General features: G+C 43.2%; 8 protein-coding genes across 20 annotated transcripts; 2 read left to right on the top strand and 6 right to left on the bottom strand.

The window, feature by feature from the left end:
• Positions 1 to 4154: 4154 nt before the first annotated feature.
• LOC131444632 (signal-induced proliferation-associated 1-like protein 1) lies at positions 4155 to 35239 on the bottom strand. Of its 4 annotated transcripts, none has more exons than XM_058615154.1 (21): positions 34901 to 35239; positions 16928 to 18627; positions 16699 to 16829; positions 15229 to 15417; positions 14917 to 15091; positions 14583 to 14686; positions 14301 to 14458; positions 11436 to 12015; positions 9982 to 10256; positions 9087 to 9347; positions 8857 to 9000; positions 8595 to 8752; positions 8435 to 8517; positions 7930 to 8333; positions 6967 to 7188; positions 6302 to 6464; positions 5993 to 6197; positions 5740 to 5889; positions 5451 to 5571; positions 4953 to 5031; positions 4155 to 4381 (listed from the first exon to the last, which is right to left on the bottom strand). In XM_058615154.1, the coding sequence occupies exons 2-21, from the start codon at positions 18402 to 18404 to the stop codon at positions 4238 to 4240; spliced, it is 5223 nt and encodes a 1740-aa protein (XP_058471137.1). In that variant the 5' UTR covers positions 18405 to 18627; positions 34901 to 35239; the 3' UTR covers positions 4155 to 4237. The 4 variants fall into 4 exon arrangements, with proteins under 4 accessions (XP_058471137.1, XP_058471136.1, XP_058471139.1 ...); XM_058615153.1 differs by having other exon boundaries at positions 35043 to 35239; XM_058615156.1 differs by having other exon boundaries at positions 9982 to 10253; positions 35043 to 35239.
• Positions 35240 to 36540: 1301 nt separating this feature from the next.
• Positions 36541 to 38181, bottom strand: gpx2 (glutathione peroxidase 2). The gene is made up of 2 exons (XM_058616242.1): positions 37548 to 38181; positions 36541 to 37208 (listed from the first exon to the last, which is right to left on the bottom strand). Exons 1-2 carry the CDS (start codon positions 37767 to 37769, stop codon positions 36855 to 36857), a joined length of 576 nt encoding a protein of 191 aa, XP_058472225.1. The 5' UTR covers positions 37770 to 38181; the 3' UTR covers positions 36541 to 36854.
• A 132-nt stretch (positions 38182 to 38313) lies between these two features.
• On the bottom strand, positions 38314 to 42255 carry LOC131445275 (ras-related protein Rab-15-like). 2 transcript variants are annotated; one of them, XM_058616241.1, is made up of 7 exons: positions 41784 to 42255; positions 40654 to 40714; positions 40515 to 40575; positions 40338 to 40415; positions 40146 to 40235; positions 39171 to 39261; positions 38314 to 39088 (listed from the first exon to the last, which is right to left on the bottom strand). In XM_058616241.1, the coding sequence occupies exons 1-7, from the start codon at positions 41905 to 41907 to the stop codon at positions 38970 to 38972; spliced, it is 624 nt and encodes a 207-aa protein (XP_058472224.1). In that variant the 5' UTR covers positions 41908 to 42255; the 3' UTR covers positions 38314 to 38969. The 2 variants fall into 2 exon arrangements, with proteins under 2 accessions (XP_058472224.1, XP_058472223.1); XM_058616240.1 differs by having other exon boundaries at positions 39196 to 39261; positions 41784 to 42246.
• A 2427-nt stretch (positions 42256 to 44682) lies between these two features.
• LOC131445243 (protein max-like) lies at positions 44683 to 48907 on the bottom strand. Of its 2 annotated transcripts, none has more exons than XM_058616182.1 (4): positions 48715 to 48907; positions 46729 to 46836; positions 46017 to 46140; positions 44683 to 45931 (listed from the first exon to the last, which is right to left on the bottom strand). In XM_058616182.1, exons 1-4 carry the CDS (start codon positions 48748 to 48750, stop codon positions 45747 to 45749), a joined length of 453 nt encoding a protein of 150 aa, XP_058472165.1. In that variant the 5' UTR covers positions 48751 to 48907; the 3' UTR covers positions 44683 to 45746. The 2 variants fall into 2 exon arrangements, with proteins under 2 accessions (XP_058472165.1, XP_058472164.1); XM_058616181.1 differs by having other exon boundaries at positions 46017 to 46155; positions 48715 to 48906.
• Positions 48908 to 50748: 1841 nt separating this feature from the next.
• Positions 50749 to 54274, top strand: LOC131444963 (hepatic sodium/bile acid cotransporter-like). The gene is made up of 6 exons (XM_058615698.1): positions 50749 to 50801; positions 51579 to 52008; positions 52711 to 52915; positions 53013 to 53191; positions 53400 to 53599; positions 53701 to 54274. Exons 2-6 carry the CDS (start codon positions 51620 to 51622, stop codon positions 53745 to 53747), a joined length of 1020 nt encoding a protein of 339 aa, XP_058471681.1. The 5' UTR covers positions 50749 to 50801; positions 51579 to 51619; the 3' UTR covers positions 53748 to 54274.
• A 592-nt stretch (positions 54275 to 54866) lies between these two features.
• LOC131445049 (sushi domain-containing protein 4-like) lies at positions 54867 to 67560 on the bottom strand. Of its 3 annotated transcripts, none has more exons than XM_058615830.1 (11): positions 67440 to 67560; positions 60298 to 60439; positions 59322 to 59549; positions 59035 to 59226; positions 58617 to 58808; positions 58273 to 58467; positions 57957 to 58148; positions 57365 to 57559; positions 57147 to 57279; positions 56669 to 57057; positions 54867 to 56223 (listed from the first exon to the last, which is right to left on the bottom strand). In XM_058615830.1, exons 2-11 carry the CDS (start codon positions 60413 to 60415, stop codon positions 56198 to 56200), a joined length of 1860 nt encoding a protein of 619 aa, XP_058471813.1. In that variant the 5' UTR covers positions 60416 to 60439; positions 67440 to 67560; the 3' UTR covers positions 54867 to 56197. The 3 variants fall into 3 exon arrangements, with proteins under 3 accessions (XP_058471813.1, XP_058471812.1, XP_058471814.1); XM_058615829.1 differs by lacking the exon at positions 67440 to 67560 and adding an exon at positions 60925 to 61045; XM_058615831.1 differs by lacking the exon at positions 67440 to 67560 and adding an exon at positions 60925 to 61045 and having other exon boundaries at positions 59358 to 59549.
• fsip1 (fibrous sheath interacting protein 1) lies at positions 61223 to 89094 on the top strand. 6 transcript variants are annotated; one of them, XM_058615833.1, is made up of 11 exons: positions 61223 to 61444; positions 61535 to 61589; positions 61958 to 62127; positions 62216 to 62294; positions 62370 to 62462; positions 63082 to 63206; positions 63453 to 63572; positions 65608 to 65769; positions 79742 to 79894; positions 84682 to 84744; positions 87480 to 89092. In XM_058615833.1, exons 1-11 carry the CDS (start codon positions 61283 to 61285, stop codon positions 87588 to 87590), a joined length of 1293 nt encoding a protein of 430 aa, XP_058471816.1. In that variant the 5' UTR covers positions 61223 to 61282; the 3' UTR covers positions 87591 to 89092. The 6 variants fall into 6 exon arrangements, with proteins under 6 accessions (XP_058471816.1, XP_058471815.1, XP_058471818.1 ...); XM_058615832.1 differs by having other exon boundaries at positions 62213 to 62294; positions 87480 to 89091; XM_058615835.1 differs by lacking the exon at positions 79742 to 79894 and having other exon boundaries at positions 62213 to 62294; positions 87480 to 89094.
• A 1253-nt stretch (positions 89095 to 90347) lies between these two features.
• Positions 90348 to 99278, bottom strand: LOC131444991 (thrombospondin-1-like). Its single transcript, XM_058615749.1, has 22 exons — positions 98758 to 99278; positions 98558 to 98641; positions 97621 to 98180; positions 97420 to 97498; positions 97227 to 97319; positions 97026 to 97135; positions 96550 to 96675; positions 96069 to 96165; positions 95782 to 95952; positions 95508 to 95684; positions 95237 to 95410; positions 94874 to 95154; positions 94571 to 94789; positions 94359 to 94466; positions 93788 to 93947; positions 93572 to 93690; positions 93106 to 93340; positions 92785 to 93012; positions 92430 to 92701; positions 92229 to 92326; positions 91997 to 92136; positions 90348 to 91899 (listed from the first exon to the last, which is right to left on the bottom strand). Exons 2-22 carry the CDS (start codon positions 98619 to 98621, stop codon positions 91892 to 91894), a joined length of 3519 nt encoding a protein of 1172 aa, XP_058471732.1. The 5' UTR covers positions 98622 to 98641; positions 98758 to 99278; the 3' UTR covers positions 90348 to 91891.
• Positions 99279 to 103008: the final 3730 nt, after the last annotated feature.

Here is a 103008-nt window from a genome sequence, read left to right as displayed (position 1 = left end):
GAGCAACCTGCCACACACACACACACAGAGTGACCTGTGATCAGCATATCTTCCCTGTCCCATGAGCTGCTCTGGCATTAAGGAGTGCAATCATTAATAAGGTGTCAGTCAGACAGACAGGCAGGCAGGCAGGCAGACAGACAGACAGGGACAAATCTAATCTGCTTTAATGGGGACAGGCCTGCTATAATCTGCATTAATGCTAAATTATTGAACAGCCTCTTTCACGACCACGCCACTATCAGAGCACACACACACACACACACACACGTGCAGTGAAGCCGAAGCCGAGCGCAGAATTGGTGTGAGATTATTTGAAGGATTTAAAGTGCACAACATTTCCGTCCATCTTCGAACACTTCATCCTCACACATGAGGGTCCCTGGTGCCAATCCCAGCTGTCACCATGCACAGTTCACCAGGGCCACACATAGAGACACTCTAAATTTAATCTCACACCTACGGTCAATTTAGAGTGTCCAGTTCTACTGTACAGGACAATACGGGGATTAGTGTCCTAATCCGTGTATTGCATGCAGATAAAATTCAAGCACTTTTCCAGCACTTTCAAGATAAAATATCAACTTTTTCAAGGAACCCGAAGCTTTAAATAAACTCTATATATACATATATATGACAAATAACACTCCCTGTTTACATTCATTTATGTTTTACTGTTGCTCTTTTGCAGATATGACGACCCAATTAACATAGCAAGGGAACAACGGTTCCACTCCAGTATTAACAGAGCTGTGTTATTGTTCAAGTGTAAATACTTGACACCTGTAGAGGATGTTTTTTTGTTTGTTTTTTCTGATTTTTTTTTTTCTTTTTTAAAAACAACAAAAAACTGCATACATATTATCTGGATGTGTTCCAGTAAAGTGAAATAGATATAATTATCCTTGACGTTATAGCATTGCTCAAACAACAAATCTAATGGTGGCCTAAGACTTCTGCACAGTACTGTACAATCTTAAAATGTATTTTTTGTGAAATGATAACAGAATAAGCCACCCCCCCCCCTATTTTTTAAGTTATTTCATTTCAAATGTTAAGAGGTTATTATGTCCAGTTTTCTATGTATTGTAGCTCACAAAATAGTATCTGTGCTCCAGTTTCTGTGATACAGAGAGGTGTGGTTTATCCTTTTGGCCACAAGATGGAGTATCAACTAAAGTGAGCACCGCTCAGGAGTAAACAGACAAGCACATGTGTATGAGAACAGTTTCCTCCCGTTTCCATAGCGACAGCGCGCACCAGATAACTTTATATTATCATTTTTTTCAGCGTGAGAAATACGTGAGACTGGATGAAGTAACCCCCGAGCTAACGCTATCTAGCTAACAGCATGCATTTGATATTTCAAGGCTCTGTACGAAGACTGTGCGTGTTTTTGGACTGAGGGAGGAAACCCGGAGAACCCGGAGAGAACCCGGAGAGAACCCGGAGAGAACCGGGTTTTGAATTCTCGCACTTTAGTTGTTCCAATTTGAACCAAACTCGGTGCAGTTGTTGCTCTCGTGATTCCAAACAAACGTCCAACGTACCTCCGTTAGCTCCGCCCACCCAGAAGTCAGCCATTTTGGGAAAAACAGAAATGGCTAGCAGGTTTGAGCTAGCCCTGCCAAACTTGCTCCATATGTTTTGCGTTAAGTTAAGTTCTTTGTTAAAAGTTGTTAAAGGATTTTCTCTACGTCAAAGGTTAAAATGGCAGGAAAACTACTTTAAAATTCCACTTTTTGACCGTTGAGTGAGGGAGACAGTGAGGTCAGGGAATTGCTGCGCTCCCCATGGGGCGAGGGCCCTTTCGTGACCTTTCAGGTCCTTGTTATTCGTCTCATTTTCTACACACTCCGGTCTAAATCCCTCAGCTCCGATCACATACCCTGGTCTATACAGCAGAACAGTATTTCTGATTTTCCTCCATGTACCACTAGAGGACGCTCACGTAGCACTGGTGCTACGCGTCACCGTAAGAGGGAGTTACTCGTTCAACCGTGTGTCCAGACGTTCAGCAGAGGCTATAATGAGGTTTGTATGTAGACATCAAGTATGGTCATAAAACCCCCGGCTGCAAGAGAATTACAAAGCTGTAAATAAGACGGTATCTGATAGACAAGACACACAGTGACAGACACTACACAGCAATACAATCATATTAATAACAACGTAACTGAAAAGGACTTAGAAAATCCACAAAAAACTGACTAATGGCCAAAAAAAATAAACAAACCAACAAACAATTATTATTATAATCTATTATTACTGTGTCACAACCTAAGCTAAGACTGTGTTTGGTAAATATGAGATGTTTAACTCACCATTTGCCATTTTCCCACAGCTGAAAACACTCGATGTGATGATTAAATAACTAAATAACCTTGTTTAAATTTTTGAGCAGAACTTGGAAAGTAGTTTTTTTACTCTTGTACAAAAAAGGACATGACAATAGGATCACGTCCGTTAACGACATCCGATATTTCCCATTAATCACATGATGTAAACCTATGAATAAGTTATGTTTTCTATTCTCAAAATTACGCAGCATTTTGTATTAAATCTACCAGACGACGGCACAGTGAAGGCCAAGAGTGTATTTCAACAAAATATCTTTAATAGATACAAACATTTGTACACATCACAGCTCAATGGAAACAGAATGACATGCTTTCACACATGTTAAGAATAAAAGGTGCAGGGACGATCTGCTGTGCCGGGGGGCGCCAAGAGTCCGGCTCCCCCCTCGTCTTCTCCCCTGTTTAGCTTTCATATTGCTACGGTTGCTCTCCAACGAATATCCAAGCCAATAAAGCAGATATACATCAAAAAAATAATCTGGGCGAATATCAAATTCTCCTTATATACAGTTGCACAGTATTCTGAGTACAAAAGGAAACAGTTACTACAGTATGAGGCTGAAATAAGGACTCTGGCCCGGTCCGAAACCGGCAGATTCACGCTACAGAAACCTGTATCAGGATTCACCACAACATCTAAGTCGCTCTCTGAACCGTACCATGTTTAATCTACAGTGAGAGTAAAGGATCAGATTAAGGCCTTTCTGCATGCTATGGGAGGAGGAGGAGGAGGAGGAGGGGTCATCGGTTCCATGTAACATTTTACATGTTGTCAGCTTTAGTGCACGACGGCAAACGAGGCTGGGAATAAACCGTTAAAAAAGACTCATAATAAAAACTTTGCTTCTCCTCTTTGAAACCTTTGTTTTTTTGGGATTTAAGGACATATATTATCTCAGCACGGACATTATAGGTACATGCAGATGTCAGACTGCATATTTATTTTACTTTACTTTACTTGACCGTGGTCTTTGTCATAAATACTCTTTACATATTAAGGGAGGGAATGAGAAAAATAATTTCATGTATTTACAATACGCGTACGTATACACGGCACCCAAGTTATATTATTTATATCGTTTTCATCTCATCAGCTCGTGACCAGTCGTCCTGTACAAGTTTCTCCTTTAACCCTCGAGAAAGCACACGTTTGAGCTTTCGGCCGTTCTTAATTTTAAAGTATGTGCTATGCTACGTCTCTCTCTCTCTCCGCCTTTGCGTCTACTCACGCCGCTACGGTAAAAACATCTCGTCTTGCGGTTAGTCATAAAAAAAGAAAAGAAACAAACCACTGCTGTTATGACTGAAAATTGTGAGAAAGTCGTTAAAAACACCGACTCATTTACACGCACACACTTGTCACACTTCATTCTCAGATCGCGTCGACCTCTGTCGTCGGGGGAAACGCCGGCGCTATTTTCGCCTCCCGACTCTTGCATGGGATGTACAAAACTTCCAAGTTTGTTGGGCGCTGCTTCTTAATTGGAAATCGGCTCGCTTGTAACGAGGTGAGCCGCAGAGCTAATTTGGTGCGGCAACTTTTAAAAATCCCTTTAGGTTTAGTTTCCACTCGTTCTCTCCGACATGCAGGGGAAACGCAGCGATCCGTTAGAATGGACACAAAGCAGCATCATGTCGTCTTATTTTGTGATAGTTTGATAGGAGAGGGGGGGGGGGAGGCATGCTTTTTTTTTACTGTACTCCTGTGTCATTAAATGACATGTACATGAAGGTTGGCACTGGTTTGTACAAAAGCCAGAGAGACAATGGCTCGTGTTGTTTTTTTTTAAACTTATGCCCGGAGAACCAAAGATCTCAGATCTCGCTCGAGTAGTGGTCAGACTCCCAGTAACGGAGCGGTCGGCAAGCCGCGTGCGTCAGTTCATGTCGATGGTGTTGAAGACCCACTCGGTGAACTTCTTGAGCTTGGCCGAGGCGCTGTACGACTCCTCCAGGAGACGCTGGTTGTCCTCTCGCAGGCCCTGGATCTGAGTCTGCAGCGACGCCTTGGCCTCCTTCTCCTGATGATGGAATGGACAAAAATCATGAAGAGGTCAGATTAAACAGAAGCGACAGAGGAGGAGGAGGAGGAGGGAGGTCATCTGCAAAGTGAGGTCCTTTGTATTCTGCTGATCAAATCTTATGCCGCATTTCCACCGGCTCGGCTCGCTTTGGCACGGCAAAGTCGTGTTTTCCACTAGTGATAGTGATTTTAGCGAGTGAGCTGAGGCAATTCTGTGACGTGTGTTAATCAACCAACAATTACCAGGGAAATGTCTAAAAATCACAATATTTAACAGAGGAGTCTGGTGTATTTAGCAACAGTCATGGAGGAAGTACTGCACAAATATTTGTAATGAACTGACTCTAATGATTCTGTTACACTGAAAACAACTGCTTTACAAGTCACAAGTAAAACAAAGTGAGCGATGACTCCGCCCACATTGAGTAGGCACTACTTTTGTAGTGGAAAACCAACCTAAACCGTGCCGAGGCGAGTGTGAACTATCTCACAAAGCATCATTTTTGATTGTACTCTGTCACCACCTGCTTCCTTACATTATATATAGCTATTTTTAACATTCAGCACACCTTTTTCAGGTCTTCCTGTAGAGTCTTCACCATGCACTCCAGTTGGCTGACCTTGCCCATCAGAGCAGCTGGCGTCTCCCTGTGAAAAAGGGCGATCATTAGGACACGAAGCTGCAGCACACACTACAACAGACGGGGTCAGTCAGGAGTGTCAGACACATGAGAATAACAGAAAACAATTGGACAACAAGAACAAGAGCGCAAGGCAGTGTGCTCTACAGCTCATCCTTCCCAGGTTTGAGAAACATCGGCATTTTATGACATTTCATGGACCAATCGGGGAAATGATCGTTCGCTGAATTGTTGTACACAAAATAAAGGACAGAGAAACCACAGCAGGAACGTCATCACCCTATAACTGCCTCATGAGTATGAAAACTTGCCTCAGATAACTTTATACTTTGCTATGACTGCAGAGGACTCTACTCTAGAGGGTCTTCTTTGATTCAGAGCTGGAGGAAGGTGGATTTTTAGAGGGAAGACTTTTTTTTTCGTTACCCGGGCGAGGGTTGTCTCGGCGGCGCTGCCTGAGGCTCCGCCTGCTGGGGGCTGCTGGCTGCAGCGCTCTCCGCCATGGAGCTCTCCTCCTCCTGGGCTGCAAGGAAGACCAACCTCTGCTCTGAAAGGTAAACGTAAAAGTTAGGGGAAAAAAAAGTCATTTTAGAGACTTTGAGAGAAAATAAATACAGTGAAAGAGCGCCCTCTCCTGGTAGGAATAAACAAGTCTATCTGCATCTGTCTTCTTTACTTACATTACTAGGTGGAAAATAAAACAATGTGCTCCTACCCTCAAAGGCCTTAGCGGCATCGACCAGGTGGGCCCAGTCCAGTGGGCCGTCTGCCCCAGTGTCAGGCAGGGGCATGAGGGCCGGCTCCTGCAGCTGCTGCCTCCTCCTCTCCTGCTCCAGCTCTGAGCTCTCTGAGGTCGACAGGTCTCCTGGGAAACAGACACAACCACCAGCATTAGTTTCTTTTCCTTCCACTCATTGGACTCTTTTAAATAAGGATTTAAACTGAAAAAGTGGAAGCGAGAGATTCACCCAAGGACTTGTGAGACGCCCGCCGGCTCGCTCCGTGGTGGCGAGCGGTGGGCGAGCGCGGCATGGTGGAGCAGCTGAACAGAAGGTCGGTGGGTGTGTCGTGCTGCCCGCCAGAGGGCGGCTCCCTCTGCCCGCTGTAAATACTCTCATCTGACAGCGTCCTCTGGAGGGCGCGGCGACTGGGTGGCGGGCCCGGAAACAGTGGCTTCAGATTTAACAAGACAGGAAAACAGGTTAGACACGGGGGTCAATTCAGTTTATGTTGTTTATAATTTGTGTTCTGTATGTTTTTCCTTTCTCGGTCAGTACCTTCTCATCGCTGGAAACAGGTGGAGGGCTGTCGAGTGTGATGAGCTTCTTCAAGTCTTCCTCCAGGCTGGACTTGGCCGTGTGCCGCTGAGGCGACTGGGAACCGCGGAGATTGGCCCGGAGCTGCGGCTGGCCGCCAAGAAGCCCGTCGCTCTGGTGCCGTCTATGGACGAAACCAAACCCGCAGCTCAGTCAGACACACACAGCACATTTTTTATATTTAAAAGAGAGAGTATTTACATATGATTTACATATTATATGTGAATTATGTTACTGTTGAGCAGCAGCAGCAGGGTGTAAGGATGCAATAACACTTTTTCCTCTCCCGCAACAAAATTTTCCTACATTTCATTATTTATGGTCATTTCTATTACGTGTAGAGAACGATTAGCAAGTAAGACATTGTTTTCCACGATTATGACAATTAACACATAAACAAATCAATAATAAATTCATTTTTTTTTCTCCCTGGCAACCAGACATTAATAAAAAAATAAAAAAATACACTACACAAATAAAAAACGCTGACCACACGGTGGCAGCGTTGATCAAATCTTCAGAAAGCATCAACAGTACTGAGCAGGTTTCCTGTCTCTTCAACACCACTGCTAACAGCACTCATACAGCACTTTATTTATATTAAAAAAAACATTTTTCTCTCTTACTTCCGAGTGCTGCCAAAGTCCACAGAGTTCACGGTTCCCCCCGGCTTCCTCCAGCCAATCAGGTACTTCGAGGTCGCTCCCTGACGAGGGTAGAAACTCTTGGCGCCCGGCGACTGGGACGTGGGCGCAGACGACGCCACCGCCGCCGCACCCGACTCGTCCTGCGGCGACACGGGGCCGCAGCCCTGACCTGGACTCCCCGAGCGGCCAGAACCTAGTGTGCTGCAAGCAGGACGTGATGGGAAGGTGTCACATCATTTCATATTCCTGTATTTGTAATATTCAGTGACTGTAAGATTTCCTTTTTTAAAAATGAAATATTGTTGCTGCTGTTTGCATATAACAGATTTTCCCTAAAACCAAGGGTAAAGTTGTTCCTGTTCCACTATATCAGCAGCTACTTGAATTCATAAATAAAAGATAGGACACAACATTGTTTCCAGCACCTTCAAAATAACATTTCTCCGTAGATTGACATAAAAGCTCAGATTTTCAAACAGCTTTTTTTCCTCTCTCTCAGTGTGTGTGTGTGTGTGTGTGTGTGCACACATGCTATAAAACAAAGCTGCCAACGTGCAGATCTGGTGGAGCGGAGTTATTTCTGGTGGAATGAAGAATAGAGTGAGGAAAGCTTTGGTTGACTCAAAGGAAGTGGAATTTGGGGGGGGGGGGGGGAGAAGTGTGTCGCGCTCAGGCTGCAATTGTAGAACTCTATTGTTTCAAATGCAGACTGGGATACGGAGATACAGATGCAAGACACACACACACAGAGACGCGCACACACATGCCATCCCTCTGCATTCGTTAGTGCCAAACCACAAAGCTTTGGACTTTTTCCATCTGGGATATCGGGATATATCTAGACAACAATGAATCACTGTCTGAGTAATGAAACATTCATGCAAGGGCACAGATTCCTCAACTGTCTGAACAGCTGATGCTAACAGAAAGAGGAGCACACACCTGGAGTGGGCGGTGGCGTCGCTCGGGCCGTACGAGCCACTATCAGAACCCGGCGGAAAGGCCGACGGGCTCTTCGTCGCAACGTCACCGACGGAGTCCGGTGTTGGAGGTGAGCCGTCAGCAGCCTTCTGGACGCCCGCTGCCTCCTCCTGCCACGGGATTTTGTCTTTGGCCCTGAAGCCGCCGACGGAGGACGCCGTGCTGCTCTGGGTGGCAGTGAAGGACGTGGCGTCGATGCCGCTGTCGGTGGAGGCGCCCTGAAGGTAGCCGTTCAGCTCCAGGTCGCTCCGCGCGGCCGAGCGCGAGCCGACCTCGTACCACTTCTCGTCGCTGTGGGCGGAGCTGGAGGCGTTGCTCGAGAGCGTGTTGCTGCTCGACTGGCTGGACGAATACGGAGCGTCCACCTGATGGACGGAAGATCATTTTAAACTCAAACGACGTTGGTTTCTCCATGTTTTGACTGTTTTTACATATGCTGGGGGACGTTTCATTGCTTCTAGGTCACCTTAGTGCTTTTGTTTGGAGACATGTGGCTGCTCTGCTCCGCCAGCTGCAGTCTAGGAATCACCACTTTAGTAACGACGGTGTCTGCAGGAAACAGAGCCATAGCAAAGATAAGTGAAAGCATGAGGGAGGTTATAATAACTCTCACAAATATTAACCACCTGCATTGGTCTTGTCCCCCAGTCTGCAGGCTGACTCGACCTCCCCTGATCGGGACCATGCGACACCAGCGCCGGAGCTCACTCTGATCCCGTTGACCCCGTCACCTGATACCTGTCGCACAGACGCCACGGGGGACTGACAGTTGTTGTTATTAAACCTGTGGGGGGAGACGAAGGAGGTCACCTATGCTGCCAGGTGCAGGGAGACAATTTATTGCACTGGTGTGTGTGTGTGTGTGATCTACTACGAGGAAGAACGCACCCATCAGGGGCCGACTTCTGCCTCCAGTGGGCGGAGCTCATGGCGTCGGTGTAGGAGAGGTTAGCGGGGGCGTTGGTGTTGTGCAGCGTGCGTCCCATGACGATGGAGCACGCGAGGGCGTAGTTGTCGTTCCCTGGGGAATATCTGCAGAGACAAATGTGGGCGTGGTTAAGAACGACACAAATACTCGACAAATAAACACAAACAGCATCGTATTTGTCTTTAAAAACCTTTTGGTGTTGAGCGGCCGGCCGTCGCTGGACACACTTCGCGGAATGGCGGCAGAGTTGCGGTCGCTGAGGTCCGAGGGCGGGGCCTTGATCAGCGTTCCCGCCATGCCGGAGGCGCGCGTCTGAGGGCTGGACGAGGTGCGAGGCCACTTTGTGTTGTTGTTGTTGTTGGGGCGGAAGGGGAACTTTAGCTCGTAGGGCATGCCCTCTTTGTGGTTCTTGTAGTCCACGAGTGGCATGTGGTACATTTCTGAACAGCCTCTGTAGGAACATAAAATTCATATTCATATTATGAATCAAACACTGACGGAATGAAAAAAAAAAAAAAGAACAGTTTTTGACATGTTTTTAATTTAACGAGGACGTTCCTTGACAGAAATCTCTCTAATGAGGGAGACCACACAGTTACACAATTTTCTACACCTTTTAACTTTGATTAAAACTTTCCAGGGCTTTTTGGGGCTAAATGAACTTAAAAGTGCTCAGCAGAAAATGTCTTTTTCCCCAGTTTAGTGAAAACCTTTGGACTCTGGTATGCAAAACTGAAGGCTGTTAAGTCAGTTTCACACTTGGTTGGATATCTGACACTGCATGATGCTGCATATCTTTACATTTACGCACACATTTCTAACTTATGAGACGATTCACACGAGCGGCGTGACCCGCGTACCATCTTTTTTGGGGAATAGACCTGTCCTCTCCACGGTTTCAGCATCTACTGTATATCTTTCAAACATGTCACAAACACAGCGCGTCCTGCTCCTGTTTCAACTTAAATCAGTACCAAGGAGAATCTTGAGTATTTAAAGGCATGTTTTATGATTTTAAAAGGTAAATTCACAGCACCGTTGCCATAATGTACCCCATCCCATGTAACGCGTAGTGTTCACTGTACCGGCGTGGTGTCGAGTCCTCGTGCGGGGGGATGATGACCACCTTCACGGTGACGGACGTCCGGAGCAGGTCGATCATCTGCTCGTGCGACAGCGAGGCCACCGCCACCTTGCAAATCTCAACCAGCCGGCTGCCCTGCCTCAGCCCGGCCTGCCAGGCGTAACCGTAGGGCTCCACTTCGGCCACGATGCCCTCAAAATTAACATGGAAGCCCAGCTGTCCCAGAGCGTTACGCCGCAGGGTCATCTCTGTGGTCTGTGTGCCTTTGGTCAACTGCTACAGGACAGAGGGGGGGAGGCGACAGGTGACAGGGAGTGGGGATGAGGCATCAGACGAGAAGATAAATGGAATGCAGCTCATGTGTTTACCAGGCTACAGGATGCATCTCGTATATCACTGGCTCTGATACCGCACGGACATATTTCAATCAATACTAACACATTAATTTAAAATGCTCAGTACACTCCCCTGATAAATAACAATCTCTAGACACTCGGTCTCATCTTTCCTCTCGCCGTCAGACATTAAGTGAGGAGTAAACAGTGCTCAGAGCGAATCACAACAGCGGCAGAACGTTCCCGATGCCCACAACAAAGAACCGTTAAATTAAAACATAAACACATTCCTGGCTCTCAAAGAAAAGTGCATGTCACTGCCGGTACCAGGCAAGAGTCATTTCTTACTCTGTTTATCTCCAATTAGACACTCGCTGTCAGGAGGAGTGATTTAAATTTCAGCACCAGTAAAAAAAAAAAACTACAAAAAACACACACACACTGCCTTACCTACACCGTTTAAAGAGCTAAGTAACGATCATATTACCAAATGACTATGTATTACGCTTAGCACGACTTATAATCATGAAATAGAGTCAACACAAAACAGTTGTGGGTATTTTGGTGACTGTATAATTTGAGGCGACGCCCTCTTGTTGCTAAAATAACTATATGCGTTCTACTGTTGTCGAGTGAAGTGAACAGGAAAGAATGACTTTTGATCCTCAGTGATAGCGGCTACAAAAAAAAAAAGTGGCTTGAGTGGCAACATGTTAATGAACTGTTTAGAGCTGCAACTAATGATAATTTTCATAATCGATTAATCTGTCGATTATTTTCTCGATGAATCGATGAATCGTTTGGTCCATAAAATATCAGAAAACCTTAAAAAAAGTTGATCGGTGTTCGTCAAACCTGGAAGTGATGAGTTTCTCAAATGTCTTGTTTTGTCCACAAACCAAAATGATTAACTTTTAATGATTTATTTGTTATTCAGAGCAAAGAAATTAAGAAAATACTCACATTTAAGAAGCGTAAACAATCGGAAATCTTGTTTTAATCATGAAAAAAACTTTTAACCGATTAATTATCAAAATAGTTGTCGAATAATAATCGACGGACAAAGGGTGTTTGGATGAACGTGACCTCTGAATGTGACCCCCCCCCCCCCCCCACTCACCTCCAGTCTCTTGACAACCTCTCCAAAGTCTTCCGTGTTGTTGTTGATGGAGCGCAGGGACACGCTCTCGCCGCGCTCGTAGTAGATCTTCAAGGAGGCGGGGCTTCCCGTCGACCAGCCGATCACGTCGCGCGTGGCGCAGTTAAACACGACCACTTTGGCCTCCTGGTCCAGGAGGATGATGAAGTCGTTGGAGATGGCCAGCAGGCACTCGCGCTCGGCGCCGGCCACCTGGTCTTCGGCGTGCACCTGCCAGGTCACCGCCCCCAGACTCCGGAGCTCCGCCCCACTGTACGGACGCGTCTTCTCCCGCCGCTTATGAGCCAGAGAAATGAACGGGAACTTCCCTGTGGGCTCCAACGGCGTGCTGGTCACGTGACGCTCGGCCAAATCCCGCAGATACTCCTGCCGCGTACGCGTCGCCATGGCACCGAATTTATCCGACTTGTGCGCGGCGTTCTCCGCGTTGATGAGCTTGGTCAACAGGAAATCCCTGAAGACGGTGGATTTTGGGAAGGTCACGCCCTTGGGGATCGGGGGGCCAAAGACGGGAACGTCCTGGGAACGGGTGACAGCCACACTGCGCGGGGAAAAAGGAACGGGAAGGGTTTTTAGGACAAGTCTTTATATCAAAGTAAATACACCTACTTACAAAAATGCATAAAAATAACCATTTTTAAACTATTAAATTATAACTAGACAATTATCCTGGTGTGATACGTTGCAAAGACAGACTCCACATCTTTGTTTTTTTTCCTGAGGTATTGTTGCCTTTGACCCGTTTCACTTGTCAGTACAAAGGAGGGCGTCGAAAAACCTACGGGCAAGGCTCTCCTCTTGTTACCCTCTACTGTTCCTATTCCATCTGTGCACAATGACTGTCCTAGAGTTGCAACACTATAAATAAGTAAGCAGGTGTAGGAAATGTCTTCTCTTTTTTTGTTTCTAAGCAAATAGGCTGAACGTAGAAAGACGTATACGTAGTCTGTGTATGCTACACTGATGGGTATGTGCGTATGAAGTGGCATATCATGTGAAAACTGTGACATGGCTTCGGAGATGCTGATGTGACTGTCCTGACAAGTCTCCTTCCAGGCCATTAAACAGATCACACGGCCACTGCCTGCAGCAGAAATACAGCAAACCCATGCCCGACTACACCCAGCAAATAAATACCATACATCCAATCACAGCTGACAAGCAAACTCCCAGTACTGACACTCTGCCACTCTCTGCTACATCATGGGACGGAGGAGCAGCACTGCAGCCGAAGCGAGCGAGTGAGTGAGTGAGCGAGCGCACACACAGCCTACGATCCCTAAACAAAGATGTAGTTATGCAATCTGCCATGCTGGCCCCTGTGCGACTTCGAGGCAGTGGTTGAGAGCTGCAGATTAGCACTCGGCTGGCCCTGGGCCACTTCTGCTGTGACCTGGCTCAATGCGACCTGAATAACATCCAAATCTCAGCAGCAGCAGCAACAACTGGCTTTTAATGATGTTAACAATAATAATAATAATAATAATAATAATAACCTTACCTCCCAGTTTCACAACAACAACAAAAAATACTTTTTAGTGTAATGCAGCGAAATATCCTGAGTGTTTGAAGCAATCAGTGCGAGGTGGAGAGGAAAAAAACATTTGCTCCATCAAAAATTAATGGATTCTCTTGAGACGTCATGATTCAAAAGTGAAGATGCACCGTATGCTGAGGAAAGACAAATTCCTGTAGCTGCTTCACATCTTTTGTCCAGAATCAGAACTGCATCCACGGGGACGGCCTGAGACAGTCAGGAGTGATGTCTCGACATAACGTTTGTCACCTCAATCCACAGAGCACGAGATGAAGCCAAAGGCTGGGAGTGTGTGAGCGACTCTGGGTGGAGTAGCTTTAGATTCGATTGTCCTCAAGGTCTCGCGTCTCTCCGTTTCATCCATAGGGCAAAATAGGAGAATCAGCATTTCACCCAGAGTAGAAACCAGAAGATGTTCCCTTCAGGCGAAGAACAAGCTGAAGGAAGGCGTCCGTAGTCGATGGGATGGAATAGAAAAAAAAAAAAGAAAAAGAAAAGAAGGAACTTGCCAAAGAGAAGAAAAGAAGACTAGGCTAGAAATAAATTAGCAAAAATATGATGCGGTATGAGCAGAGACACGGATCCGTCTGCTCCTGAGGTGGATTCTGAGAGTTCTGAGGGACTCTGCTCTCCACAAGCTTCCCCGCTCGCATGCATGTCCGGGTGAAGTGAGCACTTTGAGTAAATGGTGCTAACTCCTTTAGACCACTCCGGTTCACGCTGCCCAAAGGCAAAGTGGCAAGCAAGCAAGAAGAAGAGGAGGAGGAGGAGGAGGTGAAGAAGGGGGTTGCTCGTACTATGCGAGTACATGAAGACAGAGCCTTTGACTGAATTAGTGTAAGGGGAAAACAGCGACGCTGTGCAAGTGAGCATGAAAAAGAGGTGTATGTAGAAATAGGAGCAACAACGTGTGTATAATATCGGTGTATGCAGAGTGTGTGTGTGTTGGAGTGGTGATGCATAAGAGCGAAAGAATGAACAGCGTGAATCATCCAGCAGAGGAGGAGAAAACTCCTCGTCAGTTTGACAGCTACTGTTGAGCTTTTCTATTTGTTCACGTTCGTGAAAAAAACGACTGCACACAGTTCAGAAACTGGACGTGGTTCTACAATCGTGGCTTTTAAGTTTGACCCATGCCCTCCGGTCAATGCCTTCGTCTTTAATGCTCGCTACCTGCACGGACACAGCAGCCTCCGGTAGAACTCTGAGTGGTGTGGAGCTTTTAAGAGAGCGCAGCTAAAACCCGACTTTTCATTCATCATCTGTCCTGACGTGACGCAAAGGCCCACCTGTAGCACGTGTTGTCAGAGCAGGGGTCGTGCACCCGGACGATGACGAAGACGTGTTGAAAGTGAGAGCGGATCGCCTTCGGGGTGAAAGGGTGTGCACCCGGCTCCTGGAACACGATAGTCACAATGTCGTTCCCGATGTGGCGTTTCCTCAGCAACTGGAGAAACAACACAGGCTTAAATCAGACATTGGGACCAGAATCACTCCTATAGAGAATCAGCTTCCACACTTGTGTTCCATTTCCAGGAATACCACAAAGACCTGGTCTCTCCATATTTTACCTGTTGCTTGTTGTTGGGTGTGTGAGGCAGCAGAGTCGACACATGGAACATGATCTCATAGTCCTTGTACGACGTGTATAGGGAGTGAGTTCCTGTGGAATCCGCTGCAGGAGAAATAGTAACACAGTGTTGAGGAGTCATAATACAAATCGTCTCGCGCACGTGTATCCTCGGTGCCCTGCGAGAGGATGCGATTTCACCACAGCCACAAACACAACAGTTAAGCTGTGCGCGAGTCGGTGTCAGCGTGGATTAAGTGACCGTCGAACACAATTCTCAGTCGAGTGTAGTGTGTGTGTGAGTGTAATCTGGGTCAGCGTTTGGAAGGCCTTACTTTTGGTGTCCAGCTGAGCTCGGTACTTGGTGAAGCCCTTGAGGCGCACTTTCTCCCCCAGCAGTTGGAGGAACTCTTCCAGGGCGGGACCGGCCATCTCATTGTTGTACATCTCCTCTTCAGTGCTCTGGCCTGCTCGGCAGTACATCACCCCCACCTTTACCTGAAAACTCAGCTGGACGGCAGCAAACACACACAGATGTGATGCTTCTTTACTTGTGATTATTTGAAGTGAATACAGCAGCATTTTTTAAAATATTCAATAGTGAAAACTCTAATATGGTGGAGTAATAATACTGCTTTTCCTCCTACCCCTTGTTCGTCCAGTTTCATCAGCTGCTCGGTGACTTTGGGTGTGTTGAGTGCCAATCTGAGACAGGACAGATCCAGCTCTGGGAGAAGGTACTCCAGTACATCTTTGACAGGCAGCCCTCTCGTGGTGCCATGCTTAGAGGTGGAGGGCACTGCGTCCTCCAGGACCGACCCCCGCAGAGTTGTCAGCTAGAAAGGTACGGGACGAGAGAGGACGGGGAGACGACAGTGAGGAGACAAGAAGACGTACCTGCTCAGACACCATAAAAACAGATAAAAGCTGCTGTGGGTTCTTTTAAGTAGTAACCCGGGAGTATATCTAAGCCAATCTCCTTCTTTTGTAGCTGATCAGAGATCAGAAATCCCGCACCGATCACCTTTGATCTTTTACTGCAGCTGCAGGTCTTATTAATACCATAGTAGAGCCTTATCTGGGGTACACTCACACAGTGACACATATCTCAAGTCCCCTGTATTTAATATGATTGTTCAGATTTTGATCGACTGCTGTCACACACACACACACACACCAACACAGTGCCGATGTGTGACACCCTCTCTCTCTCTCTCTCCGCCTTCTCCATCTTTCTAGAAGACAACTATGACACGAGGTCTAGGGTAAACAGACAAGGGATGTGAGGAAGAAGAGGTGGGAGCATAGCTCCGAGCACACAGACTCTGCATTGTACTGGGCTGTGGGTGTGAACTCAATCACTTAGATATCATAAGCAGCTGGAACGGATGGACCCTTTTCTCCCCGACAAGCCCGAGGCTGTGTCGGGCCCGTGTTTATAATGGATCTGTGTTCTCTGTGTTTTAGAAGGCAGGTCTGGGGGCGGAGGGCCTGAGGTGCTTTCTCACAAATGTTGGGGTTTCATCACATTCAGTTGTAGCTCAATTCAAAACTAACAGCCTCAGGCTTTTTTTTTTTTTTGAAACTTTCTGTTGGGGGATGCATGTCTATATGAGTCTCAACCCAAAATCCTGAGTCAAACAAAGACGACTGGTAATCAACACTGCAACTGAATAGGACTATTTCTATCTTTAAACAGATAAGAGGAAAAGCTCTCTCCACAGAGAAAGGGTTTGAGGTTGCTGGGCAGTGACAGGGCTTGGAGGCTGGAAGGTGAGAGCACTTCCTGGAGTGTCTTCACACTTGCTGATGTTGAGAGACAGCTGTATAGCCCGGGGGATGTTTACCGAATAAGAAAAAACGAGGACAAGGAGTGATTTTACCTTAAGTAACTCTTGCGAGGCCATAGACAGACAAAGCAGTGTTTGCACTTTAAAAAACCCAAACAAGACAAAACAATGCCAACAGGATCGTTATACCTCGTCTCACATGCTGCATCCAAATTATTTCCTCAAATTTGTGAGTACAAAAAAAGAAAAGGTGCAGTTAAAAAGATGTAATCTGGGGCTGTGATGGAGGCTGGTGTGCACACAGGATAGGACAGGACTACTGCTGACCTCACTCGTTCTGAAAATGATCCTGAAGTTGTACTGCTGGCCATGGTCCTTGTCCTCGTCCAGCTTCTCCCTGCGCAAGCTCACTGCCACTGGACCGAGCGTCTCGTCCAACCCGAAGTAGTTCCAGTGCTCTGAAAGAGCCGAGAAACAGGCACAATAAAACATATTGGTTGGAGGTTTTTAAACATTACCTTAAAAATGTGATAGTAGAGTAAAAAAGGCATCTTACCCCTAAGGTAGAAGAATTTCCTATAGTAGTAGGCCCCGAGGTCCACATGCTCGACAATGTACTGTTTTCCCTTTTCACTGAGCGTACTCGGGCTCTCCTTTGGTCCCTCCAGAACTGCTATTCCAGCATTCGTGTAGTGCGTGCTCACAGACGGTTCGTACAAGTCTGCTTCCCCACTCAGGGTCCCTGAGCCACTGTTACTTGTTCCACAGCCTATTAGCCCCTGATAGCCCACCCCACCTGCTCCCAATCTGCGCCTGCCATTGCCATCAGCACCGATCTCATTGAGGAAGCAAGGGCAACTCAGCAGCATTTCATTACTCTGCTCGTCTCCCGCATCGAGACCAGGACTGTCCCTAGAACTGAGCTCTTCCTGGCTGCCACTCGGGGAACTGTAAGGGAGGCTGTGAGTGGACGAGAGAGTGGAGGTGGCCGAGGCTACGGCAGCAGCAGAAGCCCCGGTGGTTGTGTTTTTCCTCTTGCTCGCCGTCTGCCGCAACTGAATAACTTCATTGAGGTCAAACAACATGCTCTGAACATCATAGTGGGAAAATCCTTTCTGACATAACCAGGGTTTAGGAGGGGGGCCGATGTCGTCTATCCGGCTGTCCTCGGCGTCAGACCCTCCTTTAGGGGAGTCAATGTCACCGCGCACATTCCGAAGTTTGCGGAATATTGACTCACCCCCCGTCTCTGATTTAGTGCGTCTTTTAGGGGGCTTATCTCTGTCCTTTGCTTTTGGGGGCTGGCTATCCACATCATCCTGAAGATCATCGATGGCCTGCTTGGACCCAACGTTCAGCATGTCCTCCAGTTTCTCTGGAGCGGCGCTACGCTGGTCCACTTTGTCCCCTTGGTATCCCTTGAGCATTTCAAAAAAGCTTTCTCCACTTGCTCCATGCTGGTTTATTGAGGAGGTGCTACCATATTCACGGTGAAGAGGGGACCACTTAGCTCCCGATGATGGACCCCACTCTTCTCCACTGTCCCCACTGCCATCCATCTCACCGATAGTCATGTCACTGTTGCTGCGCTGATGGATGCGTCTCTGCCTTGGGTTTTTATACGCGGGGCCTCTTCTGTAGTCTCCATGGGCCAGGTACCTCGTGTCAGGGCTGTAATGGTTAGTCTGGGCCTGGGTGCGATTCTTTAATGTATTGTGGATGTTACGCAGCATTGTCGAGTCCTGAGGGGTCATAATAGCGCCCAACTTGATGTGACTCTTTCCAACAGAGGGCACACCAGAGTTCTCTGCCTCTGTGGTCGAGTGCCACAGAGCCCCTGCGAGGTCTTTCCTTGGGGGCCAGTCAGCCACCCGAGCCCGTACGCCCATTTTAGGTACTCCCGTGGTCACAGTGGCGTGGACGTTGTCTGCCCCTCCGTTCACCATACGGAGGTGGCGGGTGTAAAACTCATCCGTGGCTGGGACAGAACCCCCGACAGTTCGTTCCATGGGTGGGTGCTTCAGGCTGGTCATGACACCAGTGCCAAAGCTAAAGGCACTTAGCAAGTCGACATTGGGCTGCCTCTGGGACAAGGCTCCCTGACTTCATGAGCGGGTTGAGTGTCTGGATCAACAAGTGCGGCGGCAAAAAAAACAAAAAACAAACAAACGATGGAAACCCCACCTCTTCAGCTCTCAAGCCAGCATATTACTTTCCCCAACTACGTCCACACTGCTGCATTTTTCTTACACATCCCTGGAATTGGGGGAAAAAAAGAGAAAAATCAATCAGTACATTATCCAAACCCTGACATTTACATAAATAAAAGTGGAATTAAGGGAATGTGTATTATCTTTAATACTATATCTGCAACAAAACACAATTGAGAAATTATAAAATGTAATTCTTCCATCTTTTTTACTATATTTTCATGCACCCTATCCAATGAAAATGTATCAGAACATCTTGAAACATATCTATGCTGAAGGAATATATACAGAATACATATTTATTTTTATGAACCAGTCTGCAAAGAGATTTCTTTTTTTCCTCCGACAGCTTTTTATAAGCCGGTGAAAAGTCGGTGACATGTTCAATTTTAGATAAGGAGTCCTAATTTTCAAACCAATTTCAACATAAGCATCAAGAGGAAATGTGAACGCTCAGCCATATTTTGTTGTCATTTTTTTTTTCTTGAAAGCCTAAGCAAAGTGATGCCTTTCCCCCCCGATCAGCTAATTTATTCAAAAGGGGACAGTGAAGATGATTTCGCCGGCATTTTAATAAACCAGTCCAGCACAAGATTACACATGACTGACGGAAAAATCCTGCAGATCTATCAATGAACGTAAATCTCCTCAGCTGTCAGAGATGCTTAGCCTCCGACTTGTAAGTCTCTCACATCTCTTCAGAAGCCAACGTTAATGAATTGTAATGCCGAGTTGCACTTTTCCGGGATCAAATATCCCAAGCTGCACATCAAAAAGCAAAAGAGCCCTTTGAAAATCATCTGAGAAGTGGATGATGATCCGCTGCCTGACAAATCGGGCCAATTTGGCAGTGAGACACTGGGGGAGATTAAGGCTCCACTCTCCGTCAAGCCCTGCCTGGCTGTGGCTGTGATCACATTAGCCACAAGCAATCAGTGCACTGTGACAGGCCTACAGCACAGCCACCTTCACACCGCATCCCAACGTCAACAAAGGCACATACTCTCTACAGAAAGAGGAGAGTGTTTGATGGTGGAAATATAACTACAGTGGCACAATCAACAGAGAGATGGGTCAGATGTTCCCGAGACAAAGCAATTTGTTTGATAATATCAGCATCTATTTATAAGTCAGACGATGAGTGCAAGTGTAGCGCCTCGAGGCATTAGAGATGATTTCATTTTCCAATTGCCCGCAGCAAAGCATCCCCAGATGGCTCCACCTCTGACAACAGACCTCTGATCCGGCGCTTATGAAGAACAACATTCTAATCACATAGCAATATTGTACAACAACACTGTGTCATGTTGACGAGTGGAAATCTCGCAAGAAGGATTGTGAGCATGGCTCCTGTCGTAACACAACGGTGTTTCAATATCGACATCCGTTTTGCAATTAACTTGTTCCTCTTACGTCTTAAAACAACAAAAAGGATCGTAACACAATAATATTTTTTTTGCAAAAAATGTTGCAAATGGAAGCCAATATCCTTTGAGTCTAATCCTAATCCGAGAGCATATAAATGTACATTAGTATACATTATAGCAAATAAATTGTGTTCATATTAGGGCTGCAACAGCTAATCCATTAAAATAATTGGCAACTAATAATCGATTAGTTGGGTCTGCGTCATTACACGCAGAGTTGCTACCTCCTAATGTTGGGCAGTGAGTGCCATTAATCTGGATGCCGACCGCCGTTGAAGAAGGAGAAGAAGAAGAAGAAGAAGAAGAAGAAGAAGAAGAAGAGAACCAATGCCACGGGAGCACTTTACATGAACGCCTTCAAAGAACAGCGCTAGGTGCAAAATATGAAGAGGAAGCATGATGGAGCCATGGGGGAAGGAAAATCGTGATCCTCAATCATGAATAATCCAATTAATAATCGATTCATCGAAGACATAATCGACAAATTAATCAAAACAACCGTTAGTTGCAGCCCTAGTTTATATGGAGCTTCAAATGAAATTCAAACCTGGGGTACTACATGAGTCATATTCACCTGCATGTGATGAAAATTTCAATTTCAGGCAGAGAGAATTCAAATAAGATGAAAGAATTTTTCCATCTGACACACAAGGAAGTCTCTCCCCCCCCCCCCCCCCCCAATGAATGGGCATATATTCATTGGGGCACGGCAGTAGATTACATTTCTAGAGCAGCTTAATAAAAACTCATTAATTGAAAAAGGGACAGAAAAAAAAAAGAAAGCTCATTCATGTCCTACTAACACCGTGTGTCTCTGACATGAATAAGAGAGAAAACAGGCGGTGCACGTTAAACTGCAGGTCCAGTCCCAGAGTGTTGGGCCTCATTCCCTCCTGCTGTCAGGTGTCCACAGGGAGCAACAGATGAAAAGAGGCAACACACACACGTCCCAGAAAAAGAGGCCTCTAATCTCTTTGCTGCTGATGGACATGCAGACAGAGAACCCGGCTTCATAGTCTTGTCAGATTAAAAGGAGGAGGAGTGGAGTGTGTGTGTGTGACTTATACTCTTGTGTGACAGGGGGGGAAAAAAAGTGTGAGTGAGGCACTCGGGGAAAATGTAATAAATTCAAAAGCCTTTTTCCACCCATCCTAAAATATTCTATCCATCCACTGCAGAAATAAAAGGTGCCTTTTTTCACAGGTCAATCAGACATGCCCAAAGTGCTTGAGCCTACTGAAGTAAATAAGGTTAAATTCCTGTAATTGGGGCTCTGACTTGGGGTTGGTAGTGACATCATGGTGGCACACCTCTGAAGAGCTACTTAATTCCTTGGGTTGTATAGATGAGTCTAGACACAGAGGACCTATGGAGTAGCACGTACCTGTGAGGATTCAACATGTGTGTGTTAAAGACAGATGACTCAGACAACAGGCCTTTCCAAAACCTTGTGACACACACTGTACTGTACAAGGACAGAACAGCACTGATGAATCACACACGTGGTGAGCCAAGAGTCTGACTTCTGTCAAGTCTGACTCACGAAAAATCAGAGCCACGTCGAGACGACCCCAAAAGAACAAGATCTGAGTCATTGGTTTAAGATACAGCTCGGGGTGCGAGACTTTGTAAACAGGTAATGGTCTCATGGAGAAGAATCACAGTGGCTGAGCTGACCCGGGTTAGCTGGTGTCCCACAAAGGAAAGGACAGCATTCCGCATGTCGTCCTAGCGCTCCAAACAGAAAGGGAATGAAGTTTCCCAGTAGACTGGGCAAGTGTTTCCAACACTGAGACAAAAGGAGCCAAAAGGATTGCCCTACAAGCTTGTAATTACTGCGTGCATGAATGGGACTAAGGGGCTGTTTGGCTGACACCATTGGATTTCAAACAGGCACCCTACCATTTAGTCCATTGGCTCTCTCGGCCTCCTAATCTTCCCCTGCTTTAAAGGCTGACTGGGTTGTTGGGCAGCAGGCACAAAGGTCCCTCTGTGCTGGTCTGGGCAAGACTGGGGCCCCACTCCAACATGGGGACGTCTTTGAAAACTGGCCTGGCAAGGAGACCTCCCTATGTACATGAGGTCTGCCAGGATAATCTGAAGAATTCAAATGCAAGAGTGATAAAGATGACGCAAAGAAAAAAGAATGAGCGCAAGAAGGCAGAAGTACGGCAGGTCCACCTGAGCAAGAGGTCTTGGAATAATAACATTATAATATTAGCTATTCTGTAATCCACTGACTCACAGTTGCAACACATATTGACTGGCAGATGACTGAGATTTGGAGAAGTGACACTGGTGAAACATTTGTCTTTGGGGAAGTTCACAGGTCAGAAAATTAAAGCTACAGAAAAGAGAAAAATACTACACAACATCCAGTTTTGAGAAGAGAGGGACACACTTGGGTACCTACACATTCACCAAGACGTAGCACAAACATGATTGTGCGTAAATACAACAGTTGCAACAAACCACACCTTTATTTTCATCTGCACTGCCTTTCTCCGTCTAACCTGGATACATTTGGACAAAAAAAACCAGGCACAAACCTGCCCCATCTAAATGAACACACACTGGAGAACCCGACACCTTCAGATGAAAAACAGGCAGCCCTGCTGGCAGACAAACATGACTAGCATCATCCAACCGCGAGCCAAAATCCTGGAATTCCACCAACCTCAGTGGAGGAAGTGATTATTGGGGGGGGGGGGGGGAGAGACATGTTCAGGCAGATTCTTAAGAGTGAACTGCAACGCTGACAGTCCAAGTCATAGTCTCAAACACTTTTGCACTGTGTCTAGGAACAACAAGCTTGAGAGAAGAGAAGCGTGCCAACCACGCTCGCAATGCAAAGACCGTGCGCCGCAGAAAGTCCCCTTCTTAAAAGTGGCGTGAATGTGTGTTGACATTCATCATCGGCATTGTTTGTGATGTGTGTTCTGCTGCTCTGCCCCAAACTCTGGGCCTCTCTGCTATCTCCGCGGCACAGTTCAGTGAATAATGGGCGCCGCTAACAAATGGCAAAGTGAATTTCACTCACCGCCTCGCACCAGACGACAGTTCTGGAGGACAATAAATGCACTGCCATTATCGATAGCGGGGGTCGCTGCCCTTGATTCTTTCTCTTGTCCTATCGAGACGGTACTTGACAAGGTTTCCTCATTTTTACATGGGTGAGGCAGCAGGATAAATAGACACTTGAAATCACTTGACATAGTTCATAGTGAGCCAATGTAAACCCATTCCCACTTTCAAGGTCATCATCTGGGTGGGCCAACTTGACAATGAAAGCCTTTTATGCAACTCCCAGAGAGCCATTTACCTCTCTGGTGAAAAAAGAGCTAATTGCACTGCGAACAGCTTAGGTGGTCTGCTTGTCCAAAAAAAGTAAAAGAGGAATTACTTATGTGTATGCTTTAATCTGATCCAAAGAAAAAACACACACTTACATATGATTGATATAAAGTGTGTTCAACGTTACAATTTTACAACTTTACACATTCATCTACACGGGATGAGCACGAGTTGTTTTTAGAGTCACATTTTTTTTATGGCAGGGTTATAGATGACTCGTCTTTATTGGAGGCGGCCGAGTCCGAGGCTGGGCTGAGGCTTTTGAAAGTTGTGCGTTATAAAGAGCAACGGAGAGGAAGCAGTGTGCTACTGCCTGGAGAGGAATGTGAAAAATTCTAATGAGGTGGCTGCCTCGCTGCTGAACTGCAGCAGTCGGGAGCTGGGGTTTAAAAGTGGAAGTCTGCTCTAGGCTGCACTTTCCCCCCCCCTCTCCCTCTCTCTCTCTGCGCTTTCTGCCTCCAATGCTAAAACTCCATTAGACAAACAGGGAGCTCCTGATGCACATGGACAGGTACACACACAGACACAAAGGTTCACACACACACACACAGAGCAACGTCTACAGAAACTACAAGGAAAACAGCCCCACAATTGTTAGAAACGGCTCATAAAAATAAAACCTTACAAACTTGTGGGGCAACGGGGGCTATTTTTGACACACACACACACAATTTTTTGTTATCACAACTCTACGGACAGGTTTTCTATCACCTTTTTCTCCGCCCCCAGCTACTGTACATTGTGTGCCAAACTATAAACACCTGGCAGTATATACATGCACAGCACACATGTTGATTGTTAACAAGTATTCACCCCGTCATCAAAGGCGGTGGGGGGTTTGTGCGTGTATGAGTGGCACTAGACAAACGAAGCGTCATAAATGATGATTACAGGACACCTGGACACAAGTGGCGGCACGTTGCCAACAGCTGAAGATAAAAGTCCAAAGTCCGTGCTGTCAACGGCTACTTCGACGAGGGCCCGCCTCAGATCATATTTTACCGTGTAATTGCTGTAATTATTTGCTAATTGCCCACTGTGTTATTTGCAACAGAAACAAAGAATGTAGCCGATTATACTAAAGTTTATCTCTGGTTATTATGAATTACTCTGATGTGTGTTCATCTGTTATCAGTAACACAGAGTTTTGACATATTGGTATCAAAACGTATTTTGATATCAGATGGCAAAACGTAAAAACAGAAACCTACAGGAAAAGAATCCACACACACAACGACAGTCTCACATCAATCGTGCTTCACACAGTAAAAAAACATAATGACAACCATTTCCACACAGGCACGCTGCCAAACACGAGCGCCTTTTCCCCACATCCTACTGCAACATTTCCTCGAGGTGGAAAAATGGAAGGAAACGTCTACCTATGACATGCGAAGGCAGAAGACTTTCACCTACTATTTCTCATGCTTTTTGAACTTAATAATGGTCATTTTATTACTAATATCTTTAAATATCTCCACTTATTTGACCAGAACAACCAGGCATGAGAGTAATTCCCCAGGCCTATATAGACTGGATCATTACAAAAGCACTCCATCCATTTCCTCTACTCTTCCTACAAAAAAAAAGTGAGATATTCCCCTCTTCCTATCTGAAAAGCAGTGAACTTCTTTGTTACCAAACAAATTCTTCCAGCTCAGCATGGGGCTGGCACACGCCCCTGCATGTGCTGGGACGACGCAGTTCCCATCAGTCGAGGATTTAAATAGTTGAGATGCAAGAGTGTATAATTAACGCTGTCAATGCAGGGAGGAGGGCTGGCTGAATAGTTTGTGTTTGCCGTTCTTTAATCCAGCCTCACCACGTGCCAGAAGACGGGGACGGGGCTCAGATTAGGAGGCCTGCCAAACACTTCCAAGCCTGCTATTACTTCACTCTCAAATCACAGGCACTCGCAGGCGAAACCAATCAGAGTGACGCCACAGTTGCTACTCCTTATGTGCACGTCTCGGATGGCAATATTCACTTTTGACTACTCCACTGCATCAAAGTGACACGGATAAACAAATGGGGGGGGTTACCGCAGGTGACGGAAAATGCCTATCGTTGCAGCATCACATCATTGCGAGTGTGTGTGAAGGCTGGAATGAGATGCTTCTGAGTCGAGCGTGCACCACTGGCTGTTTGAGGGTTAGGGGGCATGCACACATGCACACGTGCACACCGCCTGCCACAGCATCGTGCCGCGTGCATGTATGATGGTCTCTTGCCCAGTACTGTCATTTACGCCTCAGGCTAATGGCCATTAGTGGTTGAAATAAAAATGGGAGGCAGTCAATAACTAACTAACTTAAATATAAGCAGGCATAATACTGGTCACATGGCCCAAACATTCCTGCTGTCAATGGACTAGTCAATTTGAGGATTTTAAGCCTGGGGCAACTACAATGCTATCACACGACACTACATATGTTAACGCCCTGAGCAGCGAATATCTGGTTCAACTCCTCGAGTACATGTCACTCTCGACACTTCTGTGGCAGTATACATTAAAGGGGTAAATGTTTGACTGGCTTTTCAAGTGTCAAGTGACACTAGGATGCATTTGTCCAGGTATACGTGCTTGCAAGTCTATTGTATTTCAAAGTGTAAAATGTGTTTTGTGCTTAAGTATGTGTGCGTGTGACAGGAGGTCAGGGTGAGAGCAATTAGGTCTTGGTGTAAAACTGTTTATGAGCAGTAAGGTCAGCAGAGAGCAGCCCGGCAGATTCTCATAGTAGACGTGTCAAAATGACAGATAACTGCGATGTCTGGAAGTCGTTCACTAGCCCTGTCCTCTCACGTCCTCTGCCTGATTACACGAGGAGCAAACAAACACACACAACCACAGAGGAAGAAGAAGAAGGGGATCCTTGGACCACCTTTACCACAATAAACTAAAGCCACACAGACACTACTCTGTTGGACGTGCAGTAACTAAAGCCCAATGCACAAGGAAATGGGATGAAACATAAATAGTCTCTTTCTTTGTCTCTTTGAAAAGGTTTTTCCGTTCAGGAAATATCTTCATCCACACGAAACTACAACTCTAAATGCTGCAGTATGTATGCCAGGCCTGTGAGTGGCACTGTAGTGATGAGAAATACACCACAACCGGAGAAGAAGACAAGCATGTGTGTAATATTTAAATAAGTATACATTAAAATACAATAAAACAGCAGTTAAGGGCTCCCAAAAATGCCGTTTCTGTGTGGATAAAACAAGACCTTTCAAAACAAAGATGCAGTTTGATCCACATTGACTTCACTGACTGTTTAAATTTGGCTCGGATGTAGCCTAAAGCTACGTTTTTATTAATAACAAATAAAAAAGCATGAAAACATTTGTCAACAACAAAGAAAGCGTGAAAACACCTCTCAGGGAATTTGAAAGCAAACCATAGGAACTGATTGTTTATTTTAGCTTTCACTATAAGAATGACCAATGATCAATTTCCTCCGCATCTTGTCTATTCCGAGGTGTAGCGAGGTGACGTTACGGAGAGAGTCGTAAAGGCCTCATTTGGGAAGGGTCAGGACCCTGCTGGGCAAACATGAGGAAACATGAGCTCCACTGCAGCAGTAACACTGGCCACAGGCCATCTGAAAAGGTTGTGTAGTGTTTCAATCAATCAATCAATCAATCAATCAATAAGCAGCTGTTTGGGGGGGATGCAAATACACCTCTGCACAAGTGTAGATAAAAAATGACAGGAGCCTGCAAGTGCTGCAAGGAGACAATGGGATCCTGAGCAGGGAGAGCAGCACTCCGAAGGAAAACGCAGTGGACAGCGCATCCCGGAAGGCCAGAGTCAACATGAAAGCTTGATTTAAATCCCCTCACGTTGGCCAAATAGCTGCTCGGCTGCAACCAGACATTAACTGTGAGCTTAAAGTACAACATGTATTTAAGACGTTTTTTTAATTAAAGATTGGTTTACAGAGATGGAGGTGAAAGAATACAGACCAGTTTATTACCAAGTAAACATTTTAACAAGTGAACACGATGGGCTATGAGCGGAAAACCTCAGGGGGGGATTCTGCACCGTGTCTCTGGAGAGGTCTGGCTGTGACCTAGAGCTCTGAGGGCAGCCTAATTCCCCAACTGAGGACTCAATGGAAAGGCCCAGGTGTGCCTCAGTAATCAGCACTTGGTACCAAATGTACTGTTCTGCGTGTGGATAGGAACAAAGCTCCCAACAACAGCGTGGCATAATTAAACACGTAAACCATTTCCAGTCATTGATTTTGTGCATAGGCCGGCGCACTTCCAGTCCAATTATAAACAGTCAGGCCACATAGTTAATCAATTCATGCAGAGTCATTTGGACTGTGATAAGTCAGCTCGTGTTGCGTAACAGTGGTGGCCTGGCTCCTACATCAGAGTCTGTGCCAGGAAAGCACTGTGCAAACCTGCAGCATGTGGTGCTACTCCTGCACTAAACTGCACTGACACATACGTGGAGGAGGCGTCGACTGGGATTCTTCTCATTCACACTTTGCACCAGTCACTACACCTTTAAACACTACACAGCTTAAAGGGGTACTTCACCAATTTGACATTTTGCTTTGCATTACTAGAGTAGGGGTAGTATTTTTGAAAAATGATGCTTCCCAACCTCAGTTTCCTCTTAAGTCGAGAAATATCTTCATTCTTTTTTTTTGTTACGTGCCCACCAGTGACACTTGGTCCGAGCCTTGAAGCTGCAATGCTAATTCTGCCCTTTTTAGACCCACTTATATGGGGACGGGACCTCATTTTCCGCCATCTTTGCTAACAGGACTCAACTCAGGGGAAAGTGAGGTTGGGAAGCACCATTTTTCAAAAATATTACCCCTATTCTAACAATACAAAGCTAAATGCTAATCGGTGAAGTATTCCTTTAAGTTGGACAAAGGTGTTCTTTTCGTTGCTGGTGTTTTTTGTTGGACAAAGTGCACAATGCCATCACTTTGCCAATGTTACAATGTACAAATGGCTCTTTTTCCCACTATACAGCCGCAACGTTGTTTTCTTAGCAACACAAACAAACAAGTGCTTAATACACCAGACTCTTCTGTTACATCAAGCAGACGAACAGGAGACAATATCAGACAATTGCCCTCGTTGTTACTCTGTTTACGTTTTGAATGCAGAGTGAAGCGAAATGCAACGCGCCCGCCCTCGGGCAACAATCGGGATTCTGCATTTACGTAACTCACAAAAGGATGAAAACAAGTTTGACTGAGCTTCCGCGTCTGCATTGTTCCAGAGCAGCACCACAATATGACTTTTAATTACTTTTTAAAACATTATTTAACTGACCCTAACTCCCTCAGTTTAGCATTACTGTTGAACTTGCTAATCCTGATGCAGACCTGTATGTAAGGACCAAGGCTCAGGGAATTAAAGAGGCAACATTCTGACCGTTACAAGCAAGTGACTCATCAACATGACTTTGAAGCTGTTAGTTTAACACTTGTGTATTTATATGTTGAAGCTTTAATGCTTAATATTGTTTTCTTTGGTCTGAAAATAAGGTTGACAATGCAAAATATTAAAGGTCTATAAAAAGGTTTATATCAGGAGCCGCACAACTCTACGTAGGCCACCATTTCGGACCAGCATGTTTGTACAATAGCCCACAGTGGACAAACTAGACAGCTTTTGAGTTTTGATGCTACTACACACGGAAGGGAAGAGTGAGATGAGGGATATTCAGCTGCAACTTCACCAATAAATGCAGTGATGACTTCCTCCTCATCAACATTCAAGGAAACACCGACTGCAGCACTAATGCTAATGATAACCATAATGCCAAACTAGTCATTAGTTCTGTAAAGATACCACTCGGATACACTACAACAGACGCTCATTTGCATTCATCTACCACTAAAAGTGGCACTTAGAATATCATCGGCGAGATGAGTCACATCTACCTGCATATTTATACGTCAGCTGAGTTTTTTTTGTGTCCCAAAGCTGTAGCCAGCCGGGGGTATCCAGGAATACATCAATGAAATACACAGGAAACAGGCGGCGAAAGGGAGAGGAAAGGCTGGGAAAGCAGTCTTGTTTGTTATTGGCCAGCCCTATCTGCCCTTTGCACCTGGAGCAACATGGGAAAAAAAAGACCATGATACATCTGCACTGCACTGTGCCTTTAATAAAACATAAAAATGATGCCGTGTTGTTTCCGTGACACATTAATGGAGGTATTAACACTGAAATGCACAGATATGCTATATAAAATAAAATTAAAATGAGCACACTTTGCTGAGTCCACCTGAGGCTTCTGTTTGTTTGAAAAGTAATTTGAATCTTCAGCTCACAGTGGTCTCTTTCTTCCCTCTCGGCTTCACCAAGAGCAAAGCAGGAACTCACAGGGTGGAAATGGTTTCCCTGGTTTCAAAGCAAAGGATGTGGAATATGAAGTTGGACCGAGAGCACAAACACACACTGCAGCAAGCAACAATGCGTTCACTATTTAAGCAGTTTCTGCTCCGGTGATGTTCCCTAAAGTTGTGCAGGGTTTTTTTTTTTTTGTTTGTTTTTTTTAAAAAACCTTGCATGGTGTACTGTTGCGCCAGCATTCTTGTTTTTAGTAAATCACGTGGCAAACGCAGCTCTTTAAAGTAACAAAAACAGTCAGGAGCAAGAACAGGAATGAGGACAAGCTGAACAGACCTGTCTATGCACCGAGATCTGTTTCGAGCTCAGCCATGACCGAGCCCTCGCGCATTCCTGCTTCTCGTATTTCTGTCCACAGGAGGGACAACAGCAAAACCTCTGTTGGCTTTTGTATGTGGAATGAATTTCCACCGCTGCCCACACAGCCTCCGCATGGGGCACTGGCTTGCAACGCGGCTTGATGTTTTGATTCTTCTCCGAGCACAGTCTTCTGTGAGCCGCTCCAGTGAGAATGTGCAGAGGCCAAACAGAGAGACAGTGTAGCAACTGGCAGACGTGTCGAGACAACGCCGAGCAAGTCATCGGCCTGTGTCAGCGGAGATAGCCCGCAGCATCACATCATCATCATCATCATCATCATCATGAGAATTCCACATTTCATTATGGAAAGTTTTTTTCCTTCTCATTTACCTTTTTTTTTTTTTTTTAAATAATTTTTTGAACTATTTACAGCTTGTGTGAGGTTCGACGGGAGCAGAAAAAAGGGAATTACACAACGTCGGATCACTACATACCTGTGGGTTTTTTGCTTAGGGGTTGAGAGTCGGAGGCAAAAAGTGACAGAGAAAAAAAACCCAGACCACCACCAAACTGAGACCCAGTTGTCAGATCCACGGCAACAAAAACCACTTTGCACCTGTCCCCAACATTGTGGCAGGTGGGGTGCAAACATAGGCGGAGTTTTCATTGGTCTGCTCCACATTTGCTCGGTGACGGTTGCACTGAAAAAGGGGATTAGATCATCACTATTGTAGCTTCCGGGCCCTCCGCTGTCCCCCTTTTTTGCTGATGTGCCGTGGACAGTCCCACCCAGACAAAGACAGAGCATTCCAGCATATTAGCAAGCAGGAAGCACAGAATGACAGTCGCACCTCATTACAGTCAAACTCATCCACCCCCCCTTAGTCAGCAGCGGAAAAAAAAAAGATGCTCACACTTACGGCATTGGACCGTGAAGTCTTTGGACTTCTGAACATGGGGTGACAAATACAGTACAAGCCAGACACGTTGCACTTTATAACTGCATGATGCCTGACGTGATGATGAACTACTGACAGATGTGTCAATTATGGTCTTTGTCATAGAAAAAACATGCCTCGTAGCAGACAATCGGTACATTGGGGAACCAGGTGGTGCAGCACGGCCCCATCTCGGGGGCTGATTAGCTTGGCAGTGAGCGGTAACCAGTGGGGCACCGGCTTCCGAGCACCCAGTCAGGTGGTGCCGCACATTCCCGGAAGGTGAAGTCAATACGTTTGAGAAATGAGGTAACCTCTTTCTTCTTCTTTTTTTTCCAGGGTTTTTCAGGGCCAGGTCATACTTAACATGTGACAATGACTTTGAAGTTCCGCATACAAGCCGCACGGTTCCATTCATGCAAAAAGTCTAGCATTACACGCATGAGTACAGCAACAGTCGGTGAGTCCAATCCCCGTGGAATCAAACTGGAGGTCTGCACAGATTTGTGTATGTGGTTCGTGTGGACCAACACACGATTGATATCCACTTATTTAATGTGGAAAGTATGTTAACGTGGCCCTAAATGAGACGTTTGAACCTTTGAAGGCTTTAGGAAGCAACGTGGGATTGTTGGAATTGTCTTGCAGTCAAATTTGGGGGTAGAACGTGCAGCAAAAGGCAGTGAGTAGTCACAACCCATTAGGGACAAATTAAATAAAGCACACTCAGCACATTTACATGCAAAGTAAATCGAGCTAAGGCCGTAGTCCGACTACGACAGGCGATCGGACAACTTGCCGAAAATCAATTTATTGGCCGTGTACATCTAAAAGCTACTCGTAAAGCTAGCTAGTGCATACTGAATCAGTTTCAGCGAGCGGGGAGGATTGACGGTGAGATGGATCGCGCTGTGGTTCTGTATGTTTTAGTAATCAGACTATGAATCACATTATCCAGGTACGTTAGTCCGACTAAGACTAGGTCAATCGTCGGACTAAAATCTCACTGACTAGCTAGCTGGCTAGCTGGTAGTACTGAATATATTGGCCAGGACCCTCTGGTAAAAGCGCTTCTTAATCCCAATGAGTCTTTCCTGGTTAAATAAAGGTTACAAATAAATAAGCAAAGTGATATCTTGAAAAATCATCAATCATAACAGCAATCTCCTTACTCATTATATATCACAAACAGTTAATTTAGGCATTTCGCGAAGGCCACTTAGCATAATTGCAGCCCACACATTCCAAGGGGGCAAATTATAAAGCAGCACAATGCTCCACTTGTTGTTGTCTTTTATCTTCGCTCAAGTTATTCCCTCGCAGACAATGCACAAGAGACAAAAGAGAAACACGAGCTCAACATAGCAACAGGAAACATCTCTCTGCAAAATGTGAGGGCATGCGAGGAAGACACTACTACCAATGAGGCACACTAACAATTGTTATTGTTATGCAGGAAAGGTATAAATGCTAATGGTGAAAATAGAAACACTGGCCTTCAGTAGCAACACAGAGGGAAGGGTGTTTACGCTGGTGGGAATTGTGAGAAGCATTTTTAGCCCCCCCCCCCCAAAATAAACATGTTGTAGGTGGGACAAAAAAGGGAAAAAATCTTTGGAATGATCTCGTCGACCTGTTGCCTCACACGGCTTCAGACCATTTGCAGGCCCACACAGGTCTGTCTCATTTTAACCTGGAATGGCATTTTGTCAACAGCGCAGATCTCAAACTAGCCGGCCATTAGTTGAACAGATTAAAACACAGCGGAAAGATATTCTGCCCAAATAGTGGATAAAGAGCAAGTGCATTTGCATTAGATTAACGGAAGAAGTTAGAAGATTGGAAAACATTTCAAAAGAGGATGCATGAAGTCATCCATTGTGGATCAAACAGACGGGACAAAGCTGAGATTAGAGTCGATATTAAAAATGGCCGTGGACCTGTATGATCAGTCATGCCCGACGCAGGTCAGCTAAGCCCACCAAGAATGTTAGAAATCCTTGATCTTTGCCCAAAGCCAAACTCCAAAGCCAACTTTTTATACCCGACTCACTCCGAGCACTTACACTGGAGCAGGCACGGGGATTTTTAATTTCCTCCCCGCACAGTTCTGACTGTTTTTCCTACAGTGGACGCTCTGTAAATACTGAATATGACACGCTTGTGTCTGAATTTTGCAAGGTAAACAAACCATATCTTATTAAGAGTTGCATTGGGCTGAAAGATATTGAGTTTTCATTTGCAATATAACTATTTACTATTTTACAGTGTAAGAATTAGGAGTGGGAATCACGCCTCATACGTCACAATGGGTTAGACACATCGATAATATCACGATACAATGATTCTCTGATAATCGATATTTTTCAAGATGATACATCATGATATCTAACTAAAGAGAACAAAACGTGCGTGAAAAGTTACAAGTGCACGATTTCTCTATTTATTCACAACATGGAGAACAAAGTGCATAAAGTCTATGTGTTGACCGTGGATGGAGCATCTCTTAACGTAGCTTTCTCCGCCATTATCCTGCTGTAAACTCCCTCTTCTCCACCCAAGTTTCCCTGATTCCCTCATTTAGCAGTGTCACCGTTAACTTTAGAGCGCCTTAAAACATCCATATTTGCCCTGGCTCATCGATTATCGAATCACACGAGGAAGGACAAGACGATAATGGATATTTTGATCCATCCCTATCCCCCCACACACTAGGGAACTACGGCGTTGTTGTTTGTAGAGCTGCAACTAACGATTATTTTCTTAATCGATTGATCCGTCCACTATTTTCTTAATTTATCGAGTAATCGTTTGGGCCATAAAATGTTGAAAAATGTTGATCAGTGTTTGTCACACCCGGAAATGACGATGTGAGTATAATCATCAATTATAAGAATAGTTGACAATTGATTTAGTAATCGATTAATAATCGAAATCGAAGATAATTAATCCTCCACGTGAACTAGAGCTGAAACAATTACTCAATTAATCGATCATGTATCGATTACTAAATTAATTGTCAACTATTTTGCTTTCTTCCACCATTAAAACAAGATTTAGGCTTGTTTCAGCTTCTTAAATATGAACAGTTTCTGCTCTCTTTGCTCCATATAACAAAGAAATCATTCAAACGGAATCATTTTTGTTGGTGGACAAACAAGATCGTCATCATTTCCAGGTTTGACACACACAGATCAACGTTTTCTGACATTTCAAGGACCAGGCGATGACTCGATTTCGACAGATGAATCGATGGTGAAAATAATGGTTAGTTGCAGCTCTAATGTGAACCATATGTAAATAAGGCAATGGAAAGAGCTGAGAAGGGACCATGTGATCACAATGCCAGCTTACTGAGCATGCAATGGGGGGGTTCATTTACAGAATTCACCATAAAACATGGCACCGTGCAGTCAGCTTGACCTCGCATGTTCAAGCAGATGCTGAACCAGTTCTGGCTGTAAACAAACCACAGTGGATTGGACAGCTGTGGCACAAGTAAATATGCCCGTGTGGCAACAACACTACGGTGAAAATGAAAGGGAAAACACAAGATTGTCACGGGTTACACGCGGCTGTGTGTGGTGTGGTGTAGTGTAGTGCACTGAAGTGTACGGTGTGCTGTGGTGTGGTGCACACGGTGCCACCTGTGAATCGCCCCTGGGACCAATGTCCTTGACATGCGCTGAAGCAGCGACGCAGCACAAACATGTATGTTTGACAACACTGGTGATAGTCGGGTACACATGCTTCTTACACACACACACATACACACACACAGTGGCACTGACTGCGCACTGGCTTCACACTGCACCTTCCCACATCACAAAGATGTGCTTTGTCCTCACACAGACACATGCTGTGTGTGTGTGTCACAAAATAACACGAGAACCACCACAGTCCCGCTCACCTTTCCTCCTCCTGTCCGCCTCAAGCTTTCTGGATGTCACACAATACGGAGCGGGTTTTTTTTTTTTTTTTTTTTTTTTCCTCTTTTTGTTTCACCACGTTAACAAGGTCCGAGACACAAACTGCGCACCGCTCCTGCTCACCTTCGCTGCGGCGTAAACGGCGGGAAAACGCACTCGCTTTCGGCTCCGAACCGGGGAAATTAGCTCCGGTGTCTTTCTTCCCCTGTGAAAGGCAACTTGGAAGTTTGATACAAAGTTACTGGTTCGCCTCGCTGCGCTATGCAGCTGCTGGAGGGATGAGATCATCCAGGCAGCCTCCCCTCTCTCACTTATCCCAGAGTCTCGCGAGAAAGCCACGGGGGGAAAAAAGCAAACGTTACCGTGGCAACAGTGCTCACCTGTGGCCGCACGGAGGAGGGGGGCGGGGGGCGGGCGACCAAGAGCTCTCACTCCGCCTTTAAAAAAGGTGAAAACAAGCAGGGACCATGGTTATAATAGATTAAGATTTTTCATTAGTTGTAGCTTTTATTTAGTTTTGACTATTTGTTTTTAAAACTAATTAGTTTTAATTGGATTTAAGATGGTTTGTACGGAAGAGTATTCAAAAAAAATGAAAGAAAGCAAGAAAAAACAGCATGAATTCTGAGATTTCTCAGCATTCTGGACTTTTTCTCAGACCTTTTTCTTTTTTATGTAATAAAAAATGTAATAATAATAATTGTATTTAATATTCTTCCCTATAGGTTTGCTAGTTTTGATTAGTTTTTATGTTTTGTAAATGCTTGTTTAATTGTTTTTGTAATATGGATTATTTGCCAGGTGCAGCATGCAAAAAGGTCATAATAAGTATTGTGTGTGTCATAAAAACCCAATAAAAGATACATGGTACATTTTAAAAATGTATGAGGATAAAATGAACAATCTTTGTGCAACAATTTAAATAAAGGGTGGATTCGAATAAACACAAAAGCCTCATTCAGGGGGTAACAAAAAAAATGAGTTTTGTCTTCAATTTCTGCCAAATGAAAAAAAATTGCACCTAAATTTTACATATTCCACCTTTATATCACATTGTCTTGTCTTTTGCAGACATAGCCAACCAAATACAACAATTTGGAATCCTCTTATTGTTCGTTTTATCCATTTCTACAGTGTTTAATGACTCGAACAGAGTGCTCCATCACACACATAAAGGATCTTTGGCACCAGATATTCCTCCTCCATTATTTCCTCCCTGCATGGACCACATTCATCACTGACCAGTTGGAATTAGGGATGCCACTATGTGACACGACACCACAGATATTTCTCTTTGGCATGCTAAGATAATGAGTCAGGCTACAACTGCCGTAGTCACCACGTGTCACCGGTGTAACAAATGTGCCCCGGGGGCAACTTGCCAGAGACGTTAGTGCAGTCAGTCCCTGCCTCCCTGGTCTGTGAAGCCTGTGGCTCTGACATCATCATCATCATCGTCATCATCATCACCACCAGCAGCTGATATGCAGGAAATCCTCCACTAATCTGCAGATCTTGCAAACAAAAACAGAAGCAGAACAAGAACAAGAGCAAGAGAACAAAACATTTGTCTGTCAATGTGTAACCAAATAAAGATGCACTCATGGGAAAGGTGTTTTTTTTTTAATGTTTCAAATGCATAGTAACACATTTGTTTGAATGTGTAATCAGATCCAGTAGCACCATCTGCTGGACAGGCCACAGAATAGGACAAGGAACCGAAGCATGCTACAGGAAATACTGCTCTTTCACTTTCACTGATAATCATGTTTCCACAAAATATGACACATCCATGCATCCACTACTGTTAAGCACTTACAAGGCCTCAGATAATATTCCCTCAGTGTTTTTTTTAAGAATATCACCCTCATTTAATAAGACTTAAAAGTGTGGAGGACGGCACCTGACTTTCATGATTGATAATCTACTAAGAAACTAGGTCTTAGTTAATCTTAACAGTCTTTGAATGTCAGGCTCAATGTCAACGGTGGGGAACTTCCTGCTGTATCTTTTGAACGGCTCGCCCTCTGGACCGATGACAAACTTCTCAAAGTTCCAAGACACGTCCGTGCGGCAGACGGGGCTCCAGACCAGGAATTTGGGGTCCAGCATGAGGGAGTTGGGGTCGTCGTCCGGATAGGGGAGCTTGTCTTTCAGATAGGCGAAGACCGGGTGTGTGTTTGCGCCGTTGACGTCGCACTTCTCGAAGACGGTGAAGTTGGGCTTGAAGCCGCCGCCGGGACGCACGTGCTGCAGTGAACTCAGGATCTCGCCGTTGGAGCAGTTCTCCTGGAAAACACAAGTGTTTCATTCTCATTTGCTTCCAGCTCACAAAGTCAATTTCGGAGCCGGTTATGAAGTTGAAATCAGAGTTATCATCTACATTGGTGTCAACAAATTGCTTGGAGCATAGTGTGTGTGTAGAGCAAATAGTGGAGGATGTTTCTTTTGAATCCAGTCTACACAGGATATGGGGAGTGTCAACTCTCCAGATCCTGTTCAAACAATGGATTTCAATGTGTCTTGAACATCTGCTTTGCCTCCCACATGCACCATAAAAGGGAAAAGGAAAAACTGTACATAGATAAACAATACATTTAAGAATTGCATATGTAGCTACATACTGACCTGAAATCCAAACTGGTTACAGGGGAAACCCAGGACCACAAGGCGATGTGGGTACTTGCTCTGCAGCTGGTTGAGCTCGCTGAAGTCCCGGGTGGTGGTGCCTCAGAGAGACGCCACGTTCTCGATGAGGACCACGCGTCCCCGGAACACGTTGAAGTCCACCACGTCGCCCTCCAGCCTGGTGGCCTTCAGGTCGTAGAAGGTCTTAGCGATGAACGTCATCCTCGTCTCCTGTGAACTGGCAGACTGGGATCTCAGTGTGTGTGTGTGTGTGTGTGTGTGACAGTATCCAGCCACTGGGTCACTCAGGTGACTCAGGTGTCAAATTGCCCTGGAGGAAACTGATCGGCACTTGACACACAACACTCTTCACAAGTTTTCAGATAAATTCATGTTCATGTTTGTTATAAATCACAATAATCACATGGAGTGTCTTGCATTTTTTTACAGCGGGTTAGAACAGAGTCAGTATTCATGAAATGGGATGATTAAAAATGGTTTTAATCAACTGAATCCTCTCACCACAAGCATGAATGTGTGTACTCGGACCTGACGTGTTCAAATAACACGCGTTATACAGTCTTCATTTGGCTTTATTATCATTATTATTAATATTTCAGGACATATCAGGTGTCTCAGTCATCAATAACTTAAAACGTGTTCACCCGCCTTTCAGAGCACGAGATTAAAAATGAATGAAGCCGCTGTTTTGTGCACGACGTCTTCACCCTCGGTCCAAATCAAGTGACTCAGCAGAGTTCCGACGCCCAAGTCATGACGTTTTAATACAAAACTTGAACACAACTTCCCCAGAATTCATACAATAACCATACAATAACTATAAATGACATTGGCTGTGGCACCGCAGCCGACCCGGGAAACATTACACTAAGCAGCAGGTGCTTCACAGTGGAGCATTCAGCAGGCGGAGCCAGTCCCATTCATAAAATAATCATTCTAGATGACAAAATTAACACGCATAAAAACTGAACGTGAATATTATAAAATCACCATATATTTATATATATGTATATATATATATATATATATATACACACACATATATATACATACATATGTGAATTTGTTGATATAGAGAGAAGGCAGATCAAATTGAAAGCGACAAGAAAGACTGTGCAAAACTGCGTTTCACTGAGAAACACTGGGGAGAGTGTGTATTTTCTGATAAATAATGCTAAAAAGGGCCAGAGCAATAACAGTCCCTGCCTCAACTGGTAACAGGTGAAGTGATCAGGCCACAAAAGTGGCCCTCTGCTGGCAGCCACTGGTAACTGCATTTACCACCATCAATGAAATGATGAAACCTCCAGAGTGCCAGAGTCAGATCACGGTGAACGTGTGTAGGTATGAGCCTCCACGGAGCAGCTGGCTTCCTAACAGGCGCAGCTGTTGACAGCGTCTTTACTCCCCTTCTCTTCCTCCAGAGCAGCCTTTTCTAAATAATCGTCCAGCGACGACAACAAGTTGTCCGCGTCTCTGTTGTGAGCCTGCAGCACCAGTTCTGTCACACGTGTGAACGCCTGATGGAAGACGGAAGAAGAACAATGAATACAAAGACACACACACACACACACACACACACACACACACAAAAATGCTCACAGGGAGTTCCTCCATTCAAGACTACCTCGCGAATGTTGCTGTTGTTTGAAGCACTGGTTTCAAAGAACTCCATGTCATAGGATTGTGCAAGCTGCAAGACACAGAGGGGACGTCGTCAGAACAACCACACACGCGGTAGCTTTAGTCTTGTTTTCTCCCATGAAGGAACACAGATAAGAAAAACAGATCATTTTCCTCCCACATTAGCACTGTATTTACAAGCGCAGTGCGACTATTGCCCGTCTGAGTGATTATTAGACCCCTCATGAATGTGCAAACCACACCCACTGGCCACATAACGTGGCAGTTAAGAACAAAAGCCTGAATAAATACAGGACAGCACAGTGGAAATGAGGAGCATTTTGACTCTTGACACAACAAAAACACGAGTCACTGAGTCAATATTTGAAAGTACTATTTTTAGGGCCACACGGCTGGTGTAGTGGTCAGCACGCGGGCGCCAGCCGCCGATAGCCGTAGAGGATTTTTTGCATTATTTGGAGCAAAGCTCAGCAAACCTCTCCCAAATGGAGCGTCCTGAATTTCGTTCACAATACTTGCGATTTTTGTACTTCAAGGGCACTCCATTTAGCATTTAAAGTGAATCAGAGTGCTGCAAAACAATACAACTTTAATGACGATACTGAGATAATAGACCTACTGCATTTATTGTTCTTAAATGTTAATATAATAATACTACTGCCTTTACATGCTGGTGTTTGGCAACTGAACCTTAATAATAACAATACAACCGATAATCAAGAAAAAAGGCTGACATAGTAACTACAATATATCATTAGAATCAATTAATTCATATTATTTGTTCAGAACTTTAACGTAACGTCTAAATGAATATCGATACAGATGGAAAGGAAAACGACTGTATGGAAAGGTGTTGTTGTTGTTGACAAACAATAAATACAAATTGAGTAAAAGAGTAAAGTAAAGTAAAATACAGTAAAGCCCAAGTCGAACCTTGCTCCCTTGCTCCTTCGTCACCTGCCTCCTCAGCTCATCATCACACTTGTTTCCTACCAGCATCCTTTGCACTTTGTCCGGCGCATACTGCAAAACAAAAAGGACAAGACAGGAGGAGGAGGAGGAGGAGGAGGAGGGGGATGAGCAACTTGTCACTCACTGAAATCCATCGACTCTTATTTGTCTTACTTCATCCACGTCACTGGCCCACTTCGCTATGTGCTGAAAGGACTGCTCGCTCGTGATGTCGTACACAAAGACGATGCCCTGCACACAATCCACAGAGACGGAGTTAACGCTACGGCGATGCGACACAAAGTAACAAGATCACCTGATCTCAAAACACACTGTATGTCGAGCGATCACCTGTGCCCGCCTGTAGTACTGTTTGGTTATGGTCTGGTAGCGCTCCTGACCGGCTGTGTCCCTGTGCACAAGACAAACGCACGTAAACCAAAGGTAATAGTAAAAAAATAATAATAATAATAATAGAGGTTTTACTCACCATATCTGTACTCGCACTTTAATTCCATCTATCTCTAATGTTTTCATTTTAAAATCAACTCCTGCAAAGAGAAGAAACAGGTTTCACAAGTGAAAAATCCTAATTTACATGGTTTATTGTGTGTTTTTTAACTGTTGACTCTAATCGACAGCATTTAAGCCACTTTTTTTTATTGCATTTAAAAAAAAAAAGATGAATACGGTCTATGACCCACTTATCTGGTACATATTTAAGATTTTCTTTAGGTTAAACCACCCGTACCGTACTTCAAGATAAAATGAAATAAAATAAGATGAGGTAACTCAGTTAGTTTCCACAAAAAATGTGTTTCATTAATGCAATCACATGTCAGATTATTAAAGGCTCCTGAGTAAATGCTTATTTATCCTTTACTAAATCAATTCATCTGTTTCAAGTGTTCATTTAAAAAACAAGTTTTTTAAGCTTCTTAAATGTGAATACTTTCTATATTATGTGCTCCACAGGACAAGGAAATCATTACAAGTGGGAACAATCGATTTGTGGACAATTAGCAAACAACTAATTGCTTGACGAAGAAAATAATCAACAGATTAATCACATATAACAATAACATAACATAGATTTACTGTGTCACAGCAGCACAGAGAGTGAAGTTAAGGGTAATAAATATTATGAAAAATATATGAAAATATAAATATAATATATCTATGAATGTACGATATAGACTAATGTTGACCATTAAGATGATAACAAATACAGTATAGGCATAAAATAACCAACAATCTAGTGTAAACAAGGATTAAATATCACATAATATTGCATTTATAACAGCGTGAAAGTGTCGTTTCCACAGTGCTGGTGCTGACATGTTGTTCAGTCACTTTCAGTTGTGACCTGAGGCTGTTTGCACTCTGTAATCCTGTTGACTAAGTAGGCCTTCTTATGGCAAAATGGGGGAATTTCAGGAAATTCTTACAAAACATTTATTTGAAAATAATCCAGTTATGTAAAACAAAATGTGTGTGTGTGTGTGTGTGAATTATGTGTGATGTGTGTGTGTGTGTGTGGTGCACCCTGCAACTGACCCGCACTCATGAGATAAGTTTGACAGGTGGTTTTCACCGCGGACCTGTTGGTGAGTGTCTTACCGATGGTGGAAATATGAGACGGATCAAATTCACAATCCGTAAACCTGCGCAACATGCACGTCTTCCCGACGCCCGAGTCCCCGAGCAGGAGCAGCCTGAACAGAATGTCGTACTGTTTAGCCATGACCGACCCGCACACAGCTCCAACATACGGGAGGAAGAGAGTGACACTCCCGTCAAACTCCTGACTGATGATGACTCCACACACCGGGCCACACTGCGCTGCCTTCACGTACCGTCGGGAAACGGGAACTTCTCTCGTCTCACGTTCTCTCGGGGTAAACGAGTCGTTGCGACTTTAATGACAGTTTTTCCATTTATGGAGTAACCTGTCGATTATTTCCTAAGATTAATCGATTAGTTGATACATTTGTAAATGACTTAACCCTTGTGTGGTGTTCGGGTCTGTGGGACCCGTTTTAATTTTTTATTAAAAGAAAAATGATACAATTAATTAATTTTTCAAACTGAGACTCACTGACTTTGGCTCATTTTCTGTGAAGAACATATATCAGAATACATGGTTAATGACCACACACCATACACCCCCCCCTACACATTTCTATTACATATAAGATGTCTAATAGAAGTGTGGAAATTGATGTTCTGTGTACCACACACACACACACACACAGCAGGCCTAGACAGGAGGAGGACAGAGTGTAGGTACACAGAACATCAGAGGGTCAAATGTGCGAGAAATGAGAGCAGACAGTGTTGACAAACAATGTTGCAACCTTGTGTGGGAACCGCAGGTGCAGAAACACAAAAGAAGCAGTTCCCACACAGTTCCTCTCAAGAGAGAGAAGTTTTTGATGATGATGTAGAGGGAGAGGATTCAGAAGAAGAGGTTTCAGAATTTGAGGATCACATTTCTGAAAATTCAGAGTCTGACAGTGACTCTGAAGAAGATGATGAGATTGAGCATCAGCCAGTTCCAAAACAAAGACGAGCCACAGGACCAGGCCGTCAGCTGCCATCCCCAGGACCAAGCCATCATCAGCCAGCCCCAGGACCAACCGTCAACAGCCAGCCCCAGGACCAAGCAGTCAGCAGCCAGCCCCAGGACCAAGCCGTCAACAGCCAGCCCCAGGACCAAGCCATCAGCAGCCAGCCCCAGGACCAACCGTCAACAGCCAGCCCCAGGACCAAGCCGTCAACAGCCAGCCCCAGGACCAAGCAGTCAGCAACCAGCCCCAGGACCAACCGTCAACAGCCAGCCCCAGGACCAAGCAGTCAGCAGCCAGCCCCAGGCCCAGAACAAGCCAGTCAGCATGGAGCAAGTGAGGAAATATGGATGTCAAAAATTCTGAAATTGAATGGTCTTCTCGCCCAAGAAAAGAGCCACCCCGCAAGGCTGCCAAACGTGTTAAGGATGCAACCAGGGCCAACACGGATGGCAGTTACTCACACACAGGACATCAAGTCTTCTTTTGAGCTTTTCATCCCAGATTCCATCCAGGAAATTATTCTTGACTGCACTAATTTAGAAGGAAGACGTGTTTTTGGAGAGAGGTGGAAGGAAATGGACCAAACCCAATTACATGCTTACTTCGGAGTTCTCATCCTTGCTGGAGTTAACCATATATATTGTTTATACTGCTTGTAATTGGGATAAGGTAAACATCTGTTCAGTATTTTAACATAAAAGTGTTTGATTGTGAGGCATTAAAAGCCACAAAATGCAACGGGTCCATCAGACCCACAAACGCTGCCTGAGTAACAACAATATGAACATTACACAAGGGTTAAACTGTGGAAGCCCGTTTCTGCCACAAGGGGAAAAAAAGAGTCAAATCATAATTATGAGATGCTAAGCCATTATTATGAGATAGTAAGTCATTATTATGACATAGTAAGTCATCATTTTGAGATAATGTCCCATAATTATGAGGTGCTAAGTTATTATTATGAGATGCTAAGTCATAATTATGAAATGCTAAGTCACTATTTTGAGACAGTAAGTCATAATTTTGAGATAATATCCCATAATTATGAGATGCTAAGTCATAATTGTGAGGTAATATCCCATAATTATGACTTGGTGTTTCATAATTATGAGATACCTTCTCATAGTTATGACTTATTATGTCTAATATATATGTTAATTATATAAGTGGCAAAAACGGGCTTTCATAGATAATTGAGCCTCCTGACCACTAGTTGGCAGCAGATTTTTTTCTGTAAGGTGATATTTGTAATGAAGTATCACCATATCTAAATATACCAGTGCATATTTAAGTGCAGGTATAACAAAAGTAGACATACTCTACCACTCCCCTTTTCCAATCTCATCAGAAAAAAATCAGTTCCACTTGTCCGCCTCGTAAGCATTTGCTTCAAAACCTGAAATTCCCACAGTAGAAGTTGCTGCAGAAGAAACGACAGCCTCCTTAAAGCAAGGCTCTTCCCTAAAGTACAAATAAAAGCTATGAAACCAAACAATTTTCATTTTTAAAACTATTGTACACTTACTTGCAAACATACTTACATACAAATCCTCCTGAATGCGACACAACCTGATGACGCTTGCATTGCAACGAAGCTACTCGTCATGCGTTTTTCCTGTGGCACTTGAAGGCAACACACGGCCTGCATCCTTGAGGAGGTAGCCTCCTTCAGAGGGAGTGTCAGTGAGGTGAGGAGTGACCTCCCAAAGCTGAAACACCACAGACAGGTCCTCAGAGAGAGTTCTCAGACCAGCCATTATATAAGAGAACAGCACTACACAAACATTCGGATTCTGAAAATGTACAAAAAGCTTTAAATTAACTGTACATTTGGAGAACTTGTTGCTGTAATTTTCTTTAAAAGCAAATTGTCAATCACATTAAGTCATTTGTTTTGCACAGTTCAAACCAGCTTGTGTGGGGGGAAAAAAAATATGAAAAACACCGGATCACAAATACATCCCAAAAGGATAAAATAGTTTTATTTATAGTTACATAATAAAGGTATGCCTTAACTTGCAAGACAACCATTGGTAGTATGTACAACATACCTGTAAGTAGGAATTGAAGAAAACAAATATTGATTACATACACACTATTTTACAGAAGCGTATTGTACTCACTTGGGAGGGGGGGGGGGTTGTTTTTCTGAATTACAATATTCAGGAACTTGTATCTAACTCTTTAAGAAAAACAGAACACAAATAAACAATTATACAAATATTTGAAGAGACAGCTTTTCTTTTGCAGAACTGACGCACTATTTGTGTTATATATACTACACACCAACATGGACTGCCATTGACAAAAATAAACAACACTGCCCTGCAACTGCATTTTTAACATTCAGCATCCATCAAGGGATATTTTTATACCCACATTTTATTGAAGAATAACAATACTATTAAAAATAGAAGGAAATAACGAGTTGAACCTGTGAAAAATCCACGAAAAACAACAGGTCAACTTGTTCATCTCACTGTGTTTTTAAGCCAAACAGAAGAATATAAGTGTAAGAAATGATTTTTTTTTTTTTGGCGCATCACCATCACCATCACCATAAGTGGAGGGACTCATTTCAGGACATACCATAAATATTTAATTTTTAAAAGCAACTTCACATTCGTCTGAAAAAGTATCATTATTAAAAAGGAGGACTATCCCTAATTAGCATTGTGTCAAAGGTCTTAAAAGTTTGACAACTGCTGCACAGAATTACAGAGGATGTTCAAAAAGGAACAGGTCGCTTTACTAAAGCCTCACACCTTGTCTTCTCAACATTAGATTATGAAATGGTAATCAAGGGTTTGGTACTCCTTTAGAAGCTGTATGGCCACCTCAAGGCCTTAAAAGTTGATTCCTCAGCCACAAGAGGAGTGCTTTCCAGAAGAAAATAAGGAAAAGTATAAGCATTTTATACATAATAGCACCAGGCAGGACTGGATGCAGACAGGTAAGACTAGCCGGGGGGCTGGTAGAGAGTCAGTTCAGAGAGCTTGCGAGATTCACAGGCCTAGCTGGGCTCTGCGCGAAGCTTCTTCCTGTTGGGTGGTTCTTCTGGCTCCGATTCAGAGCTCGAGTCGGACCCGCCATCGAAGGCGGACACAGCACTCCCTTTGCGGTTCGTGTACATGCTGCTGTCAGACGAGTAGCTCGCCTGGAGCTGATTGTTCCCCTTAGCCTTCTCCAATGCACGCACTGCAAACATTCAACACAGTGATATATACTCACTCAATACTCATCACACACAGCAGACTGTGTCACAAACCCTGTCCACACTCACCCTGCTGCTCCAACAGAGCATTCTGCTTCTTTAGGTCATCAATGTCTTGCTGATGAGTATGGTTTTTCCGCCTCATGTACTGGATGTACTCGGTTGCTTTGTCTAGAATCTGTGCTCGGGACGCCTGTTTAACAGAGTTCTGTCAGCAGAAATTTCAGAGCCATGGAGTAACGCTGTAGTGTCTTTTCAATTCAAGTGCAACAACAAGTTATTCTCACCTGGACAACTGGTCCGACAGTTACGCAGGGATCAACATCTCATGCGTGTTCAATTTGGTAAAGTTTGGTAAAGCACATTTCAGTAATAATACTAACTTTACATATCATATGAACAATGCTGATATTTACTGCAAGTATACACATCTGCGTACTTCTTTTACCAAAATTTAAGGAAGTAAATAACAAACATAACAACTATAAGTCAACAAATGTGGGCACATGTGCTCACACTGACATTATACATAAATATATATATATATATATATATAAATAAGAGTAAATAACCAGTGAATAAGACACATATTTAATTTGTATTTTGAGGCTAGTAAACCGATATTTTTTTTGTACATTGTGGAATATGTTAAAGTGGCCCAATGATAACTGAGAATTTAAAAGCTAGATGTGAACAGACCTGCTTAGGACACAGCACTAACTAATTAGCCATGTAATGCTCCATGTAGTGTTGATTATGAACATGATTTCTCTCCTCTCACCTTCTCCCCTTGCAACTCGGGCACAGAATCTCGTAGACTGTGAAAGCTGTCTTTAATGTGGTCCCTGCGTTTGCGCTCCAGCGCATTGTGATGTGCTCGCTTGTCTGCCTGCAAAAGGACACAAGATAAGTCTTAAGCGTTTGTCACATGATTTCCATTGCTATTCTATTGATGCATGAGACGAATGATTCAGTACATATGTCAGCTTCAAATACCTAAGGAGTTTTATCCTTAGGTATTATGTGTCCTAGAAATGTTTACTTAAAAAAAAAAAACATACCTCTGTAGTGTTGACAGACCAGTAAAATAATAACCTATAAGTAACAAGAACTCTGAATTTGTTTTCCTTTGTTCTACATTCAGATTAGAACAGTAAGTTCTAATTTTTACTAAATTTAACATTGTGAAAAAACACACTGTTTTCTTTGCATTTACGTTCCATTTTTTCGTCTTTGCAATGACAACAAATTTGTCACAATACTTGACCTGGAAACTTTGTTTAATGCTTAATGGAGTAAATCAACCTTTTTAGTCATCTTATAGTTTATATGAATATTTTCAATTGAATTCATTAGTCCTACTGAACACCACAGTGTCATATAGGAGCAAGGAGAAGCAAAGAGAAGACGACAGTGAGGCAAAATTACAGGTGCTAAACTGCTGTGAAGCACCAAGAACAGACAACAACAAAAAAACCTTTATATGGACACTGTAGGCAGATGATGATCCAGAGATGGATCAATCCATGTCTCCTGTGAAATATCTGATGAGTTTAACAGGGCATCAAATAGGTACATCACGGGATCTGTCTAACTGAAGAAAACGTCTGTGAAAAGTTAAAAGTCTAGGATTTCTCTATTTATTCACAACATAGAGGACAAAGTGCATAAAGTCTTGAACACGGCATCTCTTAACGTAGCTATCTCACTGACCCCTCAGTCAAGTAGTGACGCCCAGGGATTGTTAACTAATTAAAATACAGATATCTGCACTGGTTCATAATCATATTACACGAGGAAGGACGACGATATATACACAAATCGATATCCTTTTATTTAACAATAACAATTGTTACACTAAAAGGTAGATACTTGTTAGCCTAGCACACCCTCACAATCAAACTACTGGAAGAGAATTGTTTAGGTAGTTGTAACAAGAGACTATTTATTTTGGACCCCTGAGTTTTGTTTACACTGATATGTTTTTTTAAGGGTAACACAATATTATATGTGGGGGGCATTAAGATGTTCAAGTATTTAAAAGAAAAAACTGTGTGGTTGGACTGGAAATAATGTGTCTGCAAGTTATATTATTGCAATACTCAATACTAAAAACAATTGCATACTTTTCTGTTGTCGTGCAGCCCTTCGTTTTACCCTGTTAGCTAGACAACAAGATGACTATATATAGCAGTGGGCTGACGTGAAGGGATTACCACTTTATCGGTAATAAGAGTCAAGAGCTATCCAGTGTTAACAAAAATGACGCTCAGCACCGCGAAAACAACATTGGTATCACCCAATGACGAGCTATTTATTCGGGGGACACAGCAGTGTTCATACGGTCGCCCTGTCACTCAGTGAAGCTGACCTTGCCTGCATCAGTGTCACTGTCGTATCATGTTATTCCAACACCTGCAGCTCCCGCTTCAAACACTGCGTTTTACAGCTGGTCGTGGCAATAACACGGACGTTCAGAGTGAGTGGCTGTCAGTGTGTGTGTGTGTGAAACACTTTGACTCACGAGAACACACGATAACAGTCAGCTTAAGCACAGCAGCTCCATTTCACCGCAGAGCCCCGCATGTTAACTTTGAACACATTGCGTATTGAGCCCCGACACATTTCCCCGTTTTGTCTAAAACTGTGTTGTTAGCCGAGAGCCCGTAAGCTAGCTCATTAGCTACATCAGCGCAGACTGACAGGACATGTTTAAAGTTAGCTAACAAGCTACCTAGCTACTTCTAAAGGAAACTCAAGCACATACATCGCTGTCGACGTCGATGTCATCGTTTTCGCTCATTCTTCGTTTTAGAAAAATTAGGTACGGGAAAAGAAAAGCAGGCTGCTGTCAAAAACAAAGTGCGGACGACAACTTGAAGCGAATCATAAACATGTAGCCCAGCGCTGTGCTACGGCAGAGACATGACGCTCAACGGGTCTCCCTACACGTGATTCGCCTACACATGGACAGGAAAACATACACGGCGCAAGCTCCGCAAAACAAGGCATTGTGGGTAATGGAGTCGTTTGATGACATGGAGCTTGCTTAACACGCCTGCCGTTTCTGGAGACTAGTCTACATTTCCCACAAGACGCCGGAAGTAGACACGCCCACCACAGTGTACACTAGTATGCAAAGAGCTCCACTTTTAAGATAAAGTGGACATAAAACAAGGCTAGTTCGAGTTTGAAAATTATATGACATTTATATTCTTTTTTTTTTTTTAAATAAATACAATTTGTTAATTTCCAAACAACTGTCAATACATTTTTAGATTTAAATTTACAGCAGATTATGGCCTTGCTATTTTTTAATACAACAAGTAATGGCATAAATTCTTCAAACAAAACCACAATGCAACTTATTAATTAAATAAATTCATTAGAGTTTGATTTTTTTAGTCACAATTAAATATAATTAATTACAAAAAAAAAGAAAAAACTGAACAACATAACTTAAAATTGAGTACACAACATGGCATGCATCGGTTTGTGTGAATATGTACTCTATGTGGGTTTGTGTTGCACTACTATATACACCTTATAGACGACAACACGTGTTCCTGTACATTACAATCTGCAGTCTCGCAATTCTTACACACTGGACCTTTTAAATTGTTCAGTTTCCTCAAAAAGAGGCTTTATTCTCCACATGAGGGTCGCGGGGGGGCCAAGCCAATCCCAGCTGACATAGCTGGGATCGCCAGTCCATCACAGGACAAAGACATAGAGGCAAAACACGAATTCACCCTCACATTCACAACTACAGCCAATTAACATATGCATGTTTTGTTTTTGACTGTGGGAGAAAACACGGAGGCAACATGCAAACACCACACAAGAAGGCCCTCAATCAAACTGGGGACCTTCAGTTTGAATGTCATTTTCCTGGCCCTTTAATAACTCTCTGCACCACACCGTAGTTTGGTGCAAAAACATTCAAGCCTTGTTTTACACATGTGATCTGTAAGGCGAGGTGCAAATAAAAGGTCTCGGTGTACAAAGCACCCCAGTCTCACAACACTGGGCCCCTTTTGTTTCCGACTGGCAACTCCGCCAAGCAAATTTACTACTCTGCCTGGTTGCTTCATATTAATTGCAAGTCCACACATGCAAGTGAGAGGCCAAATGGACATACTGCCTCTTCAGAACAACAGAAGCAATATCATTCACTCGTCATTATCAAAGCCCACTGATGGCAAACTTTCCCACGGTGCTTGAAAAAAGAGGAAAAAAAGGGGGGTTCTTGTAATTGGCATAAAAGCAGGATTCCCTGGAAGTCTGTGTTACACGTGAACATCAACACCGCAGTGCACGGCAGGGATAGTTCCAACAACAGATGTCCATGTGACACAGAGAGGCTGTGCATACCAGTGACTCAAGCTGAAAACACTTTGCAGTAGCTCCGAATAATAAATGACTGTTGTAACTTTTTCCACATTTACGCCAATATTTGTTCACTTTTGTTGAATATATATGAATGTATATGTAATGTAATGTATATATGTTCATTTCCCCCTATATTAATTCAATATTTGATTCTATAAACACAGTCCATGTCAAGATTTATTCTGGTACTTCCAGTTACCGACTGCGTGAATTTTCACATGTATATTTAGATTTAATATTTAAATTGAATATCTATGTTTAACCATTTAGATTTTATATTTACCATTTAGGTGCAACATGTAATATTGAGATCAATATTGAGCCACTTTACAACCAGCAGCTCATAGGTGCAAGGGTGCCGTGCAAAGAGCAGAGGAGGTGGGGACAAAGTTGTGATGAGAAATGCACACAAGAGAGTTGGGAGCACAGTTTGAAGCTGCTGAAGCCAGCTGGGGAAAAAAGGTAGGAATGTTATGATCTCTCTGTTTTTAGGAGGATAAGATGAGGACTACAGCGCTCTCGTATTCTGATCAATTCTATTTTAATAAAACACAAGAAAAGAACGGACTTAAATCTTATTCTTCTGGACTACGAAAAACTACCGTTTTGCTGTCTGTCAATTGTGGACTTGTTTCCCCCCTTCTTTCAGCTGCAGACTCATCTGTTTCGAGCAGCACAAGGAACAACCTGAATATTAGAACTTTAAGTTCTATTTTCAGTTGAATTCAATATGCATTTAATTTGGGACGTGCAGTAGCTACAAATAGGACTTATTAGACTAAATCAATATTGAGAATATAGAACAGTTCATTCTTTGTGGGTATGATGAAATTACATTACATTACATTACATGTCATTTAGCAGACGCTTTTATCCAAAGCAACTTACAATGGAATTGAGTACAATCAGCCAGCAACAAAATGTCTGGATTTTTGCTTAATCTAACCATGAAAAGACCAGAGAATGTCCTGTAACTAAGTGCTTTTGTCCATTTTTCCTGCATGTTAAAATACAGTTCTAACAATTTAAAATGAAGAAACACAAAAAAGGGGTTATCTAGAAAAACACTGCAGTTGTACACGAACAACAGATGTTGCGTGTTGAATTTGAAATTGGAGTCTTGAGTCTTTGTTTCTCAATGTTCAAAAACACTGGTGACAAAGATGCTGATTGACGTGCAACTTCTCAGCTTTTCTTGTGTTTTAAATCCTTTGCAATCCTTGGCGCGCTGTGTGACAGGTGAAAGCCCCGAAGCAGAGCAGGACTGGTGGAATGCCAGGATGAACGTGACAACACTCTACACGGGAGGCATGAGCGTCTACAGCCAAGGAAACGCCTCGGGCAATGGAAGCGCTGGTACCCTGGGCTCCTTAAACATCGAGAACAAAGTGATGAACGTCTTCAGCATTCTCATCCTCACCATCACCATGACATCTCTCGGTTGTTCGATGGAGATTTCAAAAATAAGGGGCCATTTATTTAAGCCAAAAGGAGTAGCCATTGCACTGGTGGCCCAGTTTGGTATCATGCCATTCACTGCTTTCTGTACAGCAAAGTTGTTACGGATGAACGACTTAAAGGCTGTGACTTTGCTCATATGTGGCTGTTGTCCAGGGGGAACCTTATCCAACATCTTTTCCCTGGCCATTAAGGGCGACATGAACCTCAGGTGAGTCCTTATTAACCCTTTAACGCACCTAGACACCTATTGGCATATTGTTAAAAAATGTATGCCAGGTCATGTTCTCAATTTTTATCATGTACTTTTTTTGTTTTTAGTGCATTGTAAACAACGTTATCTTAAAATACTCACACTTACACACCTACGCACCAAAATGTGCTCATTGAAACCCACTTGAATCACTATTTTTGACCCTGCTCAAATATAAAAGAATATAAAACGTGCTCTGGGTGTGTCAATGTGAGCACTTTATGAAATCCGACATCGCAGAAGAAAAAATTAATGCAAAATGAATAAATGTTTATCTGCTGATAATCCACTTTACATGAAGTACATTGAAAATAATTAATTTATTGTGGGGTTTTTTAGACCATAAAATGAAATTTGCGTCTTGACAAAACCTGGCAATTTAACGGTTTAAAATTAAAAAGATGCGTTTGATATGTATGGAAAGGACTGATGTTGGTTTAAAATATAAAAAGAACAACTTTTATGAGCACATTATGATGCTCCAGGTGTGTTAACGTAACTTTTTTGAAGGGTAAAAGCATTGACTGTCTTGTCACATATGGCTACTTTAACTGTGTGAGAAGAGTTTGCTGCCATTGAGCTTTCTGTTGCACAAAATGTCCTTTTCCTTCAGACAGGTCAGGCTATCAATGTTTCTTCTCTCTGACACCCCCCCTCTAGCATCGTGCTGACCACTTGTTCCAGCTTCGCAGCCCTGGGTCTGATGCCTTTAATGCTCTACATTTACTGTCAAGGCTTTGCCAATCTGACACACGCCGTGCCGTACGTCAGCATCGTCACGACTCTTGTGCTCACGCTGGTGCCGTGTGCCATTGGCATAACCATCAAGTATTACAAGCCAAAGTACACAGCGATGATCCAAAAAGTAAGACGCAGCCATTCTTAGCAAGATACAACACATTTGATAGAGAGGTGCCATGTTCAGATTCATGTACAGGGACTCTTGTGACATGCTTTCACAGGTCGGCTTCAGCATCCTGGTCCTCTCCTCCATCCTGGCTGTAATCCTGTGTGGTGTTGCCGTCAAAGAACTCCTATGGAAGGTTCTCACACCAGATAATTTGACAGCGGCCGCACTGATGCCGGGGATTGGCTACATCATGGGATATGTCCTGTCGCTTCTTTTCAGATTCAACGCTCCGTATGTGAACGAACACCACATATACTGATCTGTGTCTTCTTCAACATGTAGTACTTTAACTCACTTGTAAATAATGCAATAGTGGTCAAAAGCCTAAAAAAAAGAAGAATGAAAATCCACTGAAACGTGGAATTTCAAGCCGTTTCACTTTTTTCATGTATTTTGGAAACACGAAAACTAATAAAACGTTGCTACTCACGTCTTTCAGATGCAGGAGGACCATCTCCATGGAGACAGGGTGTCAAAACATTCAGCTGTGCTTTGCCATTCTGAAGGTGGCTTTCCCCCTGGAGGTCATCGGACCCATATTTCTCTTCCCACTGATCTACATGACGTTCCAGAGCGTCGAGGCCCTTCTCCTGATCCTGTGTTTCAGATGTTACCAAACGTTCACGGCGCCAGCTGAGGGTAAATGTCACAGCTGTCTTCCGGTTTGGGGGGGGAGCCTGGGGCTGCACACGTATTAGTGTTTGACAACAAAAAAACTAATATTGTCTGTCCCTTTTCAGATTTGCAAGAGTGCAGCAATGTTGACATTAAACCAGGGGAGCCATGATGATGACGTTGGCAGGCCTGAATACTGACACAATAACTGTATAAAAACTAATACTTGCATCGTCAGTAACAGGTTTTTAACCTCTTGACGTGAGCCTTTTCCTATTTTAACCCACCGTGTTGTATTTTTCTGTTTTATATGCTTTTATTTTCCTATTATTGTGAAGCACTTTGAGCTTATTTTTTTAATTATTATTAATGGGGTTCATTTAATGTAACATATTTTAAAGCAAAATTGGCAAATTGCAATTTTTTCTATTTTTGATAGTTCTATGTTGTAAGCCTTTTTTTTGTAATACTCCTATATACTTTTTTAAAATACTCTTATAATACTTTTATAATTGAATGTATTGCACAGTAAATATTAAACTGAAGCTTGACTTTGATATTCATTTTTCAGATATTTAACTTCACTTCACATCACGATAGAACTAAGACCAGAATCAGTCATTCATGACAAAGGAGCTGCACTTACCGGTGATTGGCTGAAAAATGGACAGATATCAAATACAGTGTTTTTAAACATGAGTTTCTCTCTTTCTTGCATTGCATCTCATGTAAAATTAGGTAATTAGGTTGTGAAGCTTCAATGTGTGTGTCATCACTATCACGGTCAAGCCAAATCTCAGTCAAAAACATACGACTGATATAATCCAACATCAAAATCATTAATAAAAAAGTACTCATTTAGAAGAGGTTTAACATTTAAAAGAGCCATATTCAGGGAGGATGTGTGGTGTTGGCGGCAGTGGAGAGAGTACCTGGTTCACATCTACAGATCTACAGTCAATCACGTTATGGTCTGGACGACGACGATGATGATGATGATGATGATGATGATGATGATGACCAACGGTGGACAGCTGCATGAAAGTTGTCCGCATGGCGAATGACAGCGTCGTTTGCTTTGATCAGTCGTGATCCTTAAATCTGTACAAAAAAAGAGTCACTGTGCTCCCAGAAAACATTGAAGTCATTCCACGTACTTACCCAATCCTGTAAATAATGACGCAAACCTAAACAATTGATTATTTTATGACTGAATACATATTTTTGTAGCACTGTTTAATGTCATTTTGAGCATTCTGGTGAGCACAAAAAACAGCATACAGGCAATTCGAACATCTCAAATGATATTTAATCAAATGATCACATACAGAGCAAACTTAATTTAATTTTTTTTTTCATATATTAAAATACCATCTTCACAATAAAGGAAAAAATACACTTCTCAGCCCTAAAGTAAACTAAGTGGACAGTAAAAACAAAGAGAACACTGACGTTACACTAAGCTATACGCATAATTATTTTTGTGTCGATCTCCCCGGCAACTTTTACAGTGTCACATATAACGTGCCTGCAGTAGAATCTTAAAATGAAGCAGCAAAGTTAAAAAAAAAAAAAAGAAAAAAAAGAAGACCTTCTTTTACGTTTTCCAAGAGCTTTGGAAGAACCAAAATAAGCCATGGCTGATCAACAGCAGTCTGGACACAAATAAATAAAACACACATTTTCGTTTCCTTAAAACAGGAGTTTCGGAGCAGCCTGAATAAATTAAGACGATAATATTTTCCAGTGTACAAGTGATGTGTCTGCAAAACACACATGGTCACTAAGCAGTGGAGGCGTTTCACTGACATTCTTTAAGTTCCTTATGGTACATATTACGGACTCCTGTGCATAGAAGTGGAAAGCTAAGGCCATTTTAGAGGAGAGGGTATGAAGAGTGCTCGGGACGACATATGTGAAATACAGGCCCCCGCCCAAAAACAAATTGATCACAAATTGTTTGCCCTCAATGGCAGAAAAAAGACTCAGAGAAAAGCAGAGTGATCTTTCCAGCAAACAAGAGGCCTTATACTGTACAACGACATGGTGGATTGGTGCGAGTCATTATTAATAACTTTTAAATAACGATGTATAGTCACGTCACAAAAAATATAATGCATCTACAGTATGTGGACAGCAATCTAGGTTACCTGGCGTTCATGCATCTTTTCTAATATGTCCCAAATGATTAAAGGAAAGCAACCGTAAACAAGATGCAGATGAGATTAATAGCTCACTCAATGAGTTTGCAGCTTTGCTAATCCATTCAAAAACATATATTTTCTTCTAACATTTAGCCTTTACAGACACATTCCTTCAAAGGTTTCTTTTTTTTTTTACTCTACATTTTCAAACTGAGCTTCAGACGCTAGACATACGTGAGCAATGTAGGAATCCCTATGGAAAATTTAAGCACGTATCTACATGAGAATCCCTTCTCTGTTCTGCTTTCGGGATGGCGAGAGAAAACCGTTCCTCTATGTGACCCACAGCTTCACCCGGAGCCTCTTCAGCCAGGCTGGTCTGTGTCGACTGTCTTGTGTTGACAAACTGGTGAGAGGCATGCCACTCACCCCGTGCAGCTCTGGTTGTCTAAGGTAAGTCCACAGGTTGCAGCACGATTCAAGCCTCCTTCAGTAATGGCGTATCTGTGGAAAACAGATCATTATATTTGGCATGTCATCGGAGATTAAGTAAACATCCATCTATCGTCTACCGCTTTATTGTCCACATGAGGGTGCCAAATCACAGTTGACATAGGGCAAAAGGTCGCCAATCCATCACACCTACGGTCAATTTAGATTGTCCAATTTGCCTAATCCTAATCCTAAAATGAATTATTTTTATAGTCTGTTACTGTTGTCCTGTCATCTCATCTCATCATGTGATAAATCTCCTCCGCTATTGTAATGACAGGTGAAAATGTATGTATGTATATGTGCATGTAAACAGTGTAACGCCGGGTGTAGATGCATCTTATTTCCGTGTTTTGGAAACTTTGGCAACCAATGCACTCAGACGTTTTGAAGTGGAATTAAATGCTAAAGGTCACTGTTCTACATCTTTTATATAAACATCACTTTTAAGGTTTACCATCAGGGAAGTCCATTTCAGAGTCCAGAGAAAGGCTGTGTTGGTCACTGCCTGCAGACGTCCTTCTTTGCGAGGACGAGGGAGCGGTAGCGCCTGCATTCTCCAAACCCCAGGTGGGTGAAGGAGATGAGGAGGATGAGGACGGTGGTATAGGGTGGACCACAGTCATCTCGGAATGCTGCTGTTTCAGGGAAGAAGGCCTAGAGGGGCCAGCCTCTGGCGCTGTGGCATGCTGACCCTCACACAGCACTATCTGGACTCGAGACTCAGAGGTGGGCGCTGAAGTTGAGGTGCCGGTATTGCTTACAGCCTCCTCATATGAGGGCAGGGTCACCTGGACTCCTTCCACCATGATGGACACGGGCTGGCCAGATACACCCGGATCACGTCTATGTGTGAAAGGACCAGAGTGACATTTAAATCTCGCAATTTCCAAGATTTTTTAATTACAGGATGCTGGGTGTGGAAAAAAGCTCACCGGTGCAGGGACTTGAACTTTGGCTGTAAAAGTACAAACAACACCACGAGGAGCAGGATGAGGGCAACCGAGCTGGCTGTGGATGCCACTATGGACAATGCGGGCATCCCCAGGGGTAAAGCTGTATCACGGCCTGTAGGACAAATGACTGATTATCTATATGGAACGTTGTAATGATTCATTTCAAAGTTCAAATGTTATCATCTAATCTTAATTACCTTGCTTCATTAGGCAGCTGAGCTTCATTTGGCTGTCCCACTCCCCATATTGACAGGTAAGGTATTTATAATCACCCTTCAGAATATAACCTTCTTCACAGAAATATTCAATCACAATGCCGTGAGACAGTCTTTGGCAAGGGGAGGGGTGGCAGGTGTAGCCCCCGTTCTCGGGCTCAAACGGAGGCCGACATACTGTTCATAAGAAAAAACATAGACAGGAATGGGGCTATGTTAGTGTTGTAAGTTCAAATTTAAGATCAGTCATCAACTGAGTCCACAGACCAACCAGAAAATTCACAAAAATGACCCAAATGCTTACCAGAAGACAGCACGAAACAGTATTTTAAGCTTTTATCTACTCCCTCCTGGACGACTGTGATGCTCTGTTTTTGTCTGTCTGTTAATCACATGACTGGTTGTTTTTGACAGGCTTCATACGTGTGTGTGTGCTTATGTCGGTCAAATTCTGTGATCCTTTGTATTTGGATTAGAATGATTCGACTGAAAGTTGGTTTTATACATTAACAAGCTGAACTGAAACAATTAGAATGACATACACAGACATATTTGAAGGGGTTTTTGCTCGTACCGTCACTCCGTATGCAGCGGGGAGGTTCAGAGGACCAGTGCCCTTGTGCGCCGCAGGTAAGAATGCTGGGACCGTCCAGCAGGTAACCTGGGTCACAGTCGTACTGTAGAACCGTGCCCACGGGGAACAAGTTCCTGTTGGTTTCTGTCAGATTAGTTGAGCTATGCTGCACCATGGAGGGTCTTATACAACCTTAGAAGGGGACAACATTCAAAAGGTTTATGCCTTCAATAGCAAACACAGGCTTAATTCAAATATGGACTGAACATGTCATAAAATGACTTACTGAATAGTACGTAAAAAGTACTATCTTTACCTTGCTCCACGAGGCAGCTGACTGGCATTAGGTTGTCCCATTTTCCAAACTGACACGTATGGAATTTATAATCTCCCTTCAGAATGTAGCCTTCGTCACAGTAATATTGAATAATGGTGCCGTGGGAAAGTCTTGAGCATGGTGAGGGGTGACAGGTGTAGCCTCCGTTCTCTGGCTCATATGGAGGCTGGCATACTGTCCACGGCAAGAAAAAACAATGCATATAAACACAGGGAGAACATAAATACGATAGGTTTGGAATTCTTATTATTAGCAATAACAACTAAATAAAAAAACAAGTTGTCTATGATGTGATGCAGACACAGTATGAGCTTCGTCTTTACCGTCACTGTGAATACACAGAGGGGGTTCAGAGGACCACTGTCCAAGTGTGGTGCAGGTAATGATACTGGGGCCAGCTGGCAGGTAACCCGGGTCACAGTCGTACTGTAGAACTGTGCCCACTGGGAACAAGCTTCTGTTGGTGTCCGTAAGATTTGTTGAGCTATGCTGCACCATGGAGGGTCTTATACAACCTTAAAAAACATTAAGAACAGATAGTATCTGTTTATTATTTGCCTGTAGCTACAGCCACTGTTGCAATAACATCATAACAAATCATAGTAGACAACGAGTGAAAGAAATAGAAACTCATTTAACAAAACTAAATATACATCATCAAGTATTAGTTTGTTGACAGGAGGATATTTAAGACCAATTCATAAACTTGTGGATAGACCTGAGTTGTGAGGACTGACCAACCTTGGCTTATGCAGTTGGTCTGCATTGGACCATCCCATTGTCCATCCTGACAGGTCAGGTAGTTATCTTCTCCATCGAGAATGAAGCCCTTATTACAGAAGAACTCTATCACAGAGCCGTGAGAAAACATACGACAAGGAGATGGGTGGCAAGTGTAGCCCCCATTCTCAGGTTTGGTGAGGGGTAGACATGCTGATGAAGGAATAACACACAATGTACAGTATTAAAAACCAGGCTTTTCCTTGTGTGAGAGCACAACATTCAATTAGACTGAAGATTTATGTTACAGGTCAGAAAAGACAGCAGTGGACTGAATATCGTACCGCCACTGCGTATACAGTGAGGCGGTTCAGAGGTCCAGCGTCCCAGCGTGGTGCAGGTGAGGATGCTGGGTCCATCTGGCAGGTAACCAGGGTCACAGCTGTACCGCAGTACTGTGCCCACAGGGAACAAACCCCTGTTGTTTTCTGTGAGGTTTACCCAGCTGTTCTGGACCATGTATGGCCTCACACATCCTGAGAGAAGACCAGAGAAGACACAATTCTGTGAATCTCATGGAGTTTTTTTTTTCCAAGCACAATTAAAGATACAAATATTTCAAAATATTTTGAGGATGGCTTGACACAAGATTCTTAGTGACGCACCAATAACATTGATAGTTAAAGACCCATGGTTGTTAGCAGAGAGAGAGAAAGCGAGGGGGTGTCGATCTGTTGTCACACTTTAAATAACAGCTCATGATTGTTGAGTAGCGTATACAACTAAAAAAAACTGGAATACAATGCGACATTGTGAAAAAGACTGGAAATCTTTAGTAATATATGTAGCTGCAGCTCTGCTGTGACAAAGTGAGAAATAAATTTGCTCATACAGAATCCCTCTGCCTGTATCATTTGTGAAATGATGTCTTCTAATTAATTAGTTGTTGTGTTTTACCCTTTAGGGCCACCGTATAACCATAAGTACAGAATGTCTGCAATTAATCATGATGAAGAAAAATAATACAATAATACAATAATACAATGTCATTACTGGTTTTGCCACATTGATTTTTTTTGTGTTTTCTGCTATTTCAAATGTGTAAAAGCTGCAGTGTGTTGTTTCCCTCTTCCCCTTGTCCATCAAATGAGTTAAATACCATCATAAAGTAGAATAACTGCCAGGACTCCCTGACCTATTTGGTTTATGTCCTTGCAAGCCCATTTAATATTGCTTGATGTGCACAGAAAATACAAAGCACACATAACCCACAACGTCTCTTACCTGATCCACTCCCAGTAGACACAAAGGTCAATCCCAGCAACAACAAAAACAACTGTTCAGTGGCAGAGGAGTGGGTCATAAATGATTTTGATATTGACTCTGTCATTCCATTGCACATCTTCCCCTGCAGAGTCTATTCAACCTGGTGAGATGGGGGAAAAACAGGTTATTAGGTAGGCACACATTGCATACATGCAGAGGCTACGAGGTGTGTGAATAGTGGAATGACAGAACTGGAAGAAAATAACAATAATGGTATTATTATCATTTAGCAGGCTATTGTCGATTGGACACTCCCTTCAGACTCAATTTTGGCAAATCAGTCACTGTAGCTAATATTTATATTTACATATCACACACGGTTCGTCTTACGTTTGTTCTTTCGTGGCTACACACACCCATTCTCACCTCTCCCTTACGAGCAGTGACAGCGCTGCAGATAACAAGGCCAAAAACAAAACATGCTAAAGTATACCTGATAAACAGTGCTGGTAATTACTAGCCAACAACTGCGCAACCGATGTTATTTAGCGGAACAAACGCAGACTGGTGTCCAGCGTTCGAACAGTTACCCTTAGCTTGCTAACGCTAGCTAGACATTATAAATTGCTCGTTAACGTTACCTACCGCAAAACACGGCCTTGCAACCTTCCCCTCTGCGTTCGTACACTTATATGAGCAATATGTCAGCCACAGCGATGACATTTAAAGATACAGCGGAAGCAGTAAACATATCATTTAACGAGCTACAGCTGACCGCTAGCCAGCTAGCTCCCTAACGGCTAACTTGTTGTCACCTACAACAAAATGCTAACTAGCGGCATCGATTGAAGCTGCTCAGCTGAGGAGCCCCGCAGCCATAGTAACCAACATCCGGAAGTGTTTGCGTCCATGGTTACCAAACATTCGGCGGAAACGGAGGAATATTTTTCATTCAGCGGTCCGCTATTTAATAACAGTTGTGTATTTATAGGAACATCACAGGATGGAAATTATCAGAGGGAGTTTAGATGACATTTCCCGACCTGCATCGGGTGAGCACACATGTAGCCGAGTGTCCAGCGTGTCTTTGACTCATAGTGACAGAGTCTGTCCTACAACTCCCTTTGCCCTTGTTGTTTTGAGCAACGATGCTGCAGATATTCAGGTAATTGTGCAAACATTGTTCACTTGCAGAACAAAACTCGAGGCCGAGCCTGACAGCCAGTATTCATTTTAGAAAACACATTTCTTGTAGATCCAGAGCAGCTGTGAGGAAACAATCAGTTCTTCAGCCAGTGGTCCTGACCAAGGTATGTGTCATAGTATACACTCACTGACCATTTTATTAGGTACACAGGGCACCTAATAACCCAGGGTGGTCTCCTGCAGTGTTTGACATGTTGTGCATTCAGAGATGATCTGCATATCTTGGTTGTAAGGAGTCGTTATTTGATTTCTTCGATTTCTTCTTGTATGCATGTGAAGAAAGAATTGACCCAGCACTCTATGAATATGCCTCACCTGGGAATCTTTGCCTCTTGTGCCCGAGTTCAATTTTCCTCACAAAGATCAATATTATCCATCATCCCCAGACGTAAACCCTGATTATTAATATATAATTGTCCTGATATTAAGTTAGCTCACACTGTACAAAACCCCCTGTTTGCACTTCTTTTAGGTCAGAGTCACGTTGGCGTTATGGATGAAGAGAGGGAAGGCTTAGAACTTCAAAGAGCCATTAATGAAATGAAACATCTCGATGAAATACTGTCAGAAAGGATCTTCAAAGAAAAAGAAGCCAAACGTGAAAGAAAAGAACTTCAAACAAAACTCTGGCAAGAACTCCTGGTAGATGCAGTCTTTGTGCTTTGCCTAGTGCTGTTAATAACATTATTATTGTGGTGTGATCTTGTAATGGAGTGCTTTTCTGCAGCAGAATAAGCCCGACGGTCACTCTGAAAGTGCTCAGGAAGCTTTGAACACAAGATTGTTTTTAGCTCTGGAGGTACCCAGTGGTAAGCATAAACAACAGATGAGAAACAAGGTCGAAGTGTAGAACATGTCCGGAGTGTGTTTTTTTATCTCAAAAGGAACAGAAGAAGATGAGGACGACTTTGTACCCGTCTTTGAAACACAGGTTCCTGACTGTGATCAAGACACACACGGCCAACCTGTGGAGCAAAGTGAGTCAATGAAAATGAACATGACAGAAAACACAGCACACATGTATCACATTTCCCATTCGGTCATTTTTGGATTGATGCTCTCACTTGTACTGTTGAGATTTTGCACTTGATGGCGCCATGTGCTCAGGAAACTTAAGGTTGTTGTTTTGTTTCTGTTGGCTGGTGCAGATATGCAGTATAATATAAGTATAGTTTTCTTGAGGTGAATGCATAACACTGTATCTACATGCATTTTTAATTTTGCAAGGTAATATGCAACATAATTACCACTGATTTTCTTGTTTCCTGATCAAAATCTTGCGGCCTGGTCAAATGAAATGCATTTCTCTGTTCAAATACACAATCATCAGGGCTTTAACCTATTCTAGTCAAATGATACCCACTTCTCCACCACTCTTACACCTTATAGCAGTAAATAAATTGGTTATATTTCAACTTGTTTCAGAATTATTTAGGGCAACTGCTGAATCTTTAATCAGATGACAGAAACTAAGAAGAAATGGCTTGAAACATGTGGTTTTTAAGTTTCTTCATCAAATGTTATTCCTAAATCTTCCATGTGCTTTTCCCCATAATGTTTATCCATTGGAATCTAAAGTTGTGCCTTTTCTGACAGACGAGTGGAGTCCAGACAACTCAGAAGAATCACTTGAGACTGGAGAGGAGCAATTTGAAAACAGCCACTGCGGAGCTTCCAGAGGCAAGAAAAGACAGAAGGACTTTGTCAAGAGAAACATTGAGGTATGTTAAAGTTCACGTGGGGGGGGGGGGGGCAAATGCAGCGCTCGGGTATATCACATGACTTAGAGCAAGTCTCCTCACTGTTTGTTTTTCCATTGAGGAAAATATTTGTCTTGTTCAAGAGACAGTCATATTCTAAACCTTTGACACAAGTCAAACAAATGTAGTTTTTCAATTTTTTTACAATTTTATAATTATTTCTTGTTTCCCCCCCCCCCCCCTCCTACATTTTGGTTAATGCAATAGTTAGCAAGTGGCGATGGCAGGCAAATGCTTTTAACCCAGGCAGAGAAACAACGCCTGGCTGAGCTCCTGCGACAAATCGATGAAGAGGAAGAGGACAGTGCCAGAGACGGTGACGGCGAGGTAGGCTGATATGAAGGTCTCTCTTAGTCAAGGTCCTTAATACTGCTCTCTGAAATCCACATGTCTTCTGGTGAGCAGCAGTATTGTTGTTGGTCTCATCCCCAACATCTGCTATCAACATAAAAATGTCTTCTTCTTTTTTGTTCATATTTGTCAACCTCTGTGACATTATCTAACATTTGGCCTTTGAATGATGTTATTGAAGACATTTTTCAAATAACTCTGCCATACTTTGGCCCATAGACAAGCCAACGTTGGGTCAGGCTGGTCTGATATCTATGTTTTGGCGACTGCCTGGCTGCGGAGTATTTCAGATCGTGAACCACATGTGTAAGGGCCATATGCAGTTCCTGGAAGGATCATTTTCACAATCATGTTTTTTTTCTAGGAAATTCTGAATTCTGAATTCAGACGGGGTGAGGTCAGTGTGGAAGTGAGAGGCAGCATGTTTACCTTTTACATACGGTTCCATTTAGCTTGAGCCTGACAGCTTCTTCTTTCTCCATAATATGACCTTTAGAACAACACTTGAGTAATTTTGGTGGCCGATACCAAACTGACAGGAGTGCAGATGGTCTTGTTTTTGTTTTGTTTTTGTTTTTTTTAATTGGCCAGAGGAACACTTCCTGTTATTGCGAGATATGCTATTATGAATGGTCATGAAGGATCCAGCACATTATTTATTTCACCAGGACTTTGGCGGTCATGTGTCTTCAGTTCCGAGGTCTTCACCCAATTCTTGGCAAGATTCCCTAGGACACATGCGCCACAACTCGCTGCTCACTGTTTGCTTCACACACTTGTCGGATGTTGCTGACACACATCCTAACAAGCTGTAGAGATTTGTTTGGTTCTGTTAACCCGAGGCAATCAGTCAACGATAGCAGTCAGTACTTGTGGCACATTTATGGGGCTTCAGTCACGGAGCACTAACATCTGATTCTTCACCACATGCTCAGGCTGAAACTTTATGGAGGAAAGAACAATCTTACTGGGATTTCGGTACAACCATTAAATGATTCTTGGAAGACTGAACTGATTGAGAGTTATTCAAGTGTCCAGAAAGGCTATGTTGCAGTGTACCTTGTTTAATTCCATCATACACCCCCTTGTTTCCTGTCTGTTCTTCACTATGGACCATCCAGTATTTGTTTCAACATGAACAGAAACAATGTAACATTAGTGGCATGCTCTGTCAGGCAATACTATCAGACCAAAATCACTTCCTGTGTGCAGTGTGGAAATGTTGCCAGGCAACACAAGATCTAAACACTGCTATAGTGGGAGACACAGAGAGAGTCTTGATAGGCTTAATTAACATAGTGTGAACTCATTTGACAATGGTTTGAATTTAAACGTCATGTGTTACGCAAAAGTTACGCACTACAGCTTTAAGTTATATTGCATTATTTTGTTGTTATTTTTCATTTGCGCTCTCCTCGTTGATATAAACCCAATCGGTGCACGCCATGTCTCGTGTGAGCAGGGTGATTGTGTTTGCACAGTAGTTCAACAATTAATGTAACATGTAATAGCTGTCATTACTGCACCTACTCAGAGTAGAGCAAAGGACTTTGACAAATGTCAGACTCAGATTGAGGTCATCTGCAAGTCCAAGTAAAAAAAAAAAAACATTGGCAGTGTTAAAATATCACAGCAAACACAAATCACTATCATAAGAATTTGTAGGTATCATCGCTCCACCCTGTTAATAATAATAATCCTTATATTTCCTGTTTGCGTTTGCCAAGAAGCTTTTACTTCCCCATGTTAGTGTTCAAAGGTTACAGCTGTGTTTTTAGATCTGTGATTGTCTTTGGCATGACTGACCGACTGTAAAAATCTCCTCTCACCACTGGGCTGTGATGAGCTCACGACCCGTCCAGTGTTTGTGGAAGAGCTCAGTTAACCCAGAGGTGAATACAAAGGGTTCCAACTTGCCGAATAAGTATTTACAGTTTGTCCGTCCCCCATTAGGGTTACCATAAAATGAAGCGGTGGACTGAGACTTCTCTAACTGATGCTTTTCTTCCAGGAGGACATGTGGGCTGTGTCAGTCTTGACAAGACAAGGTTACACCCCAGAGCCTTCTGACCTAGAACAGCTGATTGACATTGACTCCAAAATGCGCCTCCTCCTCCCCGATGAAGGATTTCACTCGGTGCAAAGTTCCTACACAAACATAAGCACGATCCAGGTATGTGTTCAGTAGCACTGCTACACTGTCACAGAGCATTTCGGCTGCTTTCTTCCATTACTATGTATAAACACAAGCATAGTATATACAGAGGCTATAAGAACCTTATCTTTTTTGTTAATCTGATGAAAGGTTTCTTTCATTTTCACCAACATATAAACACAGCTGAGTACTCAGAATGTTTAAAATTGGTGTAATTTGGAAATACGTCACAGTTCAAAGTTCACTTGGCTCGTTTTTATGAAGAAAAAGAACAGAAAACAGTCTATTTTGTGACTTCTGCACAATTATTGCTACTTTATATCGCTACTTAAAATAACTTTGACTCAACAACGATCAAAATTGCAGTTGTGATTAGCAAATCGCAAAAAAAAGGCTGCAATTTAATTATTCACCACTTGATTGTTGTGTGTTGACTGCACATTTTTTAAAAATGTAATACATAGACATTGGAAACAATTCTTATTTTTAAGGTCTGGTGCTCAAAATGTAGGGAGGTTTCATCAGTTTCCTCTTTCAGCCACATTAGAAGTGGGGATTCTGTTGGTTGCAATACACAGCTTGACCCCTAGATGTCATTAAATCCTACACACTGATCATGTCATGTGTGGTAATGCTCCAACACATTTTCAATCTATTACACAATAAATATTGAAGTGAAAATCACAATTAGATATTTGTCCCAAATTGTTCAGTCTTACTCTTGTGCATTATTTTGTAAACTTGTGTCAGTGTCTTTCCATTTAAGCAATAGATACATTCATCTATTCATCGTCTATATTGTTTTTTGATATTTCGTCTTTTATCAATAACACATTACGTATCGCTCAGTGTTTCTTCGCCGTGTCTGAGTGATCAATAAATCACTATCACATCAGACAGTGGAGAACCGACTTCTCAGATATTTATAACTAAAAACAATTTCCAGGCCTTGGTCCTGAGCTCTGGCCTGCTCGTAGACGTGAGCTCACCGAGTTATCTCAGGACCGTATCTCGCTGCATTTCAATGCCAGATGGGATGCTCATCATTTGCGTATCCTGTCAATGGAAAGTGATGTTTCTGAAGTAATAAAAACTTTTATAGCTCAGTTTACTGCATAATCCAGGGTGCCATTGTCTACTATCACTGCTGGATATGTACTAGGAAAGACTGCAGTTCTCCTTCAGTGCTGCTGCTGCTGCTGCTGCTGGAGCAGGAAAATGATCTGTGTCATAATAACAGAAATATTTACGTCACCAGCGTAATTATTTCTCCTTCCTACTTCATTTTACTAAAGTCTTCATCGGTTGAGCCTGTTCAATGTGGGTTTTAGCAGGCTGATGTCAATGCAGATATTAGTGAGTAAATTATGTATATGAATATACATACATACATCATTCCTAAATATGAAGATTTGCTGTCAGTTTTTCACATGGGCTATAAAACCACAATGCAGTTACAACATATCACCACTAGGACACGCCAAAGCACCATTCTCATGCCTGAAAGATTGACTTAAATGACTTAAAACACAACAATATGTTTCCACTTTTCAGGCACTTATTTTTTTGTGTGTGGATTTGGCCCGTCTCTCCTTTAGACATGCAAACTTCTCTATTACTCCTTTGTTAGCATCGCATAGGTCGTGTTTTTTTTGCTCTTTCAGAGAAATAAAGTTAGCACAACTTACATAGAAGCTAGCGGAGGCATTTCCGTTTCCGCCGGCATCAGGCCAGTCCGCTCGGCCGTGGGAGGTCTTCGGGCGTAAGATTCTGTGCTCCAGGTTTTTTTTATTTATTTATTTATTTATTTATTTTAAAATCTTTTTATCTATCTGCAAAAACTATGAGCAAAAGTCTACGAGAAAGACGTGTGCGCCCTAAAACCGGAAATACGTCACGTGACCGGCACTCGCTGTAAACGAGTGTGAGAAGTTAACGTTTTTAAACTACATTTGAATGCAGAATACACACGGTAGTCACGTACTGTACAACGTGTAACGCATTTATTAAATGTTTCCATCTTTTTATAAATTATTTTAGACGATGCCTGTCTTCACGTGAGACTGGTGGGGCGGCGCCCTAGCGCCCTCTATGGACGGGCTGCCAATGGTGATATCTGATAATAACAATATTAGTGGATTTTGGACTCTTGGTTAAACCCAACAATCTGATGACCTCACCTTGATTTCTGGGAAACTGTGTTTCACTGCCTCTCTGATGGATTGATCAATCGAAATGACTATTGGCAGACTCAGGGTGGGGGATTGCGGAGAATATGATTGATTGTGTTGTGCAATCAATTTCACTGAGAATGGACTGAGCCTCCTCATTATGTGCAAAGGTACAGTCTGTAATCTCGAGGGAAAATGTTTGTTGTACAGTTGTAGAGGCTGAAGTGGTGCGACAGTGTCATTCTTTAATAACTCTGACTGTTGCCCTAAGTGAGGCTCTTTTGAAACACTACTCCCCCGTGCAAGACTCTGATGTGCAGTGGACTTTAGTCAGTATTACAAAACCATGATGATATTACTGGACAGCTGGATGTGTTACTCCGTGTAACCTACTTTCCCTCCTTTCCCACCCTTTAATCATCTTGTCTGGTTCAAAGGGTTTGGGAAAAAGTAAAATCCCCCCATCCGTCATCTGCTCCTCATCAGCGCTCAAATGTCTTTTCGAATGATGTAAAATATGAATTTAACAACGACACAACATTTTTGTCAGTAACCTGTTAACACAGCTGTACAGCTGCTAATGACCGGTCATTTAAAATTCAATATATAACTTTCTTCTATTGCAATATTACTCACCCTAAGCCTAACCCAAGGTTCAATGGTGCAAAGTGATGATTAATGATTGATTTTTGCTCATCTGAGCGAAACATATACAGTAGTTATGTGTCACAAGATCACAAGTGATAATGTTTTTGGGCATATCACCCACTAACCTACATTATCCCACAGCACTGTTGTGGTAAATCTAAATTATAGACTGCTTACACAATAAATTTCTTTCAGGGGCAGTCATTCAGTCCACATGGTCAGTGACCATAAATCCTAAAGAGGGTCATAAAATGAGAAATCCTTTGTCGTGCGGTCACCTTTCTTCTCTGCAGTAGCTCACAGCAGCCAGAGTTTCCGTACACACCATTGTTTGCCTGCTCAATCCAAAACAGCCTCTGAAGTCTGCTATCACAAAAAAGTGATTGTTTTATTGTTTCGCTTTCAACACCAATGAACTCTCTTCCCCTGCGATATTATATCACGAGCCTGGATCCCAGCGTTCGCCGCTGTGTCTCGCTCCTGGCGATGTCGGCTCGGTCGTCTGTCACGTTTCAAAGGGGGAATTATTTCCCTCTCCCCAGTGAGCGCTCACTCATAAAAGGAGCATTCGGGGGCTTAAATCTGTGACTTCACGGCTTGGCAGCATCCTTTCCCCAGCAAGTCACGAGTGATAACCTGGGCAGAAACAGCAGCATCGGCGTTCCTGTGCAAGTAAAGCAAGTTCATTGATGGAGCCTGCGAAGGTGGATTCGTTCTGCGAGGCCTGGCACGAGTTGGTACGCTGCCACCGAGGAAGAGTAATCCTGCATCAGATTGTAATTACAGAGTTTGGTGGAGGCATAAGGAGTGCCAGCTCCAGAGAAAGTACAACGCTTGCCCTTTCATTTAGAGAGGTTAATACATGCAGAATGGCGTACTTAAATGTAAAAGCTACTGTGTAGACCAATAGCCTCCATCCTGCAGTATTATATACATGTGTATTTAAGCATAGTTCAGTATGATAGGGTTGTAGTCACTGAAGGTTTTTCTGTATGAGTAAATGCACTGGCAGGTGCACAGTATACTGTACTCCATTGCATGTCATATCACGGCTTTAACATGAGTGGAATCGTGGTACCACTCATCACTCACATGTCCAAACAGTGAGACCATATGTGCCCAGCCGTGGAAGATCCTGGAACAAGTAGGCTGCGGGGAATTTTGAGTTATACAGATTCCGAAACAATGATTTCTAAGCTTTCCATCGATGTTGAACACATGGGAGTCTGAAGAAGTGGCCATTTGAATGTCGGCAACACCTCGCACTGGGATGTTGTCGTCCAGTTTGATAAGTGCAGCCCAGAAAGTAGGACAGAAGGAGGAGCACTTGGACACCAGGGGGCAGCTTTCCAGTTGAAAATGAGCCTACTTCTGACTCAATTAATAACGTCCGTAAACTTTTTCTGAGGAGTGAGAAATGGTCTTAATCGCCAGTTGTTTAGCTCACGTGCAGATTTGGGGATTATGTCGGCTGGGATTGGCACCACTCATGTGGAGGATACAGCGGTAGAAGATGAATGGATGGATGGATTTTTCCCATGTAGACAAAGCACGTCACGTATGAGTGGACACACGTGCAATTGACAACGAGTACTGTCCAGTCTGTGAATCTGTGCGTGCACAAACTGACACGGCGCCGATGAACTTTCAGATCCTTGAGCCTTTACAGCGGCAGTTCTTTTTATGTGCGACCCGTTATAGAAGTAGGTCATGTGGTGGCTGCAGACCCGACTTTAATAATCTGCGCTGAATCAACTTTAAACACAGCTTTGCATGGACAGCTTTTAATATTGTGCTTATGACAGCATTGCTCCCTGTGTGCATTCTTTATTCTTCTCCCCTCCCCTCCCCTCCTTTTCCTCAGTCTTCAGCTGAAATAGCCTTCCTGTCATTAAAAACATCTGTTGGCACGCACAGCATCAATGTACAGTGCACCCCTCCTACTGTTCCACTGTGCGGTAATGCCGGCACCACCCACAGTTTGAAGCCGTAGGAGGGAATTCTGTCATGCGAATTAGTTGGTGTTGGGTGTTTGGTGGCGTTGGGTGTGTAAATTGTATGCGTGTGTGTGTACGTTTCACAGGTCACACGTGCAAGCCGTTCTCTCGAATGTGGCTCTTTTTAAATGTGTGGTTAAAATGGAAGTCACTGTCACTGTAAGTCACCGTCCTGCAACAGATCCAGGAGAGCTCGAGCCTCTTGTGTGCCTGCGTGTGTGTGTGTGTGTGTGTTTGCTTGGTAACGGTTTGCTTGTGCGTTGTTTGCGTATATTTGGATGTGAGACTCATGAGGTCACTTAGTCACTCTGTGTGGCTGTTGATGAGGACCCCGTGATTTTTAACTGGTGCGCCTGTTGAAGTCAGCGAGCAGAGCTTTTGGCCAAAAAAACACACCCTTTTGACCGACACCGTGCGGTCAGTGCACAGTTGGTGAATTTATCTTATTTAGCCCAATCACATAATTACACGTGTGGAAAAGCTGTGGTCGTGTTATATTCATCTAGAATCTGAGCAAGTTACTTATTTGGTATCGCCAAGTGTTTTAACACACGCAGCATTCGTAATGTTCAGTGAGACACAGTGTAACACACGTTTATGCCTTAACCTCAAAATCAAACCAGGAGGTGTAGTGGTTAGCACTCTTGCCTTTGCAGCAAGAAGACCAGGGTTCTTTCTGCATGGTTTGCATGTTCTCCCCGTGTGTCCATGGGGTTTTCTCTGGGTTCTCCGGCTTCCTACAACATGCAATATGGGGATTAGGACAAATTGGACACTCCGAATTCACCATAGGTTGTTTGACTCTATATGTGGCCTGGCAAACTGTCCAGGGTTTACCCCCGCCTATGTATGAGACTGGCTCAGCACCCCCCTGAGGTGGCGACCCTCCTGAGGAGGATAAAGCGGTAGAAAATGGATGGATGGATAAAACTGTATTGGATCACTTTAAAGTCAGATGAGTTCACACAATGAAACTTAAGCTGTGATCAGCTCTCTCTCTGTTTCTCAATATACATTAAGTTTATATATCATGCTGCCCATTGACATCCCTGCTGTGTCAATACAGATGGAGGCAACAGCAATATTGTATCTTCTATATATAATATCTTCTACCACTTTATCCTCCACATGAAGGTCGCAGGGGGCACTGGTGTCAATCTCAGCTGACATAGGGCGAAAGGCGGGGCCACACCCTGGACAGTTGGCCAGTCCATCACAGGGCCACATAAAGACAAACAACCATCCACTCTCACGAACTACAGTCAATTTAGAGGGTCCAATTCGCCTCATTAATAGGATAAATGCTTCTTATTCCTTATTCCAAATAATGTTACAGTGTTTCTGTCCGTGAAGACCAAACAGAGGCAGAACAACAGCAAATAGCATCATTGAAGGTTATGCACTGGAGCGTTAAGTGGAACAATTTGTTTCTCTTTAATGGTGACGACAGCAGGGGAACTTTGAAGACACTAATACTTTCAACGAAGGACGACAGTGTCCTCTCTTGACGATGGTTTCCATATTCCTGCTGAAATATTGGAGGGGGGGGGAGTGCAAATCCACCACAGAAGAGAACGTGCCTGTTACTTACTAGTGACCGATGTCTGGCATATTTATCATTCAGCGCTCATCGCACTGGTAGCCAGCTTGCTACTACAGTCTTGGGCTTCAGACGAACCCTTTTTTGGGGAGAGATACTGTGTATTGTTTGACATGGTTGTGATTGTGTGTTTTAGTCACTTGAATAGTCACACATACTGTTATGTGCTGTATACCCATCCATCCATCCATCTTCTACCGCTTTATCCTCCACACGAGGGTCGCAGGAGGTCGCTGGTGCCAATCCCAGCTAGACAAAGGGCCTGAAGGTCACCAGTCCATCACAGGGCCACATAGAACCATTATAAAAACCAAAATGAAAATTCAAAGTAGAGTGTTCAGTATAGATATACTGATAACACTGAAATGTACTCATTTCACTCAAAAGTTTCTATTCAATTTGCAGTGTCAGAGAGTCGTATGGTGAGAATTGAGATGTCAGACTCGTTGCACACTCTGGGTTTTTCACAAGATTAACTTGGCTGAAAAGAATAGACACCGCACCCACACCCTTCCCCACCCTATAATTCCAATGAGACCCAGTTTATTGTCGTCTTATAAATGCCTCACCCACTGGTGTCATCCGCAGCAGCAGCAGCAGCAGCAGCAGCAGTCGAGTTAAGTGGTTTCGAGAGGTTTTTCCTTGTCTTTTTCCACTCATTATGACACGCCGTACAGGATAATTTGGTCGTATGTGAACAATAAACTAATCTCCCCTCTCCACGGAGCGTTAAATAGCATGAAAAGATTTCAGAAAATGAATGCCACCCATTATTTTAGCATTCTAATACATGGGTAGACCTCATTATGTCATTTAAAAGTCACATACTATGATGTTGGGACCCTGGCTGTACTGAGCATTCTTTTTCTCTCAGGTTTTCTCTGAAGTGGAAAAAAAAAGTATTACCTAATCGTACAAGATTGTCAACAGCTGAAATGTGGGCCAGATATTGTATTTGACAACACACAGCTTTTGTCACTCGGGGACAAGATGTGCAAAAAGATGGCTGGCTGTTTTTTCCCCCCTCCAGATGCTTCCAATAAACATTTACTATGGTCTGCTTCTTGAGCTCTTTGTTCAAATTTCTTTTCGTCTGTGTCATTATTTGGCCCACGTAAAATTAACTTATATTAGCAGAAGAGAATGAAGCAAAAAATGGCAATGAACAGGGATTATCTTAAACTTTAAAACAAAGATCTCCTTCCACTGCACGAGCAGTGAAAACAGATCAAACGGCGTTGCTCAATCTTCTGATAATCCTAAAATATGCTCGGTATTGTAACCCTGTACCACATTTGACATACTTTTTCAATTCGAGTTTGCACCGAGAGGTTTTGATATCTTTGCAACGGTGGCTGTTCCAGACGTGGTTCTAAAAAAAGTACAAAGTCCAGATGACCCCTCGAGTGAATCTTCTAATACCTTTAGGAATGTTCAGCAATCACGTTCAGCATCTACCAGGGATCCAAGGGACTGATATGAAAAGAAGATGTCTGGAGGGAAATTTGACAACTTGGATGCATGTTTGAGATAGTCATGTCAAAACCTTCCTATGATCCCATGTGAGGTGCTCGTCAGGGATACATGTGGTCTGCCCTTACAGAGAAGCAGAGAGGAAAGTGGATAATAGCAATAAAAACATCAGCTTTTTGCGCAAGACAAGTGCTTCAGAATTAAAAATATTTATTTGCACTACCTTCCTGAGCCAAGTATCAACACGCAGGTAGCTACGTAAGAACCGACAGCTGTTATGCAGCACATTTGGCTCAGAACTTGGCAGATGCAGAAAGGTCACAGTCGGGCAAAATGTCAGTCTGAGAGGCCGAGAAGGAAAGAAGAAAGAGAGAGTGAGACAGAAAGAGAAAGAGAGACAGACAGAGAAAGGGGGGGTCGTTAGGGGTGTTAAGATACTCTCAGCCATAGCTTCCGAACAGTTTACTCCGGAGCTCTCTCAGGGAGTGCTCGTGGCAAGGCATGTGGACAGGCCTTGGCAGGTAGCCTGGGTCCACGTGGCACAGCCAGAGCTCCTACAATGCTTCAGATTTGCAGAAAGACAGAGGGGGGAGGAAAAAGAGAAAAAAGGAAAAACACACACACACAAAAGATAGAGAAGTGTGTGTTGCTATGAGCAGCGCCAGTCACGTCTGGGTGAGTCAACACGGACGGCTGTGTTTGATCAGAACAGAGCTGTCACTCTGCAATGTGGAGACACACTGGTCGCAAACACAGGAAAGAGACACCTCTTTGCCACAATGTTAATTATCTACCTAATGTTGTGTAGGTCTCCACATGCTGCTCAAACATTTCTGACCTGATCAGGTACCTGGAGAGGACTCCGCAGGATCTCTGAAGATGTCATATGGTAGCAGGCACTAAAGGAAAAAGGACTATTCCGGCAACGATGATTAGGAAGATTGTTCATTTGCGCCTTGAATGGCACAAATATTGTATTAGTCGATATGGTTCACTGGGCTGGTTTCCACTCAACCAAGATCAACTTAGAGGTAGATTCATCATCAATAAGAGCATGGCTTTCAAAGATTTGTTTTCTAATGGCACTTTTCCACTACACAGTTCCAGCACTTGGCTCAGCTCGGCACGGCTCGACTCTTTTGCTTTTCCATTAGGGATAAGTACATGGTCCTTTTTTTTTTTTTTTAGTACCTGCTCTGGCGAGGTTCCAAGCGAGCTGAGCCGTTACTAAATGTCAACAGACTCCCGGTCACTGATTGGCAGAGGAGTGTCGGCACTGGAAGAGTCATTAGCTTGGTTTCTGTCGCAGGAATCAAACCCGCAAAATGCTGTAGATCAGTTAAAAAGACGTAAAAATCTGGCGTCTGGTGTGTTTAGCGACAGCACTGCCAAAAGCTGGCGATCACGAGCGGCGAGCCGCATCAAAACCCCTTTCGGGTCTGTGCTCTGGTCATGCAGGAAGTACTGAATTTAGTTAACTGATTCTAATGATTCAGTTACACCCAAAACAACTGCTTCACAAGTCACGAGTCACCAGTTTGTGTGTGTGTGTGTGTGTCAAACATCATCACAACAGTTACATGCAGCCATGGTATGATGACTCCACCCACGTTGAGGAGGTACTATCGTAATGGAAAAACCGATTAGAGTCGAGCCGTGCTGGAACTGTACAGTGGAAAAGCGCCATACGACGATTAAGCACTTCTGCTTTTTCACCAGTTTATTGTAGATTTCAATCATGCATGTATTGCCTAATAAACTGATGACTGAAGAAACTGCCTAATATGACTGATATAACCTCGCAGTATAGCTTATTTATGGATCAATGGCCTATACCAATGGTCAGCAATTGGTGGCCGGTGGGCCAAAACTGGCCCACTAGCAGCAGTATCTTGGCCAGCAGATGATTGATCATTATTTGCTTGTCTTCACAAAAAAATGGTTTAATTTCAAATCGTGTTCAGAGCTTTTATTCTGAATAATCATTTGTCTTCGTAAAAAAAAGGTTGTCATGAAAGACAACATCCATATTATTGTCAGCTTAAACGTGGGTTTTTGTTTCTGAAGACGTTTTAAGGCACTTTTCCTGATGAAGATATGATGTTTTAGCCCAAAAAAAAAAATTGGCTTGCAGATCCCTGGCCTGTATATTATAGGCCAGGGATCCATTTTGTGGCTACTGCATATGCAGACACACATCTTGGCATCGACAAGTTACTCAGTGTTCCTAAATACTCCAAAATGATTTGAAGTGATGTATGAGTACACACATGTGGCAGGGACACAGATTAGAGACAGGCGTTCTTGTGTGAGAGAAAACTGTGTTACAAACCACTCGCCAGCGTGCACAGCTACGAGGTGCGAGCGTCTCTATGGACGGTAATAGGATCTATTTATCTAGTGTCTCAATCCTGGTCCTGGGGACCTACAGTGTATCAGGTGTGCAGGGCAGTGGGTCCCACGAGGACCAGGACTGAGAAACCCTGCGTTAAAGGATATCAATTTCCGGGGAGCGTTTTTCAAGCCAAAAGGCTTTTGTCTCAGATTTGAGTACTTAAATACCCACAATTCATGCTGATCATCTCACAAATAACACTGCACACAGCTGTACAAGGAAGCAACAGTGCACAACACAACGTTAGAGGCTTCAGATGTTATTATAAGAAGTGTAAACAGTGTTTTTGATGCATTATGAAACTGAAATGGAATTAATTAGAATAGGGTGGGCTGCCACACTCCAGAAAATTAATGTTTTTTGATTTGTTTCACGCTCTCCATCACGTTTGACACTTAATTAGCTGACTCGAAACACAGAGTACACAAACGCAGTTATCAAGCTACGCATGATACGTAGTCCACAATACCTAATGTAAGAAGGTACCGGACGATGATACACCCGTGCAACGTGATACTTATCATTATTATTATTATTATTATTATTAATCTTTCTGTTTATGAAAGAAACTGCGCGATCCAGTTGACCCACTTTGGAGCAGAGAAAAATCTCCAGGCCAGCAGCCTCAGTGGATCCGTCCGTTCTGATTGATGGACTCCATTATATGCTCCTTTAACGGGGGAACATCGCGGTACAGCACATTCAGTGTTGCTGAGCGTTAGGCATTCGAGATGTTGTTTTCAATTAATCTGAAGGGAAGTGTTTGGCGCACGATAATCCCGACTGTTTTTCCTACTCCGTCGCTTTGGACAACGGCGGCTCATCAATCAAAGTGCTGCAGCTGCTTCACACTCAAAAAACGCCATGACAGCCTCTGAATGGAATGTTTGGCTTCTATTTGAAATCCCAGAATTGATCACAGGATTTCAATAAGCACTTAATGAACGTCGCAGACGCGCTTGATTGAAGTTTTCTGAGCGTCCCGTCAATAATATGCCAATAACTGTGTTGCTCACGGCAACCGGCAGTTTGTTCTTTCCTCCATTTTAATAACATTCCTTCTTATTTGAACATTTGATTTCAAGGTGCACTTGCCGGTCCGTGTAATACGCTGATTTATCATGAAATACCAAGATATTCATTCGATTTCATCGAAAGGATGGAGGCTTTGCCGATCTCCTCAATAGTCCCGTGGCAGATGTAGGTGATGTCAGGTGGCGACATAAGGCAAGCAGATCATGCTCCGCTTGGAAGTCGTCCCGTCTGACTGTCTAACGCGTTAGAGCGATCAGACATTCCCTCTGAAGCACAAATATCACGACGTATTAGAACAATCACTGGCGTCTACTGAAGTCAACAAACTATTCCCTCATTCTCATTCTGTGATTCATTAATACAAAACAAAGAGAGAGAGAGAGAGAGAGAGAGAGACGACTGATTTGCTGTTTTGCAAATGCCTTGGACACTGATCTGAAGAGATTGCATTGAGTTATTATTGCTGGTAATTCAATTAATCAACGTTTTTTAAATAAAAATCACTGCGAAATAAACAATGCAAACAAGTTATTGGCCATCGAATTGTTTTAGGAAACAGACAACAGACCCGATCGTATGCGACAATGTTTGAACTTTTCCATTTTCTTTTCATTTCAAGGTGCAGGTGAAAACCTTTAATGATATATGAAAAGAATTGGATTTTTACCCAATGTAAATGATTTGTTTTTGGTAGAAATGAGTGGCCCTAGTGCAGGTTTACACTCTCTGAGTGCTTTCTTTTGTTGTAATTAAGCTAAGAAAACAAATCTTTATTATTCTAAAAAGGATTACATTAGTTATGTTTGTTCAAAGAGAGTTTTTTTTTCCTTTAGCCAGAAAACTGGTTTAGTGAGAAACTGTGTTTGCCAAAGTCGGGTCAGCAATAGCGTTGTCATCGCAAAACTTTGCAGACATTACCGATGTTTGGAGCCTATAGTTCTTGAATAGTAAGGCAGCTGTTGTTTCCAAATATAATAAAACACTCCCCCCCCACCCCCACCAAAGATTTAGGCTTTTTTGGAAACATGCATTTAGTGGTGTTAAAGATGGCGGTAAAGCTAGACTTTAATTTTTATTTTTCCTGGTTGTAAATGCTGCGTTTCTCAATCCGCTGCATGACACGGTCTGCGCAGTCTGATCTCGTCGTGGTCCTGGCTCTTGCAGTCGAGATGAGTGAGTCTTCGCAGAAGGGCTTCAGTGACGACCACTGAAAAGTGGCCTCAAATAGAAGCTGTCATTATTTCCCCATAGGGAGACAGGGGCCACTGCTAGGTGAGACCGCACACACTATTCTGGGTGTTCTATTTATTATTAAAGTCACAGTAATCAGTGTCATACAGCAGCAATAATCCGTCATAATAAGCCAGACGTGTTTCCGTTTTACTCAAAAATGACTCCCCGTAATCTGGATTTATCTAAGATTACGTCCTTTATCAAAAATGTGCCACGGCCGATTTGCTAAACGCAGTGTTTAAGTTGAGTTCATCATTTCCGCTGGGTCTCGCCGTCTCCTGTAACTGACAATTTCGCTGCGCGCAAGTCCCGCTGACATGTCTCCATTTTTGTGCAACATCCATCCATTTCTACACTATTGGATCGCGCATCAGGCTGCTCGGCATCCAGACTAACCGAGAGAGATGGAGATTTCAACCACATGGCACTGGATTGACACTCCGAAACAGTCCTGTGGTCGGCAATATCCTTTTAGACTCAACAATTTTTTTTTTTTTTCTGGAACGAGCTGCTGCTTTTATGGCATAGTAGTGTATTTTTAGAGGTCACCACAGAGGTCACCAGTCTGTTCCTATGGTGCCATGACTTTTCCATTTATACTAAATATATAAATGGCGAGTGGGGCTGAGTAATGATTATAGTTGTGTGACCTAATGTTTGAGATCTACCCATAGACCATATACTGTATATATATATATATATATAAGCTGGTCATCGTCTGTCAGTTTGCTGGCTGGTAAGAATATATTTAATAGCCACAAGGGGCGACTTCACTGGTGGCAAAAAAACAAAACAAAACTGAGGAGTTCTTGGTCTCAATCATTAGTTTCTGGTCTTCATTAATGGAATATGTCCATTTTGTCAATTATGGTCCCGTTTAGTTTCAGCATGTATTGCTTGTCATGCAGCATCCACCGCTTCGTCTTATAGCACATTATGTGGCGGCTCAATGGCCTGTTTATGATGACTTCGCTCTGGATGCTACCAACTCTTTACTTAAAAAAATGACCCAACGTGTTGTCAGAATGACAAGCCTTTCACTTATCATCCGTCGTGATGCGCTTGTTTTCCTCCTGACCCACTTTCATCGTTTGCTTTGGATGCAGGTTGTGGTGTTTTGTGTCAACCCCAGTGCATGTGGATACCATAAATGTGGGATTTATGATGGACCAGCTGAGCCTTGGGTTAGACTTGGGTCAGACTAGTGCTCTGTGTAGGAAGAGGGAAAGACCTGTGGCCTATTTTTATCATTTCTGATGATAACATTTAAATAGATGTAAACATACTCTAACTCGAGAGGCATTGAGCGCTACAGGATATGAATTTAATCCCTATTTAAAATGGCAACCACACGTGGTGAGTGCAGGTCCGGCACTTAAGCACATTCACACGTGAAATGAGTTGCTTGTGAGAACCAGTTGTGTCTGTTGTGCATCAGGGCCATGGCTCAGAGGTTGGCTGGAAGTGCGATGGAGACCCGCAGCCAGGAGAGAAGGTCCTGCAGGATAGAAAGGAGAGAAGAAGGCAGGAGAGGCGGCTCCAAGAGATCCAACAGCAGCTGGAGATCCTGGGTCAGAGCCCGGAGATGACTGTGAGTTCAAAAAGCTACGTTCATTCACACCCCAACACGCACACTCTTGTCTCCATGACTTCAGAGGAACATTGCATTGATTTACATTTACTTCCCAGACTGCCCCTTCCTCGTCTGAGGAGATTTTGAGTCTTTGGTTAGGGTCAGGGATCGGGATAGGACTGAGGTTAGAGTTCGGATAAATATCCAGGTTAGGCTTAGTGATTATTCCCTGTTGGCTCACACTCTGAGAGACTCATTTTATTGATATCATCAGCATCCATGACCAATAATAAATAAAAGTGTACCTTTGTATCTCTAATGTGAGGGATGTGACAGGATGGGAGCATATGATGCTCTTGGAATGAGAATGTGTCGTTGTAATGACCCCGGTTTGTAGGAAGGAAGGTGGAAGTTACATAAATAACCATAGAGGTAGTTCAAAAATGAAATATTTTAATGAGTGTCCAATTAATGATTTAATTGAGTGTCCAATGCTGGCATACATATATACACAGGTGTGGCTGATGAGGAGGTGAAGGAGGATTGGACAGGTGAGCTGGAGCTGGGGCAATACAATCAGACGCAGGTGGTGGAAGAGAGGCGGGGAAGTGAGGAAGCAGGAGCACCAATAGAGAAGGAGGGATGGCACACAGCAATCTGCATACACAGAGTCTTCCACACAGTAACACACAGTCTTTACAAGAACACACTCACCTTTACAATTTATTATCAGCAGTCATTTGGACCCTTTCTTGGTTGCCGTTATGCGAGGAAAGTCGCGTCCTCCGCTGATTCACTGACTTTTTTGCCCTTCACATAGTTCCATAGTCGAGATCTGATGTCTACCAGCTTCACAGCGTTTCCTGGAAACCAGCGAGCGCCGTCTGGTTTCAGGAGTCGCCGTAGAGTTACAGCCGCAGTGCATGTCGCTCGCTCCCAAAAGCCCGTAGTTAAAGACACGAGACAAGAATGTTCCGAGAACAAAAGGTGAATGGGCCTGATTTCTGCTCTCTCTGACATTAGATTTTGTGTGTGTGTGTGTGTGTGCACAAGGAAAGAAAACACTAGATAGATTTATTGGATTGACTCTGTCACCGTTCAAATACTCCTCAGGGTCTTGCGCAACGACGTACCTGTTTGTTTAGTCAGTGCTGTCGCGATGTGCCGCAGTACTGGCGAACCACACTGCGATGAAGAGGCTTAATTTAAACATAAAAGATGCATGTTTGACTCACACTTCGGTAGTAAAAGCTCTAAGTGGCACTGGAGCCACTCCCTTACATCAAATAAGGCACCATGACATGCAAACCCAAAGCTATTCCTGGCCTAATTAAGCACACATTTATTTGTTGAATGGGTTTTTTTTTGAGGAAGCTGTTCTTTCATTATTATCACAATAGCATCAAAAGCACCCGGCTCTTAACCACTGGTGTGTCACTGCACTTTATACACTGTCACCAAATGATTGCACTCTGTGAGCGACTGTAACGCAAACAGCAACAGTCGGGGTTGCATTGTGCTGGTTGGAAAAGATTTATTTGTACGGAATTCGCCTGGGAGGGCACTCTCAAACACTCTGACACAGCGTAGAGTATACTCATAAAGTTGATTTGTATAACGTCCCGAAACTCCAAATGTCTCCTCACTGTCTCCAACCATGCAGCGAAAGAAATCCACAGATCCATTTTGGGAGTTTTGTTCTACCAAAAACGGAGCAACTGTGACTGAATGCTACACATGCTGGCGCTGTTAATATGCACGTTTTCCACTGTGCAACATAAGGAGATCAATAACACTCGAAGCGTAGCTTGTGGTATGAATCATGGAGTGTAAAGGAAAATATAAAAATTGCCAGTAAAAATCAGAAAATCCGCATGCACGGCTTCCAGTTCATGAACAGTAAACCACTAATCCTGCTTCATAGGGGGTCATTGTAATTATTTGGGAAAATTGAGTCCAAACTGTTTAATGACACGGTTTGGAACTTTAAAAACTGTTTTCAAGAGATAAGAAAATGAATCCGGCGTTCCAGAGAAGGAAGCCAATGCGAGAGTTTTGACTGTTTCTGAGTATTTACAATAAAAAAAAAAAACTTTCACTTGAACACAATACTGCTACTGAGAATAAAATGTTTTTTCCTCCAAAGTGTGATGTTTTGTGTTAAGTCTGGTCTGCTGCCGAAGCACCACACCTCCCATGAAGGTGGAAAAAGTCTTGCATTAGATTCTTGCATTACTACTCTTGGATTGATTCCAGAGTGTGATGTGAGGAACCTTTTGTTGTTCAAACAAAAACTAGATTAGAACTAAATCCAATCATTTAATCCCTACTTTTTCCCCCTCCTCACCCTCCTGTATCTCCCCCTTTCACCCACTGATTTTCCTTTAACTGTTAATGCTGTTTCTCAGTACAGTGAAAGTATTCTCAGTTTTACACAGTGGTAAATCTGTGGAACTCAACAGCTGACCTAGTGGCTCGTTTCCCCGCAACTTCACCTGGCTGCCTTCCTGGATCAACTGTCAAAGGAAGGACAATCGTGACATTTACAGTAAATCACTGCGCAGTAACCGGATAGCCTTTGTCTAACCTGACCCAATACATTAATCACACTTTATCGCTCCTATTACGATTCTCTCTCTCCCTCTTACGTCATGACTCACCAGAACAATTTAGCTGTTGTCTAGGATTCTATCGATTATACAAAACAAACAGCACTCCGATCGCATCACTATGAGTTCTAGTCCATATTTTTCTGCTTGTGTTCAGACCGAACCTTTTCAGGCCAAACCAGTTGAGCCAATTTCACCAATTTCCCCACAGAATTGAAGTCGGATTAATGGAGCAATAGTGAAAGAAATATGAGACGATATGATAAATATGATTTTATGTAAAGATTGCTCATTAGAGTACAGTCAGTCTTACCTTGTTCTTTTCTTTTTACAGTACACAAGTCAAGGTTTCCTATTAGGAATGTATTGTAGTGCAATTATAATGTGAAAAATGTGCTATTTAACAACTCACATTTCACAGAAACAGCATTTTTGAGAATGCACTAACCTCCCTCCCACCCAACCCCTCTGTGTGTTCTTCACAGAACTGAATCAGCCTCCGCTTCAGCTGTAAATCACCTCATATTGGACAATGTTATTCCTCTTAGGGCTTCATTTAATGACTCACTCCAAAACAACAGCAGCCAAATGTAAGTCACACGCACACGAGACACAGAGGTCTTATAGTAAACTGTGCACAGAGCCATGTGTGAAATTGTGGGGGTCAAACGAGGAGAGTGGGATTGAGCCAGTAATTCAGCCGGCAATTCTAGGAGGTTCCTCGGAAAGGCACCTTACGTGAGTTCTCCTCTGTTATCTGATATCATTTGGCAAACGTTGTCTTTTCTTACGGTGATGTCACCACTGCTGCATTTCCTTGCGAGTTCTTCTCAGCAATGTGAACAGGAGCAAATAAGATGTAATGAATAGAATCTCTCTGGAAAACTTGCCCCCAGAGTCTGTGGCCGATAAAGCTGAGGTATGTGACTGAAGTCCGTGGCCCTTGAAACCCGAACAGCCCACGCTCGCGGTAAGTCGGGCCACTGCACCCTGTGAACAGTGAGCTGTACAGTGGTGGTGGTCCGTCGCAGGGCAGATCACTGCAGGGCTGAACAGCTCTGGCTTTGTCAGAACTCTTACGACCTGCTGGAATCCGATACTGCACAGTGACTGGGAACTTTTTCATTTTTCACCAAAAGTCCCATGTTCACCTGCCCCGCGATTGTTTGACGCGAGAGCAATCGGACCCCTGTGTCTGGAGGGCGAACGACACATTGAACACATTTTTCCAGATCAGACTGAGAAAAAAGCATGCTGGGTGCAGATAGCAGGAGGGCGAGCCAGAGCAGTATGAGATTTCAGAAAAAAATCTCTGACAGAACCAGACTCAAAGATGTTCAGCCATCTGCCTAGACAGGTTGGGGTGAAATGAAAAACGGGGGACAGAGGAGAGGTGAGGGAGAGACAGAAGAAAGAGACCAGGATAGTTATAGACTTGACTCTTAATTTATCTGATGAGGCAGAAATGGCCGTTCTTTTAAGAAGATGAGTGCATCTTTAACAATTCATGGTATCCTAAATTTTATGAAACAGCCTCTCAGTGATGCAGATAAGAAATGGTATTTGTATAGTATATAAAGTGTTTGGAGGGTTTATATCAAGAAATAATAGGAAACTGTATTTGCAAAAGGAAACATGGTGTAAAAAAAAACATTATCCAGGTGTTATTCTACCATTTGTTATTTCTTGGTAAAGTTGAATTTTGTCTTTAAGGGGTTTTGCCACATGCGACATCTTTTGTGCGCACAAATACATTAACAATGGATACAGTAGAGACCCTCGCCAGAATCATTCAGAAATAAAAAAACAACATTTTGAAATGTAGTTAGTGCTTTCCACATGTTTTTTTTTTTTTAAAACGATGTTTCAAGTAGCATTTTTTCCGCCTGCAGCAACTTCAGTCATCTCAGCAGCTCTGAGGTCTTGGGTTTGCTCAGTATTGATGGACGCGACAGAAGCGGAGCACCACCTCTGGCTTGTAGACGTTGCATGTGAAGAGCCACTAAAGCTGTCAAAATGTTTTTCACTTACTGATGCCAAAGGGTGTGTGGGCACAATTCCAAAATCAGCATGAAACATAGCCGCGTACGCAGCTGTTCAATTCATTTAAGTTCATGTTCCCTGTTTATATTTGTGGATAAATAATTTTGCCGAAGTCGCTAATGACAACCACTCTGTTCCTCCCTTTCCTTGTAGAATCCGTCACCCACAAGTCACCCTGGTATTAACGGCACCCGAGGTCAACCACAACAACCACAGGTCACTGCATTTTGCTCCAGCATTTTAAAAGCCTCTTTCTTTCCTTCATCTCTGTTTTTATCTCCCGTCTGTTGGAAAGTCTAATGTATAGGTCCCCTCTCCATGAAGGCTGGTGCTGGTTAAAAATCATTTCTGGTTATTGACAGGTTTTTATTGCCACATGTCACACGAGTGAGCCATATACGTCTTACATTGCACTAATGGCTCACTCATGTAACCATAGACGAGAAGCTCTGTGTGACCAAAATGCCCCGAAGCTAAGCCGAGAAACATGGCTAGGGTATGGCTTCTACCCTCCCTCTACCCTTTTTGTGAGGGGTTGAAGGTCAAGTGTAACAGGTTAAAAGGTCATGTCTTGCTACATGCACGTCAAAGAAACAAAAACACAGACTGCTGCAGGGGCCATCGCGGCTGGAATGCATTCATGGTGCTCGCAGCCCGCGGTAGAAGATGACGTTCAGCGTCCGCTATGACCTGAAGGACATCATTCCAGAGGGCAGTCGGTTCAGAGGAGGAATACGGATGATCGATGAAGAGTATAAGCTTCAGCGAGTGGTAGACGAGGCACAGGCATGTGGTGTTGTCTTCGGTGACTCAGCGGGATGTGAGGAATTGATGAAAACTGCATGGGCACAATATCCTCTGGCTCAGAATGGAGCGCATGACATAAGGCACCGTGGCGAAAGCTGTATTTTGTTCTTTGTAAATTTGAATTTGAGTTATGATGTTTGCATGCGGCTGCTTTTACTGTATTATATAGATTAACACAACAGTTTGACCTAGTATTGGATTGAACTTTTCCTTTCACCCCAACCTGTCTAGGCAGATGGCTGCACGTCTTTGAGTCTGGTTCTGTCAGAGATTGCTTCTTATTAAAAGGGAGTTTCTTTTCTCTCCACTAAAAATTGAATTGGTGCACTGAGCTGCAATGTCTGTATGTTAAATAATTCCTTGTGAAATTTGTGTTGATTGTAAATGTTGTGGGCATACAACCACAACCACCTAATGATTTGTTTTTGTCAAAAAAAGATAAGCTCACCTAAATCTTCAGCAAAAAAAAAAAAAATAAGGAAACACTCAGTTCCAAACATCTGGTACATACATAAGCTTTTAGGACTCACTGATATATAGCAGGAAAAGTGATTGCTATCACAGACACTTTGCTTCCCCAAAGTGAGTCTTATCTGAATCGGGGACAGACGTAGGTCCTCATTTCAAGGCCAGGGACATTCTGTTTGATGAGATGACAGCGAGAGAAACACCAGTGCACACGATGAGACAAAGGAGACAATGATTATTCAACTCCAGAGACTTGAGACCTGGCTTTTCAGGACACATTTTTGCCATATTGCCTCATGTCCTGAAGGGTAGTCGAGTTGATGTTATTGAAACAAGTTGACAAGTTGTTGAGTTGCAGCTGTCCAAACAAAGTACAGGAGACTCACACCTTTGAGCATACATAGCATGCATAGGTAAACAAGTCATGTCTCACCTTATCGCTAGGACGTTTAAGTTGACGCAGTCAAATTACTTGAAATCAAAGCAGCTGCCAGGATGCAAATCACTGCCATTATTAGGTAATGACATTTATTGAAACTCTGAAGCCCCCCCCCCCCATCTTCATAACTTAGTTTCAGAAAGCTGGCTTCCATCTTTTACTCACATGCCGTCCCAGAAGTCTGCCTGTGAGTAAGAAAAACAAAAGTTATATCCAACTGGAAGTGTTTTTTCCCAGGCAGCTTCCAACTAGGCACAGGGGACAAACAGCAATTCAGTTCATGATTATGAACTGCCACTGTTATCGCAGGTCGTGCATTAATTTGACATGTGGATTTGTCTAAAACTGATATTTAAGGCCAGCAAAGGATATTTGTCATGGGAGTGAATCTAGAGAGGGTGGTAGAGAGATATCATCAGTTGAGATGAACAGTGTTCTTTCATCATTTATTCAGGTCCCCACAATGCAAAACACAAGCTCAATGGGCAGAAACAGTTTCAAACTTAGTTAATAGTCAACAGATTCTTCTGGATTGAGCGATGGATTGTTATGGCTGGAGTATTGTGTCCCTGGTGGAGCAGTAAATCACTGGATTGGGGGAAGTGAGTGGCGTAATTGGGGTCTGAGTGGGGCAGGCAATGAAGAACAGAAAAGAGGAGGGAGCTAGATATGGCAGACCAAAGAGTAGCAAACCACTGTGTTCACGTCCTGCAAACCGGGATTTGAACGTCCAAATTGTTGATTCTTGAAACTGAGTCAACAGACATAAAATGCTCTATTCTTAAATGGTTTAAATCATAGAGAAATTCCTAGCTGATTTCCTCTATCTTGACCAGTACTCCTCTACAGCAGTCCCTCTAGCCTTTGGGGTGCCCCAAGGCTCCATTTTAGGCCCTCTCCTCTTTTCACTATTGTGTTGTATTTGGGGTCCATTTGTAACAAATATGTTTCCTTTCACAGTTTCGCTGATGAGGTGCAAATCGTTCTGCCCTTAACAAACAAAGACTCCTTGACGTCCTTTTAATCTCAACAAAAACTGAAATCTGACCTTTACGTCCTTTTAATCTCAACAAAAACTGAAATCTGACCTTTTAAACATCATCAACATTGTCCTTTGTCCACCTCTTTTAGTTGCCCCTTCATTAACATTTGTTTGGAATTACCTACTTTTCTCATGTTACGGGTCTGAATTGAGTGGTTGTAATTTAACGCACACATTTTTTATGTCTTTTCACAGAATGAGTCTTCAGACCTTACGGAGGAGCAGTTACTTGAGCTGCTGGATGAGTGTGAGCTGACTGAGAGTTGGACCCTTCAAAACGAAGACACAATAACTGCAGCCATATGAAAGCCTTGCTTTGAAAAATAACGCATCGCTATTATCAGACATCTTCTGTTCTGTTTTGAGAGAAAATGGGATCTAAATCATACTTCACCACATCATTGAGTTCTTTATACGTAATGAGCCTATCGTGTGTTCAGTAACATTAAAGTGTCAGCACACACAAAAATTTGTAGTTGCAACTTTTGGTTAAGATCACAAATGTTATTTTCGTCCAACTTGGTCTCTGTGTTTTCAATACACAGATGGATTGATTCCCGCTGTTCTTAACCGTGTTGACTTCTCAATACGAGGACGAGGGGGGGCAGGACCGTTCACTGGATTAAATTGAACGTCTTAGATGAGAACAGAACATTGCCGTCATTAAATCTAACAACCGGGTATTGTGGCCACAGAATGTTCTACGACACACATAAAAATTAGCCAACAACTTTGTGTCTGTGGAGTGAGGCCTGCGCACAAACACGTATTCAAAATAATCCTTCTTCGATGAAATATGGCCTTGTGTGTTAGTACCATGTGGTCCCACATGCAGTGTGGTTGTAAATGAAGGCAGAAGGATGGTGTATGGGTCACAGAAGTAAATCGTCAGACCCCATTCACTTTCAAACATTCCTGCCATTCCTGCCTCTATAGGTGATCTGCTTCACAGTGGACCAGATTAGAAGGATCTTCTGAAACTGGAGCCTGTGTGACCTTGTCTAAGCTTTAGGAACTTCCCTGCCAAAAGATTGCTATTTTCCAGAATTAGTTTGTCTTGGAGATTTGTGGAAGCTGTTGACACAGTCCCCATTTGCTCCTACTTGCCCAGCGTGAGTTACTGGTGTGCACTTGGTTGACCTCGGCCCAAAAGTCCTGCCTACCCTCTCTCTCCTGGCGCTGGACACCTATGGGCCTATTCACCTCGCTCCTTAAGTCAGCTACACATTCTGACCTTGTCTACTCAACAGGAATTATCCAACATTCCTCTAGGTGGTAAAATGATTCAACCAGGTGAGCTCTCCAAGGTCGAACACAGAGGAGAGGCCTGCTATCACATCATCTGTCCAGGAATCTAAGCTGGCGCCTCAGCACGGGTCTTAAAGAGCACATTCAATCAATTGCATGGCATGTATTGTATGTTGTCATAAATTGACCATAATATGTCATTATCAGGCTGAACAAACAGAGACGTGGACTCAAAAGCACTCCGTTTAAACAGAAAAAACCCTTTTACTGGTCTTGAACAAAAACAGGCAACAGCACAAGGCTACAAAAGAGGTCAAAAGGCTTCTTGTAACTGATCCTAAATAAAGGCAAGGATGCTTACTGGTCGACAGACAAGAGGAACTGGCAACAGACACAGGAAACATTCAGGCTAAATACACAGGTGCAGGGATAATGATGAACAGGTGAAACACATCAGGGCGGGGCCAGGTAATCACAGAGGAGGGAAACTCTACAGGAAGCAGACACTGAAAGGAGAGGCAATGGTAATTGTTTCAAAATAAAACAGGAAACAGTGTTTGTTTGGTAAATGGTATACATGGATACGCAGATACCCAGGTGGTGCTCACGCATATGTTTTACATGTGGCCACTAGCATCAATTCTTGTGAATAAAAGTGTGTAATAGTGAATTACATTTGATTTTTTTAAACATCTGCATGAGTATACAGTCATTAAAGTGGATACACGTGTAAGTAAGTTAAAGATGTATCCACTGTTACATTCATTCATTCATTCCTTGTCTATGGTTTAAATATGAGGGGGTGCCCTTTTTTTACTTGAGCCCCCGCTCCCTGAATTGTCTGTGCACGCCACTGGATGAGGTATACATGTAGGTCCTCATAGATCTGTCTTTCAGTTCATGCAGCATTGCATCCTCAAACTACCTGGCAACCTGGAGTCTGTAGAGAGGAGGGAGCAGAGAGACAACAATCATACTCAACACATATCTTACAGATACAATTTTTATTTAAATTTCCTATGAAATGAGATTAAAAAAATGCCTTCATTCGTTACTGTCCATTTTTTTAAAAAAACGCAACCTCTGAGACTGATGCATTTTCTGGAGGACATGTATACCACACATTTTGGGGTAATGGAAATACAGTGAGCTCAGTATGGTAAGAATGAGGTCATTTCTAATGTAAAGAGACCAGCGGCATACTGAGACTGTTTGGGTTCTCTGGCATGACCCTCACTGGTGCCTTAGATTACAGCTCTTTGCAGCTCTGGGGAAGATCTAAATTGGCAGTCTGAATTATTCCTGCAGATGACATACTGGTACTGGATCCTGCAGCACAATGGACAAGAGCCGTAGACGGAGGCTATGGATATCTCATCGACAGCATTTTGACAAGTTTTATTCAGACGTTTTTATGAAAACCGTAATTTTCCAGCGCACATTTTCACAGTTCATTGCCCCGGAAAAAAAAAAGAGGGAGCAAAATTCCTCATATATTCCTCTCATGTTGAGCGTTGTCTTTTGAAGGTGTAATGGGATGCCTGTGTCGCGTGTAATCAGATCTGTATGGATGTGCCGTTTAAGTGGTTATACTTCACGTTGAGTTTTCCTGCTGTTGACTCCAGAGGATACTCCCTTTCTCCGAGGCTCCACTAGACTCATCTAATGGATTCCAGTCGCTTGACAGAGCATGGGCTCGGCTCCCTTTGCTTTTCTTGGGTGAAGACCTCAATCAAAGTAAACCAAGCTGATTATTTAACCATTTGTTTGCCCCAGAAAGAAAATAATTCACCAAGTAAAAACTGTTTTTTTTTTTTCCCAAAGTATTTATTGTTCTTTTGACATTACAAAATAACAAGTAGGAGTATAAACAGCACAAGTTTATAGAAAAGCTTCACTAATAATTAAAAAAAAAAGACATACAAAACAACAAAGACATCCTCGTGTCAGTGTGCAAATAAGTTTATACAGACAGAAACGCTTCCATACGAGGCTACGCTTCGAGATAAATTATTTAAATAGCATATATCTACACAAATGAAATAACCTCGACATCAAACAGACACAATAATTTATCCAAAAAAAAATGCACAAGAAATTACATATAGCACATAATAGTCAAGACAACATTTCTTTAGTCCTTTACGTTGCCGTTTGGGCTTCCTTTGCTACAAAAATATCTTATATACAGCATATAAATGATACTGAAATCTTGCCTTAAAAAAAAAAAAAGAAGAAGCCAACCAATTTATACACTGTTGCGTAGAAAAGTGATTCTTGTGTATTGCTGGCCTCAATACAAAAAGAATTAATGAGGTAATATTTGTACACGAAGGGTTTTCATTGGATTTTCCCTTGTCAGAATTGAACACACAAGCTCAGGCACACCCATCATGCACGTAGATAGACATGATTCCTATCCGTCTATTACTTTCTCACTTTTTTTGGTCCGATGTATAACACGATAACTTGCCATTGGTGCATACACTGATCTCAGGTAATGGAAGTAGACGATTATTTTAAAATGGCAAGATGCAAAGACGAGCGACGAATTAAAGCCTCGATTATGATATTAAATACAAACAGCCACGCTAACAAAGTGAACTCACGACAGGATATAGACTGGCCCTCTCTGTTTACGTCCCTTGTTTATGATTAGTGATCCAGAGCAGTGTGCCTGCTCTGGGGCCCCTGTGCTTTCCTGAAAAAACAAACGTGTGCTCTCCTCATTTTCCTTTTAGTGCTCATTCCTGAGAAGATGAATATTTTTAGGGCCAGCTTTTTGGGTCATCAGATCAATTTTAAATGAATTTTTGACTCGGTTGGGTGGCACACATACAGAAACACTCAAACACCATTCACTCTCTCTGATAGCAACAGTCCATCCATACTGTCCACGGTCCCTCAACGTTTCCTTCAAGGGGGCATATTTACCCTGACCTAAGAAAGTTCTCTTATTGCTTTCTTCTTTCTAAAAACAAGTGACTTTGAGTCCACAGCAGATGTACATTAATCCTCAAAGAAAAAAAAAAACACTCTTTGGTCCCTCATCCACAGAGGAAGACCACCAACCAACAGTTCAGGTGTGCAAAACAATAAAATTGTGGTCCTCTTTCAATGCAGATCAGAGCAACAAAGTGAGTGGGCCAATGTCTTCTGAACAGAAGGTGAGGTGCACTGCTGCAGAATCATCGTTGAACTTTCATTTGTCCTGAGGTCATTTTTACCTCGCGTTAGCTCACTTGTGCGTCATTCCTCCAATGTGCATTTCTCAAAAGTCAAAGATAGTTCGATCCAGTTCGTCTCGTGTTATATATTCATACCGACAGACATTCTTCTAGAAGGCTCCTGCGGTCCGCTTATGTATCTGGAAGAAATCGACGACAGGATTCAGGTTACAAACAAAGTCCAAAAGAATGAAATTGTGCTTTTAATAAAATGTCAAACATCGACTGTGTGCTTACCTCTGCATTCATATTTGAGATCTGAAAAGTAAACCATCTCCTGAGAGAAGACATACAAGCCTAGTCGCCCACCGGCGTAAGTCTTGTCGTAGATGTTTCCAGAATCAGCCATGATTCTTTTGCCTTCATACATGACCACTCTGGAATAACAAAAAAGGTAAAACATGAGTTTATGTTAAGTGTGCCGTTTTGTGAAATGAAGAAAAGCATGGTCATGAGGATTTGAGCTCACCTGATGAGTCCAGTCTTGGGTCTGTGGGTCAGGTGCCACCTGTAGGCAGTGAAGTCCTTCCAGCCAATGTTCTTGGGGTCGTGCCACAGAGTGCGTACCTGGAAAACAAATATAAAGTTAATAACTCCTTATTCACTCCTTAAGTATTAAAAAAAGCGTCACCTATTGTATTCACTTGTGTCTGACTGAGCAGATTCTCACCTGTCCTGGGGTGTCTCCGGTGTGCCACAGGGCGTTCCTCAGGTGCTCACCAGGGCCAGTGGTGGAGTTCACCACTTTGATGGACAGGCCGGAGTAGCCTTGTGCTCTTGTGGGCGTGTGTGACCAGTAAGTCTGCGTGATTTGTTTCCACATGACTGTGTAGAAGCGTGCGCTCGACTGGTAACCAAACACAAACCCAGCATAATCGTCATCTCTGTCTGTGTTTATGAAGAACGTTCCACTGAAATCCACGGCACTGAACTCATCGTAACCTGCAATAAGAGTGGGCAAAGTTAAGAACCGGTCGGCTAACTACTCTGTGTCTTTGTTGCGTGTCTGTCTGTGTATTTCGTACCAACAGCGATGCCAGGATCACAGTTGACAGTCTGCACCAGCTCCTTGCCCTGATGCCGCACCACCCAGTTGGGGTCAATCTGGGAGGTACCCTTGGGGTCCAGAGGAACCATCTGGAATCTGCGGAAGTCTGTTTCACTGATGGCAAAGTTCTCAGGACACACGTCATCGATGTCCAGAATATTGTCTTGGTCAAAATCATCTTTGCACGCATCACCACGGCCATTACCTTAGAAAAAAAAAACATAAATAGAGTTTAGAAACACAAAGAAGGAGCCTCTCAAAAACAAAACCTCTACAAAACATCGAAAGCCTGACTCACCATCAGAGTCCAGTTGATCGGGGTTAAAAGCCAGTCGACAGTTGTCTTTCTCGTCGGGTATACCATCGTTATCATCGTCATGGTCACAGGCGTCACCCTTGCCGTCTTTGTCGTGGTCTACCTGGTTGGCATTGGCGATGTAGGGGCAGTTGTCCAAGTTGTTCTGGTGCCCGTCCTCGTCGATGTCCTGGTTGCTGTCACACTTGTCTCCCACGAGGTCTGAGTCAGTGTCGATCTGCAGGAGAAGGGAGTCCTTTTCATGAGACTGACGCTCACAGTGCTACACTCTACACTCACTTAATTGTTGTTTTCACACATGTAAACAATGTCAAGCGTCCTTAATTACATGTTAGTATGCATTCTAAAGGTTTCTCTTTTAATTTGTCCGTTCCCTCTCTTTCATAAACAAAAGTTTTCCATTAGAGCTACACAACAGATAAAGCGATGTCACTCAGGGTAGTTTTACCTGATCGGGGTTATGCTCCAGTGGACAGTTGTCACAGTGGTCTCCCACACCATCTCTATCAGTATCTCTCTGGTCCACGTTGTAAACATAAGGGCAGTTGTCGTTTTCGTTCAGAATGCCTGTTGAGTCAAACATAACACATCTTAGCCTTTAGGACAGTATACATTAAAAAAAAGTAAAATACTTGGATGTCTAGTATTTGGCGAGGTCTCTTACCGTCACCATCGATGTCCACGGCGCAGGCATCGCCCTCTCCGTTATTGTCAGTGTCAGTTTGGTCGGTGTTAGCCTCGAACACACAGTTGTCACAGCTGTCCCCAACATCGTCCCTGTCTGCGTCATACTGGCCTGGGTTGTACAGTCTTGGGCAGTTGTCCTGAATACGAGCAGAAATATCATTTTTATTTCTAAAATAGGTCAAAGCAACGACATGTATAGGAGCGGAGCTTTGCTTTCAAAGGCTTGTTTTTCTTTCTTTCACTGGAATGTGATATTCCACTGCATGAGAGTTGGTCATTTTTACCACAGCGTTTTTCTTGCCCGACTTTCCAAATCCACACTTAGAAGTACGGGCATGCAGCCACCTCATCCTCAATTCTGAGTCCAATTATATTAAACTGTTCCTATGCTGTTGGCTTTCCACTTTAGCTGCCTGTTGAAAGCACACACTCACACGGAGGCTCGACATTCCTACTGCCCAGAGGAAGGACGGCTACAGCTGATTGCTATGTCTGGTCTCTGAGGAAAGCACATTTTGTTGCTATATAAAACTGCAGTAATGACTCACCCTATCATCGGGAATCCCATCATTGTCATCATCATGGTCACATTCATCACCCAGGCCATCTTTGTCATGATCCTCCTGACCAGAGTTTGGAAGGTTGGGGCAGTTATCCTATGGAACAAAGGGGGCGGTTAAGGAGGCAATCTTCACAATAATAGAGTGCAGATGGATAATAATGGCCTTTTTGTAGTTTTATCCTTGTGGGGTCTGGCTACCTTCTTGCAGTGGTAGGTGGCGTTCTCCACACAAAACAGGTTCGTGTTGGGCCATCCGTCCAGGTCAGTGTCTTCTCCACAGATACGACCGTTCCCTGCGTATCCTGGCTTGCACTGACAGCGGTACATAGACTCGGAATAGACGCCCAAGTAAATGCAGTTTGCGTTCTTGTTGCAGTCATGGCTACCCTCCTGGCAAGGGTTCCGAGGTTTGCAGACCTGGAGAAAATTGCAGAGTGTTAAAAAAGATGCAAGCAGACAGCCTTCAGACTTAGGACACAACAAGCGAGTGAAGAGGCAAACCTGTTTTTTAGCCGTCGCCTGTTCCACTCCTCTTCCAAAGGGCTGAGGGCCAGAGAAACGTGGGGGGCAGGGCAGGCAGTTGTAACCCGGTTCGGTGTTCTCACAGCGATGGATTCCATTGTGAGTATGGCAAGCATCAGGGACCTCTTTACACTCGTCGATGTCCTTGCAGATGACGCCGTTCCCGCGGTAGCCGAGTGGGCACTTGCCACACTTGAAGGAGCCATCGGGGAAGCTCGTGCACCTTGCACCGGGGAAGCACGGGTTGGACAGACAACCATCTGTTGGAAAGAATTCATTCATTTATCACTGTGTAATGACAATAAAGTAATGCTGTAACAGGGTAAATTCCTAAATACTGACCAATAGGACAGCTCTGTTTGTTGCACACTTGAGACACGTTGGCATCACCGACACAGTCTTTTCCACCATATTTGGGGACTGGATTAGAGCAGAGACGTTTGCGGGTCTGGAATCCTCCACCACAGGTAACACTGCAAATGTCCCATGGTGACCAAGGTCCCCAACCTCCATTGACTAAGAAAATAAAAATTAAAAAAGCATTATTAATTTTTTTGCCCTGCTTTCCATCAACACTGCCATATACTGTGTGGTTTGTGAAATTCTAACTTACTGGGACATGGCGACTTTTGACAGATCTCAGTTTGACGGCCTTCTCCCTCACAGTCCTTGCCACCCATCTGGGGCGTGGGGGAGTTGCAGAGGCGGATCCGGGTGATGACTCCCTCACCACAGGTCACAGAGCACGAAGACCAGGGGGACCAGTGGCTCCAGCCGCCGTCCTGTTTGACTGTGAGCGACACACACGCACAATCAATTCATCATGCCACGGAATGGAGAATATTTACAAGCACAATGGTTTTGTTAGGAAATACTGGGTGACTTACAGCGTTTGTCACATTCCTGGGGGTAGCAGTCACGGGTCTGGACAGAGGTGCCCTCACAGTTGCTGTTGATGCGGTCGCAGGAGCGTCCGCGCTGCTGGATGCCACGGCCGCAAGTCACGGAACAATGGGTCCATTCAGACCAGGGAGACCATCCATCCTCAGCAATTTGTGCTGATAAAAGGACGGGGTTGAAGACAAAGTTTAGGGATCCTTACTTTAAGCGAAATATATCAAAAGAAATATAAAGAAAGGCAATCTTTGCCTGTTTTGGAAAAAGATAATCTTACCTGTTCCACAGCGTGGACAGCACTCTCCGTCAGGCACTGTGGCATTAGCGCATGGGATCAGAGGGCAGGAGATTTTGCGACATATAGTCGCACCGTTCTGGAAAAAAGGAACAAAAATAAAGAGTTAAATAATTGCCCGACAGCCTACGCTGGTACATTTCCAAGCCTGTCTTCAGCAGGGACATGACACTGCTGCTGTGTTGAAAACATAATCCTCTCCAACACCCAACTAATGAATACATGGACACCTTTCACTACATGTCACAGTAGAACAAAGGACTCGCGCCGCTTTGTTGATAGTAGAGAAGAAGTGCTGATGGCTGTCAGCCTTGAGCTAGAGTGATTATGAAGGGAGGGACTAACATAAACACTGTTATCACGTCATTACAACAGGGCTGCAGGAAACTAAAACTCATGTTTGACTTCAGCCCATTCCGGGCTTGACTTATGGCTGCATTCCAACAGGTGTGATGACACTCACCTGGCAGGTGCACTCGGTGCAGCCGTCCACCGTCCACTCGTCTTTGTCCCCGTAGCGGGCGCCGTTGTGGAAGCAGATTCCACTGTGGATTTTAATTTGATTTTTCAGCAGTGAGCTTTCCTTCGACTGGGGGAACAGAAAAAAAGAGAGAAAGAGAAGGGGGCTGCTCAGAACGGAGGATGGAAAAATTCTACTTTGCCAAGGTTCCAGCACAAATGAATCACCGACCGAGACTGTGATTAAGACATTGCTTGAGTCTAGTGAAGCAGTACAAATGCAACCAGCCGCCAAACATATTTGTGTATTCACATGGGTCTAATTAAGGACTTGGCCTTGGACTGCCATTACAGTGACAAGTGGCCACGCAATGGGAACACATAGACCAGAGGCAGGGTTAAGGATGCAGGGAAGAGGAAAAGGGGGAGACGATGATGATGACAGGGAGCAGCAGACCCTGATCGGACCTTCACGCTTACCACTTTGTGAAGCTCGTTGGACAGCTGGTTAACAACTACACCGAGTCCCCGGAGCTCCTTAAACATGCTGGCGATGTCCTCGCAGGAGAACCCACAGACAGACTGCACATCTGAATTCAAGAGAGAGTAATCTATTAAATCACCTCAAACACTTAAGGTTTACAACTGAGCAGTGGATCAGAGACTTGTGCGAGGTCTCACCTTTGGCTTTGTGGTCATTGTAATTAGTCCTGATGGCAGGACTGGAGCCATTGACTGGGTTGTCCAGGGTCATGACATTGGCCATTAACATACCTGCAGGTGGGAAAGAGAAGAGATGGGGAGATGATTTAATTTTTGGTTGGGAGCAACATACTATACACTTTTCATCAGTTTTTTTTTCTTCTAAGCTTACCTCCACTATGGCATCCCTTGTTTCTCATTATAGCTTCTAGAGTGGTCCCAAACACAAAGCGCACATTCTGGAGGACTCCCTATAGGAAGACAAAATAGAGATTGGCAATCTTCAAATATTAAACTGTCACTTTTTCTCTTTCCTTACACAACATTTTGTCATTATTTAGTCGTATAGTTTTCAATACATTCGGGATCTTACCATGAACCTGTCCCTCACAGCTCCTTTCCCGATCCGGAGGTTGGCAATGTCTGCCACCTCCTGGGTCAGCACCTTGTGTATCGGCACGTCCAGCTCCTCTGTGTTGATCTCCTCACAGCCGACAAAAAGCTGAGCCTGGTCGTCCTGAACAAACAGCGTGACGTTCTTCCAGTGTCCAGTGGCCAAGTTGGCCTCCTCGATGGACAGAACCTGCTGCTGATGTGCGGTGGAGTAGACCACGTCCAGGGTGTTTGCCATGCCATTGGAAATGATCTCAAAAATGGGTCCGGAGCCGTCGTTCTTCTCCACCCTCAAAAGGGTGTTTCGGGTCTTCCTAGACTGTTTCAGGTTGACCAAGAGGATGAAGCCCCTCTCAGCCTGGATGGAGTCGAGAAGGTCCCTGAAGGAGCTGTCGGGGACGGGGGGAATCAGGTCCGCGTTCAGGACTTTGTACGCAGGACTGTACGGATCTGCACCTCTGACCAAACTGACTCCATGGTGTCTCTTGTTCACTTGTGCCAGATCAAACAGGTCATACACACTGTTATCATCTCGACTCTCTGCGGTCAAAGGAAATAAGACACCGGTCATTTCTCTGTGTATAATGACAGTGTCCACAAAGATGCAGGACAACAGAGATAAAAATAAACTGCAAAAAATGATATCAATTAAATGTAATAGTAACACATGAGCTCAGTGTGACCTGAATACCACAGAATATATGAGTATCATGATAGAAAGTTTTCTAATCAGTCAAAAAGGATGTATACTCCATCAGTTAATTGTGAAATCAAATTCTTTCCAGGCAGAAAAAGAGTTTGTTTGCACAATGCATGAGCATAATATTAATATATGTTACAAACAATCATGAAATGATGACATCAATTGTTACTGAGTCATTTCCCATCTCTAAAAGGCACACTCCATTTTTTCTCACCTGCAAGTCGTGCACCTTCGCACCTCCACAGCATCAATGGCAAAAAAATGCCCCACAGCAGCATCTTCAAATCTCAACTGAGCCCTAATGCAACCAGAATATAACAGAGTTAAACACCCGAGGCTACAGATGAACATCACTGAATAATAATAATGATAACAATATTAACTACAGTATTATAAGAAAAACAATGAACCAACCTTTAAAATGAAAATGTTCTATTGAAAAAAAAGAAATAAAGATGGGGGGTGGGAAAAAGATGAACAGAACAGTCCTCTTGTCAGGTAATTTATCCTTCAGCTCTTCTCGACGCTCATTAGAGTGGAATAAATAGTCGCAAGGACTCTGATGAGCTCCTGTGTTTCCTTATTCCTCTGTATTTCACTGACTTATCTCAGGAGTACGAGCGCTATTTAAACACTATGAGGACATTCCTGAGTCTCCATCTGGACCAATGGGGAGGCGACGGCAGAGAGGGGGACGGACTTTTGTTTCTTACCTCACAGCCAGTCACAGGAATATCCGAGACGCACACACACACACACACACACAGAGAGAGAGAGTGAGAGGGGGGGAATATGCATTCCTGAATTTCCATCACCGGGAAAGTATTTCATACACGCACCACAGCCAAGATGTGGTCGTTTCCGGTCACATTAAAGTTTAAGTCTTCATCACATGGCCCTAATTTCATTTGACTGTCAATTGTCAAAGAAGAATATATATATTTTTCTTCCTTTTTATGTGACATAAGTAGGGCAATTAGTCCAGAAGGCTAGAAATAATAATAATGATAATAAAAAACCAGATGTGAACAGATTTTAAAGCCATAAACACTTAATTATATATATATATATATCATACCTTACAAGTCCAGCTTATACATTATTATTATTATATTGTATAAAAAACAGCAGACTTCAGGTTGAACTTCTCATCCTGCGGTTACTAGTCTGTCCACCAGGGGATTCATTGAGTTAAGGAATCAAATCCTATAATCCAAGGAGACAGAGCAGAGGGTGACAGGGACACACCACTTTTTATGTACATATATATATATATATGTATATATATATATATATATATGTATATATATATATATATATATATATATATGTACACAGACACACATTTATATTATAGCGTTGAAACAAAGCAATGTCTTGAAAGTGTTTTAAAGGTGCTATATAAATAAAGCTTATTGTTATCAGTATTGACATGTTACTTAGTGATACTAGTAGTATAAAACCATCATTACTGTATGTGAGAGAGAAACTAAATAAGATGAAAAATAATCTTTGGATTGCATTTAAAAACTAAAATATATGATGTCAGTGTTAGATTAAGGACATGTAATAACTATGACATAATACCAACACTGCATAATGTGTAGAATGGTGTATGTTTGGACAATGTTTAATGTCAGCACTAGTATTTCAGTTTACAGTACTCGACGAACCTGCTCAGGTATTAGCAACAAATACACTAAAAATACAAAAAGAATATGTCTTGATAATATAATATAGTATAATACAAGTAGAGCGTATAGTAATACCAGTGCAGCACAATAGGTCGACACACACATTGTCACAATTTTGACCCCTGTCCGCACCACTCGATAGTAAACAATGTATTTAATGACATTTACCCAAATTCCTTCCAAACGATGACATCACCACAGAGGAGAAGTTTGTTGTTTTTTAACCAATTATCTTTTTTTTCTTCTCCTTCTGCCTCAGACGCAGGGAAGTTTTCCCCCCTTTTTTTTTTTTTTTTTCATTGAACAACAAACTGAGGCAAGGACGATCCCGATGCCAGAGCTGTGGAATCAGGGGAAAATTGAGGCAAAGTGAAGCGAGCGAGTGACAGTGATGGAAGTCTTCTGGAAAAAACAGAACATTCGCCGAGGCGCCTTCATGGTAGACTCAGAAAAAAAAAAAGGGGGGTCTAAAAATAGGTCAGATGTATGGGCAAATGATGCGAAGAGACATCTGGATTCTGTGTGTACATACCACAGTAACACAGGATTTTTTTGATTTGATCTATGACATCTGTTTGTGACCTGGGTGACACACGAGCCGACAGGAAGCGATACCAGAGTAAAGATGCCCCACTGGTCAAACGGTCAAAACGGACATTTATGTGGAAACACTTGTGTGTGAAATCGGGGTCAAGTGGGAACACAACAATCCTCTTGGGAGCAGTATTTGCAGATATCCCAGGGCAGGTGTGAGTGGAATCATCTCTGTGGGTGTGACGGTGAGGTCACAATGTGGGTGGCGTGCGTATCTGGCAACTCTGTGTCGGAGGTGAAGAGACTTGACGAGCTCTGCTGCCAAAATTGCAGCGGAAACAGGCCCATAGATAGCCAGTGTTTACTCTGAGTTTAATCCCCAGGATTTGTTTCCAACCGAGGGAGCTTACGAAGACACGTCAGGGGGAGGTGTGGGAGTCAATTTGTATCTCTCTGCTCATTTCTGCACTGTACACTGAAACTGACTAGTGGAAAATAATTAACTTAAGTGTTTATTCTGTCCCCGTGCTTCAAAAGTGTACCGCGTGACCTTTGAATATAAACAAACGTCGTTGCGAAGTCAGTTCACACAACGGTGATTGCGCCTGTCGCCGCCACACAACTGTGTTTCTCGGCTCAGCTATACTTAGATCCCATGTTGCCTGGCGACACGGTACGAGTGAAATCGCCCATGAAACTTTAATTCCACTGATAATTCAGCGGTCTGACGAGATAAATGCTTGTCTGTATACACACAAACGCTCCCTCAGTCAGGTCTGATAGTATTGCTTGACAAAACTCGTTTTCAGATAAAGGATGCGTCATTCAAATAATGCCACACTGTTTCACAATATATAATATATATATATATATATATAACAGAGGCAGAATAATAATAACAACAACAAAGAAATCACCAAAAGTTGCACACTTATTTATTTATTTTCAATAATATTATGTATGGCGCTGCATTATCGTGAATGTTTTCTGTTTTGCAGCGAGTGCCCGCACTGTGCCACTGTTTTAACTACATTCATTGTTTGGGAGGAAAGTCATCGCCAAAGATTTATGTTTTCTTAAGCGCAGAGACAAAACCACTTGAAACAGGCCACTGTGGTTTCTTAATGATATGGTTAACATGAGTAACACCAGCTACTGGTACTTTGCCTGAAGTCATCGCTCAAAATGCACTTATTTGCCAGCAGCTGTAGAGCGTACAGTGTTTTTATTTTTTAAATGTGAGCTCATTGCTGAACACATTAAATGTGTTGTTAGCAACGTTTTCAGTGTGGCGGGAATTTGCCAGTCTATGAAAACTGTTTATAACCCATAATCTGGTCTCGAGTATCTATTCCAGTAGATGTGACGTTTGAGACCTGAGGAGTCAAACGTCTATGATGGGAAATATTAGATTAAATCACCAGTTTTCATAGTGCTGTGCATGTGCAGACTGACACTGTCAGGCAGTCCAAACATGAAAAAGGAAAAAATCCAAAAAGGAGTGACGCAGACAGCCAGGGTACCGAGGAAAGACAATCGCTATGGCAACAGTTACAACCTCAGCAGAGCAACAGCAGAATTCCACCATACGCTGTGTGTACGTTAGACAAACTGATGACTAATGACGCGTGCTTAAGTAAACAGGTGAACAGATAAGGTCAACATTACGAGCTACTACTGCAGGTGATTTATGTAACGCTGTGTGCAATACAGAGCGTCTCATCTATATAAACTGTATAAAGACAACTGAGCAAATAAAGTACTCAAAATGTTCAAAAACGGATTGAAGTTGTGAAATTTACGAAATACATCACACTTCAAAGTTCATTTAGCTCGTTTTTATGAACAAAAATAACATTTTGCAGCGTCCATTATTATTCTCACCTTATAGAAATGAAAGGGAAGAACTTATTATTTTGCGGTTGATTAAAAGCTTGACGTCTTAAATTATTAGTGTGGTTTAAAAAAAAAAATAAATAAAAATAATCATGATTAAGACTCCATGGAAACGGCACGCGGATCTAGACCACGGCGCTTTATGTGTTAGATTGATGTTGGGCAACGTCTGACGCATCATTTCACTGACAGGTTGAGACAGATTCCCCCCCCCCCCCCCCCCCCCAGTAATTTACTTTGCCGTATGCGATGGACAGAAACAAGTACTTTTCCATCTCCTTGTTGTTAAAATGATAATGATGAGGAAGAAGTAGGCGGGACTGATGGGACACCCTCTGTGGTTCTGGGGAAAGTCAAAGTTAACGATTTCCAAGGTAAAGTTCTGCCCTGACACGCTTCAATGTTTATAGTGAAATCAGTGTCAATAAGACATTTCCGCCACTCCAAATCAAGCAGGTTTTGAGTTTTGAACTCTAGAGTGACGTCCAGTGCGAGCATGACAGACAATCCTGCATTCACTTGCTTGTTTGTTCTACTATGA

Source organism: Solea solea, chromosome 18, assembly GCF_958295425.1.
Source record: "Solea solea chromosome 18, fSolSol10.1, whole genome shotgun sequence".
Lineage (NCBI taxonomy): Eukaryota > Metazoa > Chordata > Actinopteri > Pleuronectiformes > Soleidae > Solea > Solea solea.
This window is presented reverse-complemented; position numbering and strand designations above follow the sequence as displayed.

Coding starts and splice junctions, on each gene's coding strand:
- LOC131444632 (XM_058615154.1), bottom strand. CDS start 18,404: ATGACCAGCCTGAAGCACCCACCCATGGAACGAACTGTCGGGGGTTCT. Junction 6,465..6,966: donor GACTTTGGCAGCACTCGGAA/GTAAGAGAGAAA, acceptor TTTCGTCCATAG/ACGGCACCAGAGCGACGGGC. Junction 5,572..5,739: donor TGCCGCTAAGGCCTTTGAGG/GTAGGAGCACAT, acceptor TTTACCTTTCAG/AGCAGAGGTTGGTCTTCCTT.
- LOC131445275 (XM_058616240.1), bottom strand. CDS start 41,907: ATGGCTAAACAGTACGACATTCTGTTCAGGCTGCTCCTGCTCGGGGAC. Junction 40,576..40,653: donor AAAGTGCGAGTACAGATATG/GTGAGTAAAACC, acceptor TCTTGTGCACAG/GGACACAGCCGGTCAGGAGC. Junction 40,236..40,337: donor GGGCCAGTGACGTGGATGAA/GTAAGACAAATA, acceptor TTTGTTTTGCAG/TATGCGCCGGACAAAGTGCA.
- LOC131445243 (XM_058616181.1), bottom strand. CDS start 48,750: ATGAGCGAAAACGATGACATCGACGTCGACAGCGAT. Junction 46,156..46,728: donor CCGAGTTGCAAGGGGAGAAG/GTGAGAGGAGAG, acceptor TTCTGCTGACAG/AACTCTGTTAAACAGGCGTC. Junction 45,932..46,016: donor TGCTCTGTTGGAGCAGCAGG/GTGAGTGTGGAC, acceptor GAATGTTTGCAG/TGCGTGCATTGGAGAAGGCT.
- LOC131444963 (XM_058615698.1), top strand. CDS start 51,620: ATGAACGTGACAACACTCTACACGGGAGGCATGAGCGTCTACAGCCAA. Junction 53,192..53,399: donor CTTTTCAGATTCAACGCTCC/GTATGTGAACGA, acceptor CACGTCTTTCAG/ATGCAGGAGGACCATCTCCA. Junction 53,600..53,700: donor GTTCACGGCGCCAGCTGAGG/GTAAATGTCACA, acceptor GTCCCTTTTCAG/ATTTGCAAGAGTGCAGCAAT.
- LOC131445049 (XM_058615830.1), bottom strand. CDS start 60,415: ATGTGCAATGGAATGACAGAGTCAATATCAAAATCATTTATGACCCAC. Junction 59,227..59,321: donor ACTGCTGTCTTTTCTGACCT/GTAACATAAATC, acceptor TTCCTTCATCAG/CATGTCTACCCCTCACCAAA. Junction 56,224..56,668: donor TGAAATGGACTTCCCTGATG/GTAAACCTTAAA, acceptor TGTTTTCCACAG/ATACGCCATTACTGAAGGAG.
- fsip1 (XM_058615832.1), top strand. CDS start 61,283: ATGGAAATTATCAGAGGGAGTTTAGATGACATTTCCCGACCTGCATCG. Junction 62,128..62,212: donor AACTCTGGCAAGAACTCCTG/GTAGATGCAGTC, acceptor GCTTTTCTGCAG/CAGAATAAGCCCGACGGTCA. Junction 62,463..63,081: donor CGGCCAACCTGTGGAGCAAA/GTGAGTCAATGA, acceptor CTTTTCTGACAG/ACGAGTGGAGTCCAGACAAC.
- LOC131444991 (XM_058615749.1), bottom strand. CDS start 98,621: ATGCTGCTGTGGGGCATTTTTTTGCCATTGATGCTGTGGAGGTGCGAA. Junction 93,948..94,358: donor ATGGGATTCCCGATGATAGG/GTGAGTCATTAC, acceptor GCTCGTATTCAG/GACAACTGCCCAAGACTGTA. Junction 92,702..92,784: donor TGATCCTGGCATCGCTGTTG/GTACGAAATACA, acceptor CTCTTATTGCAG/GTTACGATGAGTTCAGTGCC.